The 121,896-nt window shown below is 48.7% G+C and overlaps 4 protein-coding genes and 1 long non-coding RNA gene across 14 annotated transcripts; 2 read left to right on the plus strand and 3 right to left on the minus strand.

Moving 5' to 3' along the window:
- Window positions 1-5,298: 5,298 nt before the first annotated feature.
- LOC130155636 (uncharacterized) lies at window positions 5,299-20,147 on the minus strand. Its single transcript, XR_008824134.1, has 4 exons — window positions 19,989-20,147; window positions 14,139-18,223; window positions 10,967-11,095; window positions 5,299-5,905 (listed from the first exon to the last, which is right to left on the minus strand). It is a non-coding gene; the product is annotated as an uncharacterized LOC130155636 (long non-coding RNA).
- A 20,403-nt stretch (window positions 20,148-40,550) lies between these two features.
- Window positions 40,551-50,427, minus strand: HIF1AN (hypoxia inducible factor 1 subunit alpha inhibitor). The gene is made up of 8 exons (XM_056351841.1): window positions 50,206-50,427; window positions 48,793-49,043; window positions 47,385-47,533; window positions 45,509-45,654; window positions 44,922-45,028; window positions 44,463-44,526; window positions 44,117-44,227; window positions 40,551-42,931 (listed from the first exon to the last, which is right to left on the minus strand). The coding sequence occupies exons 1-8, from the start codon at window positions 50,377-50,379 to the stop codon at window positions 42,887-42,889; spliced, it is 1,047 nt and encodes a 348-aa protein (XP_056207816.1). The 5' UTR covers window positions 50,380-50,427; the 3' UTR covers window positions 40,551-42,886.
- A 672-nt stretch (window positions 50,428-51,099) lies between these two features.
- Window positions 51,100-55,041, plus strand: NDUFB8 (NADH:ubiquinone oxidoreductase subunit B8). The gene is made up of 5 exons (XM_056351842.1): window positions 51,100-51,245; window positions 51,549-51,675; window positions 52,288-52,387; window positions 53,978-54,133; window positions 54,812-55,041. The coding sequence occupies exons 1-5, from the start codon at window positions 51,146-51,148 to the stop codon at window positions 54,902-54,904; spliced, it is 576 nt and encodes a 191-aa protein (XP_056207817.1). The 5' UTR covers window positions 51,100-51,145; the 3' UTR covers window positions 54,905-55,041.
- A 1,886-nt stretch (window positions 55,042-56,927) lies between these two features.
- On the plus strand, window positions 56,928-95,282 carry SEC31B (SEC31 homolog B, COPII coat complex component). 10 transcript variants are annotated; one of them, XM_056351400.1, is made up of 28 exons: window positions 56,956-57,038; window positions 59,974-60,079; window positions 62,135-62,223; window positions 64,898-65,021; window positions 65,799-65,994; window positions 66,794-66,889; window positions 67,959-68,099; window positions 69,493-69,635; window positions 69,877-69,976; window positions 71,929-72,090; window positions 74,048-74,200; window positions 74,929-75,159; window positions 76,635-76,709; window positions 77,307-77,390; window positions 78,349-78,457; window positions 78,862-79,040; window positions 79,736-79,862; window positions 81,451-81,596; window positions 82,647-82,820; window positions 83,468-83,656; window positions 84,342-84,555; window positions 84,947-85,273; window positions 86,342-86,380; window positions 89,204-89,262; window positions 90,525-90,671; window positions 91,088-91,204; window positions 92,598-92,669; window positions 93,403-95,282. In XM_056351400.1, the coding sequence occupies exons 3-28, from the start codon at window positions 62,145-62,147 to the stop codon at window positions 93,580-93,582; spliced, it is 3,663 nt and encodes a 1,220-aa protein (XP_056207375.1). In that variant the 5' UTR covers window positions 56,956-57,038; window positions 59,974-60,079; window positions 62,135-62,144; the 3' UTR covers window positions 93,583-95,282. The 10 variants fall into 10 exon arrangements, with proteins under 10 accessions (XP_056207374.1, XP_056207378.1, XP_056207379.1 ...); XM_056351401.1 differs by lacking the exon at window positions 56,956-57,038 and adding an exon at window positions 58,749-58,839; XM_056351399.1 differs by lacking the exon at window positions 59,974-60,079 and having other exon boundaries at window positions 56,928-57,038.
- Window positions 95,283-98,928: 3,646 nt separating this feature from the next.
- WNT8B (Wnt family member 8B) lies at window positions 98,929-113,427 on the minus strand. The gene is made up of 6 exons (XM_056351410.1): window positions 112,957-113,427; window positions 106,569-106,602; window positions 105,123-105,261; window positions 103,610-103,735; window positions 101,291-101,433; window positions 98,929-100,869 (listed from the first exon to the last, which is right to left on the minus strand). Exons 1-6 carry the CDS (start codon window positions 113,085-113,087, stop codon window positions 100,312-100,314), a joined length of 1,131 nt encoding a protein of 376 aa, XP_056207385.1. The 5' UTR covers window positions 113,088-113,427; the 3' UTR covers window positions 98,929-100,311.
- Between the last annotated feature and the right edge of the window lie 8,469 nt (window positions 113,428-121,896).

Genomic DNA, 121,896 nt, shown 5'->3' on the forward strand with positions numbered 1-121,896 from the left:
TGTCTGGTAAGCTGGATTTACATCCCCACCAGCACATCACAGAGCAGAGTTTCAGTCCCAGGAGTGTTAAAAGCATTGCTAGAGGTGAAGGCAAACCCAGGAAGTTTAGGTGGAAGATAATAAAACCGGGGTGAGGTAGGATGGCAGGATAACAGCAGGGACTTCTCTCTAAATATAAGGAGGTAGAAATGAAGCAGAATAAAATTAAGGGAGAAACTTCCTGGCAGTGAAACCCACTAGGAATCTTCACCATTTAAAGCTTTTGAAGATTGCCCTGAGGAAAAAGGCTACAGGGAATGTTTTGGTGCCAGAAGAGCCTGAGCAGATGCTGTGGTACAGTAGGTAGCACAGTGCTCAGGGAATCACAGTTTTGCTCTTGGCCCTGATACCAGTTCACAGCACAGCCTCGATGCAAGCTAAATTCAGCACACGCTCAGGTGCTGCTCACAACCCTCCTGCTGCCTGTGTACAGAAGGCTCCTGCCAAATTTAGCCCAGCCAGCCAGGCTCTCCGTTAGAGGTCGTGTAAGCATCATGACTTCTGGGCCTAGGGGAAGGATAGTAATTCCCCAAAGTCTTCTCAGAATTGAAGCAGGCTCACAGTTCACTTGAAAGCAACTACAGAAGTGACCAGCCTCCCTCCGGAGCCGCAAGAGTTCCTGGCAGTTGTAACAACACGTACAAAAAGGAGCCACAAGAATGAAGCAGCTCATTTTTGTGGGGCAAATGGCCCATCCCAGCTTGGGCGAAGCCAGGCACAGGTGAGTTGGGCTCTGCTCTGGCCATGCACTATTGGGGACATCTCTAACAACACACCTGTGATGCTCTGATGCAATGGAGCTCAGGTTTAAACAGGACTGAGAAGGATTTCAACAATAACAAGAAGCACGATTAGGTCTTCCCAAAATTTTGTTGTAGCTGGAAACTGGAACATTGACTTACTGAGCATTTTCACAGTTGGTATCTGATTTTTTTTTCCTGTAAGACAGTCAGCAGGGAGTGAACATATTAAGCTTGAAACAGCATTTTTCTGTGGGGTTTTGTTTTGAGTTAAAGATTGGGGGGGGGGGGGGGGGGGGGGGGTAGCAGGGGAAGAAAAAAGTTTTTTGACTTTCTGGGAACTTCTTTTTTCCCTCCCCAGCAGAAAAATTCCTTACCACTCTGTCACGGGCCCCAGGGAGGTGAACTGCATGATCTAATTGGGCATTATCTCAGTCTTCTCCAATTTCTCTCTTGTCACACAGTCTGCTTTTTGACCTATGCCAAGAGAAACAACGTTGGCATGCATCCTTTTTGGCTTTGACAGAGCCTGTTTCTGCTCAGATCTCTTCCACAAATTCTTTCTAGTTATGCCATCTCATCGGTTCACTTTGCACTTGCACATTTAACACTATAATTACAACACACAAGATTAGAAATCAGACTCACCTTTTCCCACCTAGTGCTGTTTGTTTCTTGTTCTTTGTACTCCCTTCAGCGGGACCAGTGAAATTCAGCTAGTGTACTTTTTGTCAATGGTCAGGTTAATTTTTTTATCCTTTCTTATTGAACTCAGCCATCTGCAGAGAACTACTTTGATCAAGAACTTGGTCTCTTTCTCTATTCACTGGTTGTCTGCCATCAGGTGATAATTCTTCCCCATCTGTTGCCTGAAATTATTTTCTGAATAATTTCTGTGAATGATTCAAACTATCTTGGTCAGCTTTGACTGGATGGGGTGGTCACACACTCCATTTTTTTCCCTGTGGGTCTTCAGTCACTTTTAAAGTGAGGTCTTGGGCGACAATCCTGGAACTTTTAGAAAAAAATAATTTCCCATTAGCTTCCACTAGATTTTACTTACAGGTGCTTTGTTTCACAGATACACTGGCTTGTAAGCCTGTCTGCTGGAGCACCATCAGAAAACGCACGCCTAAGAGACAAATCCCAGGGAAATTTGTTTAAGTTTTTTGTTGGGTAGTACATTAACAGAAAATTATTTCTGTGTGATGACTGAAATTATTACAGGCTGAGTTCAGCAACGCTGCTGCAAACACAGGCCCGGTCCTTTGACACCACACAGAATGCTGAGAGCTCTGGACTTGCTCCAGCAAAATATTTAAGCACATGAGCAGCTTAAGAAATGAAGTGTGTGTTTAAATATTGAACTAGATCAGGGCCAAAACATTTGGCATCTCATAGGATCGCTCCATAAAAATGCTTTTCATTTTAGAAAAGGTCATGTTTTCATCAAAAACATATTAGTAATTACCAACTTCCTTTTTAGATGCAGTTTAACATGGTTATCTAACTTAATGTCATGCCTTTAACCCTTCCCTCTGCAGGCAGCCATTCAGGGGAAGGGTCGCTCTCTTATGCCACAGAGCACATTTCTTACTGCGTGTCGGCCTGGGAAGCCCCCAGCGGTCGCGACTGGTCTCCGCAGGTTCCAGCAAAAGGAAGGTGGTCCGAAGGACACAAATAAGCAAAGGCTCATGATTTACAAGGGGTGCGTTCCAAAACAGTGTTTGTAGCAGGGCGCTGAGGGGCTGGCCCAGACGCGGAGGTCAGATACACGTGTGTAAGCCAGACACGCTCTCTTTGCTGGGCAGCTCCTTGCACTGCGGTCAGTGCGGGAGGCTGCGAGGCAGAGATCGGAACCCTTGTGCTGGCTGCCAGCATGGGCGCGGGGGTAACTGTCCCACAGACCTTCTGTCCAAATAACCACAGCAAAGACTGGGAGGGGAGACAGCTGTGCTGGCAGGCAGAGTGGAGAGCTTTCCTGTCTCTGTCCAGAAGCCATTACTGGGGCTAGCTGGGGGGAAGACTACAAGCCAGTGGCAAGATCTCTTCCTTCCCACTTAAAAATACCACTTCACAGGTTTAATGGAGCTGGCATGTGGGCCGCCACATTCTCCTCTGCCCACTACCACCTTCACCAGTCCATCCCTGCACCCAGCCACTGGGGGCACTGGAAGCCCATGGGGGCAGGGAGGTATGCCGGTTATCTCCAGCAGTGATAGGTCAAGGAAATCAAGTCAAGCTAGATGGCCGTTTTCTGAATCCTCCCCCTTGGGGCCATAAATAGCTCTGTCCCCGGTGACCCTCAGCCTCCTGCAGCCCTTCCCCACCTCTGCCCCCCCACCCACCCCCACCCCTGCAGCCAGCAGAGGCTGCTCCTTGCCCTCTGCAGATCATTGTCTCCCTGCTAATTGCTCTGTCTAGGAGCTTCAGGTGAAAGCCAGAGCGAACTGTTAATAAGTAAATGATAAAAAAAAGAAAGTTACAGAATGAACTTGTTTCTTGCCAAAACTTGCCTTGCAATTTGGCAGCCACCACTGCCCTCTTGCAAAAGAGCTCAAGCTCTTTTTCTCTCCTTGCCCCAGAACACTGACAGTTAACGCTGAATCTCGAGTATGAAACCCCAGCTCCAAAAATCGTGCGTGTGTGCCTGCATGCGTGCAGGCCTTGCCAGCTCAGAGGCTGCCTTGGTAGCCACACTGCATGTCCCTGTCTCTGCTACTAAATAGAACAAAACCTGGAAACAGTGTGCCCCAAGTTTAATTACCTGCAGGCTCCCTGGCTGGGCAATGGTTCGGTCTCTCAGGCAGCACCTGGCTACAGCACATACCGGCAGGCAGCCCCGCTGGACAGTGTGGGCACAGCCCCTGGCGCCATGCCGGCATGCCCTGCACCTGTTGCAGGCCGCGGCCGCAGCTGAGGGCCCTGCCGTGCTCTGGAGGGGATGTTTCCTGGGCTGTTGCAGCACCTGGCTGTGAGAGCCCCTCTCAGCACCAGCCCAGTGCTGCGGTGCCAGCAGCCAGCAGCCACAGCCCTCCGCTCCTGCCTGGCAGCACTGCAAAGCACACTCGAGAAACCCCCGCCAAAGGCAGGCAGACAAAGCGTTTGGGCTGCTCCCCAGCCAGCAGCCCCATCCCAGAGGAGATGGCGCAGGCAGAGCCCCCTGACATTAGGACACCTCCGAGCAGACTCGTTCCCAGCCCCAGAACCAAGCATTGGCTGGGGGGCTCAGATCTCCCCAGAACACACCATGCTGGGCTCTGCTGCCTGGCCCAGGGGAGATGCTGTGGCCCCTCCATGGGGCACAGCCGCTGCCCCTTGCCAGGAGGAGGTGCTGGGGGTGGTAGCTGCTCTCCTCTGCCTTTGTGAGCCTAACCCTGTGGGGTCCTCTGTGCCTTTGAAACCCGAGTTGTGTTGATGGATATATTTGCTGGGTGCCTCCTGTCTCCCCTGGGCTCAGGCTGCCCTGTCTGGAGGTTCTGTGAGGGAGAGGGATCTGAAGTTTAAGAGCGTTATTGTTACCGGAGGAAGGAATTTTCGGTCCTATAAATCAGAGGCAGGCAGCAGTAGGGCCAGCATACTTGGGCTGTGTGAACAAACTTCATTTCCTGGGAGACTGGCCTTCAATCACCCTCTGTCATACTCCACTGATCAGAGGTGGACATGAGAGGAGTTCATTAAGGTGGAAGAAAAATAATATAATAGGTCCTCCCCATGCATGCACTATTCCCGACCCCTGGGGGTGGCAAGACACCCCTTCCTTGTGCTGAGATCCAAAACACACACGCACACACAGAGAGTCATTCACCCTGAATATTCCAGTATTCCCCTGCCTAAGCAAATTTCCTTCTAAAAATGGACACCTCGAACATAGCCCGAGGTTTTTTCTGGCCACTTTTCAGATGAACTCAGTTCCACTGTCTGTTGACTCGCTTTGTAATTCTTGGCTGCACTCTGCTGGAGAAGAATCAGGCCCAGCACTTGGTGCAAAAGGAACCAACAGTTTTCCTAGCAAAACAGAAAGCTCAAAGCTCTCCTTGTTGATTTTGCTTCCTGGCTTTCTGAATGGATTTTTTTTTTTTTCTTTTCGGGGCATAATCTCTTCTGTTTCTCTTTACTGTCCTTCAGCACTACTGATTTTGAAAATTATTGGAATTAGGAGAAGGGGCAAAAATGACAAACAGATGAAAATTAAAAAAATAAATACAGTGAATGGAAAGAGGAGATATTTTGAGTAAAGGACATGGAAAAAATTCCAAAGGGGACAACTGTTTACAAAACGTTTTGTGTTTTCGAGAACAAATTGTGAGCTAACTTGCTGTATGGAAACACAGAAAAGAGCTGTAATAAGGCCCAAGAGACTGAGCTAGTGTCTGCTGTGGACTTGCGCAGTGGTGGTACCAAGTGGAATAAAAGCTCTTTGGACTTCAGAGCTCAGTTGGGCTGGTGGCATCCATCTGTATGCTGTTCACATAAAGCACAAATGATAGAAAGACATAACTGATCATTTTTACTGCTCTGACAACACTTTTCTTAGAAGTTCTTATGTTTATAAGATACAAAGACAAACCAGAGAATTTGGGCCCACAGGACCGAGGCGACTGATAGAAGATAAATCATGTTATTTTTGAGGTGCTGCCTGAGCCCAGCTCAAGGCTGGTGGACAGTTGGTGCTCTTCTCCTCTGGCATGGCAAATAGAGGCACCCACAGTTTGGTGAGCTCCTTGCAGGCAGCTTGAACAGATGCTTAGTTATGCTGCTGGACTCAGCTCCCAGAGAAACCTGTGGTCTTGTCCGGGCAGGTGAGAGAGTGGAGGCACTGCCACCCTTGGATCCAGTGTTTTGGCTCTCCGTTTGTGACATCTAGAAGCACCACATTCATCAAGGAGGACACAAGAGAAGGATTTTGCCTGAGCTCAGTCTGGGAACAGGCAACCCTGGAGACTGCACTGTGGACCAGGAGCCTCTGTTCACAACCCTGACCTCCCATGGCAGCACCTCGTCTTCCTCACCTTTGCACAGTTCTGCTGTTGGCGTTTGCATGCATCCCAGCAGTGGTGGCCATCTGCAGCAGAAGCATTCCTTCAGCCTCTGCTAGCAAGGGAAAATGCAGAGACCCACATCCTCTGGGGAAAAAAGCAGAAAGCTGGTGAGCTTACAGGGACAGAGGGATACAATGGTTCAGTGCATCCTCTGTGAAGGTGGTACCAAGGAAATCTCTTTCCTTATGTTCTTTTCTGAAAGACATGGTCTCCAAGGAAGGCAGCAAGGTACGTCCACAAGCAGGTGAGCTATCCCAAGCAGCAGCAGAGCACTGCCAGTTTGAGAAGCAGCTCTTGGATTGGTGGGTATAAAATGAGTCATTTCTGCTTGATATCAAGAGGCTGAAGCTGGATGGTGCAACACAACAGAGTAGTATTTAATCATCCCAGAAAACATTGGAGGATATTCTCAGAAGGTTTCTTGTAGGGACAATTACTGCACAGAAAACATGGAACTGTCTGGTACCAACACCTTCTCTAGAGAGCTAGATCAGACATTTCAGTGGCACTTGATGAATAGTTGGTGAAGGATTTTGCAGGCCTGCCAGATGAGAGAGGTTGTTGGAAAACAGGACTATGGGGTGACTTTTCCACCCTGGCTGTTCATCACCAGACAGACTGTTTGCAAACCTGCCTTTTTATTTACTGTGTGAAATCTTTCTGAATGGACTTTCTACATTAACACCTAAAAAGACAGCTGTGGTGTTGCTAATGGATATACATCTCTGTTGATTTCGATGCTGTTTAGCTTATCTGCATTGAAGAGAAGTTCACTGGGTTTGTTGAGAAGTGCCAGAGAACAAAGATGAATTAACTCCAAGCTCTGCTGGACTGAAAAGCAAAGGGAACAGAAAAACTGAGCTAAAAAGCTAAGGCCATCACTGCAGAGTAAGGGAAAGAACAGCGTGCGATACTGGTGTTGCACTGGAGCAGACCAGCCTGGGTAGAGGGACTGTGTATAGCTGGAGATATCCAAGGATGCTGTCAGGAAGTGTATGACTGAGGTGTACCCTATACCCAAACATAGCTGTATGCCCCAGCCCACTCCCACTACATCAGAGCTCTGTTTGGGTCATTAGTGCTTGTTTTAATTTATTTAGCCAATTTTATCGCTGGAAACACACGGTGATTTACAACCTTTCCTGAGTGCACAGATTAATAAGCCTTCTCCTCACTTCCCCTAGAGACAATTAGCACGTAGCCATGATGGGAAATGACTGTGAGGAACACACAGGCAATATGCTGAGAGAGCTAGACATCAGGCTGAATTCTGCCTACAGACAAGGTCACTGGAAAGCTACCACCCATGCTCAAAACCTCACCTGGAGAGAAAACCCAGCCTCACCACAGGGCGGAATGCACAGCAAAATGCACAGACCAGCCCAAGGGGCGCATCTGGCTGCAGCGTGCCGTCTGAATGCCGATTCCTCTGGGGAGCTGGCATCTGCCCGCCAGAAAGAGAGAGACACCCCGGCCTCCTGCCTGTTATGCCATTGATCTTGTGTGTGCCCGCGAAGCCCCTTCTGCCTGCTTAGATTGCTCCTGCCCTTGAAAGGAAGAGCAGCTTCTTACTGTGTCAAATTTTGGGGCTGACCCTGCTTTAGGTGGAGGCTAGTCTAGACACCTCCCAGGGTCTCTTCCAACCTGAACTTTTCTGTGACTGTGAGGCACTCTGCTCTTAGTGCAACAGGACCCCGCTTGTAACTCAGTCCCAGGAAGAGCTGTAGAAACTGTCCCTAAGGCAAAGGACTTGCCTGCCAGCTTCAGAAGGCTTTATCATTAGAGACTAAATATAAACAACAAGACTTTGGGGGGAAAAAGAAATAAATCTGGTTATATCTTCCTCTATTTATTTTGGGTTTGTCTGTTTTTCTTTTCCCAAGCCACCACTGTTTTCCCCTTCCTTTCGCTGGTTCTGTGGCAGCGGCTTCTGCAGTACCAGCCCATGCTGGTGTGAGCTGAGCCCTGGGCTCTGCCTGGGAAGGAGCTGCCTCTTTGCCCAGGGCTCGTGCAGTGCTGGGGGCACCGTGCCACCACGGGGGCTGGAGGTCCTGCCGGCGGGCAGACACTGCGCATGGGTGAACCAAGCACTCAGCATGGCGTGGTAAATCCCTGCAGATGCAGGTGCCTGCAGGGAAGAGGAGGGGTGGAAGGGCCTTTCTGAAGGCCACCAAATCAAAACCCCGCTCCAGCGCACTTACCAGGAATGGCAGAGATTGTGCTGTGTGCCTGTGACACTTGGTGCACCACCCCTCTTGCACTTCCAGGCAGCTGCCTCCCTGCAAGTACTCTTGAAGATTTGGATTTTAAAACAAGCACCAAGTATTCAAACTCATTCTTTCAAAATCTAAGGGAAGAGAGACGGCAAAAATGTGCTGATAATTCTCTCACGTTTCCCTGTTTGTTTTTGTGGGGGTTTTTTTAGCTTACTGAAACCTTTTCCCCCTCCAGTTCTCAAAAGTCAAAAATACTTTTGCTCTTTAGATGGAAGAAGATTCAGTTTTTGAGAAAACTTTGTAAAAAATTTTAGCAAACTTGGGGTCCTTTGTATCTCCACAGGCATTTTAAAAATTATCCTTGCCAGATACGTTCTGATGAAGGTGAACATGGTAAACCCCACCTTACAAGCAAGAAAACTGAGTCACAGACAGATGAATCCGAGCACCGGGCTCCTGCCACTCTGGGGCATCTTCTTTTTTACTGCAGAGTCCCGTAATCAGCTACACAGTGTGCTCTGATCTGGTTGTAAAGGGGCTGCTAATAACCTGACTGCTGCCACTCTGCTGACCCATACCCATCACCTTGCTGAAGGAGGCCCACAGGGAGCTGAGAGACCCTTCGGTTGCCCCAAAGCACCATGTAGGCAGCGCAGAGCTGTGAATACCAGCATCACCAGAGAGGAGAGTGTTCACCACTGCCATTCAGTGACGACCTTGCCACACCTGCTTGCTGTCATGCTCTCCTGCTGACCAGCCTGGTCTTGCTTCTCTCCCGACACCCCATCTGTGAGCACCTCGGACTATACCAGAAGCTCTATGGAAAGTCTGGATGTGACTCCTGAGGCAGCCCAGCAACTCCTTGGGGTTTGCTGGTCTCCTGGTGCTTTCCTGTGCCCCAGGGCACCTGGTCACAGCCCACCAGCTCTGTGTGTGCCAGCTGCCTTCCCAGCAGCTGCAGCTCACCGCTACCACGGGGCATATGCCCACAGCAATGGTATAGCCTCTTGACTAATACCACTGTGATTTGCTCTCCCACTCAGGTTCCAGTGACAGCGTTGTCCCAGCAGATTGCCCGTGGCTCTCCACAGAGCTCATGGCTGTGGCAGCGCCCACATGGATGCCTCTAAGGACAGTTTCTAGCACTCAGTTCAAGAAATCATTGAGGAATCCAGTTTCTCTTCACTCAGGCAGAGCCTGTGCTCTCCTGGGAGTGTCTCGTCTTGGCCAGCAGCTCTTCCTTCCCATTGCTCGGGCTGCCCTAGGTTGCTTCCACCCCTGGCCTCCGCAGAGCCCCCTCTCCCTCCACAGAGCAGCAACAGGATCTGGGGCAGCAGCAGGACTATGGTACATTTCTCCAGCAGATGATGGGTCAGAGAGGCCGACGGGAATGGCTTTTTGGGTGTCACCGTGCCAACCATGTTGCCTTTCCCTCCTCTCCGAACCCAGCCCCGCTGATAGAGATTAGTAGGTGGGAGGCTGGCTCACTCCAGAGAGCCTTTCACATAAAGGGAGTTTTCACCCCACCTGTCCATCAATCAAAACTTAAACTTATTTGTGCTTATACGCTACTTCTTAAGTAGAGAAAATAAAAACCAGGTTTAGGAGAGTGCAAATATTTAACAATAAAAAAACCACATTAATTTACCCTTTTTCATTTCTACAGAAGGAACCTTAATGGAGTCACATGACTCTTATTCTAAGTGATAAACCACAGGTCATAAAGCACCACTTTATCACTCTGCACAAGCAGTATAAATAACAGCTATTACCCAACCTCACTCCATCTGATAAGCTCAGAGATTTTCTAATATACATTTCTGATTTTTTTAAATAATATTCATGATCATTTCCTCTTGAGCGTTATGAGTCTCTGGCTATGTGGCCCTTGAAACCAGGGCCCGCGAGCCCTTGTACCATCTTCCTGATTTATAGCCATGTTGGTTGGGACTGACGCCCTAATGAAATCTGTGACACTGCATTAATGGGGCTGTTTGTTACCACTGGAGTTCAGCGGCTGGCTGTGGTCTCAGAGCTGTGCTCAGGGAGGCACACGCACAGTCTATAAAACCCACCCAGTGGGCAGCAAACCCACCCTACATGCGCCAGCTGTAGCAGCACCCCATGCAGAAGCTGCCTGGCGAGGTCTGCAAAACCTGTCGAGGGTGCAAGGTGGCGTGTCACAGCTCCGCACCGCGTGCCACAGCTGCACAAGCACAGGGACAATGCCACAAACTCAGGGTCTTCCCCAGGACCACAGCTACACATGCAGACACGCACCTCTCAAGCGTGTAATTAATACCCAGCCCCCTGTGTGCAGTCATTCAGTTGCACAAGCCACAGCGAATGGCACCATCAGATTACCTGCTAACAAGCACGTGTGTACGGAGTGTAACCGACACACATCCCTTCAGGTGCAGGAGCTCTGCAGCCCCAACGTGGCATGCAGGCAAACAAAGATTACCCCACACCTCTCCACCATCCTGCCCGGGGCCAGTTTCCCTCCCGCTCCAGACCAAAGCCACGGGACCACAGGACCACAGCGTGCAAAACCTGCCTGCGTCGCACGCGCAAGCTTCTGCAGCAGTGCTTTCCAGTGTGATTTGCTCCCGTCAGCTGAGACATCCAAGTCAAATAGCCACCCAGTCCTCATCAAAACTAATGGCAGTTTGGAGGACAATTCACATCCTCGGCTAAGAAAAACTGAGCCAGCATATATGCAACAAAGATCTCCTGCACCCACCACACATAAAACGTATCTGTGAGACAGTTATTTTAATACCAGTATGCCCTATATAGAGACACATTATTGTGAACTCATTCTTGAAGCTACCATGGGAATTGGAGAGAGCTCCAGCTTTCTGTGATCGTGGGTTGGTACCTGTCCGTGAACTAAGTAATCACACCCAGAACATTTTAACGTACGTACATGCTGGAGTACCTGGACCTATTACAGGCTGGTTGAAGCTCTTAGCCCCTTTTCTTGCCATCAGCATGCACCTTCTCTTGAGTTTGATTTGTTCCTCTTTGTCTTTGTCTCATGTTTCTTTCTTTAAAACTGTTCAGGAAACAAATGCAAAAATTCACATTTATGCAATGCACACCACTATGCAACAAGAAATAGAAATGCCAAAAGCTAATATTTAGCCTTAATTCTGCCCTGGGCTAAAACTCTGTCAGCTGCTATAACCATAAATTACCCATCAAATAACGCAACACAGCAGACACTTTCTTCCAGGTTAGGTATACACAGGGAAGAATCTTCATTCCTGTGTGCTTCATTTTACAACTTCTAATGCAGGTCTATTCATTGAACCGAAAGCCTTCTTCAGAAACATTTTGGTGTGCAAAGTGGCAACACTAAGGAATATTTTGTTGTGCCTATAAAATTCAGTGCCTTTTTTTCAGGGTTGCTTTTGTAGTATTTCCAATAGTCAAAATGGCTTAAGAAGAAATCAGGGGTTTGACCAATTCACATCTGCTGGAATTATTAAATAATTACAAATAATAAAGCACTGAGCTTAAAAATGACAATTTAAAATCAGTAATATTGATATGGCTGAGTTTCATTTATCCTGGAAAGGAAACAGCTTTGACAAGACCATATTTTTTGATAAAATGAGTGTGGTATTTTTCTATCAGGTCTCTTTAATTCCAGCATCATAAAAATGTGGTATATCTTTATTGATAGACTTTAGCTGGTGAATTCTCTTCTCTACAGCATATATATGTTAATGATTTTCTCAGCACTTACATACAATATGTTTAACCAGACGATTTTTCCTTTCACTCAGAGTTACTTCTCTGAGCAGTAATTTAGTGGGCAGTTCTCAAATGACAACTCTGAGAAATACACACACCATGTCTTGTTAAGAGTGTATTTTAATGATGTCTTGCTTGACCATGTTTCTTTTTTGTAGAATTGTAAATAATTCCTACTCTACTTGTGATCTGTCACTGGAGGGACACTAGAGTAGAGAAAAGCAACTATGCGATCAAGTCCAGAGCATTTGCAATCGCTTTGCAGCAGGTGTTTAGCCTAAAAGAAACCACTCCCTATGCCACAAACCACAGAAGGTTTCCCAAAATCCTGAACCAAACCTACTTGTGCTCAAAAGATGCACACAAAAAAAAGAAAACAGTAATAGCACATCACAAGAAAAGAGCAGAAGGTACCTGGAGCCAGAGAATCACCCACTGCTGGGAGCTGCAAGGGCATGGGAGTGTGGTAAGTGAATAGTCACAGCTGATCTCAGCGCATTGCAAATGCAACTCTAGTCAGGCAGTAGATGTGCTCTCTTTAATGATATATTACTGAACAGATTACATAAATGAGTGAGAATTTATGTACAGAATTTGCATGTGTTTGCAACTGATCTGAAACTTATAAATACGTTTCTGTATTTACACGCACAAGTAAATCAATATTGATTTCCAACCAGCAAGCACCACGAAAATGGCATTCAAGTGCATGTTTCCAGGTGCAAAGTATTTAGCTGGAGAGCAAAGCAAGTGAATTTGCAATGATAACAGTGAAACTCTGGGTGCAGATCTGGAAAGAATGATTTGCATTGTTTGTGTTGCAGCAGGGTGCTGGGAGGCTGCAGAGACCGCAGGGCTCTCCCGTGCAAGGCAGTCCACAATCGGGTTGCAAGAGAGCTTCTCCCCAGGCGTGCACCAGTGAGAGAAGTGCCTCAGCACAGCAACATGGCTCTAATTCCCAAGTGGGTGCTCATTCCCTGCCCAGAGAGCTTTGTTATGTTGGGTGCACAGCTCAACTAGATGGGTAGGCCATTAAGGGCTTATAAGCCGTTGACACTAGCTAGCTCGGGGACACTGTGGGTACTGCAAGTACCAAGTCTGCTCCTGCATTGCTTCATTTTCAAACTCTGTGCTTCATCACCTCCCTGGATAGCTGCTGTCTGCATACACTCAGCACTGCTGCTCCCCAGCTTCTCACTCCCCAAGCCCTAATGTATCCCTGCACTCCCCAAAGAGGATCCTCTCCCTGACAACCCACATTCCTGAGCCTATATTCACTCCATCCCTCGCCTTCCTACGTGCCCTCTGCCCTTCCCCAGAGCCGGGCCACTACCATGGGGGCAGATGATGGGGTCCCAAGGCACCATCCTCCACTGCCTTCCTGCAGCATCCTCAGTCCGGGCATGAGCATTTTGCGACAGGGCTGGAGCAGGCAGAGGGAAGGGGAGCTGTTGGGGCTGTGTGAGTCAAGTCTTAACTCCTCTCCTTTTTACCAGAGAAGGCAACTACTTTACCAAGGCTTTGGTTTTTAACCAAGGTTTTACAATCACATCTCTCTAGATTTGCTTTTTTTTCTTTCCTCCTCTCCCTGAAACTCCTCCTGATGTTTGGTGCATTTTTCTTGGGTATGCTTTGTTGTTTTTGAGTTGTTTTGTTGTTATTGTTGCTTGCAGCCACTAGAGAGTTCCCCTTCCTCTGGTTAATGGTCCATTAACTAGCTCTCCCCATGCAAGGGTAGGGCCTGGGAATTGCTGAGTTCTGGAAAATCCTCACCAGCAAGGAACCTTTTGCCAGCAACAAAATCTGTTTTTCAGAGGGGCTCTGTGAAATGGGGCAGTGAGGGGGCAGGAGGGATGGGGAAGGAGCCTACAGGACCGTGGGGCACAGGCATTGTTGCTGCTTCTTGAAAAAAGGCGCTGGCTGTGGGGGAGAGGGGGGAAAGAAGACAGGAGCCGGATTGTTAGAGGATTCAATGAGCTGTGCCCAATGTATTCGAAAGGTGCTTAAGACAGCCAAAGCTCCTCACCAAACACACACACACCGCTGCGAAACAGCACAGCACGCGCCTGCCAGCTGCAGTGAGGCCACCCCGCTCCCCCCGCCCCACGCACATCACACCCCCAAGGGACAAGCAGTGTCCCCTCGGCCTGCACCCCATGCCAGTGTGGCATGGGCAAGGCGGCAATGCTCCCACCCAGGTGCCCCTGGACCTCCTGCCACCCCAAACCTTCCCTGGGGTGCACAGGTGAGCCCCCACAGAGGCACCCCGCACCAGGGACAAAGAGGTGCCCAAGTCAGACCCTTCCCCACCCTCCCATCTCCTCCCCTCCCAGCTGCACCTTTCCAGGTAGAAAACGATTCGCAGCTTTACGTTGCCTCATCCAAGCAGACTGCATGGCCAGGCCAGAGAGGAGATGCAGGATTTTCCACAGACCTAAAAAAAAGGGGGAAGACAAAGCAAGTCTTGGGATGAGCAGGACCAGTGAAACCTGGTTTCTGATGGCATTGGGTCCTGATTCCTTTGCCCTCCCTCTGTCACCACTGCAATAACCGCAGTGGATGACCTGTCCTCTGGTGCCTTCCACAGCCCCAGAAGGACCCTCAGCTTGCCTGCTGTCACTGGCTCCAAGCCACGTGCTGTTGGGCCACTGGGCACGGAGGTGTTGGTTGGCCAGCAGAGAAGACTAGCTGAGTAGTCTGTCATTGGCACCAATGTGAACCTCTCTTCTTTAACCCATCATTAATTCTGGCACATTTTGCAGGCACAGAATACTTTGGTGGGCTCTGTCCATGTGTCAAGCATGGTTGACATTGACAGGTAGGTTAAACATTGTGGAGAGGGAGGGGACAAACTGTGCCATTGCCTAGGCTGGGTTACCTGAGCTTAAACTTACAAAAAGGTGACAATTTCAGTTTCATCAGTGCCAAAATGTGTCCTCATCTTCATCTGCAGAACACAGCACAGTTCAGGCTCATGACTGTAAGCAATCAGCTTGCCACAGTTTCATCAGGTAGCTCCCATCAACAAAGCTGCAAGAAATCACTTTTCCCAGGGAGTCTTGTGGCCGGGCTCCACTGCACAGGTGAATTGTCTTCACCCATGAGGGCTGAGCCCCTCTGGGCCTTCTAAAATAACCACGGGGTGATTAAAAATGAACCCACACCAGAGTCACTCACCGTGGCTCAGCACACAGGTCTACCAGGTGATGCAACACAGGCTATGTGGAAAATGGCAGTGTCAGCATACCTCCTGCCAGTTTCCACGCTCAGCCAGCCCATCCCAAACACTGCAAACACATGGAGCCAGTGTCACCATGTCTGGCACCATGTAGATGCCCACCTGTCTCCCAGTGTAGGAAATATTTACTTTCCTAACACTGCTGTGACAGCCTGGTGCTGTGCCCTCTGGACCAAGATTAGAAAAAGGAGAGAGACCTGGGCTGAGCTAGGTCCTGAGGCCATGTAAGGAGTCTGTATCAAAAAAGAGGACTGAAGCCTAAACATGGATCTCCTTACCTTCTGAAGCAATCCTTGGACTGCCCACACACACCAGAGTACACATGTGACATGCCACAGTGGTGCTGGCTCTGGCACTAGGGGGGTACATGGCTGTGCTCACCCAGACCATAGAAAATCTAGATGTCTGACGGTGCTTCTGCACGGGATGGTGATATCAGAACTGCAGCCCTTCTTCAGCTGAGAGAGGCTGCCACATTCAGCCACAGCCACACGCAGCCAGCACCCCCCTAAGGTCGCTTACACGGCGGACGAGGGGTACCGGGTGCTGCACACAAGACGCCCCGCTGCAGGGCCTGGTGCTACCCACCAGTGCATGTTCAACCCACATGCTGGCGCAGCATGCCCTGGCCCAGCGAGGCCCGCAGGCACAGCGGAGGTGTGCAGAACTTGACACCGCACATACAGTCAACACTTGGCAGCGCTTGCTGCTCCAGGGTCACCTACCCCTGTGACCATAGTCCCAGCACAGGCAGCCACCTCACTGCGAGGCAGTTTTGGGCTGTATGGTACCATCTCACCTGCAGATTACCACAGCTGATAGAAGCAACAGTTTCTTACCTTGCATTTTTTGTACATCTCAAAGTTTATCGCAAATGAAGTAATCGTGATTGCCCCCATTTTAAACGGAGGGAAACCAAGGCACTGTGTGATGGCTGACCCAGTGTCTCCCAGCAGACCGGTGGCAGGGCCCACAGGGACACCTGTAAGTTCCCTGAATTTCAGTGCAGTGCACAGGGACCAGATTATCATGTGGACAATATTCATGGTGTGATGCCCACGCTGGTCTCGGTGGTGGCTTGTGTAAGACCAGCTTTAGACCCAGGGTGGTCTAGGACTTGAGGGTGGCACGGCAGGAAGGAGACATTCCCTAACAAGATTTTGCCTCAGAGAAAGACTTGAAAAAAAGTTCAGCTGAAGGTCCTGGTGAAAAGGATGCCTGCAGGGCCACCCGCACCGCGCTGCTAGTCGCTCCCAAGCAGTGAATTCATCTGGCTGAAGTTCTGGGGAAAGTGGGAAAAAAAAAATTGTATGTGGAGACAGAAACTAGCCCCACTGACCACTCACACTGTTTGACATTAAAAAGTGCTGACAGCAGAGAGGGAGGAAAGGAATGGACGAAGGGCCACTTTCATCTCATGACAGTCTCCTGCCAGCCCCAGCCACCGTGTCTCCCTCTGCCCCCCCGCCCCTGCCCCGGCCCCTTGCTTTCCTAGGCATTTTATTAAATAGGGTCACAGCCCGCATTAGAGTCCCTCCCACAGCCCTGGCAAAATGAAAACACTCACCCATCGCCATGACCCCCACCCTCCTGGATCTCTGGCTCCTTTGCTGCTTCCCCCGCTCCAGCACTGAGATCTCCACCCCACCGCAGCCTTGAAGTTTCATAGCCAAACATCAAGGCAAAGGGCTCCAGGGAGGGGGAAGGTCTCCCCCACTTTTTTCCCTCTTACATTAATTATCTCATTTAGTTGAAAGGAAAGTCCAAAAATTGAGCTTTCCTTTGGCAATTTATGGTGCTAGAGCAGTAATTTATGGCTTGATACAACTTTATTTCACTCCGTCTTTACACACACACACACAGATACACACACACATACATAACGCACTTAAGGAGACACTAACCTGAATTTATCACACTAAGTACCTGCCTGCTCGAAGTAAAGGACTGAACATAATTTACAAGGCAGGGTGGGGAGGGCCTCACGTGGGGGGAAACATTTAGAAGAGTTAATGTTTAAAAGTTGGTCTTTGAAGACAGGAGGCTCCTTGAGATAGAAAGAGAAAACCTTAACTAATTACAACTGTTGTATCAGTTTCAGAAGAAGAATGCACTGGTAATGAAACTGCGCATGGGTGACAACAGCAGGCAGATGGGTGGGCCACAGCAGCTTAGGCACCCTCCCAGGGAGAGCCACCCGATTTCAGCATCAGACCAGCAGGGTCCGAGACCTAATTCACAGAGGCAGTAGCCAAAACCTCCTGTCAAAGCAGCTGGTCTGATGCGGGACACACAACTTGGGTGCAGAAGCAAATGTGGGTCATCGGTAGGGTCTGAATCACGGCCGTGGCATGCCAGCAATGTGTCCCGCTGTGGCTGGAGGCGAAGGGAGGGAACCTCCTGCCACGGATGTGCTGTTCCTTGTTTCGGTAGCAACCAAACACTGTGGATGGCCAAAGAGGAGGGCTCACCTGCCCCAGAACAGCAACCAACAGGGCAGACAACAAATGGGCAAGAGCAGAGGGCCCAGAGCGGGGCAAGTGGCCGGTCCAAGGCCACCCCGCCAGCCAGCTGCAGAGCCATAGTCATGGCCAGCGCTCACACCTCCCCCCGCCAGCACCAGGAGCCTCCTTGCCTCATGCTGCGGGAGGGTTGTGAGAGCAAACTTGGAAGGGAATCCCACACGTTATCCCACTCTGCCCAGGAGGCCGTCAGCAGAAGCAGTTCATTCCAGGCCTGCCACGAGACGAGTGGCTGCACAAGGCATGGGGCAGGCAGTGGCCCGGCACAGCTGGGGCACAGGCATTACGGCTCTTGTTGGGTATCACAAGTCAAGTCAAAGAGCGTTTGGGGCACCCCTGTCTTGAGGATGCCTACATAGATGAATTGATGGGTGGCCACCTATGAATGAGGACTCACCTTTCCTATGTCCTGCTCTGGCTGAGACCCCCCATGTTGCCACACTTGCCTCCTTCCAGGCTGTGCCACCTCCAGGGAAAACGGGAAGGGAAGATCAAATGGGAATATCCCAGCTTCATCTCTGCATTTTCCAGTGTACCTTCCTGAAGTGTCCTCCTCCCACCTGAGGATCCCTGTGGATGATTCCCTGGCACTTTCTGCAGCCAGCCCTCTTCTCCGGGTCTCTGAGGCTGATGCCCAGGGGACAGATCACTCCACATGCTGTATCTGGAAAGGTGAAGGCAGTGACAACTGAGCAGTTCAGTATGCTGAGATGAGAAACATGTGCAAAGCATCTCAACCGCTAGTTGCTTTTCCTCTGCATGCATGAACTTCCCTAACTTTGCAAGGCATCTCTATCTTCCAGCTAGGAGTCTGAGCCATAGGGCTCATCCAGTGACTTGGACCTGGGTCGCATAGCAAGAAAATGCCATTGAATCTGTCAGCCAAATGCCAGGTGAGCCCCCTGGAGCCAGACAATTCTTCCACTCCAGGGGACCTGTGCTTGATTCGGTTGGGCACCGACTTTACTCCCCTATTCCACTGCCTTTGTACAGGACCACGTACATGGTTTCCTCCGCATCGCAGAATTCTGTTGCACTTACAACCCCCAAATACTTAAAACCATTAGGATGGGAGGTAAGTATGGGTATGGAGAACGCAGGCAAGAAATGACCTTTTTTTATTAAAAAAAAAAAAAATCATAAAAATTATTTGAGAAGTGCTCATTACCCAAATGCAGATTCGTTCCAAAATGTGAGTGTCCGTTTAAAGTGATGAGGCTCTGCATTGGGCAGGAGTACACCAAATAGCCCCTGCTTGTCAATCCACCCAGCAAATTTCTAGAGCCAACCAACAAAAGCCCCAGAAACTGATTTGTATGTAAACACAGAGCACCGTCTCCCTTTGGTAGGGAAGATGTTCTTTGTCTTACCACTTTCTCTGTAGACATCAGCTTTTTAACAAACCTTATGGCAGTCCACAGCCGTGGCATTAAACAGGTGAGGAGAATAAGGGTTTTTTCTTATTGACTTAGGGATGGTTTCATTTGTAAGCAAAAGGGCAGCTGTCAATAGACTGCGTGATCTTAGGCACCAATCCAGAGAAATCTTAAGCATGTGAGCACTCGGGAGCAAGCATGGGATTCGGGGCTGTTGAATCAGGGCCAGCAACATAAACCAGGCTTTATTTCATGCTGCATCATAACTCTCTCACACGAATGAGAGGGAAGTATTATTAAATGGGAGGATGGAAAGGGAAGAAGAAGAAGAAAACGTGTCTATTTCTTGTCCAATAATGTTAGCAATATATTTATGAAAACGAAACAAGACCAATGCTCACTCCTCTGTGCTTCTCAGAGAGCCCTGTCTACGTTGTCTGTTTTGTTTAGGTTGCGCACTCTTCATGACAGAGATTATCTGTATTTTGTGTCTTGTAAAGCACTGGACACTTTTATATAATCGTAATAGTCTATAAAATACACAAATAAAAGGATCAGAGCAAGCAAGTGATGTTGCAGAATTGTTTCTGCCTGAAAAGAGCAGCAAAACCCCAGCTAAAAATAGCAGTTTACTTTAATAAAAATATGCGTGTGTCTGTGATTGTGCATGCACATGAAAGAAAAAAAAATACGTATGCATTCAGTAGGGAAAGAGAGTCAAGAAGGGAGTAAGTACATCAAATCTCTAAGTACGTGGCACCTCGGCATCATGCAAACTACCCTGGGCACAATCAAAGCCTTCCGACGCTTCGAGGGACTCAGTGGAAGGGTGCAGAGTATTAAGAGTGACAAGCCATCAGGACTGCAGCATCAGAGAAGCAGGGAAGGAAAACTGAAGCAGAGTGTCAGTTCGAATTGTCGTTATCCCAGTTTGGGAAACGGTGTCAGGCAGTGCAGGGTAGTGGTGGGGAGAGAGGAGGTCTGGACATCTGGGGGGCTAATCCCCCACCCCCCAGGGATGCTGCACCCACTCAGGCCCTGGGACCGACTGACCTCAGCACCGCTCCCGGTCCTGCCATTGTCATCTTGGACTCAGGGGTAACACTTTGCCCCTGCTCCCGGTGTGCTTGAGGTGGAGGAGCAAGGGGCAGCTGCAGCCTGCGCCCTGCGCTGGCAGCGGGATGGCCGGGCGGTGCGGTGCGGTGGGAGCGTGCTGCGCTGGGCAGCGCTGGGGGTGGAGGAGAGGACGGGAGGGTGGGGAGGGAAGGCCTATAATCCCCTTGGTAAATCCATGCCTGAACTATAAAAGGATAATCCATGTGCAACCCTGGCCCCACTTATAGGATTTAGCTCTTAGTGTGGAATACTAATATTCTGCTGTTTGTTTACCCCTGTGAACTAATTTGGCAGATTCTTATGATTCTCACAGGGAGAATTTATTTCGATTTTGATATTACTCAAAGCCTTGGGTCCCGGAGTCATAGGATTATATGCAAAGCTCTGAGCAGACTTTTATAATCCTTTTTCTTAAGAAATAACTGTTTGTTGCGGATGCAGCAAAAAGCTTGAAAGCTGGCCTGCTGTTCCACAACACAATGGCATCAAAAAAGAAGCCACTTGCTAATTCCTTTTTTTTTAATTTTTTTTTTACATGGTGATTTTCAAGCCAGTTTTGCAACTATGAAAGGTGAATGGGGATCAAGCCCATGAGTTCTGAAAAGTCAGCCCGGTCAAGCTGGGCTCTGCTCGTAGACTCACGCCAGCCTGGTGAGCTGCAGTACCCAGCTGCCTGCTGCTAACCCAGTGGCATCACCCTGGGAGAGCAGTATCACAGGCAGAAATGGGATCTCTCCAGCTAAAATTATACATGAAGCCTGGGGAGGAAGAAGGCACAGGAAGAAAAAAGGCACGTGTTAGGATCAGGAATTCAGCCTTCAATTAAAAAGTAACTTTCTTACCTTAGACAATGCAGAGAATGGCTTGAAAATACAATGCATCCATTCCCTTAAAACAGAAAGCCAGTACAAGAATCGCAACTATATTTTTTTAAAAATCTTGCTGTTTTGGAAGCTTGCTCCTTGATTTTTGAACAGTTAACGTTGTCAATGCTAGGGAAGGGGTGTCCTTTTTTTTTCTTTTATGTGAAAAGCAGCTTTTGTTGCAAAGTGTAAAGAAATAGAAGGAAAAGGAAAGTTCTCTCTAAATGTGTTTTTGGTTGCCCCTCTCCCAACGTCCCCCAAAAAATTAAAGGTTGCAAATATAGTCACAACTAGGGGCAGGGCAAGCTGGAGTATTTGCTGAAGATTTGACTCAATTTAGGAAAATATTTAATTTTAGTTCTGTACCCAAGACCATTTCTTCTAAGAAGATTTAACTGCATGCCTGAAGTGGAGTAACTGCTGAAGGGATTCACCAGATTGGGGGCCTTGAGGAGAAAGTGGGCAGTAAAATAACAAAATTTAACACACAAAAAAAAATTCTTTTCCCTTAGTAAAAATGGAGGTGATGCCTAAAAAAACCCAAACCTTCATAAATCAGGCAAACAAGACAGGCAGATGAGAATCATACCAGAGAGTGGAAATGAGGCAAAAATAATTTAAATTATTCACACATTTTGAAATTTTGCAGGACTGAGAAGAGAGGGTGAGATCTTGGTGAATGTATCAGGGACACAAGCAAAATTTGTGCCTCACAGTTTAAGCTGGAAACGTTAGGTACAGAACCTGGGAGTCCAACAGCAGAAAGTTGTTAGAGGACTCGTGCATCATTGATACCTGCTTTGTTTTCCTCCCCTTCAGATCCTGCTGTGACCGGCTCTCTTGCACGACTTGGGCTGCTTGGGCTGCCTTGTTCCCGGCGGCCGGGGAAGGATCGAAGGATCGCTGCCCAGGCCTGCTGGCTCGCCGCTGCAGCCCGGCTCCGTGGCAGTGTGCCGAGAGGGATGCTCAGGCACTCTGCAACCTGTCCTGTAATCCCACCAACACCCTGAAAATGTGAAACAAACGGATCTCTTGTCATTCTTACCCCTCACTCAAATGCTGACAGGCTGTTCCATCTCTGGTAATAGCTGTTCATAATTAATCTGAAATGATACAGAGATTGGGAAAACATCTTTTAGATGAACAATATTTCCCCAAATTTGTTCCACAGACAATGGGGAAGGGAAACAATGTATTCATACAGACAAAGGGGAGGGAGGGTTTGGCTGTCTGATTTTCCAGGGGTTTGGATTTATTTATGTTTCCTCGTCTTTCTGTCTCAGCTTGTTTTCTGGTGACAGGATTGAAGAGCCCCAAACATTACCAAAAGCTGGGGGGGAAACGTACCACACCAAGGATTTGAAGGGGGACATTTATTTAGTTTATTAAAAAGATCAAGAGGTGACTTGCTTCCCGCATATAAATTTCTTCCTAGCGAAGAAATTCCAGGTACTAAAAACCTCTTTAATCTGCCAGAGAAAGCTGTAACAAGAGCCAATGGATAAATGCTGAAGCCAGACAAGTCCCAATTAAAAATAAAGTCCTGGACCTTTTCTATTTTGTTTTACTTTGTCGGAGGAAGTCAGGGTGATTAACCATTAGAGCAGGCTGTTACGGGAAGTGCTGGAGTCTCCCTTTCTCAACATCTTCGTCTCAAGACTCGTATTCTTTTGGGAAGAAAGTTGTTGTGTTCAATAAAGGGGTAACGGGGGGACAGTCTCTGGCCCGTGTCAGGCAGGCAATCTAATAAAATCATCAGAAAATGTTTTGTGAGATTAAACGAAATAAATGACTTCTCATCTCTCATCTTATTTCAAACAGGAGGCTTATTTTTAAAAAATCAGGAAAGTGAGAATAAAAATCCTTGACATCTAAACAATTATTCTTGAGGGGGGGGAGGTGAAAAATTCATAGCAGCAAGGAGGGGTCTGAAGCAAAAACAATGCCAGGATGCGGGACAGAGCGAGGCAGTGGGCTCGCTGCCAGGCGGCACCGGCGGGGCTCTCCCCCAGTGCCGCAAGCCTTTGGGGAAGGAGCTGCTCAGGCTCCATGGAGAATCCTGCCTTGCCGATTTCCAGCTGAGCAGCTTTCCGCACTCAATGGCCGTCCCTGCTGCTTTCATGCAGGGATGTACTCTAGCTCAGAAGAGAGCGGTTCTGTTTAGATAGCCCCCAATCCTAGCTTTACCTCATCCCTTCCAGCAGAGTCACTGTAATTAAGATTTGTTAAGGTTTGGAAGAAATCTCATTAATCAGATAAGATCTGAACTTTATTTTCTTTTTAAAGACCCAATTTGATCTGTCTTGCTTGTGGTAATTGCTCTCCTCTTCTGACATGGAAATTCATTTTCCAGGCACATAAAACACAATAGATTTCCATTGTCAACAGCAGCAACCCCAGGAGAGTTAAAAATATTCCTCCAAAGGCTAAAAAGAGTGTTGGGAGCAAATCCAGATGCAAGCAGGGAGAGGGAGCATGAGACAGGGTGCTGTCAGAGAGAGGTGGGGTGGCAGAAAGGGGTTTGTGTGGTCCCAGAAAAGAGCAGGGGTGCACCAGGGGAAGGGAGGGCAGCAGGACCCCCACCACGACCCTCTGTACTTAGGCTTGAGCTGGCAGGTCCTATCGAGGGACCGTACACAAAGAAAAGTTGTTGCCGTTCCTGCTACCTGAGCTGGGCGGGGGGAAAGCATCCTTCTCCTGGGTTTATGAGAAACCAGTACTTTGAAGAGTGATCGGAAAAGCTCCTGGACAGCTGACATTTCACATGAGGCAGCACCAGGATAAATAACACAGTGTGAAATATACTCCACCACATCAAATCCTATACATCAGCAGGATTCCTGGTTTCTAAATGTCAGGTGTGGAACAGGAACTTCTCAGGAACATCTGAATCAGAGGGGTGCTCCCTTCCCCACCTCCTGCTCCCCAGCTCCACTTGGTCCCCCGCACACCTCCATGGGCTTTGCCTCCCCATCCAACCTGCTGACACGGCACCATGCCCAGCCCTGGCAGCCGAACACAGGTGCCAAGCCAGGAGATGTGGACGAACGAGGCATGCAGCCCTGGGACAGGGCTGGGTGTGCATGCAGCACCTCTTGCTTCAGGGATCACAGTCCCCAGGAGGGACAGGAAAGGAGCATATGGCATCCCCCTCCCTGTCCTTCAAACTCAGCCAGCCACGTCAGGCTGGTGAGCGGCCACCGGGAGCTGGGCTCACCATCTTCCCCCTGCCCGGGACTCTGTGCAGTGCCACCCGGCTGGTACCCTGGTCCCCCCAGCCCCCGCCCTGCCCCTTGCACCACCCCATCCCTGATTTCAACCCAGACCAGGAAAGCCTGGGCCCCAGCTGCACCAAAAGGTCGGCAGCTACAGGCAGCCTCTGCTGTCCTGCGCTGTCACAGGGAGAATAAAGCCGAGTCGTAGTTTTCCGGCGCTTCCAGGGGCCACCTGATCCGGCGTCAGCCTCTGCCACAGCTCAGCCCGGCCACCTTCCGGAGATGCTGAAACTTCGGGGGAGCAGACAGAGATGGCAGCTGCTGCCGGGCGCTGCATGGCCTCCCAGAAACGGGCTCTCTCTAGGGCGGCTGGCCAGCCAGGCTGGCGGTGGGTGACCAGGGTGGCCAAAGCAGGGACAGTCGCCCCCACCGCTGGCCACAGGGAGGCAGAGACTGGGCACGGCTGGTGCACGCAGAGGGGCTAATAGAGACCTAGGGTGAACGTCCCAGCCCTGCCTGCCTCTCTCCCTCTCTTTGCAGAGAGAATCTGCAAACATATTAATCTCATCTCACACACAAACCCTCCGTCCTGATCCCAGAATCCGTATATTAGGAGATTTACATAAATTACCAGCTATCAATAGGGCACATGAGGTGCGGGGGCTGAAAGCCAGCACCCTTGCCAAGAAAACAGTACAAGAGGATTGGAAAGGAGGGGAAGGGGTGGGGGGGCTGCAGAGACAGGCTGGGAGCACAGCCCTGCTAAGCGGAAATCTGGGATAGCAGTGGCTGGCTGTGCTGTCTTGCTCTCCAAGGTGCTCCCCGCAGCCGCCATACCCTGCTTTGTGGAAGTGAAGGCCTCCTCCTCTGCACGCTGTGTCACAGCAACTTCCCTCCACATGTCCCCCCCAGAGGAAGGGCCAGCAGTCCCCCCTGCCTTGCTCACCCCAGTGGGTGCTGAGGAGCTGGTCCCAGGCCCATGATCTGGATGCTGTGACAGGTGAGAAGGGAATGAGCTCTTTCACAGCACTGCCTTGCTTTATTTGGGGCTTTGTATTGACAGTCTGGGTCAGAGCTTGCCTTAGCCTCTGGCACCCCCAAGCCTCGGGAGCTCTGGAGAACCAGAGCTGTGTGGCTCCACTGGGGAGTTCAACAGATCCTTGACTCCCTCTTATTTCTCCCCAGAGGGCTTTGCCTCTGCTAGGAGAGGAGGAAGGCACAAGCTTGGCCACCAGCCACAGCACCTGGCCAGAGGCAGGATGCTCTCCACCTGAGGTGCACTGAAAAGCTACTCTAAGCCATGAAAAAAAAAAAAAAGAGGGTGCTCGGTGAGGGTTGAGAGCCATGTACAGAGCGCTAGTATGCAGGTGCAGAGAAAACCACCAAAACAGACACCCCCCGCCCCCTTCTGATGTGTTTTCCAGGACAGACCTGCCCTGCGAGGGGGCTGATGGCCAGGCGCAAAGCAGACCCAGACGTGCTCTGGCAGGTGCCCGGGCAAGGGCACACCAGCGCCATGCCAGTTTGTCACCTCCACCCCCTCGGGCACCCGGACCTACGGCACAGCCGCATCCCGATGCCCTGAGCCTCGGACGTGCGGAGTGAGCCCCGGGCGAGTCCCACTCTCAACTGGGGACAGAGGTGGGTCCTTCCCGAGGCGGGCAGCATCTCCCGCAGCATCTGCCGCGCCCCCGGGCAGCAGCCCTGGACTCTTCAGAGCCCGGGGTCGGGGGCCCTTTTGTCACAAGCCCGCGGCCACCTCGGCGCAGAGCCCGCTTCTCCCGCAGTGTTCTGCTGCCCTCCTGGGCCCGGCGCGCACATTGCAGCCCCCGCAGCCGCCCCGCAGCACCCTCGCCCGCACCCTCCCCTGCGGAGAGCCTTCTGGGCCGGGGGCAGAGCAAGGGGCAGGGGGCAGGCAGCTGGTGGGCTGGGTCTGGAGCAGGGGAAGAGGGCAGGGAGCGCTCAGAGGGGCCCCGGAGAAGGCATCGGGCAGGTCCCGGTCCAAGCCCTGCTGGTGGGAGAAGAGGGCCAAGAACAAGAACCCCCCACACCAGAGTGCTCACAGGAGCTAGGGCATCACCTCCGCTGTGGAAGGAGCATCACAGGTCATCTCTCCTTCCTCCTTTCCTCCGGACAGGCAGATGTCACAGCTGAGCCCAACGTGTCCACGGGCTGCTGGGGCCATTCAATGAGTGGCTGAAAGTACAGGGAGGTCCTGAAAGCATCTTCCAAGCCTGAAGTACACCCCAGTGTTATTTCTAGTGCTGGGAAAGATAGATAAGCAGCCAGTGGTGCAAAGAAACAAAGCAATGTGAGCCATGGAAAACAGGCCTGGACTGGATTTACCTGCTAGAGAAGCAGATTAAAGAGGGGAATGCTTGGGGTTTTTTTATGGTAGTAGGAAAATAAAACCACTCAGGGAAATGTGAGCAGCCAACATTAGCTCTCACACAAAGACTCCCTCTCAGCAGTGTGACTAGAGTACACGCAGACCTCAGCGGGATCGTGTAAGCGTAGGACAATATACATGGCACAATACAAATACCACCTGCATCATATGCTTGTAACTGCACCGCACCAAGCACAGCAGTCAGCATCCAAACAGTCAGCATCCATCCTGCAACGCTAACGTTAGGTGTAAGTACCTGTTCTCAAGTACATCCCCAGCACCTGTACATATGGTCTAGAAGACCACGCTAGACCCAGGTCTAGCATCTGGCTCCCAAAGCTGAGGCTGAAATGGGATTCGGGTTCATGCCTGGTACCTGTAACGCATCGTGACTCTGCCAGGGAGAGGATTTTCATGGCAAAGCTACTCCTGTGAGATCCCAGTCCAGAATGAGTTTTCTAACCCTCCCGAACAGCTCAGCTTGGCACCCCTTCAGGGCAAGAGCATACCCACTCCAGGGCTCCGGCTGCACCATGGGCAGCCCTGTTCCCCGTGGGCAGCCCGCGAAGCCCCGCACGGATAGCGGGCTCCATGCTGGGGGCTCCATGCCGCAGCACACGCAGGGCAGTGGCGGGACAGGACCGCCAGCCCCCGGCTGGCCACGTGCGGCTGTGCCCACACTGCCATGCACACCTGCGGCTGCAGGGCCCCAGCTTTTCCCTCACTGTCTTTCTGACAAGGGCGGCTGGTGGCTTCACCTGTCTGTGCCTTCCTCTTAGGAGGGTTTTCTCATTGCTCTCCCCCTCTGCTCAGCTCCGACACCTCCATCTTCATCAGCACTGGGTCCCCAAACCTGATCACAGCCCAGACACCTCAAAACTCAGTTCCTTTGGGTCTGAGCTCTCCTCTCATGGACCCACAGGGCAACCTCACTCGCTCTCCGATTATTTGCCTGCCTTTAAGTACTTGCAAAGCAATGCTGCACCCTGAGCTGTCAGGTCCTGGGGCTTGGGCACCACAGCCACCACCCTTCACTGCAACCCTCATGCAGAGCCACACTGTGGGAAATTTGCCCACTCACCCCTGCCCTTTTGCTGCCCTGGTGTGCATAGGCACTTGCAGGCACATCCAGCACAAGGTAGATACATTTGTCCCCGTGCCTGGGTGACCGTCTGGTCAGGGCACAAGACCAGTATTTGATGGTGCCTTCCCAAGGCTGTATCTAATGAAACATCAGCAACAGTCCAGCCTCTTGGATGCAGGAAGCAATAGCGGCACCAGCAGGCACTAGCAGCAGCCCTGCCCTGCTCAGGAAGGAGTGAGAGGGCCTGACAGCTGCAAGCAACTGCCAGAAGTGATAGAAACACCTTGGGCCAGCTGCCCCAGGGGAGACAGCTCATCACAGCTGCTCCTGAGGAGCAGAGTGACCCTCACAGAGCTGGAGAGCTACTTTGGGAAAAGGCAGGTTGTCATCACAGCACCAGAGGCTGCACGCAGGGATAAAGGCAGCAGCTGGCCTGATGGCAAACACTCTTGCATGCCAGGCCAGGTGAACCGGCAAGGTCTGGCTACTGTTCAGCAAGGGCAGCTGCAGGCCAAATAAACCAAAAATCAGCACAACATGGGGAGCAGCACCCACAGGTCAAAGGCAGCTTGGGTATTGGGGGCCAGGGGAGCGTGCACGTTTCCACACAGGTTCCTGATACTGACAGAGAAAGAAGGACCTACAGTAAACCCAGACAAATTCCAGTCAAAAATGAGATCCAGTGATGGGTTTTATATGAAGTGATGGAGGCCTTTCACCTCTGGAGAAAATTCCTCGGAGCAGCAGTAGATTTTCTGTCCCAGTGCCTTCAAACCATGACAGGAAGCCCTTTGGGAAGGAGGGGTTTAGACAAAAGAAACCAGAATTCCCTCAGTTACCCACAAGCTTACACCGAGTGACTGAACAGCTGCTTCTCAACTTAAAATCTCTCCATTGCTGTGCTTCAGCTGTACAGCTCTTTCAGGTGTGACAGGCAGACCTGACTCCAGTACCATAGCCTCCATGTGGGTGGGGACAATGGGGCAGTGACTCAGGTGGCTTCATAATCTGCCACAGAAACAGCCAGCCCATGCACTCTATCAACCCTACCATTTCTAGTTTGCCTATCCGAGCATCAAACCACCTGCTACAGCAAGCAAGAGGAGTGTTTTTCTGTTCTTAACCTGCAGAAAGAGCACCACCAGTCGCCTGTCTCAGAAGAGCACTTGAGCCACAGCAGCAGTGGAGGTGACTGTGCCTACTCAAAAAGAGCAGTCTTGTGGTTCACCAGCTACCTACAAAGTCTCACACAATTGCTAACAGACTTTCTCCCTTCCTCTGGGCATAAGCCAGAAGGAAGACCCACATGTCATCCTCCACAGGACCTTCACCAGGGTGACAGCAACTGTACCATAACCCCTGGGCACAGAAGCAGATGCCAAAGCAGGTAGGACCTAATCGCACTTCAGGCCTCAGAGCAGGTAACAGTTGTCCACAGGGAACCATAAAGTCCCCCCTCTTAACAGCCCTCCTGGGAAGTACCTCACCACTGCAAGCAGCCCAGCAGAGGCTTTCCTAACTAAGCCCACACTTTCCCAGCAACTTCCCAGGAAACCGGTACACACAAGCTCATGAGTGCAGTGCCCGGCTTCAGCCTGTTGTTCAGTTGCTCGTGCTGAAGGGCAATGCCATGAATGAGAGCTCACGTAGAAGCCCCCTACAACACCAGACACCACAGAACTGTAGCTAGGCTAATGCATGCCTCACGCAAACGCACCAGAATAAATGCCTCCAAGAAAATCCAGCCATCACATCACACTCCATTTGCACTTGGATCCCATCAACCCTGCGCCACAGCTCTGCTTTCTTCACCCAGAGGCTTCCTGCCCACCAGGGATCTGACTTCAGCTCTAAGGCAGGATAATGAAGTTACCTCTGATGTATTTGAAATCCAGGGAGCTCGAAGCAAACAGATCACATCACTGTGGAGAGCCTTGAGTGGGTGCATAGGTCCTGAGGATGAATTTTCATTTGGCACCATGCATGCCAGTTGCACAAGAGGACTTAAGGTGATGGACAGATAAAAGGGCAGATATTAGCTGGGACTGATTATAGCAACATACCCAGAAATAGAAACCCTTACAGTTGTACAGCCCTGCCCTTCCCTGTGGAAATCGGGCGTTACCTCCCCACCCAAATCGCAGCAGACATGATCCTCCCTTTCAGCTGGCAGAAGGCAAGTGCCGATGTTCTCAGCAGAGAGCCGAGGTGGGTAGGTAAAGACTCTGTTACTCTGGGCACCCTATGTACATGGTCCAGGAGCTCTGCCCCCAGATTCATGGGCAGACTGATAAGATCAAAGAGGCAAAGGACAGGCATTATTAACCCCTTTCTTCCTCTAAGGAAAGTTGGCTCAAACCCATGGGTTTAGTGCTGCAAAAGCAGCATGGAAACACTCAGAGGGAAGATGAAGACAGCAACAAGCTACACTTAATAGGTAGCAAAGCAGAGAGTAGAATAGGCAGGGAGCTAGTCCAAGCAAATGCAGAGCCCTGTAAAAGAGGTGAGTCTTGAGAAGAACAACATATATGGATTTGATCACCGCAGAATATTTTGTGAGTTCTCTCAACAGTCCTGTGAGGGCTTGGCCTTATCTGAATGTTACAAAGACAGGGGAATTCTGTAGGTAAATGTATCTGTACCCGACAGAAGTGGGCATGCCTCATCCGCTGGCTTTGCTAGTAGGACAATGACTTCCCTGTGGTACTTATGTATCAGCAAAAGCAACACTCCTTATAGCTGTAAACACTGTGAGTGCCTAAACCAGCAGATGACACAAGACAAGAAATATAATCTTTCTTTCTAATATACCATGTTTAAGGAGATAAGATTAAAAGCAGGAATTTCTTAAATTGATAGAAAAATATAATGAAAATAAACATTCTTTAATATTAATTCATTAAAAGCATCTCCCACCATTATTCTCACTGATTCCATCCAGAGCTGAATACACAAGGGTGGCAGGTACCTTGTCTTACAAAGTGCAGCCTTAGGCAGTTTGCCAGGTGGAGCCAAAGACAGCAATACAGGCCTGCCTGTAATATCACTGAAGTTATACTTTGCTAATGATCCAACTCGGGCCACAGTTTCAAGGATCAGATCTGAGAAAAGGCATGTTCTCATGGTCATGTACAAACTAGCATGAAAATGAAAGGTCCTGTGCAGATGAAGAGAACCTACTGCTCTACTCACACCGGCTCAGGGCCCCACTGAGTTCCTTACATTCCTGGAAAGCAGTCAGAAACATTGATTTCATTTATTTTTATTTCATTTGGGCAATTCTTGCTGCCACTGGTTAGTCTGGGAGGATTTCTCCCTGGACAGGACTGGAATCAGTCAGGCTTTGCTTTGCTGCACCAAGCTGCCCGTACCCTTGGGGTTTCCCATTCGGTACCCTGTTCACCGCTCCTTCAGAAGATGCTCCCTCACCAAGCGCTGAGCCCGCCTCGCTCCCGGGGACCCAAGACCTCAGGGCTGTCAGCAGAGACGCCAAAGCTGTTCCTCCCAGTATTCAGACTGCTTTCCTGCGCCCCTGGGGAGAGGTACAGACAGGTGGCACTGGCAAGGTGTGTCCCTCCTCCCACCACCCACAGGTAACCTCCTTCATGTCAGAAAAAGGGAAGCCAGCATGCAGCAAGAGAAGAAAAACACCAGGATGTCTGTCACTCAGCAGAACTGCTCTCCTTCACTGGCCTGACATGCCTTTGTCCCCCGTAAGCAGCAGGATCAAAGCAAGAGGTCTGGGGACAGACAGCTTGCCCAGGCAGCCACAGCCCATGGTGTTAGACGTGAAAGATGCAAGTGCAGCTCCAGCAGGTGACAAAGCTCCTTGGCAGGGTGCAAACCCCAGGAATGGTTTGGACTGCCATAGGCTCTGCAATAGCTGGGAAGGTGCTACCCCTGTCAACATAAGCAGAGGGAGCCTGGAGGCACAGGAGGTGACCAGGACCCAGCTCACCCTTCCTGGAGGCCAGAGCAGCTGTTAACCTGCAGCGCCTCTGTGGCTCCCAGCCCGCGCCAAGCCTGATCCACCTAGCCCATCAGTTCTGCCTCATCGACCGCACACAACCTCTTCCAAATGCTGCTGTAAACAGCAGGCTCTTGGAGGAGGCTGGAAGGTGGCACTGGTAAGGTTCACGGGCCACCTCCTGGCTCTCCTCTCCAGCACAGCCACCTTGCCATGTGAAGAAAACCTTTGGCAGCTGTCTTGTGCTAGGAGACAGGGCTTGTTGAGCTTGGCTGAGTAATCCCAGCCGCTCCCATCACTGCAGCTGCATGCATCCTCGTTCTCCCAACCCAAGGATCGCTGCCTCGCTGAATCACCCCATTAAATTGCTAATATCTTATTGTTCTTTAAGATTTCAAAACTTGCTGCGAAACGTTTACAGATAATTTTTTTTTGCCTGCAGTCACTGTGCCTAATGCCCAGTCATTGAGTGCCATATGTGTTTATATGCACTGCAATTTTCCACTTGATTACATTTTACCACAAACACTTTCATCCACTCCACAAAGACAGCAGCAACACATCCATAATGTTCAGAGCAGCCCAGACAGACAGAGCCCAGATACAAATGTCTCCGCTGGCCAGGGCACCTCAAAACGTGAGATTCCTAAACCCAACCTCCAGTTCTGAAGTCCCCAAGGGTACAAGCACCTCTGTCACCTAAAGGAACGTGCAAAGTTAGCTTCACGCTCCAGCTTTCCTGTTAAGCACCTGGTGCTGCTCATAAGTCTGGAACAGCTGCACAACGTGGAGACGCTTGCCAATAACCAAGGATAGCTCAGATATTCCAAGGGAACAGGGATGGCCCAGGCCACTGCAAGGACACTTAGCACCTGAACCTGCAGAAATCCATAGAGACAGCAACAATGCAGCACACAGCACAGACCAGTTCTGAAATTAGATCCTGTGTCCCTGAAAGCAGTGGCAAGTTTTTGTCCAGCCTCCAACTAACTGGGCACAGTCCAGCTTGTCCGTAGGGGGGATCGCAGCTCCCGATTGCAATACCTTCCCGTTTGCAGCTAGGCAAGTCACTTCATCACAGGACACAGCAGCCTGGCCAGGTCAGCCCCTGCCTAAGGACAGGGGTTCCCTCTATTCCAGCTGGCTCAGGGCCACAACAGTGCTTGTGCAACCACCACAGCCTTCCAGGGCGCAGCAGGCAACAGATGCATCTACACAGCAATGCTGAAAGCCCCATGTAAGCTCATTTATTGCACCAGTTCAGCACAGCACCGAGCAGAGGGCACCAGCTCAGCTGCAGCAGTAAGACCCCTGCAGGAGCGACCCAAGCCTCAGCTCTGTGCTGATGTGGCAACGCTGCTTTGGTTCTGCAAACAGCTCTGCCCTCTCCCTGCCAGGTCCCATCCTCCCTCTGCATGGGTGAGGCAACAAGCATCTGCCACGTGATGATCAAGAGCTCTCAGCCCCTCACCACCTACCCCAGCCTGCCTTACTGACCTGCTCTGCTGACCGGCACAGTGCAGGTTCCATCGGGAAGCTCTCATAGCCCTGGAGACCAAAGAAAGTAGCCTACAACATCCTGCCACAAAGGCTTCTGCACAGCGGCAGAACAATCTGATGCTTCCCTGGGGTTCTGGCACCCCATAATAATTTTATGCAGTGGGACGAAATACAGCACATCAGGTGATGAGTTCTCTCGGGCAAACCCATAGGATCAGAGAATAATCTGGGTTGGAGAAGGCCTCAGATCATCTAGTTCAACCTCCTGCTTAAAGCAGGTACAGTTAGAGTAGGTTGCTCAGGGCCTCGGCCAGTGAAGTTTGTATTTCTAAGGATGAGACAACAGAACCCCTCTGCGCAAGCAAAGTTTAATTTAACAGATAAAAGCAACAGTGAGAACCTACTGCTGCACCCTCTCGGGCTCTTCTTTGCATTGTTTAGCCTCATAAAGAGAGAAGGAAAGAGCCAGCATTGTGTTCTGCTTGCTGCTCACGGCTTGGGAGGGCTGAGACACAAACTTTGTCACTGCAGCCCTGTGTGATTCAAAGCCTTGACTGCACCCAACAGGCAGGAACCCTTAAGATCTAGATCACACTGGGGCTGTTGATGATTTAAAACAGGCTTTCTAGGACAGCCAGTCTTAACTGCATTGGTTGGACTTAAATTTCTGAAATTCTCATACATTCTCTCTGAAAACTCCCAGTGCTGAGATAAGCTACTCAAGACCTTTGCGTGTGCCCTCATGTTAGACTCAAGGAAGAAATTTACTACCTCTTACTAAATGTAAACTGTCCAGCGACAGGCTGCTTTCTGCTGTTGACAAAAAACTCCCGTCCTTGACTGAATGCAAAGGAGCCAACCTAACTAGCCCACACTGGAGAAGAGGCACAGAAGCCATTAGTGATAACTACCCTGGAAGCCAGAAGCCAGCGTTCCTCACCCTGGACACATGAGCACAAGCCTGCAGAAAGCAAGCCAGATCAGTGAGCCCAGCTGCCAAGAAGGGCCACCACTGTTCTGCCAAGCATTAACAGCCTCTTGTTCAACAACACTGCTTAGCACCACCAACACAAAATCAATATTTCCTTGAGAGAAATGCTAGTTTAGAGAAACTCAGCAGTGACCTTGGCAGAGGTCACTCCCAAGACGTGGGGCAGCATGTCTGTCAGAGGCGGCACATGCTGCTTTTTCATCTGCTGGGAAGTCCCAGTTAACTCCCCTTTAGTTTGAGCCTTCCTACCTTCCAGAAGTCTGGTGCAGCCCGCCCACAAGGGCCAAGGATGCTCATTCCAGGTGTGGTCGTTGCCCTGCCTTTGGACTCGGGCTGTATCAGCTTTTAGGTCTGCACCTGAAAGGCAACCTTTTCACAAGGAGAAAACAAACAACAGGGAGGTGTAGGAGCAAGGTTGTGCTTGTTCCTCAGCATCTTGACTTGAACCCATCCAAACTGCTGCTAAAACACTCTCACGCCTTTCATGCAGGACAAGAACCAAAGCCCATGTGGTCAATAGCGAGCAGTGATGTTTCCCAAGAGGATGTGAGCTTCCCAGAGTTAATTGGGAGCTATCACCTGGCTGGCTGCACCTCCCAGAGAGGTATCTGCATCGAGCTAGGGGGTCTGGCTTTGTGTTGCTGCCTTGCCCCATCTCAGGAGGTAGAGACTTCAAAGCCCAGACACCTCAATTCCATCTCTTTGGCCTACTTGAAGAGTTGGGGCAGTCTTACTCTAGGGCCTTTCATTCAGGATGAGCCCATTCACTGTCTTCTAAGCTCAACTCAAGGCTTATTTACTTGCTTAATAGGAACGCGAGACTAGAGAGTATCCCTTGGGCCACTGCATTGAGTCTCCTGCCTTAGGATACCTGACAACCTTAAGCAAGTTCTTTACATCACATTCTGACTCCTGGTGCATCATCTTCAACTTCTTTCTCCCCTTCACCATCTCTTCTATTTCTGTAAATGTTAGTTACAATCCATTGCTCTGCACAAAGGGTCTCCAGACATCCCCAGAGGCCCTGGGCAGAATGGTTATTCCTGGACTTCTCCTTCCCCCTGCGGAGAATACCTGTTTTCATGCTAAAAGGAAAGAGTAACTCTAGGAGGCACAGTATTCCCGGGTTCCATGTCAAGGGGACAGAGGATGCCGTAAAGTTTGATTAAAGCAGATTCAAGAAAAAAAATCCTTTTGGGAACATCATGCACCCTAATCCACCCCATTTTCTTTCTGGTTAGGTGGCAGAGCATTTGCAATAGTATGTACTGTGGCCCGAGAGCTCCCTTAGCTGCAGGTGAATAGAAGGCATCCTCATGACAACGTGACAAGTCCAAGTGAACCATGACAGAGACTCAGAGGCAACTTCCTTCCCACACAAGACAAAGGGGATTTTCCTAGGAAGGCTTCCACATCCATCTGCAAAATCATCCCCATTCTTTCTCCCTCGATGATCCCAGCCTGCTCTTCTTTCTTCTCCGACACTCTATTGGAGGCTGGTATTTTTCTGAGCACCCAGATTTCTTCCCAACTGCCTTTGCACTGAAACCAAGATTTGAAGAAGAGCCTAAGGAGAGGGAGGGAGAGAAGTATGACACATTCAAGCTGTAGTGAAATGACATATTCATCACAGCTAACGGGGGCCCACATGGCACCCCAACTAGATGCTGCCCCACTGCCCATTGCCCAGCTGGCTCTGCTGAAGTTTCCCCCCCACCTCCCCTCCCCGCATCTCTGGTGGTGTCACTCTGAGCGAGGTGGCTGATCTGATTGGCGAGAGAACACGAGGGGTGTCAGAGAAGGTGCTCAAAGACATTTCTTGGCCGCCTCAAGGAAATAAAGGCCATCGCCGAGCCTGTCAAAATGATTAATCGCTTACAGGGAATGAGGGGGAGGAGGGAGAGGGAGGGAGAAAGAAGAGGAGGAAGGAGAAGAGAAAGACAGATGGGATGGGGAGAGCTATAAACAAACAGCAAAAGCAGGAGACATAGGATTGCCTCCATGCTGGGGAGGAGGTCGAAGCAAGGGGCCCCAGGCTGTGCTTGGGGTGAACAGGTCCCTCAAAGCCCCAAGCCCCACTTGCAGATTCCCACCCCTGCTCACGCCACAGGTTTGCACCAGCCCTGAACACAGGCTTAGAGCACCGAGGTCTGCCCTGCCAGAGTGGCATCAGACCTGACAGCCCAAGTAACACAGCCCTGTGACTCCCCAGCTCTATAAATCTCCGCAGCTCACGTGAGCCGAGAAACCAGAAGCTTATTACCTCAAATGCCAAGCAAGGCCCTATTGCCCCATGCCCTCCAGCTCCACAGCCTGTAGTGGCAGGCATTCAACCTGAATACCCATCAGCACCATTCCTTGCTGCGAGAAGCATTCTGCTCCAGTGAAACACAGACGGATGGGAGCAGCTTCTGAGAGACTGTCAGAGGAACTTGGGGCAGAGTCAGTCCACCACCTGTGATACTAAGCTCTCCTGCAGAAACAACCCCCTTGGATGCTGTTATAACCCCGCGTGCTCTCTCTGTGGGCATGGGGACTGTCCTTTCAGAGAAGGAAGTGATTTGACCTCAGCCCTTTAGCTGCCCTCAGCTCAGCGGGAGCCCTCGCACAGCTCACTGCATGGGGCCAGCGGTGCTTAAGCAGCTCAGGGACCACAGTGCGCACACCAGATCTCATAACACAGATCACCTACACACAGGACAGTGTACAGTCCTTTCTTCCTGGCTTCCCAAGGGGTTTCAAGTCACACCCGAAGGTCCTCCCTGTCAAGGCATTCAATGCTGAAACCTGACTATTCATGAAAAAACACACCGCTGAAACTGAGATGACGGTCACACCTGTGGCTCCTGCCACCCAGCACAGCGACATTTCCTGCAGCCAGGGCAGTACCCCGCAGTGTCAAAGCCTGGGCTTTCTCAGGGCTTACAGCAAGTTTGTGAGGTGAATTCCAACAGCAACCCCACAACATCAGAAGCTGCCTTACTCTCCACAAAAAGCATTGAGGTGCACTCCTCCGAATGGAAACATGCATTTTAAATGTCAACTGTGAATGAGAAGCAGCCCTTCTCTCAGGCAGTTAAAAGGGAATAAAAGTCACTACCTGACACATCTCCCCACCCTGAACAATGCGACCAGTGATTCTCCTACCTTCTCTCGTGATAAGCATTGTTAGATGCTGTCCTGAGATATGCTGTTTTCTCCTTCATTTTCAGTTGCTGTGGTGAACAACGCCAGCCATGGGAAGAGGCTGAAAATCCAAGCTGCTGTCATTTATCCGAGCTTAGAGCCAGCTGGGAATGAGGCAACATGGCTTCAGATCTTCCCTTTGCAGGTATCTGCTTTGATTTCCAGTCACAGAAAGAATAATCACTGCGGTGGAGACCCCTGCCTCAAGAGAAAGACCCAGCCTTGCAAAGACAGGAATTGTCACTGAAATCAATTAATACAGTAAGCTGAAGTCTTGAGATGAATTAACCAACATCATGTGCCCCACAAGCGGTCTGTGATCCCCCCTCGCAAGTTATAGTTGTTGATCTAATCAGAGGCAGTGCCTCTTCAAGTAAACTATGCCAAAACGTTTAACCTGACAAGACTTCAAATGACGGCTGCAGGAAAAACAGGTAACAGATTTCATGTATACCAGTATCTTGATCAAGACCCTCAAAACCCAAACAAATGCATATACTGGGTTGTGCATGGTGGGGTGATGAGCTAAGCCAGCAAACAACAGACACAGAGAAGTCACCACTGCCTTCTTTACCTGTCATGCAGCCCATCAGGCTCCTCCTTGCTCTCGTAAGAAATGACATTAATAGGAAAAGAGCCTGGAACTTCTTTCATATTGCTCGTCCTAATCTTTCTGCATGCCAGTCAAGGCCTGTGCCTGGTCTCCTCTGCACCAGAAACTTCAAGGCTGCATGTAAGGTTTGGGAAAGGAGACTGCAAAAATTTAAGAAGTTGTTTCTGTGGGTTTTGCTGGCAGTTTGTGGCCAAGCACCGAGAAGGAAGTGCAAGGCGTTGGGGCAAGGAGAGTGCTCCAAAATGCGCTCTTTCCCTTACTAAGCAGATAGCCAAGAACCACTGAACAGCACAGGAAGGATTTTGTCTAGCTGCCTTCCTCCACAAGCTTTCCAACCCAGCCAAGACCCTGGCTGCTGCTTCATACCTAGGCAGAGGGAGCTCTGCAGAGCAAGAGTAACACTGAGAGTTATGCATCTCATGGACTTTGCTGTGGCTCCAGTGGCTGCCTCCACTGTTTGAGGAATATTCTCCCCCCCTTCCCTCCTTCTAACAAAGATTCTGATTAATGATCACTCATTCCTAATTGTCAAATTTCTTTTCCTTCATCCTGTGTCTAATCACCAGTGACAGAAGCCATTACGCAAATGAGAGCAGACGACTTCCCACAACTGTTCTCGTTGGTAAAAGCCTTGTAATTTAAAGCTCTGATTTGTAGAGGAAAGCTGCGTTTCCCCAAGGCGTCCGGGCATCTGTTCCACTTACACTCCAAGAGCCTCCACTTCCGCTCCCTCCCCCCACAATTAGTCCTCTGCTTGCAACAAATATTTGACTTTGCGAGGCAGTAATTAGAACTTACTTTGCATGCGTTTGTCACAGTAACAGCATCTCTTTCCCTTTCCTTCCAGGCAACAGCACCAATGCAGAAAAATGCCCAGGGAAGACTGTGACTTCAGGACTTCCCAGGACATTGGTGAGAGGTGTCATCTCCAGAACAGGAACGGAACATGAAGACCATAAACCAGAGCGCAAGGAAGCTCCTCACACACACGGGGTAGAAGGGAGGCTTAGAGAAAAGCACTTTGAAAAAAACCACACACGTGCAGAGGCAGCACCCGCTGCTGCAGTTGCTGCTCTGCTTCCTGGGCTGGGATGGTGGCAGCATGGATCAACCGTGCACCAACAACAGAGGCCTGCCAAGAGATTGTCAAAACTCCAGGCGCACCATCCCCATTCTAGGACTAGAGCAGCGGCAGCATTCACTGTTGGCTCACTCATCGGTAAGAAGTGTTGCAAAGAAAAGAAACAGCAGTCTTGGCGGAGGCCTGCCCCTCCCTTCCCCCAAGAGCTGCTTCGATGCTCAGGGTCTCTCCCCCTTCACCCCCACCTGTGTTAGATTGGCCCCTGCACTGCAGCTATGTCCCATACCTCCTCCACCATGGCTCTGATCCTGACCAGCCGGCTTCACTCTGCACCTGCTTTATCACTCCAAATTTCCTGGGTGATCGCCGAGCTGAGCCTGATCACAAAGCAGGTAAGACAGTGCATCAGTCTGAAAACCCACACTCTTCTCTTTCCATGGGAAAGATCCTGCAGCCATGATCTATAGGGATTAAGAGAAAGGTCACTTCTCCCCAGAGAAATCTCACTTTTCAAGGAACAGGGAAGTGGGCAAAACAGAAGGACCTAAGGTAGTAAAAGCAAACAAGAAAACAACTGGAAGGGAAAAATCCTGGAGACTGTTTTTCAAATGACACAGACCTCATCCCTCTGTTTCCTCCACTTCTCTGCACAACCCAACATCTGTAAGCTTTGTGGTGCCAGCCATGCATGTTACCCACAGGCATGTGCACAACAGAAAGGCTACAGGATCAGCCATAACAGACCACTAAGTTCAGTGGAACAGAAGCAAATGAGTGTTCAGCGCTGATGATCCCAGCAGGCACAGGAGGGAAGGGTGAACACCCACGGTCACAGGAAACTTTACCCTCTTGTCTTTTCCACTCCCTCCACATTCACCCTGTTCCCCAAGGGCATGAGGAGACAATGCCAATTGTGGTACCAAAGGCTTAGACAGCTGCCTCTCTCTCCTCTCACCAGCCCCACCATCTCTAAGATATATTCAGCTCTTCCCCATTTTACTACACATTAGAAATTTGTTCAGATTTAGCCAATATTTCACTGACAGTTAGGTACCAAGATTGCTGTAGTTAATATTACCATAAAATAATTTGTGTCTTTATCAGGTAGAGAGAACTCCACCACCCAAGGCTGCTACAGCAGAGGTACACAGAGGAAGCCTCCACCCAAAATCTCCTTGACCAAAGTATGAATCAGATAAAGGACCAAATGAAGGATAAGATATCCCAAAGGACAAGCAACTGATAGAACTCATTAGACCTAATAGTGTAGTTTACTCTGTCATCCCATCAGTGACCAGATCATGGTGACACCATTCGAGTCAGTAGGGAGGATAATTTGTTCCCTCCCTACCAACACTTGTTGACAGGGTTCAAGGATACCATCTTACTCCTAGCTTTCCTTTCAGGTTTAAGGAAGTAGCATGAGGAAAGTTTGTGAAGACACAATAATGCAGTTGGTATTGGTGCTTTGAAGGCAGTTCTGGAGACCAGCAGCTTTCATCAGTGAAGAACGCACATGGAGTTACTAGAAAGACTGAAAGGTAGCCTTATATGTGTATCTCCTTATACAGCTCTCCTGTACAGCCACTCACAAAATAAAAGCCACACAGTTCTGTTGTTCAACATTGGTTGTATTTAAGAACTACACTTCAGAAGGTACCGTGTGTGTCACGCCCCACCCCCCGCACACACACCCCTAGCAGAGAACACACACAGCTTCCCAATACCATGGCAAGGGGCATTGAAAGCACAAGGTGAATAGGGAAGGGGGGGAGTCAGTCCATCAGTGCATTGTGAATAAGCTTTCACGAAATCAAGTGCAGCAAAACCTGTTCAGACACTTTAAAAGTTAGACCTTTGGCAAATAAAGAAAAAACAAAAGGATTCTGAAGTTCTGTAAGTACCATTCTCTCTCCACATAGGATATGAACTCCCACCCTGAGCTTCAAGAGTTGACGGTGTCCCAGCAAATAGTACTGGAGACTACCATGTGCTGAATAAATAGCACAGAGGTGGGATTTCATTTGAGCATTTTTCAACCACAGGCATGTGCCCAGTACTCCTGGGAAGGTCTTGCTTTTGGCCAGAGTGAGCAGCTTAGCGTTCTTCCCCACCTGCCCAAAGGCTGAGCATTGATAAGCATCCAGCTGAGCAACCTTCACCTGGATGTAACCACAGCTCTGGAGAGTCTGTAACAAGTAACATGGCAGTCACACTACTCAGTAACACAGATGTATTTCTTAAACAAGGACCCCACAGCTGCCAATTACACTTCAGTTGTTCTGACCTGTAAAGCAGCCAACTAGCCCCTGGGACCTCCTGTTTGAGAGGCCTCTCAGCTTAGTGCAAGGCAAGCTCACTGCAGGTGGTGCATGAGCCATCCCAACAAAAGACAGAGCACATGTTCTCAACACTCTTATGAGAATCCCATGTCAGAACAAGTCCTGAAGAACAGAGAAAAACATTGGGAAGTCTCAACAGAACAAATTCCCCACTTCTCTGGGATGAGATTAACGGGCTATGAAACATCTCCTACATCTAAGCTCTTGGGATCCTTACAACTTGCATCAAATACACAAGACCTTGCACCACCCCCCAAACCAGGGAGAGCAGTGCAGCACACTTCAGGGAAGCAAAAGCCAGCCTCCATACGAGCTCAAGGCTTTTGCATGGAAGTGGAAAGCAAAATTATTTTTCAGGGTGATTGCTGAGGACTCTTTAAGAGGCTTGTCTGGTTCCTGTGCTCCAGTCTTGTCACTTCCCAGCCTGCCATGTCAAGTCCCAGCACACAAAAAGGATCAAGATAACCTTAACCACATTTAAACAGAAAGCCCTGACCTCTTTCACATGACTGTACAAGGAAGGGAACCACACACTGGCATGGATTTAACTGATGGACAGGAGCCACACAACATCACACAAACATGCGCACCTGTGCGCAGCCACACACACTTGAGTTCTTGCAGTTTCAGTAAAAAGGGCACTTTCCCATGTTAGTCCAAGGAGCCAGCACCCCTGGTGGGGAGACGGGAAGCTCTGTACCTATCTGACACTGCATTTTGACAGTCTGGCTCAGCACCCCTGGGGAATTTTATTTAAAAATGTGGCTTAATTGTTCCAAGACTCGGAGAATGCCCTGGCATTTATGCACCTCCCTTCATAATGCTACATCCCCTTTTAACCATACTGCAGCTTCAAAAGAGCAGGAGAGCAGCCTTCACTTCCCAGAGAAAGCTGTCAGAAAAGAGGTTTATCTAGACTCCTACAACACATTATTTGGAGAGGATAGGATTTGGCGCTCACACACTAGATGAATTCACTGTGATCTCTACCCTGTGCTAAGTCCAAAGCATAGATGTCTTAAGCTGAAGAAACAGAATCATTTATCCTGTTGCTCATCACACACAGGCTATCTCACATGTTCCATTATACAAAAAGGTGCCACAGTTGAGCATGGACAGGTCCTCTAACAACAGAGGACTGTGAAACCTATCACTTTCCACCTTATATCCACTGCAGGCACCAAAACATAAACCCAGCCAGGAAGTCCAAACCCCGTGAGGCTGAGGAAACAAGATCACTCCTGGTTCTCCTCCAAGCTTTTCTTCAAATGCCTGAAATTCTTGAAGCAACACATCCAGTGCCAGAAGCCATGCTCCTTGTTGTGGCAAACAGGGTAGAGGGAGAAAAAAACAAGTTAGTGAGCATGAATCCAGCTTCCAATAAGTGCAGACTCTTTCTTGGGAGGTTCGGTTAGATGAGAGTGGAAGATGAATGGGGTACTAACGGTTTTGCAGTTCCAGTAGCCCCCTTTATTGTAGTGGGGCAAGGATAGGCCAGGAAACCCATCAGTCTGTTAAGTGCCGCGTGCAATACTAGCGCTCAGTATCTTCCATTGCTTGTGAACAAAGCAGCTCCAACATCAGTCACTCCGGGCAGGCAGGCATTAGTCATACCGTCCCTTAATCATCATATTCAACAAGGGACCCACCTGTTCAAAACAAAACCAGACTGTTAGCTGGGACAGTTACTCAGAAACGGCAACTGCAGAGCCTGTTCCCTCTGCATCACAACACCTTATGAGCTGAGCAGCCCAGGGCAGAGGATCTCAGCACACAAACTGAGTCTAAGGTACACTGAATCAGTTTCAAAGTATTTTCCAGATAAATACTGGGGCACCCTTGAGCACATCCTCAGATACCCTACCAAAATTGCAGCATTCTCTACCAACACCCAACTGTAGCTGTCAGCAAAACACTGCATCCATGGTATTTGAAACCTTTTCACTTCCCACCCTAGATTTGTGATTTCTCAGTAGATACTATTAAAAGGAGTCAACAGTCATCAGGGGTTGCTTTTTGCAGGGCACAGAAGGAACATTCTTACTCATTGAATCCTCTCTGGTCCTTGGGGTCACTTGGAAGGAAGACTAGGGCTGATAATTTTGCTAAGGTTTTGCTTTCAGTCAAGACCACTCCCATTTCTCAGCACTGCCTGATCACTGAGGGAAGTTCAACACGCTACAGAAGCAAGATAATCTCAGGGGAGAGGCTCATCTTACATTAGGGCACTAAAAAGAAGTTTGTGCACAGTGGTAAGGGTTACAGACCATGAAAACATTTCTATTCACAGCCAGTATTTTCACTTTCAGATCAGCAGGAGATCTTCAAAAGCATACTCTTAGTAATTCCACCTGGCTTTTTGAAATACCAGTTGATTAAAACCACAAAGAATTCAGAGACAGAGACATGTGTTAAGCGGGAAACACATGACTTAGAAGAGATTTATCTTAAGAGATCTGGATTCAGCAGGTAAAACAGTGTCTTTTTTTTGGCAAACACTGGGTATCGTTGCTGCACAGAAGGCTAAGGAGAGTTTGGGAGCAACACTTCCCTGGCAGTGCCCAAAGCCAAAGCCAAACACCTTCCCCCACATACAAGAACAATTAATCCCTTGTTTGTAGTGGTCCTCTCCAGAATTAAAATGTAAAGAGCTTGCCTTTTTGTAGCCAAAGGACCTTCTGAAGACAGCAGGAAGAACCATTCACAGCAACAGAGCAACCCTGCTTTCTCCTACCCTCACTGTGATACCTGCAGAGCCAAATAGTTGGCATCTCGAGTTTTGCATTAAGCCATAACAAATTCAACAACAGTGACTATATGGTTCCGTTTTGTACCTCTTGTGGATTTCCTAAGGCTTCTCCCAACATCTTCTCAATGTTCCTCATTATCGCCACTTTCTGATGAGCCTTTAATGGATACTCGATTCTCTTTGGGGTTGGGGCACCCTGAAACATCAGAAATAGCTCATGTCATGCTTCCTAAATTGGCAGATAATTCTACCTTCTACCAGCCACCCAGTCTCTCACACACGACTCAAGGGAGAAAGCAACTTTCAGCTTTAAAGCAAAGGATTTGGTGCAACGAAGTTCTCATATTGACAACACATGCCAATACATCTCTACTGAAAAAATCCTCTGGGATAGAGCTATCCAAGCTGTGCAGGAAAGTGCTTGTACTCACCTTGTACCAGAAGTTCACAGTGATGGTAATCCCCCCATTCAGGAGAGACTCAATGTGGTGCCACCTGCATGGAAACCACAAAGAAGACGACACTATTGCTGTAGTTTATAGTGAAATACCTTAGATGGATGAGTTCAGACAGCACTAGACAAGCCTTGCCCTACACCACCATCATCAAGACCTCAGAACTACCGGAAAGGTCTTTGTATTTAAATACAGATCCTCTTCTCACACACATTAATGGAGTACTTGCACCATTAACATGGTGTCAGGGAGAGTTACCATTCCCATCCAACAGACAGGAAGTAGAAGCAGATTAGCCCAGGGTATCACAGAAAATACCATACTCGCTGATGAAGCTGAAACAGAATTATCTTAAGAGCCAACCCAACACTTCAAGCAGAAGACCTTTTAAACCTCTGTTGGCTGGTCACTGTGCAGTCCCACCATTCCTCTTACCAGTACATAGGTATGTATAGCACATCCCCTGGCCCCACCACCGCCTCATAGCCAACCACGCTCCGGAAGTTTGGAAACTTCTCATAGTCAGGATTGTCAAAGTCCACCTAACAGAGGAAAACATTAATAAACTCAGAAGAACTTCCTGCAATGACAGTCCTCATTATTGGCTCTCAGTATCAAATCATCCTTCCCTATATGGCTTTCATATTCGCATTTGTGTCTTAACTCCATTGCAATGTCCTGCAGTACCCTCAAAGTACCATCTACTTGGGTAGGAGTCCTGCAATTTGTTTCTGAGCAAATCTGTTTGACAAGTCATCAATGAAACAGAAAAGGTACCAACTGCAGCCCAGTTGTGCTATCAGTAAGAGCGTGTTTATAGCCCTAGTTCTTGCAAGGCAGGACCAGACACAAACAGAAACACTACCAGGCCTTCCATCTATTCTCAACATATTCACCAGTTAACAGATCTGAACACAGGTTTTGCAAAAGCAGCTTTAATTCCAGTACAGCTTCCTCCCACCTAGCACCTTCACAAATGTCCTGTTTTGGCATGGAACAGAGAACAGATCTGCTACTCTCACCTGGCTCTGTCTGTCACACGGATGGTGCACAGGATAAGGGTAGAGGCATTCAAACTGATCAGGAGGGAACAGGATACATCTCTTGTAACCCTTAATCTGAGCAAAGAAGTTCTGCTGCTCATCATAATGAGCTGGTGTCACATTCCCTACAGAGAGAGAAAAGATGATAATCAAGACACACTCACATACAGGTAGGAAAGATGGAAGCAAGTTACATTCTTTGATGAAGACAGTAAATACACTTCCACATATTCAGAAAACTAAACATGGAAAATGACCACAAAAACGTTACAAACTGATCACTGTATCAGTCAGCCTTTATTGAGCAGTTGCTACTCCACTTAATTTCCATTCTAAATCCATATTCAGCAACTCATGCTTTACAGGATTAGAATTTCCAGCTTGTTCCCATGAACAGCAGATGGCAAACGTTGATGGGAAGCTTCTTCATAAAACACATTGTTTAGATGACAAGTTGTAGAACGGACTTTAGGAAATTATCAGTCTAGAGAAAAGGAGTCTAACAGCCTGATCTTGAAAAAAGTCCTAGTAGTTTTGCAAGAAAACAAGTAAATATTTTTTTGTCATTGGGGCTCCCAACAGCACCTTCTCAGTCTGATTAACAGTTCTGAAGCTTGACTGTTACCACTAGATCTTAAATTTAATCAAACCTTTAAATACAATGGGGCATTCTGTACCCCTTACAACTATGTTTTTTAAGCTGCTTGCAATTCAGATATTACTCTTTTAGCTCGCTCTTTGTATGTATTTTCACTAAGTAGAATTAAGATGACAATTAACCCCGCAACTTCATTAGATGTATCATAAAATCAAATGCTCCTGTAAAGACACTCCTTTTCCTAGTACACACTGGTTCAAGACAATCCCTTGGTTCTTGCACATAACCTGTTGATAACAGGATTTTAGTGATCACATTATGTATGACCTGTAGGGAACTGTTGGTGCACTGCTTTTATGTGAAGTTCTCTTCTCTCAGCTAGTAAAACAAGTGGCAAAGACAAACAGCTGTAAGTTGAGTATGACCTGTTGCAAAGGGGAAAAACATCTGCTGTCAGAACTGAATAGCCATGAATTAACAAATAATTATAATTGGATGTGATGACCACACTGATTATAGGCCATCCTGCTTCAAGAAACATACACAGTTTTGTGCCCAGTTATTGATATTACTTTCTACTGGAACGCTCTCCTTGTCAACAGGGTAGTGGTACCTCTGTCTTCTAAAGCATTTGCCTATGAATAAGTCTCCACATGGATTTGGAATTACCCTCTATCCAGATATTTCTGGGATTTATCCATCTTCCAAGTTCCTCAGTTCCCTCTAACTTTCAAGAAGAAATTCAGCTCTTAAGAGAATTTCTCCCCGACAGTGTACCAGCTCAAATAAGAACAAATGCCTGACAGAATAATCAACGTTTCCTCCTGGGTAGACACTGGACACGCTAAGAAAAGCCCAGAAGACTAACTTTGCTCAACTTGTAAATCCTTTTGCAATTCAAACCTGCAGGCTCTGAGCATTTTACATCTACAGCATCTGAAGCATTCAAATAATAAGCAGCTCTCAGAATATGATTAGCAATTACCGAAAACACAGCCCTACCACCATCACACAGAGTCTTTCCACGAGCAGATTACATCCAGGCATTCACAGTGCATCCCTGGGGAAATACAGGCTATTCCTTTGGTTGTTTCCTCTCTGTAACCCAAGTTAAGTGGTGACAACAATCCCCACACAAACTAAAGATTTAAACTGCCTGCTCTGAAGAAACACTTGGTGGAAAATCCATTTGAAAGACCTTCTGAAATTGAAATACAGAACTGCTGACCAGATCTTCTCCCAGAGGTAGCTGCTTACCTTCCATGCCAATAAGAAGCAAGTTAGAAGTCAGCTGACCCCAGCCACGTTTCCCTTGTTGCTTGTTAATCCAGTTCCAGTTGAAACCAAGGAAATCCACCACAATCTTCCTTCCAACTGTGTCATTCAGTGTTTGCTGCAGATACAGCCTGTATTTTCCCAGAGATAAAGAGAAATCAAGCTTTGCCATGAAGATAAAGACATACTTCTGCATCTCTTCAGAAAGATTTCAAAACAAAGAGACATAACTCCTACAGATTCTGTTCTACCACCACACATCATAAACACCTGTAGAAAGAAAGCATTTCAAAAAGTCCTGAAACTTTGCTGAAAGGTTTTCTGGTACAGAAGGGAACAGAACTCAATTCTGTTTGAATAATCGTAAGGGAAAAGGAGAATTTTACAGCAAAAACATCCCCCTTGTAATGCAGGAGGAGGAAACTGTACACTGGCTGGCCACTGTCAAATATCAAACACATTCATGAATAATCCCCAGATAAATGACACCACTCCAACTCATCTGCAGTAAGAATTACCTCTTCTACTAGAAGTGCATGAGGGAAAAAAAGGGCTCAGGAAATCCTGCACGTTTCAGCATCAAATTACTTTAAAGCCATGCCTACCTTTAGACATAGAGGACCAGAGGAATCAAACATCTGTATTAACAATCACAGTATTACAGACTACTGTCTGCAATGCTGGAAGAAAAATGCATTTTTAAGCTCAAGGACTACCTTCTCTCTTGGAAAAAGCACACTCAAAGCTGAGAAAGAATAGAAAGGTACAGACGACAAGTGGACAGGGACACAGAGTTGCTTCGAATTAAGACACAATTAAGCATCCATAAGTTAGAGGGCTGGTGACTGACAAAATTAACACAGGGTTTACATTGCTAATAGTTATTATATTCCATATAAACGTGAAGCTCCTCTCAGTAACTTACAGCTCCATTAGTGGTGCAGGCCATCAACACCAGCAAATACACTGCACATATGCAACCTCTTCTCATTTTTCTGAAAGAGTGTTAGCACCAGCTGCCTTGGTATTCTGTAAAAAAGGCTGAGTGCTATAGCCCATACCTTTTCATCAGATACCTAAGCTCCTCTATCAATACTACAGTCTGCCAAAAGAAAGTGAAGCTTAATGCTTTCTCTACGCAAACCTTGCCTCAGACAGAGAAAAAAATTAAACAAAACTCTGCAGACAATGTAAACAGTTCGATTAACCAATGGCATGACTATTTTAATCAGGTAACAAGGCTGCTGTCAACTAGCAGCCCTGCAGGAAAAGCAGGGCTATAAAGAAAAAAAGAAAAGCTTGAGAGGTTTTAAACATCAACACTCACTGAAGAGAATCTTGTTCCCTACTTAGACCTGCAGAAATGGAGAAACCTTCAAGTATTACTTACCTCTCAGCACTCCCTTTTTGTTGTATTTCACTGAGTCTGTCCACAAACTCAGCAAACTTCATCTCTTCCCTGCTCGACTTGGGTTTGAAGTTCTTAAAATTGGCCATTTTCTTCTCATCATAGTACAAAAACTTGTGTGTGCTGGCACTATACACTGAGAAGTCCCCATTGCCAATGTTTTCCTGAAGGTAGTCCAGGTCCCATTTCAGAGCTGGATAAACCAGATTCGTATCTGTCAGCACCACTGGCTCCTGGAGAGGAACAAGAAATCCATTGATTCAAGACCCTCTTGAACTTGAGAATGATCACATTCATTACTGCAATCACTTGAGCTCGCTTTGGAAACAGGGAATTGGAAAAGGCATTAAGAGTAATCAGGTACCTTGGTCTGAGGAAAAAAAACCAAGAAAAATGTGATAGGAAGTTTTGAGAAAGTGTCCTCAGCAAGTTCCTGGTAGTAACAGGACAGATTCCACTATCTACTTAGCTAATCTCTATAACATGTGAGGTTAGACAAACACTAGCTGGAAACAGTTTTAGGCCTACTTGGTCCTGCCATGTAGCAAGGAAACACAGTAGATTCTGCCTGGTCCCTTCTAGCCTAGCTACGAAGGGCTAAATACTGGCAGAAAGGTATTTCTGAATCCAGAAACAGAGACAGTACTCATGTCTTTTCTCAGAGGATCGCAGATAACCTTCAGCCATCAAAAAAATAATACTACCTTATCTCTTCTATACCAAAAAAGCAACAACTACAAAAAGAAGACAAAGGGCATCACCTATCTCCTCACCTATAAATAGATGCAACCTAAACAAGAACTCTTGATAGCTGCTGTGTTTACAAGCTATGCATGCACAACTTTCCTTCTTGCAGGATTTGTTTAAAAAAAAACCAACAAGCTAGCAATCTTACCAAAACGAAATCGGGCTTATCCAGAACAAATACAAGAGCCGCTCTGCAAGGCAGCATTCACACCTGGAGTCATTCTCACTTAGAAAATAACAAGCATATGCCCATGGTTTTACACAACATTTCCACGACTTTCGCCCGGACAACAAAGCACTTTGTTGAAGTCTGCAGGAAACGTTTCCTCTCTCAGCGCTGTGGCACCGAAAAGAAGCGCCCACCACAGCTCAGAGGAACGCGACAACGGCCACAGCCGAGCCCGCGCCGGGGCGGGGGGGCGCGGCAGGCACTCCACGGCGGGCAGCGCGGTAGCCTCAGAGGCAGGGCCGGGACGCGCCCCCGGGACGGCACCAGGGCCCGGAGCGCCCCGCTGCCTGCGAGCCGCTCTGCGGGCCCTGCTCCGCTCCGCCCCGCCGGGCCTGGCGGGCAAGGCGGGCAGCCTCCGCGCCGCAAACCGGCCCCGCCGCAGCCCCAGCGCCGGGCCGGGTCGCCGCTGCCCACCGCACCTCGTTCTCGATGAGCTCCTCGGCGCGGGGGTCGCTGTGGCTGAGCCGCGGGATAGGCCGCGTCTCGAAGGAGTAACGCCGGAACTGGGACTCGCTCCAGCCGCTCCCTGCCGCTACCGCCGGGCCCTCCTGGCAGCCCGCGGCCGCCGCCGAGGAGGAGGCCGCCGCTGCCATCGCCGCCTCTACCGGAGAACCCGGAACTAAAAAGCCGGAAGCGGAAGCTGCCCGCCCATGGTCACGCCGGAAGTGAAGGGAGACGGCGGGAGGCAGACGAAAGGGCAGGAGGGAGCGGCGGCGGCGGAGAGCAGCGCCCCTGCGCGGCGGGAGGTTGGGCGTGGCCTCCGCTCCCCTCCGCCTTCTCGCCGGTGCCAAGGGCTGCGGGCTGCAGTGGGAGCCGGGGGCGGGAAATGGCCCCTGCGGGCCGGCTGTGGAGTCAGGGCGGGGCCTCCGGGCCCCTCGGCGCTCGCCCGCCCCGCCGGTTCTGCGGCGCCCTTCTGAGTGCGGGGCTCGGGGCCAGCCGCCCGCCTGCCCCGCAGCACACGCGCAGATGCTCGTGCCTCAAAGCCAGACGTTTGACTACCTGAAGGAGAACGAGCTCAAGTACCGCAGAGTTTACATAATGAACTAAACAAGTAAACTGCAAAGTCCTTTAGCGCTCGTATCGATTTTCTCTACAGTAACGCATTGCTTAGGCTTGAAGAACAGCACCGCTAAACTAACAAGCCGTTGCAGGCGCCTGCGTTTCCCCGGCTCCGCGGGGACCGGGCGGTCACACGTGGGTACCAGCGTCGGTAACACCGGTACGCGCCGAGGGCGGCCGCGCAGCCCTGGAGCACCGCCCCGGCCCCGCCCCGGCGGCGGGCTGGCTGCGGCCCGGCGGACGGAGGGGCGCCTCGGGCGGGGTTCTGTGTGTCGGCGGCCGCGCCTGCGCGGCGGGGCGATGGCGGCGGTCGGGCTGCGCGGTGTCCTCTGGCGGCGGGCGGCCGCCGGGCTGCGGCCGGGCTGGGCCGGGGCGGCGGCGCCCATGGGGGCGCGGGCGGGTGAGGGAGCGGGGGGACGGAGCGGGGGGCTCGGACGATGGTGGCTCCGGGGGCCTTGAGGTGGCGAGGCCAGGTGTCCTTGAGGCGGCGGGACGCCGGCGGGGCCGGGGCGGCTGGGGGCTGCTGGGGCCGGCGGGGCCGAGGCGGCTGGTGGCGACGGGCCGGCGGCGGCTGGGGGGCGGCGTGCCGGTTGGAGGGCGGCGGGCCGGTGGCTCCGGGGCCCTTGGGGTGGCGCGACCTCCCCGGCCTGGCCGTGGCTGCCGGCGAGCCCACAGCCAGGCTGCCCCGTGGCTCTCCCCCCAGCCTCGGAGGCGCCCAAGGACCTGATGCCTGGGCCGTACCCACGAACACCGGAGGAGCGGGCAGCCGCTGCAAGGAAGTACAACATGCGGGTGGAGGACTACGAGCCCTACCCCGACGATGGCTTTGGGTGAGCGGCCGGGGTGTCGGTGCCCGCGGGCAGGGCAGGCCGAGGCCCGCAGCTCCGCGTTGCGGGCTGGCGCTGGCAGGCTCGGTCCGATGCCCAGAGGTGCTGTGCCGTGAGCTTGGAGCTTTGAAGGCACACATCGGAGTTTTATAACAGGAACAAATGGAATGAGCTGGAGGCCTGTGTGAATAAAATACTGTACGAGAGACTTTATAGGCTGTTGGAATGCAAGGCTGAGAGGGATGAACTGAAGTAATCTCTGGAATAAAGATTTCAGGAGATGTTTAAATGTTGGAAAATACTTTGACATGTGCAAAGTGCAAGAGAGCTAGGGTTCTGTACTTCAGTTAAGCCTGTGTTTTCTTCCAGCTAGTGTAGCCCAAAAAGCCCCCTTTGAGGAATGCTGTTTGTTACAGTAGCTGGTATCACAGTGATGATCGTTGTGCTAGTTGCATGTATGTATTATAAAAATGTTGTATATATAGGAGCTATAAAACCAAGGTAATGTTTAAGTCTTTGATTTCCATAGCCCTGTCCTATAGTGTCTCCTATAAAACATATCTACATTAATATAGATTTCTTGTATGCTTGGGGTTTTTAATCTGTTTCTTACAGGTATGGTGACTATCCCAAGCTCCCTAATAAGTCTTTTCATGAGCGAGACCCCTGGTACCAGTGGGACCAGCCAGACGTGAGGCATAACTGGGGAGAGCCGGTAGGAATGCTAGTAGCACTTTTCAAGCTGCCGATCAATGCTACTGTTACTAAACAATAACATGCACATCTTGTTAGTGATTTCTGTTTAATTCTTTGTGTAACTGCATCGCCAAGTGCAGGTGTGTGTTGCCTATGTGAGCAGGGACAGTCAGTCGGAAGGAAAGTTAGGCTGTGGCCATCAGTGTAAATATTTTGAAAGTGCTGAGGACTGTTAACGCCTTTTTACATATGAGGAGGGAGACTTTACAAACTTAAGTTTCTCTGTAGGAATAGGAAAGTCTCCTCCATTTTCTTTACCTGATCTGAACTCAGTAAGAGAGCTTAGTTCAGAATGATTTAGCAAAGAAGCTGTTTTTTAGTAAAGTCCTTTCAGTACAATGGAAGTAGCCTATTGCTGCTTTATTACTCCAGGGTTGTTTTGGGATAGAATACAAATAGGGAGGTTTTCTCTGAAGAAAGTTTGCAAGATATCGGTAAGAGAAATGGGTGAATAGAGCATATATGTTAACTTTCAAAATCTAAGTTCCTCATACTCCGTGTCAGGAGTAACTTTTCAGTTAGTGTGGAGTCTGTCTGTGAATGACTGCAGTCTAGCTGTGACTACTGAACTTAGTAATTGACCTGAGCTCTCATGACTAAAAGCAGAGATTATGTAAGCATGTGTATGTGATATATAGTATAAACATGCCAGAGCATCATAGCGTGCTTACCACAGCAAAGGGCATGTAACAACTGTAAAAGCACAAGAAAAAACCCACGGTGATTTGGTGTTGTTGTGGTGCTTGGTACAGTAAGGCTTGTACAGGTGCCCTTGCAGGGGGTTGGCAGTGAGGGGCCAGGTGGAGTATGCTGGTGCATTCCAGGGGTCAGCTGATGCCTCTGTTCAGGCAGCTGGGTTCTGCTCAGTCTGGTGCTCTGGGTTTGACAGCAAATGGCTCTGTGCAGAGGGGAAAGCTGGGGAGCTAGAGGCAGTGCTTGAGCTGTAAATGAGTTCTCTGCTTTCATTAATGGGAAGGGAGGCTATAGGTAGAACGTGCTTGGGACTTTGCTATGTATACTTAAAGGCAGAAGGTTGAACACCTCTCTGTGTCAATCAGGCTTGCTACCAGCCTGGCTGTTGTCACAGAGCAACAGTAGCAGGTGCTCTTAGTGTTCTGAGGAACCAGCTTCTAAGTGGCAAGGTAACTGCTGCTCTGAAATAACACTGCTACTTCTCTTTGGATATGTGACTGAACTTCCATAAATGAGGGTGCCAGTTTATACCATGCCTTTTCAACAGTGCTTGGAACAAATCTAAGGTGGGGTGATTATGTATATAAATAAAAGCTGCTGCTATCCTAAAATTAAGCATATTGTCTGGTGTAAGCATAGGATGGAATTTGAAGTCCTGAGTTACACCAATGTGTAAGTGACAACTTGCTGTGACTGTAGGTAAATTACTTGCCTCCTCTGAGGCTTGATCTCCACTTGTGGGGTGGAGATGAAACAGCTTCTGGGAGTTTCATGCATGCTGTAAAGCACTTCTTCCTTGATAAAAGCAGATTGAGCACAGTTGGTAAACGTGCAGCGTTTTTTCTTTGTTCTTTAGATGCACTGGGACTTTGACATGTACATTCGGAACCGTGTTGATACATCCCCCACTCCAGTTGCCTGGCACACCATGCGCAAACACTTCCTTGTCTTTTTGAGTACCATGCTGATCATGTTTGGTCTTGGAGAGATCTACCCATCTTACAGGCCTGTGGTGAGTGACACCCTTGTGTAAAGGGAGGAGAAGTAGCTGTGTTTCTTGCTGCTGAAGCTGCATGATCAGCATGAATGCAAACCCCTGCTGCTGGCAGGGGATGGACCAATGCAGCCTCATCTAGCCTGAGTTGTTCTCTTAACTGGTTTGGCTCAGCTGACAGGTTCTGTTTCATAGTGAGGAGTTCCTGTTCACAGGCAACTAATTTTAAGCTGTGCTGCTTACAGTATCCCTTCTTTGATCTAGTAATTCTCCTTCACTGTGTGCATCTGCTCAAGAGGGATGCTTTATCTTGTCTCTTGCCCTGTGTTTTTAGTTATACCTCATGGTCTATATCATTTGAAATGTACTCCTGAAAAATGCATCTGAATACACAGACAGTTTTTGCAATACATTATCCCTGTGCTGTGAGACGAACGAGATGAACTGTTGGTTGAGATTAAATGCCAGACCACCCTGATGTTTTTTTTGAAGGACATGAGTTTATACAAGGAACTCTATCTCTGAGTTTACTTTCCTTGTACTGTAATATTCCTGCCGAAGCACTTAAGAAATACAAATTTAAGTCTTAAATGACAAGCCTTGACTTGGGTGGGATGGGATGAGACATTCTCCCCTTGCCCCTTTATTTGCTTGGATAAATATGGTGAATTTGTCATTCTTTCTTGATCCTTGTAGGGACCGAAGCAATATCCCTTCAATGACCTGTATCTGGAGAAAGGAGGAGACCCCAATAAAGAGCCACCAGTGGTGACACACTATGAAATCTGAACGTTGTTGAAGCGCTATGTTTCTCCTGTGTCAATTCTGCTGGGGATGGCATCTTAACTGTTCACTGTGGCATATGTTAATGCTTGTTCTTCAACATTCAACCACTAACTTCAGTGAAATATATCGATGATACCTACTGTGCTAGTTGTCTGCTGTTGGTTTGAGAAGACTGAACAATGGCCAATGAAATCGAATGACCTTCGGCTATTTTTCTAAACGGGCTAGTATCAGTGGGGCAGAGTTCTGAGTGTAGTCCTAAAACTGCTTCTAGTTTATGCATGTTGTGCACAAACATTCCTTAGCTAAGCCTGTTTGTGTAGGAGGTATTGCCTGTTACCAAGTGGCTTGTTGCAGGTCCTGCTTGGAGGTGAACTGGAGTGCCATTATTTAATCTGAAATGATGGGCAGAACCAGGCTGGCAAGTACGGTGCTCGGGAGTCATGTACCACATGAATAACTGTCGGTCCTGTTCTACTGTGCATGGGCTCTGGTCCAAGAGCACAGATGCCCAAGTTGCTCCTGTATGGCCTGAGCTTGTCGTCCAGGGCTGGAGTTATGTCTGACCCATGAAGTCTGCCTGTCTTGCTGCAAACCACTGGTTTAGGGCCTCCTGTGCCTTCATCAGCAGTTTGCTTGGGAAAGTTGGACATAAAATTAAGCTACTAGACTTGTCCAGCTCCACTCTTCCTTTAACATAAGTTTTTTCCCCTTGTTACTGGAGGAGACGGTGCCTTCAGTACTGATCTACAGTGAAAGTTCTTTAAGCTCCCCTGTGCTATGTCTTAGGCCTTGCTGTTTGGCTGCAGGAGTGGGTGATCACAGGAGGCTAAGGGCTTGGCTCTTCTGGGTGCTTCCTATAAACTGGATGTTGTACTCTGTTCTCAACACTCCGTCACGACTCAGAGTTTTGTGCTTTATGAGAAGCATATATTTGAAGACTGATTAATGAATTTTCAATCTATGAAGATTTTTAACCCCAGATTCTAAAGGGCAGTTAGCTTCAGCTCTGTGCAGGGTTCTCTGCAAGGGTGTATGTTCAAGGGAATTATGTCACTACATGCTAGAAGTATGTGTGTAACTAAAACTAACCTCTCTGGAGGTGCTGAACAGTCACCATTCCTCCTGGCTTTTGTAAGCTGTCACCTTCTAGTTACGGAAATGCTTTCTTGTAAGTTACGGATGATGATTTTTACCCCAGAAGGGTCATTCAAGTATTTTTTGAGCTGCAGGGGCCTTGAAACTGAGTTCTGTTACAAAGCATTATGCAGGAGAAAACTCTCCTTAGTTACGACTTTGAGTAAGAATTCCCATTCCACAGCAGTTACATGACAGCACCATATGCGATGTTGTGAGAGTCTTCCAGTACAATGAAAACGATCGAAGCAGTAATAGATGCGTTATCTTGCCATGTAAGACAACAGTGCAGCAGTTGCGCAGAGGGGGGTTGAGGCCCACCCCGCGTGGCTGCCGCCTCCTTTGGGGAGTTCAGCACAAAATCCCTCCCTAACCGTAACTTGATGTTTTTCTTCATGTGGAAGGCATAAAGGGCTGGGCTGGCAATATGGCACAGAAATCCTTAAAAATGGGGTTCGTAGCGCAGGCAAATTTTTTCAAAACAGGAAAGAGTTGAAGAAAGGAGGTCTGGGTCCTTCTGCGTTATTTTTTTTCCCTGGCAACTAAAATGCCTTTAGGAAAGCGTACCCCTAAGCTGTGCACCTTTCCCTGCTGCATTCCCTCTCAGGAAAGCCTAAACCGGCAGCCAAGGCAGGCTGCGAAAGGGGCGCCGGCCTGGCCCTGCCTGCGGGGCTCCCACCGCGCGGGCCTGTCGGACCAGCCACGGGGCGAATTCAGGTACTTGAAGGCCAGAAAAGGCGGCCGGCGGCTGAGGGAGGGACGCCCCGAACCCCGTCGGGAGCCACCGAGCGCGGCCCCGCACGCCCCCGGAGCGCCGCGGCGGCGCTGGAGCCCCCCGGAACGGACCAGCTGGCGCCTGCGCGGAGGGGCCGAGGCGGGGCTGGGGGCGGTGCTCCGCCGGCGGCGGCTTTTCGGCTCCCGGCGGCCACCGTCGTGAGGGCTGCGCTGCGGGAGCCGTCCGGGCGCGGGTCGCGGAGCGGCTGGGACGGCAAGCGAGCCGGTAAGGGCCGCCCGCACCCCCTCGCCCGCTGCGCTCGGTCTGATGCGAGCGGCTGCTCCCGCCCCGGCCCCGCCACTCCTCCGGCCCCGCCACAGAGGGCAGGGGGCCGGCCGGGGCCAGCCCGGCCCTGCCGCGACCCGGGGCCGGGCCCTTTCACCCCCATATCCCCCCTGGCCCGGTCTCCTTTGTTATCCTGCCCGTCCCGTGGCCCGTCCCCCGGTGCCACGGCTCCGTCCCTGCCCCCGGAGCCGCTTCCCTCTGCCGCGGGCCGGCCTCTGGGCAGCGGGGCACCTGGAGGGAGCGACGCAGTCTGAGCTGGGCCGCGGCGAGGCCTCCAGCGTAGCTGAGAGCCTGCCCGCGGCCGGTGGTCTCTAGGCTCGCCCTCCCGCTGCGTGGCGCCGGCTGGCCAGGCACGCCTGTGTGCGCTCCCGCCGGTGCCGGCCGTGGCACCGGGCGGTGCTTCCGAAAGCGCTCGGAGACCTCGGGGAGTTCTGTGCTCCGTGGGAGCTGTCATGGAGGAGCGCGCAGAGCCCTGCCCTGCGACCGCCCCGCCTTGCAAGCACTGACGATTAGCTGGGATTAGCGTCTCTGCCTCCTGTAATTGGGGTTTATAATAAGCACTTACGAGAGCAGCCTGGCTGCAGCGCGCTGGGGAGCTGCGAGAGGAGCGTCGGAGCAGCACGAGGGGCAGGACAGCGATTTTTAGATCGATGTCGTGAGGTGGAGGCTGGTGGGATGGCTTGTGTCTTAACTGCGGTGTCGTGGCTGAGAGGACTTTTTCAGCTCTCAAGAGTGGCTGCTGGGTGACCTTGGACAAGTGTTGTCTCTTCTGCCCGAGTTTCACCTTTAGCTAGGGTGAGGGTCAGGCTGTGAGCTCTGTATGTGCCATGTTGTGCTGGAAGCCCAGTATCGGCAGGAGCTGGTTGAAGAGGAACGGTTGGGTTCCCAGTGGCAGGAGGGGAATTGGGAAAGTCAGTAGGAGGGGATTTCTGATTGGTAGTGTTCGAGTGGTGCAAAAAGGCCTCCCTAGATACCAGGGATGATTATTGCAGCAGCTGTGAGGGTTAGTCAACTGATACAACAACCACCATGATCTTTTACAGAGTACTCTAAAGCCACAAGTATTTCACATTAATGTAGGTGAGGAATTTTTGCCTCTGTCAGCCCTATTTGCATGGTCCACCATGATTTGAGAACGTGTGCTTTTACTTGTCACTGCTCAGTTGTGTGCTTCCCACTTCCCACTGGTGCGGGGTGCTCTGACCTGCTAGGTTTGGCTGTGCAGGCACTGGTACCTCCTAAGGTACCGTGGCTGGGGAGGCTGCGGGGAAACGCCACTGCTGTCCTGCGATGCCCTTTGGGGCTGGGATTCGTTAATACGTTAGAGCTGTAATCGGGTGTCTGTAGAAGGAGGAGGAATTGTCGTGATTAATCAGAGGTCCTGAGAAAAGCGTGAGCCTTCTCAGAAGTCTTAGGTGCTATTTTGGGAGATGACAGCAGGTGGCAACGTCTCCCTAAAAATTCTCCTGTGGAAGAAGAGTTCAATACTTGTGAATTTTTCTCAGGCAGCCACAAGAGGTTGCTAAGGAAGGGCTTTTTCCTGCTTTGAGGATCATGAGTCCTGTCCTGGGTACAGACATGCACAGCATATATAAGGATCACTTCTCTAAGAGTATGATGCAAATCAGCCTTTTTTTTTTTTTTTTCCCTTCCAAACTCGGAGCCTACCTGACTTAAGAAGAAGGTGCTGCTGCATCCCTGCAGAACCTCATCTGCAATGGAGCTGGACTGATAGGAGGAGGTGCTTAAGAGATGGAGTGATACTGTGACCTTTTGGCTTCTTGTGTATCTCCTGTGGGCCTCCTCAGTCTGTTGGCACTACTACTGCTTTACCTTGAGGACCAGGGACGCTGTGTACTTGTTACCTATAATCCAGCACTTCTGCAGTTCTTTTGATGTTGAGCCACTCTAAATAGCGCCTTGCTTGTTGTGACTCATCTAGACATAGGAAAGCAATCAAGACACTTGTTGTGGTAACTAAGTACTACACAGTTGCTCACTTGCTCACTCACTTCCCCCTCAGCCAGAGGTATGAGGAGAAGAATTGGAAAGGAATGTAAAACTCAAGGGTTGAGATAAGAACAATTTAATAATTGAAATAAAATAAAAAAAGGTAATAAAAATAACAGTTATAATGAAATGGAGGCAGAAGGGGAGAGGAATGAAATCCATAGGGAAGGGAGAAAAGAAAACAAGTGATGCACAGTGCAGTTGCTCACCACCCGCTGACCAGTGCCCAGCCAGTCCCTGAGCAATGATTGGCAGGCCCCAGCAAATTTCCCCCCCCCAGTTTATGCACAGAGCATGACATCCCATGGTATAGAATACCCCTCTGGCTAGTTTGGGTCACCTGTCCTGGGTGTGTCCCCTCCCAATTTCTTGTGCCCCTCCAGCCCTCTCACTGGCAGGGCCTGAGAAACTGAAAAGTCCTTGACTTAGTATCAACATAAACCAGCAACAACTGAAAACATCAGTGCGTTATCAACACTGTTCTCACACCAAATCTGAAACACAGCGCTGCACCAGCCACTAGAAAAAAAAAATTAACTATCCCAACTGAAACCAGGACAGCACTTTACCTTCATGTTCTGTCCTGACTTAAGTTTGTGAAAAGAGAACAGTAATGTTGACTTTCTTGCAAAATGCCCTATTTACAAGAAAAGCTGGACAATTGATTAGTACTTTTCTGCACATTTTTTGTGAGGTTAAATGCGAATTGTGCTAGCCGTGCAGTCAGCCCAACACAGAGGGTGAGGAGTGGGAGCTTGTACCATTCACCTGGCTCAGTTTGTGATGGTTATGCACTTCATTGTTTCTTTACCGGTTAATTTACTAGAGGGAAGAGGACTCAGCTGTTGTCTAATAATGTTTGCAGGGGAGTTGCCCTCTCAAAAGCCAAGAAGCAGTGAGGCCTGTATGTACAGCCAGCTTCTACAGCTGATGGATTGTAACTGGAGGCAGAAGAGGCAGGAAAGGGACTGGTAAGGAACATCCCAGCTGTCCTGCTTCCCCACATCAGTGAAGCCAGGTAGTACCTTGTGCAGTAGACTGTTGCTAGCAGGCTTGCCTGACTTTCCTCCTGGGGATATTTTCATTCTCCTCTGCCAATGAAGGGAGGAGACCTGGACAGTGTTCTTGCACTAGTATGCGAGACAGATGAGTAGGTGCTGAAGCTTCTTGGCAGAGAGAATGTGGCGTAGCTCTAATGAGTACCCTGCAAAATATGTGCTGGAAGATTGGCAAGTAAGCTTTTTAGAGGTCTGTTATAGTGATGATGATGAGATGACCTGTTTACCTCTGTTCCTAGGCTGAGTGAGGAAATAGTTGCACTTGTTTTATTGTACAAAAGTTCCGTTCAGATTCCTTTGGACCTCAGCTAAGTTGGCAGTTTGAGCTTTGGGAGATACTGCTGCAGGCTAATGCTGAAAAGCATTAAATAAATTCTAATCAAACAGCATATGCTGATGGTGCATGCAGGAGAGGGAGGATGTCCTTGTCTTCTGACTGGTGGTGGTGAAGAAACCCTAAAAAGGATGTGGAGCTATTAGCTAGGAGGTAATGCTGACCAGATTTCCCCTTGTGTGGGCCTCAGGAGGCCATAATTTCATGTAAGCCACAAGATGACAGAAGGCTTTTTCAAAATTGCGTTGGTTTGTTGGGGTTTTTTTGTTGGGTTTTTTGATGGTTTGGCCAGACAGCAGGCTGGCCACAGCAAGCTACCTTTATGAACTTAGTTACAAATAAACATCCGTACTGTGGCCTGAGTACAGCCAAACTGCGAAGCACTGACACTTGTAGCCCTGCATCTGAACAGAAGGCCATGTGATGCAGACTGTGGTTTAATCGTCAGCCTGGCTAATGCAGACAGTGTCAAGTAACCAGGAGAGGTTAATCACAGTTTGCTGGCAAGATGCAGAGTGTTTTGCTGTGCTGCCTGCTGACGATTTTGCTTTATTCAGCATGGTATCATCTGAGTGCCTCCTAAGGAGCGCTGTTTAGCTGAAGTTAAAAGACTGCACTGCGGCCAAGCTCAAAAGGTTTAGGAACTGCTGATAAGAATGACCCCACTAGCCTGTGAATGCTATGTCCACACATCATTTATGTTGCTGACATACCTAGAAGGCCTGGGCATGGTCTGAGATGGAGAGGAACTGTGTGCTTTCTCCTCAGCAAGAATGGGATCCTACGTGGAACAATAATTTGTATTTATATTCAATTTTGTAGCATCCTGGTTGCCTGCTGTTGATGTTTGACTTTCAATTATACTGCTATGTTATTACCCAACTAATCTCTCTCAAGGGGAAATTGTATTCCCATTTTACAGGTGTCAGTGGATCTATCCAGAGTAAATAAAAATAATCGGGTTTAGAGCTGAGATTGAAACCCAGCAGTTACTTCTGTATTGCTTCTTCTCACCTACCATTTACAAACTCAACCAGAAAGTCAAATGATTTTTTTTTTCCTTTTGCTTCTCAGAGGAGTGAGAACAAAGTACGGTAACTGAATTGGCACATGATAGCATTGCACTTTGTTTTTTCTTGCCACGTCACTTTTCTGCCTGGAATTTAGCCTGCCCTGAGATTCCTTCTGCTCTCTTTTTGTCTATGTAGATACTGACATTGGTTTGTTCAGAGAGAGCAGCTAGTGTTTTGCAAATAATTTGTTTAAATTAATTTCTGCAGCTGATTTAAACCAGCCTGAAAACTTGAGTATGTCATTTAATTTAGATCCTCTTCCTTTTTCTAAAACTCTCCTGTAATTGGGGTATACGAAAAAGAGAGCTGTATGTGGAAGGAGATCTAGGATCAGACTGTTGGAATTGTGTTTTGTTTTGTTCTTTTAATGAATTCTAAAATACCCTAATTAATTTCAGTAAAACTGTATTCACTACCTCAGGAAGTAGCAAGTAACTTCTCTGTATTAAGAGCAATTTTTTCTTGTGATATCTTGGTAAGGGGGATATTTTGTTACTGGTGTGATTATTTTCGTGTTGATTTTATCTGGCTGTTCTAACCACTGTGTCAAATTTCTTCTAGAGTCTAGAAAATGAAGCTAAAGGAAATTGAGCGAACAGCTGCCCAGGCATGGAGTCCAGCAAACAACCACCCCATTTATCTAGCAACAGGTACAGTTCTTTACAATTTGTGAATATTAAAGTATGAGCCACAGAGAGGTTTTATGTACAGTTACGTTGGTTTTAACTTTCAACAATCCCCACCTTAATACTAAGGCTGGGAATATCTCAACTTATAAGTGATATACCAAAAACATTACAGCCTTTTTTCTTTTTTTTTTTTTTTTTTAATAAGTGACTGGTAGAGGATTACTTTTATACCCAACTTTGACACCTTTAAGGCCAATGATTTTTTTAAACAGTGAATATGTGGCTTTTTGGATCTAATTAGGTCTGTATGAACTCCCAACACCTGTTTGCTATGAAAAAGAAAACAAAATAAGGTTACGTACTTGGTATGGCAGGGGGCGGGGGCAGGGGGGAGTTCATTCTAGTCATGTTCATTTAAGCTCACTTTTACTTTTGTTGGTCTTCAGCCATTATCACATGGTTTGACAATCAAATAATAGAAACCTCTTCTCCCTAAAGTTGCCTGTTACAGTTCACATTCAATTTTCAATACTTCTGCAAAACCTTACATTTGCATTTTATTGATACTATTTGCTATGGTTACAGTGATTTTATTTCCTGAAGCACAAAGCTGGCCTGTTCACTGAGTTAGCAGTAGATGAGTTTAGTGTGGAAATGACTGTGGAACTGTGTGGAACTGATGGGTTGGGTTGTAGTGGGTTTGTGTGGCAAGGTTTTGGTAGCAGGGGGGCTACAGGGGTGGCTTCTGTGGGAAGATACCAGAAGCTGCCCCTGTGTCAGATGGAGCCAGTGGCAGCTGGCTTCAAGACAGACCTGCTACTGGCCAAGGGTGAGCTGATCAGCCACAGTGGTAGTGCTTCTAGGATAGCATATAAAGAAGGGGAAACACACACACACACACCCCCTGCATTAGCAGGGAGAGAGGAGTGAGAACGTGTGAGAGCAACAGCCCTGCAGACACCCAGATCTGTTCAGAAGGAGGGACAGGAGGTGCTCCAGGTGTCGGAGCAGAGATTCCCCTGCAGCTCATGGGGAAGACCATGGTGAGGCAGGCTGTCCCCTCAGCCCGTGGAGGTTAACGGTGGAGCAGAGATACATATGCCTGCAGCTGGTGGAGGACCCCACGCCGGAGCAGGGGGATGCCTGAAGGAGGCTGTGACCCTTCACAGCCCACAGTGTGGGGCAGCCCACCCTGGAGCAGGCTCCTGGCAGGACCTGTGCCGCTGTGGGAAGAGGAGCCCAGGCTGGGGCCGGTTTGCTGGCAGGGCTTGTGCCCCCGTGGGGGACCCACATTGGAGCTGTCTGTGCCTGAGGGGCTGCACCCTGTGGGGGGACCCATGCTGGGGCAGTGTGTGAAGAACCTGCAGCCCACGGGAAGGACTCACGCTGGAGGAGTTCATGGAGGGACTGTCTCCCATGGGAGGGACCCCACACTGGAGCAGGGGCAGTGTGAGGAGCCCTTCCCCAGAGGAAGGAGTGGCAGAGACGGCTTGTGATGGTCTGACCGAAGCCCCCATTCCCTGTTCCCCTGCACCACTCGGGGGGGAGGAGATAGAGAATTTGGGGGTGAAGTTAAGCCCAGGAAGAAGGGAGGGGTGTGGGGAAGATGTTTTAAGACTTTTCATTTTCTCATTATTCTACTCTGATTTTGATTGGTAATAAATTAAACTATTTTTCCCGAGTCTGGTCTGTTTTGCCCATGATGGTAGTGGCTGAGTGATGTTCCTGTCATCCCTGTCCTTATCTCAACCCACAAGCTTTTTGTTATTTTTTTCTCTCCCCTGTCCAGCTGGGGAGAGGGAGTGATAGAGCAGCTTTGGGCACCTGGCATCTAGGCAGGGTCAAACCACCACAGTTGTCTGCCCAACATGAGAACTAGTTAGCTTTGTCTCCTGCCTGGGTTGTGCAGCACTACCATATTGTTTTGATTCTTTTTTTCAGGGTTGACTGTCAAAAAAAAGTGACAAAATGTCAACTGTTGCCTTAAAAACAACATTACCCTTTTTGGGGCAGATAGTCTATTTTGAGTTCCTCTAAAAAGACCAGAGTTTTGGTTGAACCAAAGGTCTTGGCTTCAGTCTGCTTTAGATCAGAAACTGCACAATTTTGTAACTTGGAACTGCTTTTTAATAGCCTCCTGGGCACCTTCCATGCCATAGGCAATTATAAAGCATTCCTGTTGTAACTGGGTGACTATTTGCCTGGCAGTGTCCCATTAGGCAACGTTAAATCAATTTTTAGCTTTTATTCGGTAGGCTAGGGAGAGGGAAGGAAGCCACTACCGTGTGACTGCTAGCTCTCTGTGGGTCGTTGGGGCGTGTTTAGTTGTCTAAGGTTGAAGAACTTTAGCTGTAGGCTAGGTTTAGAAGGTCTTATTAAGACACCTGATCATGGTTGAGGAGCAGTATACAGGAGTATTTGGGATCATAATTGTAGCTGGATTTCATGATGTGACTGCATTTGTAATTTAGATAAGGACTTAATATCAGAAGCTGTGCTTGCTTGGAAGAGGGTATATGAATTATATATATATATATATATATATATATATATATATCAGACATGTCCTCCTTCGAACAGGCACAGTACCAAGGTTGTGTTGACTCTGAAGAATAGGTTTCCAGTGCCTTGCTCTTTTTGTGTCTTATGTTCCTGAAAAAAGTGCCCACTTGTGTTGCCCTTGTGCTTCTGCTAGGAACATCTGCCCAGCAACTGGATGCATCCTTCAGTACAAATGCCACCTTGGAAATATTTGAGGTTGACTTCAGGGATCCCTCCCTGGACTTGAAGCAGAAAGGAACACTTCCTGCCTCAAACAGGTACTAGGGACTCATACTAATGTATCAATCAGTGGAACAGTAAAGGGCTTTTCCGATACAAGAAAGGAGAGGAGGAAATCATGGGTTTGGGGTATAAAGAGATCTTTTGCATCAGTTAACCTCAGTTTTCAAGAACAGAATGTTTTTGTTTACACAGATCATGTTGGGTGTAAAAGTAGAGCAGTTGGACCATTGGAGATATCTGAAAGGACTTCTGTGGTAGTCAGTCAGTAGAGTCGTTCTGTGTCATATGAAGTTGCTGGGGCTAATGATTTGCAATAGACTAGAGGCACAGTGAAAATCACCTTCCAGCTTTTTATACAAAGTGATTGCTTAGGCTCACCAGAGTGGGTGACATTTACACCCAGTGTAAAACACAGCCTTCATCTCTAACTAGCAAATTTTAAAGGGGGTAACATTTTTCAGGTAACAGCTCTAGAAAGGAAGGCACATCGTCCTCTAATCTGATTTTCTGTATAGTGTAGGTTAGAGGATTTCACCCACCAAATCCCATATTATGACCTAAATGTTTTAAACAAAACAGAGGGATAAGCTCTTCCTTTGTGAGTTCCCTTTAAGCATCTTTGGCAGGAAGCATCTGTCTTTTTTTGCATGCAAGAGCCACAGTCCTCCTAAAAGGGAAACAGTTATTTAAGATGCCCACTGATGGATATATTTGATAGGTCAGAACATGGATGTGGTTTTTGGTAATGCAGAGGGTTTCTGACTTCCACCAGATATTGTGGCCTATGCCAGCCTTATTTTCTTCTTTTTTAGGTTTCATAAGCTGATCTGGGGTAACTTTGGAAATGGGTCTCCGGAATCCTCTGGAGTGATCATTGGTGGAGGGGATAATGGTGTACTGACGATGTACAGCGTGCACCGCATCTTGGCTTCAAAGAGCGAGCCTGTGATTGGGCAAACAGAGAAGCATTCAGGTCCTGTTCGAGCTCTTGACTTCAACCCTTTCCAGGTATGCAACGCTAAGATACTTAGAACAAAAGAAAGTTAACCTTCATGTTAAAAAATACACTTTTTTTCCCTTATGTATAGAGATTTCTAAACCGAAGGAACAGTTTTTAACTCGCAGGAGGCATGGTAGTTGTGATAGCTGGTTTGGAACTCAGATTTGGGCTCTCTTCACAGCTTTGCCACTGAATTCCCCCATGACCTTGATCAAGCTTTTTACCTCTTTGTAAAACTGTGTCTTGTAATAGTGTTACATGTTAGATCATTACCAATTTGAAATCAGAACTTTTTTTTTTAATTTGTCCAGTTGGTGTTTAATTCAGTGGGGCTCTGGTCACATTTGAAAGGACTGCAACATAAGCAAGTAGTGAACAGGACACAGGTTCCTGTGGTAGCACAAAGGCAAATAGAAAACAATCCACAGACCCTTTTGGGAAGCCTGCGTCTTCTCAGAAAAAATGCCCTTGGTGCCAGAATGCAGGGCAAAGGCTTAAATGGCCAGAGACAGTGGCTTCTAGGCATGTGGCAGAGTTCCATGATGAGTAACAGCAGCCACTGCACATGTAGCTTGCTAGACAAATTTTAAACAGGTCTGTACCATGGTACAGCTGAAGGTATGGAGGCCGTAGATGTGCTTGGTTTATAATCCGATTAGTATCTTTCTGCTTACCAGTGGCTGTGAAAGGCAACTGTCATCCGACTTTGGAAGACTCTGGGTTTTTTTGCTTGCGTTTATTTTTAGGCAATCCATCCTCTTTCCCTGCAAGCAGGAAACTCAGCTGAGCTTTTCTTTTTTTCTGCAGAGTAACCTCTTGGCTTCTGGAGCCAATGATTCTGAAATTTTCATCTGGGACTTGAATAACTTTAGTGTGCCTATGACTCCAGGGGCTAAATCACAGGTAAATGAGTTTTCCTCTGGGCAGTACCCCTGCAGTTTTATATGTGAGCGTGTAGAGTCATCCTGGTTTAGTCAGTCTGTGAAGGGAGAATGACCTTGATGTCTGTCAGGGGAAAGATGAATCAGAAGTGACTGATCGCCTTCATTCTGGGGAGATGGAAAGAGTGTTGTAAAGGGAGGGGAGGTAGACTGACAAGCTCTGGAAGGATGCACTTTGCATGGATGGATAAGCTTTTTGTGGATTTGAATCAAGTAACTGACCAGTTTATCTTGTGATCCAGCTGGGGCATGTGTGATGGATTAAGAAGGTTTAGTGGACCTTCTCTGAGGAATGAATATATTTCAGGCTTCAGCTGAAGCTTTTCATATCTCATGAAAGTAATATCCCTAGCAGAACCAGTGAGCCATTTAATACATCTTGGCTATTACTCCCAGATAATGTTTCCTGAGTTTGAAGAGGAAGAAGCTTCTGGTCATCCGGTGCTGACTATGTTATTCAGGGTGATCAAGTCCTGAAAGAGGAAAAATTATAGTAAACTTGCTTAAAAGCAGGCCAGGCCAAGTTTTTCCTTCAGTAAGCCTCCCATTTATTTCCTTGCCTGTCTTCTGCATTGTGGTAGATACAGTAATGACAATTGCCTTGAATGCTTCATCATTTTCCATCTCACTGTACTTCTGAAATGTTGCACCAGGTCATCTTTCCATTGAAGTTCATCACAAGAGTGGTGGTCAGCGTCTGTGTTCTCTCAGCTGCAGTTCTCTCTGGACTGATTTATAACACATTTGGCCAATGCAGAGTCCAGTACCTGCTCCCAAAATGCAAAGGTGCTTTTTCAGGTGACATTTCCCCCTTAGAATTTGACTGTCCACTGTACTCTCTGAGTAAAGGGCTTTCCATGCTTCCTAATTTTTTCGGTCAGTTCTGCTGCTATTTCCAGTTAGTTGACCAGTAACTGAAGAGAGGAATCTATATATCATCAAACCCCTTTGTTAACCTAGTGGCAGAATCCTGTGGTTAGTGTTCCCTCAGCATGGGGATAATGGATGTGTGGCCTATCCTGTCTCGGCAGCCTCATGAAGACATCAGTGTGGTGTCCTGGAATCGGCAGGTGCAGCATATCCTGTCCTCCGCTCACCCCAGCGGCAAGGCTGTGGTTTGGGACCTCAGGAAGAATGAGCCTATCATCAAAGTCAGTGACCACAGCAACAGAGTGAGTGACAGAAGGGCTGTTTCTAACTGGCTTACAACATGCCACATGTGACTGCAAAGCAGGGGCACAGGCTCTTGGGATCAAGTGGTTTTATTGTGGGAGCTGTTGGGACTGGTTCTCTTGGAGCTGTAGCATCAAAGCACCTCTCATTTTTTTCTTCCCCTAATGAAATGGGGAAATGAGACCCCTAGCTGTTCCAAAAAAAAAAAAAAGGGGGGGGGGGGCAATCTTGCATTCAATTTTTATGTTTGCAGTTCATTTATGAGAAGCCTCCTGTGTTTTAATCCCAGCTGTCTTCCTAGGTCAGCTTTGAACTAGTCCTTAACTTCTGTATGGTTAGTGGTTTTTTTGATGTGTAGAGAAGGTAGAAGCAGTTGCTTCCCACAGCAAGACATTGCTAGACTTGCTTTATGTCAAGCATTCTAGGCAAATTAAGTGCAGAATCATAGAATCGTAGTATGGCATGGGTTGGAAGGGACCTCAAAGATAACTAGTTTTAAACCCCCTGCCAGTTGGGTGGGCATCTTCCATTAGACCAGGTTGCTCAAAGCCCCATCCAACCTGGCCTTTGAACACTTCCAGGGATGGGGCATCCACAGCTTTGCTGGGCAGCCTGTTCCAGTGTCTCACCACCCTCACAATAAAGAATTTCTTCCTAATATCTAATGTAAATCTGCCCTCTTTCAGTTTAAAGCCATTGCCCCTTGTCCTATCACTACCTGCCCTTGTAAAAGTCTCTCTCCAGCTTTCTTGTACGTCCCCTTTAGGTACTGGATGACTACTAGGAGGTCTCCCCAGAGCCTTCTCTTTTCCCGGCTGCACAACCCCAACTCTCTCAGCCTGTCTTCATAGGAGAGGTGCACCGGCCCTCTGTTCATCTCTGTGGCCTCCTCTGGACTCGCTCCAGCAAGTCTCTGTGCTCCTTATGTTGGGGCCCCAAAGCTGAACACAGTGCTCCAGGTGGGGTCTCATGAGAGCAGAGCAGAGGGGGAGAATCACCTCCCTTGACCTGCTGGTCACTCTTCTTTTGATGCAGCTCAGGGTACGGTTGGCTTTCTGGGCTGCATATGCACACTGCCAGGTCATGTTAAGCTTCTTGTCATCCAGCACCCCCAAGTCCTTCTCCTCAGGGCTGCTCTCAATCCATTCTCCACCCAGCCCATGGGATTGCCCTAACCCATGAGCAGGGCCTTGCACTTGGCCTTGTTGAACTTCATGAGGTTTGCATGGGCCCACCTCTCAAACCTGTCAAGGTCCCTCTGGATGGCATCGCTTCACTCCAGTATGCCAACTGCACCAGACAGCTTGGTGGTGTATGATGTGGCTCTGGGCCGTTTGTGCTATTGCCAGCTCGCTTTGCTGAGTTTTCAGCTTATGCTATTTTTGTCCCTAGATGCATTGCTCAGGAATGGCCTGGCATCCAGAAGTTGCAACCCAGCTAGTCCTTTCCTCTGAGGATGACCGCTTGCCAGTGATCCAAATATGGGACTTGCGTTTTGCTACCTCTCCGCTGAGCCAGCTGGAAGGGCACACAAGGTGAGGGCCTGCTTGTTGTATTGCCTTTTCAAGGATCTCCATCTTTGAAAGGCAGACATCAGCTTAGGAGAACTATGATTTTTTGCTAGGCCTGCTTTGTTTCGCAGGTGAATTGGGTTGAGGGTAAGCATGAGAACTAGAATTTCCAAGCTTAAGTGATGGTGCGTGCTGCTTTCTTGTCGACGGGGGGGAGAGTGGGTGGGCTATGAAATATGACTGATTTCTTTCTAATCTATTTTAGGGGAGTTCTCTCTGTCTCTTGGTGCCAGGCTGACCCTGAACTGCTGTTGAGTAGCGCCAAAGACAACCGGATCTTGTGCTGGAACCCAAACATGGGGGAGGTACATAACCACAGCTATAAGTACATGGGGTCTGCTTTATAGAGTTGTGTGCTTTGTGTGTGTCCCTTCTCTGTATCCCTGTGGAGGGCCAACGTCATTTCCTCCAGTATGTCTTCTGCACTCTTCCTGTCTGGAGTGTATGAAGAGTGATGTCCATGTCCAGACTAAAACCAACAGAGACAGGCAGTGTCCAGAGATCATGGAGGGAAGAAAGCTTTAAATAAAACTGAGTTTCAGCTAATTGATTGCTCTTGCTATGTTCACACGTTAGTGTTCTCTGTGTCCATTTGTTTCTTCTTCCTTTTCCTAGGGTAGTTAGTTTTTGGGGGGAAACTTGAAGGAGAATGAGGAGCATTTGTTACAGTCATTGAGAGGGGAACAATTAATTAAATGTGCGTAAACTTTATTCATAGTACAGTGGTTTCACATGTATACACTTATCTAGTCATGTATCTCAAAATTACCAACTCTGAAGTATTTAGGTATCACCTGAATTAAAATAGGACTTTGTAAAAAATTTTTCTGCACATCTACTCAGTGCTGAATTTCTGGATCAAAATGAAATTTGAACTTTGAAGAAAATTCATACAGTTGGTCTTGATGATAACATGGGGAAAGTAACAATACTGAACAAAGTTCCACTGGCAGCCCCAGGTTGGATTTATTTCTTAGGACAATTTCACTTAGCTGAACACCTTTGCCTTGGAGGCATGGAAAAAAAATCAATCCATTTCATAAAAAGTATGAAATTATGCTGTTGTGTTTTCATGGGATTTGATGCTTACTCTGTTCAGATGTCTAGTGATTCGAAGGGAATTAGACTCTGAAATGTTTGTGATGCCTGATTTTTACAACAGTTTTTTTGCTGTGTTTTAGCAGAAAATTTTTAAAAAACAATTTTAGTGCAGCTGCCTCATCCTTATGCATGCTGCTGTAGATTTGCAGATTCCAAATTCAAGTTAGACATTTATGTGTAAACTATTGTTAGAGGGCTCTTCTTGACTTAGTACCAATGAACAGAAAAGTTTCAGGTGGTACAAAAATTGGGAAGGTTTTCAGTAGCAAGGACAATACAGTTATATAGAATGGCTGATCTGGTAAGTTTGGGGGAAGAGTTGGTTTCTTTATTTGGGGATATTGGGGTTTTTTGGGGTTTGTGTTTGGTTTTTTTTTTAATTTAGCAGTCTAGATTTTAATATAAGCAAATGCAATGTTTTACACTTGGGAGCAGAAAATGCAGATCATGTTCTCACAGAGAAGGAAGCTGTCATTCTCCCTGCTTTGTGTCTGTGAGGCATAAAGGAAAGCTCTTCATGTTGCCAACTGGAGGGTCAAAGTCAAGGTTGTGTTAGCGAGTTGCCCAACATCAGGCAGGAAGTCTGTGACTGGACCATGAATTGAACTTTGAATTTTTGAGTGCTGGACCAGAAACCTGTTGGCTGCAATATCCTTCATAGTTCAACTGAAGCTATCATAGCCCTCTTTTGTTGTTCTACTTTTTTCTATAGGCTTCTATTTTCCTGTGTCAGGCTTGTTACTCTGTTCTGTTTACATGTTCTGTTTACGTGTTCTTGCCCATGACGCTTTCTTGCCTTTTGGCTTCTGTATTTCTAGTGTTGTTTTCTGATGTATCTGCCTTTGTCAACAGCAGGTGCGACAATGCTGTAGTACTTTGATACAGTAGTACTTGGAAAGCATGGCATGGCAAAGCTGGCTTCTTGCTTTTGAATTTTGTTCTACAATCAGAATCCTGTTGTATGGCAGCTTTCTGCTGTTTGGGCTCAGTGCGCTATAACTTGGTTACAAATGTGTCCTGCAAGAAGCAATAATAACACATTTGTATACAATGGTGATATGTAAATAAAGTGTGACACACTTGCTGTGGGAAAGTAATTTGGGGAAAGCAGGGGACTATGCGTGTTGTGCTTCTGCCTTCTCTCGTTCTGTGGTAGGTGGTTTACGAGTTGCCCATTCGAAGTCAGTGGTGCTTTGATGTCCAGTGGTGTCCTAGGAATCCTTCAGTCTTCTCTGCTGCCACTTTTGATGGGTGGATCAACATTTATTCTGTTATGGGTGGGAACTTAGAAGCTCAGCAGAAGACGCAGGCTGACAAGGTAAAGTCCTGTGAATTTGTTATGGATTGGCAGATTGGCAGTTACCTGACTTCTGAGAGTTGTTAGAAGTATGCATGTATAACAATATGATTTTTAAGTGATGCAGTCTGTCCCACCCACCGGGACGTAGCTGTATGGTACAGGAACCAGAAGCTACCTGTGTGGGGACTTAATATCCACCAAGTCCCAAAAGGACTACATTGCCTCTTGACAAAGATGTTTCAGTATTTCTTGCAAAATTCATGGAAGTGTGTAAAGAGAACCAAGATCAAGTGTAGTTTTGATGTTATATATGTTTTATGGTTATTACTACTAGACTAAAAATAAAGCAGCACACCTATTAGAGTAACAAACAAGTTTGTCTTGTCATTAGGCTAAAATTAAATACGTTGGTACTAATTAATGCAGTATGTTAATCTTTAGTTGAGAAGAGAATTTTTAATAGTAGCTTATAAGCCACTATTGGCAATTTTCCTCAAGTCAATTGACTATAGCTTGGAGCATGTTAATACATGGATACTGAAACTCATTGCTTAGCAAATAAATAGATGGACGAACTCTGAACAGATTAAATGTCAGTACTGTCTAAAATTTTAGTTTTAATCTGTTGTCTAGTCTTTTTAATTCCCTCCCTCTCTTCCAGCCAACAAATGCCTTACAATACAGATTTTAACAGAATAGAAGTATGAGCTGGCTTTTGTTATTTATATAGTCGTTTACAGCTGACTGAGTTCAGTTTCCTAGGATTTGCAAGAGGCAGAAAATACTGTATCAAGCTACAGCTGTGGGAGATCAAGGGTTTATTTAACCCATGGAGAATTTTCTTTCTGTGCATTCTTCATCTGCATGTGCCACACTTCCACTGTTCAAAATTGGAGAACAGTAGGGCAGAATAAGTTCTACATAAACAGAATAACAAGTAAGAGCACAAATAGGAGGAGATAATGACAATTATGGTGGTGGTGAGTTCATGACCAGGATGTCTCTTTCCTCTGGATTCCATGGTATCAGGACAGAAACTCTGTCCCTGATGGTTGATGTTACTGGTACCCTAGTAGTATGTATTTACTTTTTGAAGGTTTAGCGTGATCGATCTGTTAGGTATAAGCTGGTCCTCCAGGAAGTGGTCTTTCTTTGAAATTGGTTTCTCCATAAGAAGGTCTTGAAAGACAAAACATGTAGGTATTGCTTGTGATTCTTTGTTTGGCAACCTTACCTTGATCAGCCTTATGTTGGTTCCTTTCAGGTATGCTGGTCAGCTGTAAATTGGAGCTATGCCCTATGGCCTAGTCAAACTTGAACAAGGTTATCTTTAGCAAACAAAAAGGGTCCATGCCAACAATGTTAAAAATTAAGAATGCTTGTGAATAGCACTGTATGTATGCTCACTGACTTCCTAAATGTCAGAAATCCAGATCAGGGGCCACTTTTGACATTCTCTTGTCTAGGCAAGAAGGTCTGGAGAGAGTATTTCACCAGCCTCATCTAAACTATAAAAGCATGGAACAGTCCTAAAAAACTAACACATATGAAAGACTCCAGCAACAGAAGGGGGGTCAGCATTCTTTTGTGAGCAAAATAAGAAATAAGTTGGACAACTTTTGACCGTATGTTGTCACTGTCTTGCATAAGGCAAGTAATTTTGTAACTCCTGTATTTATGAGCTGGGTGCTAGGCCAAGAAGCATTTCATAGGTAATTTGCACATTGCAAAGGAAAAATTACTTGAAAGCCTGTCAAGGTGAAGCTTTCTTGAGAAATAGTTTTTGGGACTGTTTGGAAATAACATTTCTTTCACATAGGGACTTGGTGATATTCCAGGAAGAGGTGCTGTAATAGCCTCTTTCTTCATCAGCAAGGAAAGTAACTAATTACTAAGTAATATTTTTTTTTTTTTGTGCTTACTCTGTGTGGAGAGGGATTGAGTTATATCTTATTCATTTCTTCTCTGATTCTAGATCTCTTCCTCCTTCAACAACCTGGATCCCTTTGGCACAGGACAGATCCTTCCTCCTCTGCAAGTGCCAGAGCAAGTAGCTCAGACCACCTTGATTCCACCATTAAAAAAGCCACCCAAGTGGATTCGCAGACCTGTGGGGGTTTCATTTGCAGTAAGTGAATGGGGCATCCTTAGCTTAAACTGCAATAGATGTGTCATTTGTTGACATGATCCTTTTCTTACACTAGAGAAATCTTTTATCTTCCAATTCCTGGGTGTTTTAATGTCTGTTCAAGTTGCAGTGTGGTGTCCCGTGGAACAAAGGTCTTTTGCTCAGCATTCAGTTTTACTTCCAACAAGAAAGAGTCCTGTAGCAGAGAATGAGAGCTTTTAAGTAGGAGTTAACAAAGCTAAGGAAGACTTATAAAAGCTGTCCTTGCAGGACATGCATTCTCATTCTTCTCTGTTTTCTTCCTAACCAGTTACTTAATTTTCTTCACCTCTTTGCTCCTAAATCAAAAGGCTTGAATGGTTCTTTTAGCCTGTGGCTTGACTTGTTCTCTGTCTCTCTAGTGCTTGCCATTCACATGATAGTTTTTGTCATTGCAGCCTGCCTCTCTGTGTCAGAAAAGAACAAACAGTTCCAAATGGTACTTTTTTCCTCTGTGCCTCTCTGGCGTTTGTAATTGTCTAGGCCTGATAGCACATACAGGAGTGTCATGGTTATTGACTTTTAGCTGAAGGGCTTGTGATGTGAACTCCCTCAATGTTCCTACTATCCGTACACATTAAACTGTTTGGATTCCTTGTGATCATAGCCTTGCTAAATGAAGAGCTATGCGAGTTGCTTTTACCTTTGTTTGTAAGAATGCTGACTGTGTCTCCCTCTGTCTTTCTCAGTTTGGAGGAAAATTGATTACCTTTGGTCTTACCAAAGCTCCGGGACAGCAAATGCAGCAGACTTACCCACATCAAGTATTCATCAGTCAAGTCACTACTGAAACTGAATTCCTGCTCCGATCCAGAGAACTGCAGATGGCTTTGCAGTCAGGCAACCTCCTTGATTACTGCCAGGGCAAGATCCAGACAGCCAAGTTGCCATTTGATGAGAACCTTTGGAATTTCTTGAAGGTAGGATGGCTCTAGTGAGACACAGAGGTCAGTACTTATACAGTGCTGGGTGAAATGTGCTCATTATGGTCCTCTCTAGCCCTTTATGTTCGTGTTCTTTAAGATGGAACTAAAATGGAACTGAATAGTCTAGTTAGTTAGTTGTCTAAAGAAAAAATTTTGCAGTTGAGGTTTTGGAGGTTGTCTTATTTTTCAGTAGGAATGGTCTTTTCAGTGGGCTCATTTGGGCTTCCTGTCAAGGTGCTAAACAGGATTTTCTCATCTCAGCCCACTGCCAAGCTGTATCTGCATGCTGTCTGTACTGTTACTATTTCTCAAGGCAAAGTCCAAATGAGCAATGAGATTCCCCAGAATAAGGGAGAGAACTGTGGGGGTATGAGGACTGACTGTAGCCCTACATAGGACGATGGTTTCATTGACAATTCAGTAATATGAAAAAGTTTGGTAATGAGGAGTGGCTGCCCTTCTGGACAGGGAGGGCTTAGTCTTGGTAGTGGCTTCCACACACTCATAGGTAGACTGTGTGTGTGGCAAAATACTGGGATCTTTTCCATAGTATTACATTTGCATGGGGAATCTTATCTCTTGAATAGGATGGCTGAGTGATGTCTAGGTGGTGACAGTAGTCTCCATTGCAAGAGTCATTCCAACAATGTTTTCAGCTGAATCAGATGAGTTACATTGAACTATCATTCTAGTGATTTATTTTTTTTATAATCCAGCTGGCCTATGGTCCTGTGAGACCACTCTGGTACATTCAAGATCTATTACTATTGTCTTAAACTACAGACCAAGCTTCTGTGCAAAAGACTGTTCTGCATGACCATTTCTGCATCTTCAAGAGCAGTTTCTACTGACTGTTTACAAGTATCTTATCTGTGTACAGTTTGATCAGTTCTGTAATAGGAACAGCATAGGACTTAACTGAGACAAACAGATTCTCCTTGCAGAATGTCAATCTTGCATTAAAGCTTATAAATAGCACCTGTCAATTAGGCTGCATGCAGCCTGTGGGAATCTCTGGCCTGTCTGAAATCCCCACTCAGGGATCTTCTGTGACAGTTAACTAATTTTGTGAAGCCAGCTAGGACTTCAGGCAACCACCTTGTCTCACTTTCATCTAGACTGAAATCAGTCCATTGTCTCTCTGCAGAGATTAGCTTGGCAATTGCTAGACTGTCCAGGGAATTAATGACCAAATACACTCGGTGTTCATACAGTCATAGCCCCGATACACAGTCGTACCTCAATTGAGACTATGTGACAAAGTTGAATTTCACCTTTTTATCATGATTATAACTTCGCATAGATTTTCCCCAAAGTAGTCATTAGGTGGGCTTGTCATAGTTGAGTTTCTTCTCTATAAACTGAGCTCTAAACTTTGCTGCTGCCAGAAACAGCCAACTGTTGGCAGTGTGTAGATGTTCTAGGATTTTACGTATTTTCTTGTCTTTTTAATATCCTTTGGGACTCAGGTGAATCTGGAACAGGAGTCCAGGACTAAACTCCTCAAGCTGCTGGGCTACAGTAAAGAGGACCTGCAAAAGAAGGTAAGGGGTCTTTCCAATAGCGGGAAACATTTATAGGACTAAAGCTGCTGCAGGAGAGTTCTAGGGTCCCTACTGAGATGAGTGAGTGATCTCATAGCACACAAAAGACCAAACTGTATGAAATTTTAGCCGGGAGGGACCTCAAGTATCCCCCATTACAAAGCAAATGTGAGCCCTTGTAAGGGTATAACTATCTGTGCTGGATCAAACCAAAGGGGTCTTGACATCCGTTACCTTGCTTCCAGTTGTTGACGCTCTGGGAAGTGTATAACAACAGTGCAGTTGTGAGAGCTGCTTCTAGCATCCAGCTCTCTGCATCTCAGGGGATTCCTCAGCCAGGAAGAAGGTGACAGATGAAGACAGTCTGGCATAGCACTGATGGAGCTGCAGGGGAGGAAACTCTTGCAGCAGCATGGACAATGCTCTGGAAAGGATAACTAATCTCTGATAGGCAGCCAGCCAGGAATAGGGAGAGGTGGAATTTTTTGAACAGGTGAAAGAGCTGGGGGAATTGTGTCTGGGGCTTGCCAGTCACGTGGTAGCTTTGCTGCCCAGGTGTTATAAGGGTCTCACTGTACATGTGTGTTACTTTTCTAGATTACCTCTTGTTTGAGTAATGGGATCCCAGATAAACAGCCCCTTCCTGAGGCAAATGAGACAAATGCTGCACAGCCAGATCAGGTATGTTTTGTACATCTTGCCAGCCTGGGAGAGCAGTGGAGGGCAGAATGAACAGGAAGGTTTAATTCCAACTGCAAGTTGTTGGGCTAAATGCAGCCATTGCAGAGGGCAGTTCACAGGCCTGTCAGACCCTCTCAGGGTCAGACTAAACAATCATAGCAGTCTCTTCTGGCTTTAAAACAAATCAGCAAATGATGAAGATGGACTCCTGGCTGTTAACACTGCGAGAAGGCTTGCTTCACCAGTGCTGATTTCTTCAGTGATAGAATTAGCCTCACCCCAGCTTAACTTCATGCTACAGTTCTGGATTTCCTCTGTGAAGCTTCTGTTGTGGTATTTATTTTGCATTTCTTTCCTTTTCACCTCTATCCTTTGAAATGTATTCTCACATAATTTTGGGATGGGTACATTTTCACATGCCTTCCAAGGCCTGGTTCACCATGCACTGTAAATTTTGCTCCTCTAAGGTATCTAAAACTGCTGTCCTCAAATTAGTAATCTTCTTCACAAACCTGAGATACTGGCTGAGATATTCTAGGAGCAGCAGTTGTGTCCTACGTTTCAGTAGAGCACCAAGCATGGCTGTGATCCTACCTGTTAGTTACAGATACCACCTGCTGGGCTTGTCCCTATTCCATCCAAAATTGTTCAGCTTGCTCAAGGGCTGGCAGTTGAGTTGATGAATGCTGACCAGTAATACTGTTGGCTTTGCCTGTCTATATCATCCATCTCCTAAGCGTTGTCGATGGCAGCACTGCTCTTGTTGCTGCCCTGGTGAAACTGTGCAGATTTATAGAGCAGTGACAGGAGGCATGATGGCTTTCAAAGTTGAAATCAGATTTATACGAGCATGCTCAAGCAAATGGGAGCAGCCCCATCCCACTCTGTAATCCACTAAACTTTGGGGTAGAATCTGCGTGTTCAGTGAATTAATTAGCCTCTTGCACTCTTTGCACAGCTTCTGATAAATTCCAGTGATGCTGTAGCTGCTGCTTCCTCCTCTTCAGCCTTTTTTGACAACCTCATCCCACAGAATATAAGTACATTGGAGATTCCTGTCACAGAAGGTATGTTACATGAAGTGTGTTTCTGCTCACTTAGGGAAAGGGTAGAGGAGGGAAAACCAGAAAATTGGAGAGACCAGGAAGAATCTGGTCCACTCCAGCAGATGGGTACTTTTAAAACACATGATCCCTCCCAGTGTCATGCAGCGTATCTCAGCACTGTGCAGAGAAATAACTCTTCCCAGATATGAGACCCATTAAAAATATAGAATAATCTTCTAGATGGTGAAAGACTTACAGTCAAGTCAGTGGGTTTTTAAAAGTGCAAAACGTGATTTGGGTTTGAGATTTTCATTTAGCTGGTCTTCCACGTATTGTTGGTATTTACTGCCTGCTCTTGTAAATCAGCATCATCAATGCATATGGATGATGCTCCTGTGGGTTGACTCTGCTTCTCACCTCCATAGATACAGATGGACTCATCAGCCAAGCCCTTCTGCTGGGGAATTTTGAGAGTGCGGTGGAGCTGTGCATGCAAGCAGAGCGCTTTGCTGATGCCATCATCTTGGCTATAGCTGGTGGGGAGAATCTCCTAAGGGAGACCCAGAAACACTACTTTGCCAAGCAGAAGACAAAACTCTCTGTGGTAAGTGATAGTTTTGTGTACCCATACCCACTGAGCTGGGGAAAGTGTGTGATATCTTTGCAAATGTTTGTCTGAATATATGTGGAAATGCTTTGGCAGGAACTGGAGTGTCAGCAGAATCTGTGTGTCTTCTCTTGACTCAATGTTTACTCTCATACCTTTGTAGTTTTATGACAACTTCATGTTGCCCACCTAGAATGTCTGTGTTCTTTGTTCCCCGCCCCCCCCCCCCCCTTTTTTTTTTTTATTCTAATGGTTTCTGCTTCAGCTCCCCAAGCTTGTAACCTGTGGAGCATACTGCCCCTTTACAGCTCAGCTAAGAAGGTCCTAGCTTTTTAATTTACAAATGAGGAAGTGTAACAGGGTTTGGGATATCCTAACATTATATTTGCAGTCATTGATACTAGCTGCTCTGAAACAGGATATGTTAGATAGATCTTTAGTCTTGCCTAGCGCAACTGTTTTCATATTCTCTTAAGTGCTTTGTCAGGGTCTTTTACTTTCTTTAGAGGCGTCCGGTTCCAATTACTGTTAGCACTGGGATGCTGGAATTGCTGGACCTTAATGTACAGTGGGGTAGTTGCTGCATAGTGGGAAGTGTGCTGGAAACTGAGCTATTGCTGTGGGTGCACTTGCTTAAGCAGTCAGCTTATTTTTGTCTTCAGTGATTAACAGGCCTTCTGCTTCTCTTACAGCTGCTTTCCTCCATTGTGCAGCAGAAGTGGCAAGATATTGTTTGCACGTGCAATCTACAGAGCTGGAAGGAGGCCCTGGCCATCTTGTTAACATACTCAAAGCATGAGGACTATACCCAGCTCTGTGGTATGCAGTGTACTATGTTTTGATGCGATTTCCCTTAGGAGAGGGCACTCCTGGATTGATTACGGAAAAAAGTGGATGCAGTGGAGGAAGGAAAGCACTCCTTACTCATTACAGCGAGCTGGAACTTAATAACTATGGACTGTTGAGTTAGGGAACGGTAGATGTGTAGCTGAGAGTCATGGTGTAAAGTTATATATGCTGATATTTCCTGTCACCTCTACCAATAGCATGGAAAAAACAGGATAGGCTGAGACACTAAGAGAGTGATATTTATATTTTATTCTGGGGAGAAAAGGGGATTTCCTTGACAGTAAAAGGTCAGGTGACTTAACTCCATCTGAAAGAGTTTTATGCTTCCAGCACATTTCCCTCCCTTTTAAGCTCAGAAACAGGGACTGATGAAAGTTTGATGGCTTCAGTAGTTTCCTCAGTTCTGTTAATAGTCCAGGATGCTCAGCAACTGGTTGTGCTGAGAGTCAGAATTAGGACGCAATCTAGTGACTGAATGTGATAAGAGTTACTTATGTTGCTTGGCTGGGAACCAGCTCCTGGCTTACAGGAACAGCTAAGTGCTGTTGGAGAAATGCTAGCACTTTGTATAAGTAAGATGACACAACTTGAAATGCAAGAAAACATGACAACTTTTACAGACCAGATTGTAAGTGTAGAAAGCGGCTGTGGTGGCGGTGGTGATAGTGACATGGTTCCAGCTTATCTTTATCTTCTTTTTTATGTCATTAGATAAACATTGACAGCTGCCAGATTACTAGCTGTCCCTGGACACTGGACACTACTGTTGCCTGGAGATTATCACACCTCTTTAGAGAGAGAAAAAAACAGTTAGATTTTTTTCACTGAATTCATCTGTCATGTTTAGGGGTTTTCTTTGCTTTATATGTCTCAGTAGACAAATAAAAATTGGCAGATAGATGAAAAAAGTATTTTTTCAACCAGGTTGGCTTTGGGATTCCTTAGTTATGCCCATTTCTCTGTGTTATCCAAGAATTAAACAATGAAGCTGGTGAAGGGTCTAGAGAGCAAGTCTTAGGAGGAGCAGCTGAGGTAACTGGAGTTGTTTAGCCTGAAGGAAAGGAGGCTGAGGGGAGATCTTACTGCTCTCTGACTACCTGAAAGGAGATTGTAGCAGGGTGGGTGTCAGTCTCTTTTTCCCAAGTAGGAAGTCATAGGATGAAAGGAAACAGTCTCAAGCTGCACCAGGGGAGGATTGAATTGAGTATTGGGGAAAATATCTTCACTGAAAGGGTTGTCAGACATTGGAACAGGCTGCCCAGGGAAGTGGTCGAGTCACCATCCCTGGAGGTATTTAAGACATGTAGATGTGGCACTTAGGGACATGGTTTAGTGGGACTTGGCAATGTTAGGTTTATGGTTAGACGCAGTGATCTTAAAGGTCTTTTCTAACCTAAATGATTCTATGATTCTGTTATTCTAGTTAGGTGCAGATCCAAAGCTGACAATAACTTTTCATGCCAAGCCAGAGTATGACTCCTAAAAGATGATCATTGAGGATTAATGAGCTCTTGAAAAAGAGTGTGTTAAATGTTGGCTGTTATTTCTTCCTCTCTAGACATGCTGGGTGCCCGCCTAGAGTCAGAGGGAGATGCAGGCCTCTCCAATGATGCCTGCCTCTGCTATATCTCATCAGGCAATGTGGAGAGGTTGGTGGAATGCTGGGTAAAAAACCACGAGACTTCTTCACCCCTTGCCCTGCAGGTACAGGTGCTATAACTTTGGTTTGACTCCTCTTTAGACCTGTCTGGTAGACCTGATTGCGTTATCCCATCGGAGTATCTGGCTTCCAGCACAGTGAAGACCTGTTCGTAGTTTGCAAGGTATCCTCTTCTAGCCTCGAGTACAGGCTCGTGTCTAAAGAAAGCTTGTACTCTTAAGCATTAAGGGCTTGTGTGTTTAGAGAGTGCTGGTTACACTGCACATAAATTCAAAGTCTAGGCTGCGTTACTCCCACTGCAAGTAGAATGATCATGTATGGGAAGTCAGCTTGCAGGTGAATCAAGGCTTCTAAGCCAGTGTGGTTACCTACCTGTAAACTAGTCCTGGCTAAGTCACTAACCCCTGTTGTGTCCACCAGTCACTAGACTGAACTAGAACAAGTCTCCCGCTCTGGTATCTGCAGGTAATGCCCTCTACTACAGAGTTCCCTGGTTTTGCAACCCCGGTAGTGAACAACAGCAACAGAAAGGGATCTTCAGTGTTCCTGGTTGTGTTTGAAGCTGACCTCCTCCCACTTTTCAGTTATCAGCCGGTGATGCATGTGTCATTCTACAGATATAATCATTACCTTGATTTCTAGGAGTTGAAGGAGCTTTAAGTAACTAAAAACCTTCTGGTCTGTTTGTCAGCAGTAGCAATTTTTCCTGGTGAATTTCTCCGGGTATGGTTTTAATCCTTCCTCTTCCAAACTGATAGCTTGTAACTCCTAGAGTTACAGTAGTAACTTCCTAGTGAAAATATCACAGTTGATTGGAATGTCCCTTGTGGCTTCTGATTTTCTTTTTTCCCTTACTGTAAAGGTAGCAGTGACAGGGTTTGCTTCCTGGTTCCTGTTTTTCTCTGAGAAGTGCACGTGAAGAAATTGTCATTAGTGATAGTATCTGGTGCAGAGTAGAGTAACTTCTGTTCACATTGGACCTGATGTCAGTTGAAAGTGGGGAGAGCCATCTGATACTGTCTCAGCATGAGATGGACCAGTAAAGCGAGTCAGATTCTGAGTGGTCTATTTCTTCCTTCCCCTGGATTATTCAGGATCTCATAGAGAAGGTGATGGTGCTGAACAGGTCCATTGAGATGCTCCAAGGCACAGCAGGACCAGCACCAGGCCCTGTCTTGGCAGAAAGGATCACTCAATATGCCAGTCTCCTGGCATCACAAGGATGCTTGGCAGCTGCAATGGATTACCTACCCAGAAGCTCTAAAGAGGTGAGTGAGAAATGGGTTGGAAAAGGGCAGTCTACAGGGAAAAATGATACTGTGTATGAGAGATTGGGTTTTGACATCAGCATCAGGACTTAAGGTTTCACCTTAATTATGGTAACTTGAGAATAGAGGTGTGATTTGGGTTTTTTAGTTTGTTTTGGTGGGTTTTTTTCTAGGACACAGCTTTTGTCTTCATTTGCCTTTTCTGTGTAGTGCCTTTCATTCATGGAAAAGGAAGGGAGCTACAGAACTGTAAAATGGTTCCCGGAGAACAACACTGGGAAGCAGCTCTCCAGTGAAGCTGCATTTATTTCTGAAACTGGCTGTGGTAGAGGAAGGGAATGGGGAGATCACCTTGTTGTTTGAAACAAATCTATGTTTCCGAACATGGATAGGGGTTGGGGAGGAAATACTCTATAAAGACTGGTGGGAGGATCAGTGAGACTTCATCTGCCTCGGAGTATGGCAGGTGATGTCCCAGATTGTTGCTTACAGTTTGTGGGTTATTTTTTCCTGGTAGCTGTTGCAGAAATGGGTAGTTTTGCAGATTGATGCTCAGTCATTTACGTTAGGGTCTGCTTTGAATACATCCCCAGCACCTTCCATCCAAAACTCTCAAGGCACTTCTCCTAAAGCATAGTTTGTTTCAGCTCCTGATTGAACAGCTCCGAGACCGGCTCTTCCATGCTCAAGGAGCAAATGTGGGTGATCAGCAGCCACCCCCTTTTCCCTACACTCGTGTCAATGTGGGTGTCATTAAACACACATCTCCAGCAGCCAAAGGTGGTTCCGCCCCTGAAGGAGCAGCCTCCAAAACAGGTCCCAGACATCCAGAGAAGGTAGGCCTTGAACTCAGGTATTCATGGCCTGGGAAGGGGGAGGAAGGCTACTGGGTTGTGGAAGGCGTATGAAGTCATATGAGATGATGCACACTGCAGGCATCATTGAGAACTCATCAGTGATGCCCTTCACTGGAGCAAACACAAGCTCTGTGGTAATCCAAAAGTAGGCTGTCTGGCAACTTTTCACAAGGCCCTGTCCCACATGTAGTCACCAGAGGAGTCTGTTACAAGTGTAGTGATCCACTGAGATCTCACATACTGGGGGAAATGGGGGCTGTAGTTCACTCTCCTATGCCCATCTCGCCCTCGTATCTCAGTAACGTTAGCATAGTGTGGCTTCATCTCAGTTCTTGCACCAGAAGATTGTTCAGGAAGTTTTGCTTTCAGCCTCTACTGCTTCGTTATTGTTGGTTCATTGTTTCTTCTGGTTGTGCTTCCAGGAAGTCACTGTATGGGAACTGGCTGCTGAGGACTAATCCTTTTGAGAGCCACAGAATATTCTGAAGTGTGGTGCCCAGCTTGTTGAGCAAGTTATGTGGTGGGAGGGGGCCTTTGATCCAATCCATCCAGGGCACTGACAGCAGCAGCGTCTTCTCTTGCCCAAGAAGCAACAGGGATAGAAACTGCATCTGCTTGCACATGACTGTGGGCTATTCGCGAGTTCTTTGTTTTTTAATTGCAGCCCAACTATCAGTCATCATTTGCCCCTTCAGCACCTTCTCAGCCTTCAGTGCCTTCCCTCTTCACGCCTCAGCCAGTGCCAGCGATGTCTATGACACCTCACCATGTCACCCCTCCCCGGGACAGCACGGGTCCACAAACAGGTGTCTATTCCAGGGGGTCCCCATACCCACAGTACAACTTAGGCTTGGTTCCAGCAACCATTTCAGGGCAAGGTAAGCATTGTCTCATAGTCATGTCCATTCTCCAGGTTTTCTTAGACTAAAGCCTTCAGCATAGATGGCGCCTCTACTTTCTTTCTCACAGGCCTGTTGTACTTGCAAAGAACAAGTCAGCTGTCTGAGAGGCTTGGTTCTTCTGAAACATCTAGCTCTAGCAACTGTTGCTGCATGTCCACTGATATTAAGCATATATAAGGGTGGAGAAGCCACAGCTAACTGTGTCGCAGAGTTTGACTGATCTAGCCTAGGTTATGGGAGATACACCCAGCATGGATATTCTAGGTATGGCTTGGAGAAGAGGAGACTTACTAGCCTGAAGGAGAGCGTCAGGAGTAGTTTGCACATGAAACAAGCGAAGCTGATACACTCTCTTTCTCATTTGTAGCTGTCTCACAGTCTCAACCATTTGGACCATCAGGAGTCAGACCTGTTGGTCCTGCTCCCTTCCCTAGCCAGCCTTCTCTGCCAGGACAGTCCATGCCCATGACACCTTCTGGTGTTCCACCACCTGGACCCACCGTCTTCACTCCAGCCTCAGTCCCATCATCTCAGCTTCCTGCAGCTTGTCCTCTCCCTGTGGCAAGCCAGTCTCCTCTAGGTTTCTCTTCAGCACCTTTCAATTGCCCCATGAACATGGGTTACCCTCAGGGAGGTCCTGGAGCTCCATCTACTAAGCCCCTGCCAGCAGCCAGCATTCCTCCTCCTCCCACAGGTAAGTACCATTTGTGTGTCCAGGACACTCCTGGCTGGGATTTGCAGTATATAATGGGCAGGGACTTTTTTGAGGTCTGGGGGTGTCACCATGAAGGCTGGATGTGGTGCCAAAGCTAACCTCACAGGCACATTGTGCTGAGTCTTGCTGTGGTGGTGAAGCGCAGCAGTGATGATGGTTTCATTCAGCCTGTTCATCTGCTCTGTCCCCCAGGCTGTGGTTACAAGATGCTGGGTCTTCACGTCCCCAGCGCACCCTGAGTCATCCACTCCAGAGGCATATGCTCTGAGTGAAAGGGTGGTAGTTCCCAGGGAATGCCTGCTGGAAGGCTTACTGATCTTGCCTCTGCTTATATCACTTGCACAAGAAGTGCATGTGAAATCCTGGGAGAGCAGGGTGCTGTTTCTTTGTCCGTGGCATACCCCTTGCTTAGCTCCAGGATGAAATTTCTCTGTTGGGCTCTAGTTCTTCCTGTTTTCTCCTGTTGTCATAAAGTGCTTGCATAGGAATCACATCTGGATTCCCCTGTGCAGTGGTGTAGACCTGGAGCTTTTCCCTTTTGGGTCTGTAGTTTGAATCCAACCCAGCCTGCAAGTACTGTGAAGTCATTTGCTAGCATGATGAAGAAAAGGAGAGTGTTGTTGGAACTAGTTCCCAGCAGATGGGCATTCCCTCATTCTGTTTCCCAAAACATCAACACATCTGGTGCTTGTAAATTCCTTGTTTCCTGTCTTGGAGGACAGGCTTAGCCAGGCTGTGGAGATCCCTAACAACAAGGCTGATGATCCTTAGATTTTTTGAGCAGGTGACTCTTCAAGACACATGTATTCAGAGAGTGAAGGAGCTGGGGATTTGAGGTTTGCCTTCAGCTGGAATCCTTTGCTAAGCTGTGTTTAACCAAGGTTAGCAAATCCCACTGTGTGAAGCTTGTGGGGACCACACAAAGGCTTTAAGCTACAGCTGGAGAAATTCCTTCTCAAAAGCTGTCAGGGATAGTAGTCCAGGGAATTGCTCACTGAGTAAAAGCTGTTGGTGATGGTGACACTTCCACCCTGCCTTGATTTTCAGGTTTCTTCCCCTGGCTAGATCCCCACGGGAATCATGCAGGTAGTATCCGGAGAAGCCCCCAGATCTGTGGGGGAGACAGTGTTGCTGCTTGCAGTGAGATGTGGGGGATGTGCGCATGTTTTACTGTGTATGCATGCTTATTGCTATTTGTTGTTTCCTTGCATGCCTGGGGAGCTATACAGCTGGGGTAGTGGACATACTTGTCCTGAGAACTACTGAGAGACAGCTGGGGATATTGGAAGTGAAATGGAAGTGCTGCACTCTTACTTACTGATGAGTTTGGATACAGAAAGCAGGGACTCCAGCTTCTTCCTTCTATACTTTCATCCAGTTGTGGAGGAATTAGAGCATTCTCAGTCTCTGTGTTCTTCAGGCAGTTGCTGGGCCAGCAGGACAGGGAAGGAGCCCCTTTTCCTTTCTTGGTTCTCTAGGTAAGGAACAGGCCAGTGGTTGTAACTCATCCCTTGTTTTCTCCCTGTTACACTCCCAGCCTTATGCGTGGCTTTATTTGTGCTTATGCTTTCCCCAGGTTGTTTGGAAGAGGTGGATCCCAGAATGAGCAGTGGTGTAGAGCTTCCTGAGCAGTATCTGGGGGCTCTGTTTCAAGGGGAACTGGAAAGCCCTTTTGCTTTTAGTTACAGGGCAAGGTTTGGCTGTGAATCTCAGTCCATCTGCTGGGGAGAATTTGGAACTTGGAGGTTTTCTGACTGATGCTTTGTGCTGGTTTCTGTCCTTGGGATTTATTGATGATGGAGAGTAGGTATCTTCCAGTCTGTTGTCAGTGGGCTAAGGCTCAGTGTCTTAGTGGACTGTCTCTGCACAGTGGCTGCTGCACCAAAGACCATCTGCCAGGCACAAAAGATTATCTAGGGAGTCTCAGCTTTATTCAGGAAATCGGAGTACTCGGTACCCAAGCAAGCCTTGCTGTGTGGAGTGGGACTCTAGAAAGGGAGTTATCCTTTCAGCAGAGAAACAAAAGACCCCAGTGTTTTCATATGATTCCATAGCAAGGATTTCAAGCGCTTTGTCAGGCTGAAGATGCCCTGTGGGAATTTGCTGCTCGGAAGTTCACTTCTCCTGGCAGCATTTACCTGCAGTTTTCATGGCAGCATAAGGCACGCCCAGATCAGAAGTGCAAACAGGCTTCATTAAGTTCTTGCCTACTACTGTTGTTTTTGTTTTGATGGGTACTTTTCTTTAGCCTGGAAAGGGACTGTATGACCATTCAATCTCACTGGCCACATTTGCTTTGGAAATTCCTGAGCGTGATTGGAACAGCTCAGGAACACATTCTCATTAGTGCAATGGAGAGAGATCTCCACTTGCAGAAATCCCACACTTGTGGGAAGCGTCAGGGACAGGATGAAGGACAGCAACATGTTGGCTGATCTCCTTTCTGGCTGGGATAATTCCTGACCCCAGCCTGTGATGATCTGTTTTTTTCTAGCACAGGCATTGCTAGAGACTGCTGTGGCGTACTCCTTTCAGGGCTGGCGAGAAATCCTGGTTCACAAGTAGCATAGGCAAGATAGAGTTTCATCCCAGCAAAATGGAGCAGGGTCCTGCTGTCTCAGGTCTGATGATTAAGTGCCTGGCTTAAAGGCTATAATTTAAATAGCAGTTTCCTGTGAGGATTCAAAGTGCCACTGGGTTGGAATGGTGCCAGGGACTGCTAGGCCACAGGCTCAGTGGGGGCCAGCAGAGTTCTAGGGCACAGAATCCCCAAGCTAGAAGTAAGTGCCAACTTAATTAAACTACTGATCCAAACTCATCAGAGAGTGAGTCTTGAAATCATGGGAAAAGGGAGGGCAAAAAGAAGCTGCCAGAATTTTAATAATAAAGGTAATTAAAGTAATGAAGCACCTTTTGCATCTTTCCCCTGTGATTTTTAAAGCTCAGTTCAGGATCAGTTGCTCATTAAGTGTGGCACTGAGCTCCAGCAACTCTGATATTGCCGCGTAGAATTGTGCCGCTTTCTCACAGATTATTCCTGTCTCATGGGCCTGAGGTTATTAATACTGGGGGTTTGTCTAGAGATGCAGGTACCCTTACAGAACAACAGCAGACAAAGTAGTTGGAATTTGACCTTCACAGAATGAAGTGTGGTCACAAGTCTTTTGATATCATGTTGTCTGATGGATTTTTTTAATTACCTGGAGTGAGGTTAGAGGCTAGATACCTCAAAAGCATCTGATGAGACGCCCCTTTGCTCCCAAGGCATTTGCTGGTTGTCTATTCCCTTTTAGTTGAGAAGCCGGCAAAATTTGCTAGGCATTGTTTCTGAACATTATTTTGGAAAGGGAAAATGTCAACGCACGTCAAACTTTTCCCCCCTTTATCACAGTACTCTGCACTGCTGTGGACTGCCACCATGAGGCACTCATGTGAGTGCTGGTGAGAAGTCCTCTCTCACCCATAACATAGCCCTTATGTTTGGGGAACCCCAGGAATTCTCTGAACCCTGATGTGCACGCTCATGCAGGTCCCAACCAAGGTTCAGGCCTGACCCTGAGGTTGAATTCTGCAGCCTGTGCAGAATGCGGAAGGCTTCAGGTAGTTGCAAAAAAGCTTTTGGGGATGGGGAAGTGGGTGTGTGCCAGTTCAATCTGATTGGATATCGCTTCATGAAACCTGTGCATGAATGTAATTAAGAAAGGGAAAGGGAAGTAAGACCAGTTCTTGCGCATGTGAGCTGGGCCTGAAATTCCTTGGTTGAAATGGTCTGAACGTGGGAACTGGATGATGGGGGAATTGGAGCCATGGGCCCTTTTGTTGAGGGGAGTTCCAAGCCATGCAAGTGACTATGAATTGTTGCTATGGCCACCTTCTCAAAGTCTGACATTTGGGTCTTGTCTCTTCTAGCAGCTCAGGAATCTTGGACTGATCCCTCTGCTATAAGAGGTGGCCTTCAAAAGAAGAAGGTAAGCTTTCAGCGGCAATGTATGTCAGCTGCAATTAGCCAGGGAGCTCCACGCAGCAAATACTTTCCTATAAATGCTCCCTGTCACACTCAGCAGGTCTCATTCTATGTTGTTCTGTCTACTTCTGCATTACATGCATAGCCTGGGCTGGAGTCTAAGCCGTCTTGACCCTCTGCCTTCCAAACCCACGTGCTGTTCAAGGGGGGGGGGCGGGTGGTGTAGCTGTGTTTTAACATGTTTATAATCCCTGATGCTGAATCCTCTGTCAGTACTTGCAGGCTGAGTACAGTCACTTGTTGCTGGAAATATGGAATGACTCTTACCCCCTTGCCCACGACTTTTTTTGTAGTGGCTGGGGAGATGGTGCTCACTTCACACCTGACAGCTGGGGGCAGCATTTCCCCTCAGCACAGTGAGTTCCACGGTCATTTTCCTCAGATGCTGATACCAACTGATAAGGCGCCGCTTCTGCTGAAATACGTTGGGACTGGTGTAGCTGTGAGCTGCCTGCCGTGTTGGCCCTGCCCTGCTGCTCTCTGCCTTGTAGTGATTGTACTGGAGGACCCGTGAACTGAGCTTTTTTGCAGCAAATGCTCTCAGTACCCCATTTCTGCCACTACTGCCTGCTGGCAGGTGTGACAAGAAGCTTCTTTGGCACCATTCCCACCCCCCACTCCTCTTCTTTATCTTGGAACAGACTTCTCGCCCTTTTTCTGGCAGCATAGCTGGGAACCTGCTTCAGGCTGTGCTCACTACAACAGGATTAGCCTCTTGTTAAAGCCATCTCCTTTTGATCTCGCCCGGTCGGAGTGAATCTGTCCTGACTCTCTGGCTTAGCAGGGGCATGATGAAGTGTTTGCAAGAGGATTCTCCCCCCATGTTGTGGGATTTTCCCCAACACTTGCTCTGTTGGACACTTTACTGCTGCTAATCTCTACATTCAGGACTCGTGCCGTCGCAGAGCCAAGGCAGCTTTCTGAGGACTAGTGCTTTCAGGGGCATCGGATCTGTTTGATTGAGCAATTCCAGAGGACTTTTCTTGCTGTCGCTTTGACTGTTCATCTAGGATGCAAGAGGAAAGGCCCCCCCTCTGAGTCAGGGAGCTGAAAGAACAGGGATGTGTTGCACATCATCTTGAGAACTGGGCACTCTACAAATTAGAAAGGAAGCTGAATTTGACTGCAGAGAGTGTAATGAACCCTTCTTCCTTGGACTTAGTTTTCTTGATACTTCTTTTTCTTTTCTTTTCTTTTTGCTGACAGTTGCCTGAGAAATTTACTCCTCCAGCCCCCATCACGGCTCCAGTAATGAGCCTGCCCGCTGAGCCCCAAGGGATCCATCCTCAGCTGTCCAGGTTGCAAGAGTCTGGCCAGTCACCCCCTGGAGCACCAAAGGAAGGCAGCGTGCAGGTACCCATGGAAAGTGGGGTGTTCCCCAGCCACCAAGTCCCTGTCAAGTAGAAAAGCAACTCAGCTTTTGAGATTCTTATTAGTTGGCAGCTGCAGGGCTTGTGTTGCTCCCTAGCCCTTATAAGACATCCCTGCCTGAGTGTTAGAGGAATTGCCAGGGTGGAAATGACACCTGGGCACAGCTGGGAGCGAGGGAGGGAGGCCAGGCAGGCTGTCAGCCTGTTTTTGGAGTTGAGAATCCGCAGAGGCCTGAAGCTATACCACAGTCTGAAGATGATAATCTAACTCTGTGCTTCCAGGTATTCTCTGGATTTGCAAAGGGGTAAAATGCTTTCTGTTCATAGTGCAGGAGGGGTATCTACCTGCTCCAGCCTTTCATGCTCCTGTTTCATTCAGCTGCTTCTCTCTCTTCTCAGTATCACCAGCTACCCGTGGAGAGGGTTGAGAGGAAAGAGGTGCCCCCTGAGCACCAGGCTCTGAAGGCCACATTTGAAGGGTTGGTGCGACGCTGCTCTGCCGTTGCCACTGATCCAGTAAGTCCTCCCTTCTCTGATCTTTGGCTTCTTTGCCCTCATAGATGTTTGACTGGTGCTTCCTTCTTTTGGCTGGGAAAAGAGAGGAAGAGTCTTGTCCCTATAATCAAGTTAATATCTCTCTGCCTCCTTCCTTTAGGCCATAAGCTTGTTCATCTCTTGGGAGCTGAGATGCATTCTCTAGCATTTATCTGCTGCTTCTTGTTGCTTTTCTGGAGCGATGGTTCTGTCCTGGCTCTTTTCTCTGAGGAAAGTAGAAGGAATGACCCAACTAATTCAACTTCATTTTTCACCAGCTTGATCTGTAGGTAGTTCCTACAGAGCTAGTATTACCAGCTATCCTCAGAACTTGGGGGGAAGAGCTGAGCTATCCTGGCTAGAAAGAAGGCCAGACAATCTTTGTGTCCAAGTCACTGTAATTTCTCCACGCTGGTTCCTGGAAGGCTGTTTGTATACATGTCACGTTGCACGAATGTATCAGGCCAGACTGTCTGGAAGCAGAAAAGCAGTGCCTGCAGCATTGTGTGAAGTTGCGAAGTCTTCCCAGAGCTTGGGGGCACGATGAAGCTTTTTGGAATACCTCTGCTTACTGGGTGTTGGGATGAACACTGAGCCCAAACTGCTGTCCCAGAGTCAGACAATTTGTGTGTGGCAGCAGCTTCGGCATGTTGGCTGTGTGCTTTCTGAGAGTGCAGTGTAGCAATTGCTGCGAGAATGACCTAAAGGTTACCTCTTTGGACAGAGAAAGGATTGTTGGGTTGGGCTTAAGCACTCAGCTTAACGTGGAGTTTGAATAGCTGGGTTGGTACAGCAAAGCAGTGCATCTGAGCTCCTAAGGCTGCCACGTGTGTCTCAGTGTTTCCCAGAGCAAGGCATTCCTGTCCGTGGTATGATTTACCTGTGAGTGGGTTACCTAAGGTAGCATTAATGGAGTCAGCCCCACCAGAGCTTCAGTACTTGGGCCCTTGGTGCTTACCTAGAGTGGGAAGGATATTTCCTCTTTTCTTCAAGGAGACCAGGAGGAAGTTGTTGCTTAGGGCAGTCAGGGTGAGGCTGCCTCCAACTAGTGGGTGTTTGTCAAGCTTTGGAAGTAGTCACTCTGTCCTGTGGTCTGCAAGCACTGGCAGAAGGGAGGAACGCCTAGGCTGGGAGATGGGAAGAGGGGCAAATCCAGCTTCCTGTGTTGGGGAGAGAATGCCTGCATGTATTTGTGCACGGTGAGGGCATGGCTGGCTCGTCTCACAGTCCCTGGTTGGCAGGGGCTGAGATGCAGCTGAATTGTAAGGTGCTGTGGGAAGAACAGAGATGGGGACGGACTGAGCAAGAACAGCTTAGTTCTGGGAGAGGTGGCTTTGAAGCTCTGGCAGAGCTAGCAATACCTGTTTCACTTCAGAAAACCCGAAGGAAGCTGGAGGATGCATTGCAGCGTCTGGAGTGCCTGTATGAGAAGCTCCGTGAGCAGGCGGTAAGTAGATGCCACCATTCCCTGTGGTCCAGCTGGGTTCCTGATCCCATCTTTGCACTGGGTTGTGGGCCTTGGTGTCCATCCCAGTGTTACCAGCGCATATCCTCTTGAGAAAGCTAGGGGAGTGCCAAAACCTGATAGCGCATCTTGAATCCAAGCCTTATCTCTTCTTCCTTACGCTTGGCACAGACATAGTGTAAGGAGAAGCTAGGGAGGTATTTGCAGGGTGCTTTTACCTGCAGGAGGTATACTGACATATAGACCGGTTCCAGATGGGAAGGGGCAACTGGGGGTAGTGAAGTGTGAACCTGGTGTAGCCTCTGGGTTAGAAAACTCTGAAGCTGCTGATTCCAGTTGCTGGAGGGATAGCTTTCAAAGGAAGAATCCTTTTAACATACATGCTTTCTCTGTGTCCATATTAGGCCTGAACAGAGACAGGAATCTGTGCTAGATGGACCTATGGCATCAAACACATCAGATATTCAAGTAGTGCTGAAATGTTGTTACTTAGGACTTGCATTCACTGTAACCCAGCCTGGGTATTAAATCAACATTTGTTGTAGGCTGGGAAACCAAAGGAAGAGGCAAGCTATCCTTCCTGCCAGGGCTTGACTGTGTAGGTGCTGTTTGGTGAGGATGAGGTAGAGAATGGGAGGGAAGGGAGTGGAGGAAAGGAGGGGGGCCTGTGTTACAGTGCTGAGCATGCTGACTCATTTCTGCTCCCTCCCCACAGCTCTCTCCAGCCATCCTCATGGGTCTCCATGAAATTGCCCGCTGCGTTGAGGCTAGAAACTACCAACAGGGTCTCCTGGTTCACACCCAAGTGGTGAGCAGCAGCAGTTTCAGTGAGGTGTCTGGTTTCATGCCCATCCTGAAAGTCCTCATGACCATTGCTGGCAAGCTAAATGTGTGAAGTGTGGAGTAGCTGGAACAGGGCGCACTGAGAGCTGGTGGACTCCCTCAGCTGTTGATGTGCTGCAGGTTGTGGACTCTCCCTCTGACTGGAGAAATAAGTCTGTGCCAGTGCCTGGGACCGTGCTGGGCCAGTGTGCCTGGCCCCATCCGCTCCTCGGACAGCCCACTGGTGCCCAGGACTCCTGGAGACTGTTCTTTCTCTCTCTCCTTTCTTACTAGTCTGAGGCTGCTTCCCAGCCCAAGGGATCTCAATTTCAGGCTATCCAGGTTGCACAGAGATCCTGCCTCTTCCCTATATCCCTGGCACAAAGGGGAAACTCCTTCCCTCCCAGGCTGACATTGCTTTTTCTAGGAGACAAGCAGGGCTGGCACCTGCAGTGCCCTCAGACAGAAGGGCCTCGGGCTCTATTCCCTGCTGCAGTGTAAACTGTCTGAGTGACGGCAGGGAGCCAAGCTGGGGTGTCCCTGCTCTGCTGGGCTGCAGTGAAGATCTCTCTTCTTGTTCCTCCTTTCTCTTCATTCTCATCTTTAACTCACCCTCTCACCCACCTGCACTCTTGCACTCATATCCTGCTACAACTAGGGCTAACTACCAGCCTGCTCTGGGCTAGTTTTGGTTTTCTCTCTTTCTTCACCCAGCCCTCTCTTCATAGTCAAGTCTCCTGTTTACCCTCTGTCCCGTCGTATCTTTTCCCTCATAAGCTGCAGGCTTCAGCCCTTTATGTTTCAGGCCCAGGGCTGATTCCCCCTTCCAGCTCCTGGGACTCTCCCTTTCAGGAGTGCTAGCGGGTTGGGTTGCTCAGTGTGCTCCTCCTCAAAGCCAGTTGCATCCTGGTTTTGGGCTAACTTTTAGCCCAAAGTTGCCCTCTCTGGCTCCTGGCCTTTTTCACTTCCTTTTTGTTAGCACAGTTGGGTTTTTACCCACTGGTGTTATCTAAAGGCTTCCTACATCGGGCTTTCCAGACTATCTAGGGGCTTCAAGAGCAGCAGGGATTGTTCAGGTCTCATAAAGAATCCCCTCTGGCTGCTCTGACCAGCCCAGACTTGAGCAGGGGGAGACAGCTCATTGTTCCAAGTGTAGTGCATTCATTCTGCCTGCAGTAATAATACATGCCAAGGTGGTTCTGAAAGGCCCCTTGGCACTACGGTGGTAGAGATATGCTGCAGGAGGTGATGCTTTTAGGTCTCGAGGATATGGCTGTGTGGAGGCTTTTCATCACTGGCATTTCCTCTGGGGTAAAATAGACAAATGAAGTATATCTGTCCTGGGAAAGAATTCTGGAAGGGCAGGTGGGATTTTAGGGCGTATCTCTGTGTGTGTGTCTTCCCTTCTCTTCCACCCTCCTTGCCTTCCTGTCTTTCACCCTTTTTCATGCTAACCTGGCAACGTAATCGTTTGGCCCTAGCGGGGAGCAAGGCTTCTTCCCAACATTTGGCTGCAGCCAGCCCCTGCTGCCTCTGCTTGCTGCTTGACTGATGATGCCATTGTGGGCCTGTGGTTCAGCGACTCACACGAGTCAGCCTGCTCTACCATGAAACTTAGGAGGGAGGAGAATCAGCGAAGGAAGGGAGTGGACATGTCTCATTCTGTCCTTTCCAGGTCAAAGTGCCTCCTTGTTGCTGCTGTGTTGTTTCTATTGCTGTGGTTTGATGCACTGAGAGATCACAGAACCGTGAAATAAAAGCTGTGGTTTGTGATGCTGCTAGCTTTTTTTCATAGGCTTGTCACCTCTGGCTACAGGGGACTTCCCTCAGTCTGCAGGGCCACCCACTGCGAGCTGAGTTCTCAGCTTTGGTGAAGGGTCAGTTGAGAACAGCATGGAGCAAACCAAGTTCTGGGCTCTGCTGCCATGGGCAGCAGCCTTCCTGGTGTGGTGTGACCCCAAGCTGTACCTGCGCCCTAAGGCTTGCAGGGTCAAGAGAACCGATCTTCTTCAGATCACCTACCTCAGTTGTGACTGTTCCTCTGCATCAGACACAAGAAGGTGCCCAGGATGGCTGAGGTTCTCTTGGGGAGTCTCAGCAGTGCTGGGTTTTTTTACACTTGACATCTGGAGTTGCCAGTGTGTCAGTAAGTAAAGAGAGAGCCTTTGATGAGATGTTACACCACTGAAGCCATGCCACTGCAGACAGGCTGAGGGTCTGACCTGTGTGGAAATCAGATTTGTACCACTGAATTGCCAGCTCTTACCATTAGCTAACAACTTCTGAATCTGTTGGCTGATTTCATTCAAGCTTTTAAGGAGGTGAAGAGGCTAAAGTGAAATATCGGTACTGAGATAAAATTGGGAGGGAATCAAACTAGCTTCTGCAAAACGACTGATGTAATCTCAAAAAGTTTTTGGTTTTCTTGTTGCTGGCAGTTAGCTAGTATGTCCGTATAGGCCAGCCAGTCAGTGTGTGGGAGACTCTGAAATATGCAGGACTATTACCTGGCTTGTGGGTGGAGGACTTGGGAGGAAGTAAAGGTTGAGAAAAATTGTTTGGATGGGGAAGATCTGAAGGGGCCATTGCTGAGAAGGGACCAGGGTTTATGAGAGTTCTGGGGTGTTAAGGACACAGCACACGCATTCAGGGAAAACCAGCCTTTGTCACATCTGCTGCTGGCAGAGGCAAATGCCAAGTGCAAAGGAGTCTTGCCGAGCTTTTGCAGCCCAGTCTGGGAGCAGTTAGCAACCAGTCTGGCCTCCCAGCTGTCCCCCATCAGGAAGGTGCAAGCTGATTTTCAAGGGCAGTACTTGTGTTATAAACCCTTCTGATGCTATACAGGTGAGCAGGTAGCCCTGGAGGCACACGTTTGCTGCTTAATGAGCATATAAGGAAAGTCCTAGCTTTCTGAGATCATTTAACAAGCCTGGTATTTCTTAGATTCTGCCTTTCTGGGTCCAGTTGGAGTACCCTGTGTAGTGCAGCCCTTCTCTTTCTTTAACTCGGGCTGCTTGTACCACTGAAGTAAGTACGGATTTTTCCATGTACTTCTCGGGTGCATTTGACTTTAGTTCCCTCCAGCACACACAGCTTCCGCTGCCTATGGACTCAGGCAGAGACCAGCTATTTATCCAGCCTGTGCTGCCAGTCCTTCCTGCTTGCCCCTTTGTCCCACTGTTGCTCAGTTTTCTTCAGGTTTTCCCCAGCGAGAGCGCTGTCCCGAAAACTCTTGGTAGGGAGACCAGGCAGGGGGAAGTGGGGTGACCCATGCGAGGGACTCTGAGAGGCTTGTGGTGGAAGCCCTGTGTCTGTGGCCCTGGTGCAGTACATGTCCTCTCAAGCCCCGTGCTCCTGCACTTACAGCACTGTCTCTGCTGGCCAGTAACAGCCGCTGGTTTATGGACAGCGGCTCCTCAGTGTTGCTGCTTCCTGCGTGGGCACATGCTACTACAGCATCCCTGCAGCACTCGGCAGAGAAAGCGTTTTCTGCTGGGTGAGAAGGCCTTTGGGTTGACAAAGAATTGGGGTGTGATAGGAAAGGGTCCCCGGGCACAGAGAACAGAGCTTTAATCCTGTTGCAGATAACATCATGTCTGCAGGCTAGGCTTCTGTGTGTTTGGGGGAGCTGGAGGGGCAGAGATTGTTAGGCAGTATTTGTTTGTAAAGCCACTTGCTCTGAAGATAATGCTTGCACTAACTTCTATTGAGGGAGCAGTGTGAGTCCCCACAAAGTCCTTTCCCAAAGTGTCTTTGAAGCCAAGAACCCATTGAAAGGAAGAAAGACCAAGAGAGGGGATTAGTTTGTTCAGCAGCTGTGAATTTCAGTGGGAGGCTGATGAACTCCAAAGTCTTTGTTGAGATTTTTTTTTGTAAGGAGCCCTGCTGGAGGGAGAGACCCACACGGGGCCACGGCCTTAGACAAGAAGGAATCCGAAGCGGCAGGGAGCTGTAAACGGGCCACAAGGACTTTTCCCAAACACTTTTCGGAAAAGGTGTTGTGAAGAGAGTGGAGGGGGATTAGCATGTGAAATGACACTTTCCATTGACTCCACAGAGGGGAGGGGATAAGGGCTGGCTGGCTGATTTATTAGCATTTTGTTCCCTTCTCTATTCTGCTTCCCCAGCAGCCCCCCTCCCCTCCCTCCCCTCCTCGCTGAGCCCTCTAAAGAGGTTTGGATTGGAAAAGGGAGCGGGGGGCTGCCTGTTTGTGTGTCATCTGGGCGAAGGTGACCACCTGGGAAGCTGAATGTAAATATTTCTCCTCTGAGGAATGCGCCTTCATTAAATAGAAATGAATACATGGAAGCATCCAATCCTGCCGCACAATGGCAGCAGGGCCCTTGCGGCTGAGAGCTCAGTGCACCAGGGAGGGGGGACCCTCCAGCCCCGACCCGCTGCTGAGGTCAGCACATTTTGCAGCTGCCTGGTCGCCATTTTCTCCAGAGGAAAGAAGCACGCGGTGATGGGCTTGCACCCGCAGTGCTCCCCACATGTGCCCATCACCAACAGGCATCACTGTGCCCCGGTGGGCACATCCCGGGCTGTGCCATGGGGCCGCAATTTCAGCCACAGGGCCAGGACAGGGGAATGCAGCTTGCCATGTGCTGGGCAACGGGCCGAAATGGGAAACAGCCTCCACATCTTCTCTTATGCTTCCAGCTGGCTGTGGACTCGGGGGGCACAGAGGGATGAGGAGGTAGAAGCTGTCCTCTCCGCCTTGCAGTGGCCCTCAAGCAGCCCGTGCTGGAGCTCCTGCTGCTGGGCAAGAGGTTCTTACCATCTTGTCAATTCCTGTGCAGGGATGTGTTCTCACTACAGGGAGATGGAGGAACGGCTGACGGAGACGCAAGGGAGACAGAGGGAAGGGTCACTGTAGTAATACGGACCTTTGTGGAATCAGCTGGTGGTTTGTGTGTGAAGTGGAAGTGTTTCAGGTTTCCCTGAGAATGGGCCAAGATATTTTCTTGCCATTTTTGAAGGGCCAGATTCTTGCTTGACATGAATGCTCTTGCTCTGCTGAGACCCCCCCTTGCCCTGGGTCCAACTTCCCACCCCCAACGAAGTAGCCCTGAGATTGAGGTGGTATCTGATAACCAAGAGAAACATACAGACTGTGGAGCAGCTTTAATGTACCATCTCTGAAGTGGGCAACTGGGCCCCGTCTGCCCCCTCCCGCCCGCTTTCCTCCTGGCAGCTGCATTGCAGTTGGATGCAGCCTCAAGCAAGCTCAAAGAGAGAGCCAGCCCTTTCCCCTCCTGGTAGGAACTGCGGCGGTGCTGTGTGGAGGGAACTGGTCACCTCTTGTTAGGCTAAACAGGCAGGTAAGCAGCTGGGTTTTAGTCTCCAGAACTAACTACACACATCCACACGTGTGGCTGGATGAAAAAAAACACCCAACTACTCAGACACAACAGCATTTTGCAAGCACTTGGCTACTGGTTTATTGCATTGGCTATTGGTTTACAAATATTGGCTACAAGATAGGTCTAATAGCCAGTAACTTAGCTCTGCTGGCTTCTCATCTGGCCAAAGGACACTTCAAACAGCAAAGCAGACGATAACCTCACAGCCTGGGGATGTCACTGTGATGTGCGGTGACCTTCCCCAGGTCCTGCAGCTGACAGCTTCTTCCCTCCCTACCCCAGCCATGGTGAGGGAATGGAGATGTATCAACAAAACCTTCCTGCTGCTTGTTTAGCTTATAGAATATATACAACAAGCGGTAGAGGAAAAACTGTTACGTATACATCACAGTAACTGTGCAATAAATTAAACTTCAAAGTGCTTCACTTTCCTATTTACAACACCATTAAATAGTAACTGACATTATTTTCTCAGACTAGGGGGAAGTATTTAGTTAGTTAGCTGACAGGTTACGAGTGCTTGGCAAGTACAGCAGGAGGTGGGGAATGGGCTCAGCTGGCAGCTCCTCTCTGGGAGAGATTCGGGAGGGAAGAGGGACTGGAGGAGTGTGAAAGCATCTTTGTGGCATCAGGCAAGGGCTTTGGCAGGGATGCTGGGGAGACCAGACCTGGAGGCTTGGGCGTTACAGAGAAAGCATGTAAAAAGCAAGTGATGGGACTCCTCTTTTGGACAGCTGTTTAATGAACCGGTCAAGTAGCAGTGTCAATTTTGCTGCTGCCATCTCAAATGCGGGGAAAGTAAAGGCCTGGAGAGTTTAGTAAAGCTGCCAAAGGATGGGCGGTAATGCTGCGGGCCTCCCGGAGGCTGGCTGGCTGTGGGAAGGAGTTGTGTGCCTTTTCTATTCCCTCACAGCACAGGGCTTAATAAATGCAGTAACAACTTTATTCTAGTGCCTCTCTTTTTTTAAGAAGCCTCTTCTCTTTCTGAAGTTGCTGAGTTGCCAAGCTCTGGTGGTGCTATCTCAGCTTCCCTGTGTTTTCCTAAGTGTTGATCTCACTTACTCAAAAGCCCAGAGCAGGTGCTCGTTTGGGGAACAGACGAGCTCAAAAGAGCAGGAACCACTGAGACCGCCGGTGTTTGCAGTGGTAAAACCATAGCTGCTGGACAGAGTGACTCTGAATCGAAGAGACCAAATCTCGTCTTGCTTTGCCAACACCTGAGGCTCTTCCCAGAAGTTATCACCCATGCACTGATGGGAAGTGCCCTGTATGTCAAGGCCCAGGGGCTCGTGCCAGCTCTTTCACCTTGCCTGAGCCCCAGCAAGGTGGCGTTGGGAATGAGATTAAAACTAAGCCAAAGGGAAGTGGTGCTGGGGGCTGGTGGGGAGGGCAGGGGAGGAGAGGGGCAGAACGAACCATGGAAGAGTAGAATCAAGTTAGAGCTTTCTCTTGAGCTTGCGGCTGGCCCCAGCACCCCTGCTCCGCTCCCGCTTCTCCTTGCGGACGCAGAAATACTTGGTGACCCTTTTGCGGCACTGCTCACACCGCACGGCACAGCACCAGTGGAACTTGCAGTTGCAGCTGGACACCATCTCGGCTCGCCTCTCCTCCACTGCCAGCCCGCAGTCCCCACACAGCCGCCGGCAGCTCCGCTTCTCCCACTTGCTGAGTGCCTTGCCCCTCTTCAGACACTCCCTGCCTTCCGTGCCCAGCAGCCCCAGCGTCTTGTTCTCCAGGCAGTAGTCAGGAGAGTCTTCTAAATGGACCAGCTCCTTCTTGGAGATGGAGCTGAAGGTCTCGGCAATGGCTCCCCGGCTGGCAGCACTGTTCCCTGCCCCCTGCAGCAAGTCCACCTTCAGGGCTTTGTGGTACCTCTCCTTGAGGTAAGCACCCACCTCCCGGAACTCGGGCAGCTGCAGCCAGCAGGTCTGGGTGGTGCAGCTCCCTGATACGCCGTGGCATTTGCAGGTTCGCTTCATGGTCCCTTTCACAGCCTACAGGGTGAGGAGAGAGAGGGAGGGGGTACAGGAGAAAGCCCAGAGGAGTCACCTCTGTGCTGCAGTGCACGGAGAAACACTGCTCCAGGCCTGCAGAAGGGTCTGCCATCAGCCCTGCCTGTGCAGCGCTCCTGCCGGGGGCTGTGGGCTTAAAGCTCGCAAATTTGCTTCCCCAGGGTACTGCCCCTTGACTGGGAGACAGGGAACAGCGGGAAGCCACTAACAGCGCAGTCGCGGGAGGTTTGCTACTTTGGAACAACCACCACCGATCGTGTCAGCACTGCTGCCGCCCCCTCCTCAGTGAGGCAGTCGTTTCTCGTTTCTTTTTTTTAGCCACAGCAAGTTGTGACTCTCCACAGCGAACAGCCAGAGCCAACATGGCATGCGCTGCCAGGTCTGGAGGGAGAGAGGGGCTCACCTTTCTACCCGCCTCGTTGTTATGCAGGTTCATAGCAGCTCTGGCATCTTGTCCAGTCTCCAGGGCATCCACAAACTGCTTGGAAATGGCTTCCCCAAAGCCCACGTTGTCGCTGCAGCCTCCCCACAGCCAGCCTTGCCCCCCTAGGAAAGGAGATGAGATGTGTGCTGTCAGAGAATCAGCCCCATGCCTGCCTGGCTTGTGGCTCTGGGGACAAGAAAGGGTCTCGGAACGTGTGGGGCAAACCCAGCCTTTTGCCTGGCAGTATCCCCTGCTGCCCCCGGCTTGGGCTCGTGCCGTTACTGTTGAGGTCTGGGCAGTGAGTGGCTCAGGCAGGTGGGGAAGAACGTGTCTGAAGTGACAAACAGGGATTTCCAGGCTTTCTATAGAGCAGGATTCAGAATTATCACAGAATCACAGACTGGTCAGGGCTGGAAAAGACCTCTGAAGATCTAGTCCGACCCCCTCCTAAAGCAGGTTCTCCTAGAGCAGGTTGCACAGGATCATGTCCAGGCAGGTTTTGAATGTCTCCAGAGAAGGAGATGCATGCATTAGTATTTATCGTGCATTAGTAGCCATATAGATAAGGCTTTGGGTCTTTAATGACCTTCCCTCAAACCCCGACCTGAGCTGGTTCAGCCTGACTCACAGGGACAGCAACTTGCTACCGTGGATTAGCAACCTGGTGGAGGCACTCTGATCAGAGGGAACAGATTCTCCTCTGCCGGGAAACAACGAAAGCCTGGCACACACGTATCAGGGAGGCCCTCTTTCTGGTACACCTGGAATCCTGGGACAATGTTTGGTATCTCAGAAGGGTCTGATTTTCCAGTTATCATAAAGAAACAAAGGAGTCGGCACTGAACTGGGAAACTGCATGGCAAGATGTGGAAGGTACTTCTCCTAGCACATGGGAGCTCAATAACTTAGCTCGGCTAACTGGAAATGTGTCATATGGTTTGCTGCTTCTCCTTCTAGAGAGAAATGCTAAATTCTGTGTGAAGGTTTGAAATCTGGAACATTCTGACCCTAACATGCCTTGGTGGTACATCTTGGGACTTGTGGTTTAATGGCCTTGTGCCTGTCTTGGAAGGCTCTTGCCTGGACTTCCCCAGAGCATTGCTCTGCCCTCTCCCAGGGAAAGGCAGGGGTGCCTCACGGGAGGCTGGTAATTGCTGCAGATGACAAAGGTCAAATCAAGAGCTGGAACCAAAGGGAGAATGGAAACCTTCCACCAACTTCCATTTAGTGCAACAGCATTTAGGATTGAATCACACTGTTTTGGACAAGCCCAAAAGTTTCCTTTGCCTTCCAAGGTCTTAAGTTCACAATGGAAAATTTTCATGAAAAACAGATATGTTTTGGGGAAAAGAAGTGCATGCAGCATGACTAAATTAGTTTTCCAGAGAAGATAAAATTTGGTGTGTCATTGGCCAAAAGTCTTGCTCTGCTAGAGATGGGCTACCCCATGCCCAGGACACCTAAGCAGCAGTGGCTGTTTTAAAAACTATTATTACTACATACCGGACACTCTAGAGAAGTTTGTCATAAACTGACACATACTGACTGCCCAGTGTGTCTGTGTGGGGAATGGCTTTTAAAAGATTTTGATGATTAGAAATTTGGCCCTTTCCCATTTAAAACAAAAGACCAAACGTCAGTGTTTTCTGTGGAAGCTGAGTGGAGAGCTGAAGCAGCACAGCCTGGGGCTCACACACACACACACACACACACACACCCCAGGAGTATTTAGTGGCTGCGAGCCTGGGTACCACCGTGAGAGGAGCAGGGTGCAGGCTATGTGCCCAGATGCCTGCCACGCTGACAGATGCTGGAGGGGCTTATGAATGCTGCCCTGCTTTCCCTTCTGGTAATTCTGCTCTGGGGCCACCCTGGCCCTGCAGGCCTTGGGAGTCCCATGGTCCCTGACCAGCACTGCTCTAACCAGACCTGTTGTTTAGATGCACGGCGTCAGATCCTCCCCTCTGCCTGTACAACAGTCATTCCCTCCAGCAGCTTAAAATAGTTGCCCTAGATTTGAACCAGGGAAGCTGCAACCCCCTTCGACTTTCCTGCTCATTTAGAAAGCAATGAAAAACATCAAGGGCTCGGCATCAGCTGGTGTGAATTGCACGTGGCGCTGTTAGCTTCCACTGAGCTGCCATTGTTTGAGCCAGGCAAAACTCTGCTCTGGGCATTATTTCCAGGCACGGGGACTGGGAAGAGGAGCTGTTTCTGCAGGCCCTGATGGAGGAGAGGTGGGGAGCTGTCTCCTTCTGCCTGGGACGTGAGAGGGAGACATGGCTCAGCTCTCCTTACCCAGCTGCCCATTGCGGGAGTCGTCGCAGCCACAGTTGTCAAAGTCCCCCAGGCTGCAGTTCCGGGTGAGCGTGTACATGACGCCCGCGGAGCTGATGGCATGGACAAACGCAGTTTCTCGGTTTGCTGTCAAGTGGAAATACAAGGAGAGGAGATGTGCTGAAGATTTCACAGCAAGACCAGTGTTAGAAATTACTCCTGCCATGCAGAAGACTGTGCAGGAAGAGATTTGCAATGGGCTGGGCTCTGTGGGGTGGAGAGGGGGCCCTGTGTGTCAGATTAGCTTTGTTTTCGCTTGAACTGCACAAAGACAGAAGCTCCCAAATTTGATCCGGGCTGGCTTCTGCCTTTTCCAAGGCTGTGGACAAGTTTAGCACTTGGCTGTCCTTGTGGGAGCTCAGCAGTGGGGATGCAGCACAGCCAGCCAGGTGTCCCTCATGCCCCACTAACACACCCCAGAGGAGAAGAGGCCCCCTCCAAGGATCAGAGGCCTTCCCCAGAGCCCCCTCGAGCCTTACCTGCTGCTGGACGCTGCCCAGGGCTCAGAGCTGTGACAATACCTACCCGCCAGGATCCGTGTGATGATCACCAGCTGGCTTCACTGAGCCTTTGGCTTTTGTTTAATAGCAGCAAGGTCCAGATCTGAGCAGGTAACCTTGAGGGGAATGGTTCAGGGACCTGCTCCCAGCCCCAGAGTGTGCTGCAATGGCCTCCTCAAGGCCCCACTCTGAAAACTCTGCCCACCTCTTCCTGGGGCCCTGGTCCCTCATCTGCTGCCAGCCCCACCAGAGGCCCCAGGCTCTCCTGCATAGCCAGGTCCTGCCTGCACAGGGCAGGTGTGAGCTCAGCCTGGCATCACACGTGGGGAGCAGGCATGCACTGAAACATTTCCTGGCGCCTGCAGACAGGTAAGGAATGGGGTACAGTGACAACGACCACAGCCCCATGCCCTGCAGTGGCACCGGTCATGGATGCTGGACTTCTGCCCAAGGTGACTCTGACATCTGGAAGCTGTGGGAAGACTTTTCTCCTGCCTGTCGGCCAGAGCACAGCCAGAGATGAACCCTTCACTGCTCGCTTTAGCCACATCCCTCTGACTGCCACCCTGCCACACCACGGTGGTTCTCAGCCTCCCTGGGACACCCTGGTGAGAGACACCATTGAGGCACAGCACGTGCCACAGCCTGTGCCACAGGTCGGCGTGGTGCCTCGGCAGGAGCCAGCTGTGTCAGGGCTGGGGGGACACTCCTGTCCCGTGCCAGCCGGGGCTGGGCAGGTCCGGAGGTGACACGGGCACCATGTGGCTGCCTTGCCTGGAAGCTAGATCCCAGCGCGTGCTTGGGAGCTGCCATGTGAAGGGCCTCCGGGAAAGATCCCTCTGGGGCAGTCCCAGGTGAGGCATATCCAAGTGGGGATGGGGAAGAAAAGGAGGCACTTTGGAAGAAAGGAGGGGCCCATGGGCTCTAACCTGCAGCGAGGGGGTCCCGGTAGTGGTATCCAATGCTTTCCTTACCGCTGCGCAGCCCACCATGGCTGGAGAGCTGCAGTGCCCTCTCAGGGCAGTTCCAGCGGTCCCAGGCAAACTGGAACTTGCATTCCTCGATGCCGCTCTGCGCCCCAGCCGCCACGCTGCTGGAGTAGATGAGATAGGCCTAGGAGCAGAGAGCAGCAGGTCAGGAGGGGGCATGGTGCGAGCCCCGCTTCGGCCTCCGCTCCCCCCACAGCGTTAAATTGCAAAACTGAGTCAGGACGCGTAGGCCAGCATGCAGGGACAGCCCCACGGGTGACAGGTTGGGAATGTCACCAGGCTGCTCTCAGGGCCCAGGAGAGTCACCCAGCAGCCCTAGTTTCTATCGCAGGCAACACGAAGCTGGCGAGGCCCCAGCCGCTTCCCGCGCAGCGTGGGGCCGGTGCAGGCACAGCCTCCCTGCTCTGCACCGCGTACCGCGGGTCCTGCTGCCCTCAGCTCTAGACAGGAGGTGAAGCACAGCGCAAAACACTTGGAAGAACATGGGCCCGGGCTCCCCAAGAGGCTGGCCTTCAACTGAAAACAACTTTCATGCCATCTTACAAAGACAAGATGTGCAGAGCTGAGGAGGTCTCTCAGGTTTGGCTCCCCTGGGGAGCAGAGCTTGCCACCAGCAGCAGCAAATGCATTTTCTGCTGTGCCAGGTCAGAGCCAGAGCCTCCTGGGGGGAGAAGGCTGAGCCATCGGCTGTTAGCCATGTTAGGAGATGTGCCAGCCAGCCCCTGCAGTGGGGAACCCCTGATCTCTCCAGCAAGAGCAAAGGCAGAGCCTTCTCCTCAGAGCCCAGGGGCTCCGGGCTGGCAGGCACCTCAGCCTGCCTCCTCCTTCACTGTGGCCCCAGGGGGACAGCCAGAGCTTCAGGGCAAGGTCGCTCCACCATAGCACTGAGGCTGTAAAAAGAGCTAGGTGGGCACGGAGGTGTTCCTGTGGAACGGGCAGGACAGAAATCAGACAAATTTTACAACTGGTCCTGTCTAGGAAAAAAAAAAAAAGCCTCTGAAAGAGAGGTGCAACAAGGCAGGAGGTCAAAAATACTGAACAAGGTCTTGGCAATTCCTGTCGTGCTCCCTGGGAAGTGCATTTTGCAGGCCCTACAGAAAGTACCTTTCCAGCTCTATGAATGTGGGTCCTGATGCTAACCTGATCATCAGGAAGCAATATATGACAGCTGAGAGCCTCAGCTGCTGCCAATAGACACATCTCCAATATCTGGCCACAACCAGCTTGAAAGGACCAGAGGGCCAATTTTTTTCAGGGCTGACACAGCCTGGGGAGCTGCAGCTCATTTCTGGTCCTCCTCTGCCTTGTTGCTGGAAAGCAGGGGGTGAGGGGAGCACTGGGCCGGGCTGGGTGGAGGGGAGTGGGAAGGAGGAGCCCCCTGTCCCTGGCTTTAGCAGAATCAGGGGCAGAGATCAAAGGGATTTCTCTTACCTTGGGGCCCGTCATCAGGAAATTATTCACTGACCTGGAAGACAGAGACAGTGTCAGCAGGGAAGGGGTGATGGCAGAAAGGCCTGGGGAATGCCTGGCATCCCAGGGCTCTCCTCTCACCCTGCGTGCCCCCCCACCCACCCCCTCCCCCCCGCAGCCTGCTTGTCTCCTGGCTGCAGGCACTTTTGGTCTCCCCCCATCTCCTCTCACTGCTCAGGATGGTGCCCTCTCCTTCCTGCTACCCCACTCCCCGAACCAGGCTGTGCTGGGCTGTGGCCCCCTTGCTGCTCCCTCCTGGTGCTTTCCTCTGCACAGCTGCCCTCTGTACCAATCTCCCCATTTTTTTTAGCGCTTTCCTCTTCTCCCAGCCTTGCTTTTTACCTTACCAAACTGCCGCTCACTTAACTCAGGGTAGCATTGCCCCCTGCCCCAGGAGCTGGACCATGTGCCAGCACTGCTCTCCCTGCTGGACCACACGGAGCGAAGGAGGAGGTCATGCCACACTCCTTCACAGCGTGCATTCTGGCACCAGCCCCCCAGGTCATTGTCCCTTGCTTTCCTGTGGTGCCGGCTCTGGCTGCCCATGCTCTCCTCTTGGTCATGTCCTGGTAATGGCTGAGCACAAACACACTTGTCCTCCCCATCCTGCTGGGCACTGCATGGGGGGGGACTGGGGGTGTGGGAAGGGGAGCGGTCCTAGCCAAAATTAAACTTTTTGCTGTTCGCAGTGGAGGTGTGGAGGGATCATCTCCAGGGGCCACAAGGTAGTGTGGCTGGTCTCTGTCCCTTTCCCCAGGGCTTGCAGAGCAGAGCCGATGCTGGTCAGTCTGAGTCTCTCTCCAGCAAGAAAGACTGTTTTGATGCCAGCGGTCGGTCAGTGTGAGGGCTCCATGTGGTGCAGTGACCACCATCAGGGATCTGGAGAATGGCTGGGTGAATCCAGCTTAACTATGTCATGGCAGAAAGGACCAAGGCTTTCAAAAGGCCCAAGAGCCAACCCCAAATATCCCTAGCCAGAAATGAAACAAAAAAAGGGAGGTTTCTCCTGCAAACACTTCAGTCTCTCCAGGTTTGCAAAATAACCCTCATCGCTATTTCTCATGGGTGACTGGAGCACCTTCCCTGCCGGCACTCCAGAAAGATGGGTGAGTGCTGTTATCCCCAGGGGAGGATGCTGAGGGCAGAGAGGTGGCATGGGTGGATGGAGACCTTGCAGTGACTGAGCAACTGGGGAAAAAGCTAGAGCACACACTGAGAGAAACCAGACTATTCAGCTGCTTTTCAAGATGATGTTCTGCTCCAAATGCTGGATGTCCCCCAGTGAAGGGTGCCTCTCCTTTTCAGCTAGCCCTCGCAGAGCATCCACCCACACTGTCCCTGCAGCACAGCAGCACGCTCTGCTTTGCAGTTGGGCTCCCCGCCATGCAATGATGCTTGCTGCTTTTCTAGCTCCACTCCATTCCCTAAAAGTACCAGTAGCTGGGTGGACTGTAGCTGGATGTGGGGGAGAAAGGTGTGGGTTAGGACAAGGTTTTTCCTCCCTGTGTGTTTTCAGGCGATGCTGTCTGGAGCCACAGGTACCCTTGATAAGGGAGAGGAAGGCACTGTCCTGTTGTGCTACAAATCCATCAGAGAGTATGGGGCATCTCGGGGTGGGCTTGAGTGCAGGCAGAGGCAGGCACTGCTGTGCCAAGCTGAGGGACAACATGCTGCCATGCTGCAGCCCTGCCATGGACACAGGGAGACATCAGATGCATGAGAGATTTCGACCGGTTATTTCCTTGCCCTGGAAAACTGCCCCTGTGGTCAGCAAGCCTGTTTTACCTCTGCTAGAATTGCCCTCATGGAGATCCTCTCTGAGATATACCACAAAAAGCAGGTCTCATTATTTTAGCTTGGTCAAAATGAAAAAAAACCCCTGATTTTTGCTCTTACCTCGCAATTTAGAAAGACTTGAGAGAATTAGTCTGCAAAGTTTCACTCTGGCAAGTCTGACCTCTTTTTTTTTTTTTTCTTTTTTTTTGTGTGTGTGTAAGTGTGTCCATGTTGATGAAGCTTACTTTGGGAAAGATTCCTCTGGGTCAAAACCGGAGGGAGAGGGCTGTTGCCAGGGCACTGTGAGAGCAGGAGATCCCTTTGTTCCAGGCCTGGGATTCAGACCCGGCTGCGTTCCAGCCCCTGTGGGTACTTTAGCATGAAGTCGATGGCTGTTTTGCAGAGGAATTTTCCTTTGGGAGCTGCTTCTGCATTGTACAGCTAATTAAATATTTCCTGGGACTTGGAGAGACAGCATCTGTAGCAGGGTGATTAGAGCATTGGGTGACCTGAATCACACAGGGCCATGAACCTGGGGCTATTCAGACTGTGTAAGCTCCATGGGTCCCCATCCTAATGCAACTGGGTAGCAGCATGAACAAGTCATTTTTCCATCTGGTTTCCCTCCTGTCCTTTGCCTTGACCTTAAGTGCTTTGCTACGGGGACCACACTCAGGATGGTGTGAGTGTGAATCTGAGCCCCTGATAGCAGCTGTGACAAAACTCTGCTAAAATGCCCCTGTGCAGGCAAGATCTAGAGAATTGCAAGTCCTCTCTTATCTTGCTTTTGTGGCCAAAACAAGAGATATATCCCATCTGCATCGCTTCCCACCTGTGTAGGAAAAGCCAAATTCACAGTGCGCAGGAAGGATTTGCTTCAAACCCTCACTAGCCTCATCTTGGATTAGGAACATCTGAGCCACTGCAAGGGTGGCTTTTGGAGGAGGATGATTATCCACAAGTTCAAGGTTTACAGCAAAGCAGCCTGTTGGCAGGTGTCAGTTGACATAACTGCATTGAAGCAGAGCATCTGATCCTCCCAGGATAAACCTCAAGGTTCACAAAAAGGCCAAGTTCAGGATATGCCAATGCACCATCTGCAGCTGAGCAAATGGTACAGTAGCAATTTCCCAGCAGGATATTCTAAACATTTTTATTAAGTCGGAGAGACAGAAGGCATTTTCCCTGAGCTATCTGATCAACAGGCAGGCATGCTGCTGGGCAGGTTTGTGGGACTTAGACAAGTAAAGGATTCATTTAGACGGGTACACTTAACCCCCCCACATTCAACTCCTGCAGCTACAAGTAGATTTGGGAGAGGTGGCAACAGGACTGTTGTATGGCTGAAGGCTAGCTAAATTTTTTCTTACTTATGCTGAGAGGGAAGGAAAGATAATAATGGAGACAAAAATCTGTGTGCTTTGCCTTTGCTTGTATGATCTAGCTAAGAAAAATGCATGTCTATTCTGGATATAGTCTCCAGCAAAGGCAGAGAGTAATTAAGCCACTTGTCCCACATATGTTGACAATACCGCTAGAGTCACCTCTGGGCTGCAAATAGGAATCATTCTGAAAATGAATCTCTCTTCATTTTTGTGTCTGTAGCGTGACTTTTATTTCTTTATTTATTTCTATGGATTTTCCATACCACTAAAAAGGAAAGTCAAATGTAATCCTAAACTAGCTAGCTAGCTGCACCCACAACAGAACCAAACCAGTCCCATTCCCATGACTTCAGTGTCACCACACTAACCCAGAACTTTTTGAAATCACACACATGAAAAGAAAGGCTTAAAAATATTTCTCTCCTCCCAGAAAGTTTACAGGGTTTCCAGCTATCTAAAGCCTTTCCCTCCACCTTCGAACTCCAGGACAGCATTACATGGACATGGAGCAGTGACAGACCTTAGCAGATTGAGAGATGAGACCCACTGAACTCCTCAGCCCCCTCCCAGCCCATGCAGGGCCCAGAGCAGGACACACTGCTTCCCTTGCTGCTACTCTGTGCATCCAGGTAAAAAGAAAATCTAGGGCAAGTGATTTTCATTGCATCTGGTATTAGGAAATTATCTCAAGGCTAATGAATATTTATAGCAGGAGGTCTCCATCATAGTTTTGTTGAACCCAAAAGCAAATAAACCTGCCAAGCAGCTGCCCCATTATATTTTACGTATACCAAATACTAACAAGCCTCTGATAATTTCTGCTCAGTTACAACTTTAACCTGTATCAGCACTCCTCCCCGCCCCCATCCCCAGTTTAATGTGTCCCAAGAGCCTTATCAAATCTCTGTTAAAGTATTTGATACCTTATCACCCACTCATGCTACTGTGCTGCTGGTTCAGCTCTTTAGAAAATTTAAAAAAAAAAATCCCATCCCGTATTTAGATCTTTACTGTCATTATTGTAAATACAGAAAATGGATACAATTTCACTCGGGATGTGAGTTCTGTCCTCAAGTACAAACTCCCCCAAGTTACTAGAAAACCAATGATACTGAAACCTAAAGGTGATCCCACAGCTAAAGTGTAAAAAACCATGTAAAAACAAACTGCTGCACTAGAGATTGTTACATTATTCCCACGAGATAGGAGACTGTGAAGCAATTAATTAACATTTTAAGCTTTACTTTTTTTTTTGTCTTCCTTCATTTCTCTCTTATTTGTTATATTTATTTGGGTTTTAGTTCCTAAATGTGGCTCTGATATTTTGCTTATCTAGAAACACGCTGATCATTCAACCTAGCTGACACGGCAGAATCTAATCTACGCTCAGAGAAGGGAAATGGCCACATATATACATAACAAAATTGTGGTCGATCTGTATTGCCCCCCCCCCTCCCAATTCTTGTGCTTAAATCACAGGAAGAAAGAATCTTACTGCATTTTAAGCTGCTCAGTCAGATAAAGACCGGGAAAAATTTCAGGCAGGATTATTCTATGATTCCCACAAACCTTGCTTTTTTCTCCTCAAGAGTTAAGGGACAGGGTCTGTAAAAAGATCATTTTGAATAAAGTTTTCAATTTTCCTTTCCTTCAGAAAATCAAGACCTGTGAGCAACATGTGGAGAGAAGCAGGTCTATCTTGATCCATAAACTTTTCTCTTGGATAAAAACTTCTGAAAGGCAGACAGGGAACTTAGACATCCAACTTCCATTGAAAATGCCTAGAATTTCTGTATTTAACTCTACTTTGTGCTCTGAAATTACTCATCTTGGAATGGTTTCTTTAAAACATCAGTTTCTTTTTTTATCTTTTGAAGTATTCTAAACCTGTTTGTATTGAGATAAGCAAGGCACACACAGAGGAGGAAAAAAAACCCAATAAAATCAGTATGAGTTCCTGCCTAGCCTTTCTACGTAACATACGTATTCCCCTTGTTTCAGAAGGGAGATCTATCTCGAGTTTGCTGCTCTGTCATGTTTAGCCGTATGCAAATTGTTGCACATTGTTTTAATGAAGGGAGTAGAAAAATCTCTGAAAGAAAATAAATTTCACTCCTAGTCTAACAGGAATGAGTTCTCGTTTACTCTTGAGTTTCTCTTTTCAGTAATTTTGATTTCTTCACCCATGGTAATAACCCTAGAGATCTGCTATGGGAGAGGCAGGGGATTTTAGCATCTGAAGAGGAAAAGACTTTCTTTGCTGTTAGAGATAAGTCTGTAACCCACTGAGCAGATTCTCTGCGGCATCACAGAAACAGAGAATAAAGTTTGGATGCTCGGTAAAAATCGCATAGGAAAAAATACCTACAGAGCCATACATTTGAGTCCTTCTCCATTTGGGCATGGGACAGACACACTCCGCAAGGAATGATACAAGACTTAAGGCAAGTGTAATCTCTTTCTGTTTGCCCTTATAAAGTGGTTCTGGAAAAAAATGCAAAACCACCCATAGGAGAGAGCAAGGGGCCCACAGGAGATGACTGCAGGTTTTTTTGGGGGGGAACTGGTCTGGTGGGACCCAGGTGGCTGGGAACCAAGCTATAACAATCTCTGTATCAAAAGCTTCTCCCCAGGAAATCCTAATACATGAATTTCAGACATGTGTAATCCTGACCCTGTGCCTGCCAAGGCACCCGGGTCCCAGACTGCTCATCCGGAGGGATGCTCCTGTGGATGTGACTCCCTCCTGCCGGCTCTGAACTCTTAATCGGGGACTGTCCTTTTCAGGGAGCGTGGGAGAAGCCCCACTGGATTTGATTAAGACAAGACACAAGCTGACTGCGAGCCTTTGGAAAAACAGAAATCCCTGGCTCTGCCACTGGGTTGTCTTCCCAGTTGGAAGTGTGGGGTTAGATCCTCCATGTCTGCTTTCCTCTGTTTTACCCCAGCTCATCATTTGGCCCATTTAGTTATTGTTGGGAGGTGTGGGACAGAAGGGGGACTTTCTCAGCTCTAACATCTCTGCCAATGAGTGTGTTGGGACTTAGTTAAATACCTGGTCCCATTAAAGACCAGAACTGAGCTAAGTGGGAAAGAGGGGGCATTTAGGAAGGTGAAGAGGAATTTCCTTAGGGTGTCCGGGAAGAGCACCTGCCTGGGACACAGACCAAGGTGCTCTCAATACTCACCAAGCACAGCAGGATTGGAAGAAGGGAGTGAGGAAGAAGATGCCCAGATAAGGGTCCATGTGAAATACAAAATCCAAATAAAGAGGGAGAAAGGAGATCCTAAAAAAAACCTTGGGTACCACCACCACCATCAGAGAAAAAGAACAAAAAAAAAAAAAGAAGAAAAAAAAAAAGAAAAAGAAACACAACAAAATTAGGGGAGGGTTGGAGTTAATTTCCACCTGGCAGTCCTGGTGTGATGAAGAGGAATATGCCCCCTGAATCTCAACTTCTGCAAAGGGTAACCAATCCTAAAGTAAGAGCTAAAGGGGGTTGGTGAAATGGAGCTGCAGAACTTCCTAAGAAGAGATTATCTACTTAATTAAAGATTTTTTTTTCCCCTAAGTCTTTCAGCCAATCAGGACTCAAGTGCCAGAGAGAGATTGAACTGATGAAAAGAACACCCCGGGTTCCTCGAAGACAAATGCACCACGAAAGGGATAAGAGGGAGGTAAAAGGGGAAAAAAAAAAAGAAAAAAAAAAGAGGGGGGGGGGGATAAAGAAAGAGACAGCAAATCCCTTAAAGTAATCACTAGATTCAATCTCCACCAGCACTGCTTTGCCTCTCCATCCCCTGCAAAGGCAACTGGAAGGGTTGCTCGCGGCTCACGCTCACCTCCTCCACTGCTGGGGCAGGAGCACCCTGGGGTGCGGGCTTGGGTCCATGTCACCTGTGCCCGCTGCCTGCAGGCATGCAGCGCGCTACAGGGACAAAGCCAGGGAACAGGCACCTGAATGTCATCGTCTCTGCCTCAGTCTCCCCTGAGAGTCAAAGAGGAACTGGGGCCAATTCCCACCTCCATCTGCTCCTCCTTTATCACAGAGATCCACTCTTTCTTCCCACCTCCTGTTTGCAACACACTGCAGTCACTCTGGGAGAAAGGCCTCAGAATAAACCTTCCCATTCCCCCTTAAGTTTTTGCTTTCAGAGTTTCCTATGCAGTGCATGGGGGGGGGGGGCTTCAGCTTGGGAGGGTCAGCAGTGTCCCAGTGAGGGCTTCTCCCAGGACGAGAGCTGCTGGAGCTACTTGCAAGTGTATCCAGTCCGTGCCTCCTGGCCACGTGGGACATCCAGGTCAGCATCACACCACCCACAGCGGCTGCTCCAGCTGGCTCCAGCTCAGCAGGACCAGCTCTGCCACCCTGTCCCACAGCCACAGGAGCATCTTCTCCGCAGCACATGGTAGGCTTTTGTGCTGTGGCCGTAATCAGCTAAAAGACCTGTCAAACTCATCTCAGGCGGGGTGCAGCTGCCAGGCAGGAGGACTGGACCAGGGCAGGAGTTGAAGGGGAGTGAGACCCTAGAGCAGAGCCATCGGGCACAGCTGGCCGGAGGCTGAGCTCTGCTCGGGGCCACTGCAGGTGAAAGAAGGTCCCTCCAGCCGGCACAGTCTGGGGGAGATGTGTTCTTGGCCAGGCTTTGGCCACCCCGTGCCCAGTCCAGCTGGGCACCATGGATAAACACTGCCTCTGCCCAGGGCACTGCCCACCCAGGCAGCAGGGACCCTTGCCCCAAGCAATGTGCAAGCACCTAGGTGAGGAGAAAAAGCAGCTGCCAGCAACTAATCCCAGGGCCAGCTGTGCCTCCCAGCTGCATCCTATTACAGCAAGGCTGACGGTATTTGCACTAATTAAAGCCCCAGATCCTAGAGCTGTGAGCATTTTAAAAACCAAGGTGTTACTGAGAAAAAGCTTGCATATTTATCCAGAAGATAAGGGCCGAGAGACTGAAAGGTGAGGGAAATAAGTCCTTTAATTATTTATGTATTTGTTACATTGAAATAGAATGTCAGTGCTGTGATGTTTAGCACAGTTTAATGGTTTTCGTGGCCTAATTCAAGCACCAGTAGTAGCTGCGCTCTCCCTGCCAGCAGAGGCTGTCCCGGACCTGGTGCAGGGAGCAGCTGCAGAGGCTGAAGTTGCCCTGGGGAGCCGAGGGGCTGCCCAGAGGCTGAGTGCCCTGCGGGGGCTCAGCCCCACCAGGACAGTGCCCGAGGGATGCTGCCACCCTGCAACTGACGTTGGTTTCCAACAGCAGGAGGAAGCGGAAGACTTTCCAGTTATTTCTTGTAAGTCTCCAAGTGTCTGTTTTAGGACTCTGAAACCAGAGTTTTCTCATTCCTCAGGTCTAGCAGCAACAGCATTTTGAAATCATGCAACACTTCAAGCGTGTCTTGACCAACTGGAAAGGAAGGATGCCATTGGGTTTTCTGGGGTGAGCTATTTCTGTTTACTCCAGGACAAATTAAGTAAGGGGATTGCAAAAATAAGGGGGAAAAATTATTGTAGGTGGAAGAGGAGGATTTTTTTTTTTTTATTAGCTGTTACAAGAGGCAGCTAGGCTTTCTTCCAAGCTCACAGAAGCACCAGCAGCACCAGGGTGCTTCAGAACCAGCAGCCTCCCCAGTCAACTTCTAACTTCAATTAAATGCAACAGTCACTTTCCCAGAAACAAGCATATTTTTCAAGCCAAAAAGGCTGGAGGCAAAGCCTGAAACAAAACGGTCCCAAACATTTTTCGAAGCACTTAATTACGGCTCTCAAAGGCTGTTTAATAGACTCTATGAGGTACTCCCCAAAGAAATGGGATGCAAAATTGTTTCATAATGTTCCTCAAATTTTGTTATTGTTACAGACAAAAGTGCTGTAAATTTTCTGAAATGGGCCCAGAGAGCATTAAAATACATTTTATGGCCAGAAGGGCTAGTATAATATCTCATCTGACCCATTAGCCAATACAGTTCTCTACTGAGCTTTGCATTGAATGCTGTAATGTGTGTTTGATGATTTGCTCATCTCCCAGAATGGCAGGCAGGGTTTGAGGACAACGGAGGATAGAGAACCTACCACCATCTGTGGTAAATTTTTTTCAGTTTGTTAAAAAGATAAACTAAAACATTAATATGTTTAGGCTTAATTTCCAGAGTACAGCAAAGATCTGAACTGTTGTTAAAAAGCTTGTACAAGCAACCATAGAAAAACTAAAAAATAAAGCCTCTAACGCTCTCGCTGCCTTCTGCCCTGGCGCCAATGCAATTGATGGATATGAAAAATGAGACTGAGGAGTGGGGGTAAAAATTCCAAGTCTGGTTCACAGATATCCCAAAAGTCTCTTGGTGTCAATGCAAAACGCCCAAAGGACAGATTTTTATTTTTTTTTAAAGGTCAAGAGGGAATATGAAGTCTCTTCGTTTATAAAATATGCAAAAAGTGTGAGATCAAAATAAGACATTAACGTTGTCTAGGAAACACAGAATTCAACCCTGAAAGAGCAGAAAAAGTCTCAGGAAGGTCCGGCTCCCCAGGGCGGTAAGCAGATTTCAACTGAATTGCCTGCAGCTTTGCCTTTTGCACCAGCTAAATGTGGCTTTGATAGTGCCTAACACCTGTCAAAGCAATGCCCCAGCACCCCAAGAAAGTGTTCAGTGTTGCTTGCAATCCTGCACTGGACACGCCCTGTGTTATTTTGCTCCTACAGTCAAGTAGTTCCAGAAACAAAGCCAGACAAAGGCTGGGGAAAATGAACAGCTTTTATTAGATCGACTGATACACAATGGAAGAAGCAAAGAAGTTTTTTGAGCGTTTTGGCTCTGAAAAGGCAGGAAAGGTGCTGATGTGCCCAGAGACTTGTCTGTTTAATTGGGTTTTTTTAGATATCTCAACCTGAGATTGTGCCGTTAAGGATGGTGTTGACACACCAGGACACACAAACAGCCGCGTGACCTCTTTGCTATAAAGCTTTACCTCATAGCCTTTCTGGTCCCTAATGCTGCCCCCTGCATGGGTGACATGCTGAGCAGCCTCCCACAAGGTCTGCTTGTGCTTTACCAATACTGAACGTACCCTCATTTTTGCAGGTTCCCTCACGGATCACGCAGGGACAGCCCACTGCAGTGAACTGCATGACTGGACACATCCATCACATCTCAGAGAAGGTGATTTCTGCTAGACTGTGGGGAATGGCAGGAGGAGTCAGATGTTCAGGCTGTTCTTCAGCTGCTCGAGAAAAGCTTAAGGTGTGCACATGAAACCAAGAAAATTATGTCACATCAGAAGGGTCAGAAATACTGCAGTGGCTCCAGAGGGTTGGTTCAAGGCATGGACACCTACGCAGCGCTTCTGCATCCTGCAGTTCTGTGTGTCTCAGTGAAACAGCTCCCACACTCTTCCCATTTTACAGGATGCAAAACTGAGGCCCAGAGCTGGGCAGCGGTTTGGGGATAGATCCAGCCTCCTGTGCCCTGGCCCCAGCCTCCATCTGATGGGTCTGATGTTCAAGGCAGGCAGTTTCAAGGCAAAGGTCCCTAGGGAAACATCCTCTTTAGCCATGGTACACAGAAGTTGGCTGTGCCCTGGAGCAAGGGAGCTTAGAGCAAGCACTTCAAAAGCTCTGGTTCATCTTTAGCCTGGGCTACAATGATTCCTTTATCACATGTTCTCAGTTGCAGTGCTAGAGGATATTCCCTCTGAATGGTCTTGACTTGTCATGCCAGTGACTTGCACAGGCTCACACTGCGCCTGATAGTATTTCTGTTGAAAGCCCGGAAAACAGGTATGGGTCCAGAACATCGTGTTCCAGCACCCACCAAACCAGGCAGCTGAGGACTGGGGAAGGGAAAGAGACAGGAGCGCTGAGAGGTGGGGTATCTGGGGGTGAAAATCAAAAGAAAGTGAGGGGTGATGGGCCATTAAAGAACAAGCAGGATTGCCTTGGATAAAAAGAACAGCAAGGGTAGGAGGGAAATTATGTACAGTACTCCAGGAAGGTGTAATTAGGAGAAGCAGGACTGAGCAAGCTGAAGCACATTCCTGGCTGGCTGGCAGGAGGTGAGATAACCCTGGAGGCGAGAAGGACCATACTGAGTTCCCAGGTCTAGCAACATACCCTGGCCACTTGCCAGCCACACCTTGCCCCTGTCCCCATGCACCTCGAAGAAAAACTGCACTCCTATGCAGAGCGGCAGCTGCAGTGCTCCCCAACACGGCCCTTTGGGGACCACAAGCCCAGGCCATGTGCTACTGCTCATCCTGGGCACAGCTGCCATCATCCAGAGAGCCTTGCTTGGGCCACCATGGACAAGCTCAGGGTCACAGGCAGTAAATGTCACAGCCATCAACGCAGGTGGCTCTACAAGAGGAGCCTCTCTTCAGCACCCACAAGGGCTCTGTCTCTCAAGGGGGAAACATGTTTAGTCCCTGCACGCGAAGATTTGGAGCATGGCAAGAAAAAAAGAAGGACAAAAAAAGCAAAGAAAGATAAAAGGCAGAGATACCCTGCTGTACTGGACAGAACGATTACTCACTGGAGGTGTAAAGGGCTATGGGTTTGAGAGGTGTGTGGAGCTCAGTGGACCAGAGGATGAGGTGGGTAAAGCAGGAAGATGGCTCAGCAGCATGGTGTAAGTAATTGCTAGCTTGTGTCTTTGGCAGACCTGAAAAACCCAAGAAAAATCTGCACAGGAGCTGCTTAAATGGGTCTACTGTTGCACCAGGGATACACGTTCTGTTTCTCTTTCAGGCTCCCCGTGCTCCCCTCAATATTATTATCAGGAATATTTGAATACAAAACCACATTTCAAACCGAACAAAATCAAGCCCTTTTATTAAGAAAACTGCCCAGTGACATGCTTTGACTTTGTTTTAGCTGAAACCATCCCCAAGCTCTGCAGGAGTTGTAAATAACTCCAGACGACTTACTACTGGATATCCTTCACCCAAGTGATTTTGCTCAGCTCTAGTGCAGACAGACTGACTTATTTGGAGCCCCTTTAGTGACATAGACTGGAGGAGGTTTAGCTGAGGGTTTTACGCAATCCTGTGATCTTTTTCATCTCCAATTTGCTACGTGGTCTAATGACCATGCAGTGGCACGCATAGCTCTGAATCATCCTGTAATTTATTCCTCCGGTGAGCCAGCTCACTGCTTCGGAGCCGGCAGATGGTGCTCCTGGCTTGGCCTGAGACCGGCTGGGGCTCCGTGCTGCCGCTGCAGAGCATCCCTGGGTCCGTGCTGCCGCTGCAGAGCATCCTCGGGTCGCAGGGATGCAGGGGAAGTGCCCGTGCTGGGCACTGCAGCATCCAGCGCAGCCAGCAGGCTCTGCAGCAAATCTGGGCTTAAGAAATCTCCTTTCCTCCTGCCCCCTTCTCCAGACCAAGCACCCTGAGGCCTCAGCATGGGTTAGGTCCAAAGCTGATGATGAGTGGTTCGGTGCCGCAGTGTGCCATGGTGCAGCTGCCCCTCACCACAGCTCACCACCCTGCCAGCCAGCCACCACCACCACAGTGAGTCTTTCACCAACACTCAGCCTTAGCTGGGGATGGACCTGGTGCTCAGCAGTCCTTGGCAGGGAGGTGGATGTACAGCATGCACAGAACATTGGGAGCCACACTTTTTTGCTGATGCACCCCTAACGGGTCCTAGGACAAACCCTAAGGCTGGGGGCCTGCAAATCTGGCTTAGCTCTTTGCCCTAAAACAGTGGTAAAAACTGCACTGGCTTAAGTCCAGGGAGGTCCTTCCTCTTTGCCTGTGGATGACTAATATAACTAACCCTTGGCATTTACCCGGAATGAGCCAGGCCTGTAGAATCATGAGACTGGCTTGAAAATAATACACAGTGAGAGCTATTTGTGTCCAAGCCTTTAAGGTACTCCTGGGGCTTGTTTCCTCTGGAATTGGCTGGGCTGGGAACATGCTGTTCTCTCGCATGCAAGGCAAACTGAGTCTTGGGCTGCAGGCGATCAGGCTTGCTGATGAAGACTGAATGTCGAAAGGCTTGCCATAAATCTCAGGAGGTAGCAAGGCTGCGAAGGCACATAGGTCCTCTCTGCATTGGCCAAAACTGAGCGTGGGTCCTGGCTGTGGTGCCGGAGAGATCTCGAGCCTTCAGCATTCTTGCGTTAAAATACTGGATCTTTTTTGCTCTCTCCTTGGCCAAGAACTTCTCTTGGCCTTCATTGTGTTGCTTGCTGCTACTCTTCACCTTGGGAGTGGCTGCATTTCACTGGTGAGCATCAGATCAGCCCACGGGGTGCTGTGGCCCCCAATGAGCTGTAAGGAAAGCTGAATCATTTCCCAATAAAACCCAGGGCTCAGGATTTGGCTCCAGCATTTCCCAGTGTCATCTGCACTGACTGGCACCATCTCTTCTGCCAAAATAGTCAGTCCCAATAAATGGTGATGACGAGGAACCTGGAGGCTGAATCAGACAGCCAAGATTAAGAAACAGCCCCAAGGTGGTCAGGATAAACTGGCACCACAAAATCCATCACCAATCCTTTGCAAAATGCCATTGCTGACAGAGCCAGGATCCAGCTTCTTGTCAGTGTCTTAAGCGTGAGGCACTTTTATTGCTGATTGTTCAAAAAATGTTGTGGACACACTGTTGCTGGACAACCCTGACCTCTTTTGTAAGTGTCCTGAGAAACAAGCTGTTACATAAATAATACAGCAGCACTTTTGCTGGGGACAAGCTCCTTGGCTTTCATACTGTCAGCCTGGACAAGGTTTTACTGCTGACGAGGGCCACCACAAAGAGATGCTTTATTGAAGCACTAACACTCTGAAGGAAGTATTTCTTTTCATGTCTAAAGGGACCAGACATTTTGGTTACAGGCTAAGAATATGGTCTGTGGCCTGATCAAGATTTTCCACTGAGCCCTAAAAAACAGAGACCCAGAGAGTGAAGGAAAGAGAAATGTATCTAGAAATAATCACTGTTGTCTGAGTGCCCCTGCTGAAGCACAGCTAGGAAAGAGGGCTTCACACTGGTCAGGTGCTGCTTGGTGGTCAATGCATGATGGCAAACCTTGTGCTGGCCGGTGATGTTCATTTGCCACAGCTGACCGCAGTCAAGCTTGCTTTGTATGAATGCTTTACGAAGTCAGCCTTATCTGACATCTGTCACTGCAGAATCCCAGGACACGATCTACTGCAACCTCTCAGTACACTTACGAAAGGTCCGGCGTTGACTAGAGACGGGTAGCTGAGGCATGGCACAGCTCATGACTTGCACAGGCTCAGGCAGCAAGATGGTGTATTGTGTGATACATCTGCACTGAAAACAGACCAGAGCATCACCTGCTACTAGGGAGAGGAAGAGGTGGCTGAGGGTACCCCCACAACATGGCAGTGCTGAGAAGGGGGATGCCCTACCGAAGAAGATGCAGGAACATCCTGGCTTCTGGACAGAGGCTGCCAGGGGCTGACACCCCAGTATGCGGGGATGGCACTGCCTCAGGAGCAACAGAGGCTCCCATGTAGTCAGCTCTTCCCACACATCAGAGTTTATATGGGGACCTGTGTCTGGCCTCAGCATGAAAATCAACAGCAACGTTTGCACTGGTTTTACATAACACATTCAAAGTAGGAACAAGCCCTATGTTTAGAGGTCAAGGCATTCATTGCTACACGAAGAGAGAAGGTGGCACAAAACCCCAACCGCCACCACATTAGTAGAAACTAATGTTCTTATTAATCCATCACTGGGCAGTATTTTCTGGGATGATGTACTTCAGGTAGTTTTGTCCTTACCCGTTGCCACTGTGAAAGTTGTGCTAACACCCAGACTTTCTGCTGTCAGATTTCATCGCAGTCAGGGTTCAGAGGCAGAGTCCCACCCTTCCTCTCCTCAGTTTTCAGAAATAGAGCAACGTGATTCAGACCTCATCCCATCCGGGTGAGCAGAGAAAAATATGTAACACACAGTGGCACCAAAGGCACCAACTTTGGACCCCTTTTCTCTGCAGTTCCCTCTCCAAATCGGGATGGTGATGCTGCCTCAGCTCTTACTTTGGCTAATAATGCACACTGTGCATTCTGTGTAGGGCTTTTTTTATTAGCACCACAGGGTGTACTGCTAGATGATTGCATATGACAGGAGTCATTCTTACAGCCACGATC

Source organism: Falco biarmicus, chromosome 9 (genome assembly GCF_023638135.1).
Source record: "Falco biarmicus isolate bFalBia1 chromosome 9, bFalBia1.pri, whole genome shotgun sequence".
Classification (NCBI taxonomy): domain Eukaryota; kingdom Metazoa; phylum Chordata; class Aves; order Falconiformes; family Falconidae; genus Falco; species Falco biarmicus.

Bases quoted from the DNA above. Each gene is read 5' to 3' on its own strand.
- HIF1AN (XM_056351841.1), bottom strand. From the start codon at position 50,379: ATGGCAGCGGCGGCCTCCTCCTCGGCGGCGGCCGCGGGCTGCCAGGAG. The intron at 44,527-44,921 runs GTAAGAGGAATG...GTTTCCATGCAG, and splicing joins CTATACATACCTATGTACTG to GTGGCACCACATTGAGTCTC. The intron at 44,228-44,462 runs GTGAGTACAAGC...CTGATGTTTCAG, and splicing joins CTGTGAACTTCTGGTACAAG to GGTGCCCCAACCCCAAAGAG.
- NDUFB8 (XM_056351842.1), top strand. From the start codon at position 51,146: ATGGCGGCGGTCGGGCTGCGCGGTGTCCTCTGGCGGCGGGCGGCCGCC. The intron at 51,676-52,287 runs GTGAGCGGCCGG...TGTTTCTTACAG, and splicing joins TACCCCGACGATGGCTTTGG to GTATGGTGACTATCCCAAGC. The intron at 52,388-53,977 runs GTAGGAATGCTA...TTTGTTCTTTAG, and splicing joins GGCATAACTGGGGAGAGCCG to ATGCACTGGGACTTTGACAT.
- SEC31B (XM_056351399.1), top strand. From the start codon at position 62,145: ATGAAGCTAAAGGAAATTGAGCGAACAGCTGCCCAGGCATGGAGTCCA. The intron at 77,391-78,348 runs GTATGTTTTGTA...CTCTTTGCACAG, and splicing joins ATGCTGCACAGCCAGATCAG to CTTCTGATAAATTCCAGTGA. The intron at 92,670-93,402 runs GTAAGTAGATGC...CCCTCCCCACAG, and splicing joins AGAAGCTCCGTGAGCAGGCG to CTCTCTCCAGCCATCCTCAT.
- WNT8B (XM_056351410.1), bottom strand. From the start codon at position 113,087: ATGGTGGTGGTGGTACCCAAGGTTTTTTTTAGGATCTCCTTTCTCCCT. The intron at 105,262-106,568 runs GTAAGAGAAATC...CTCTGCTCCTAG, and splicing joins TCCTGATGACGGGCCCCAAG to GCCTATCTCATCTACTCCAG. The intron at 103,736-105,122 runs GTAAGGAAAGCA...TCCACTTGACAG, and splicing joins CCATGGTGGGCTGCGCAGCG to CAAACCGAGAAACTGCGTTT.